Source organism: Elaeis guineensis, chromosome 10 (genome assembly GCF_000442705.2).
Source record: "Elaeis guineensis isolate ETL-2024a chromosome 10, EG11, whole genome shotgun sequence".
NCBI classification, from domain to species: Eukaryota; Viridiplantae; Streptophyta; class Magnoliopsida; order Arecales; family Arecaceae; genus Elaeis; species Elaeis guineensis.
This window is the reverse complement of record NC_026002.2, coordinates 21,276,450-21,420,628: the sequence shown is the minus strand read 5'-3', so window position 1 is coordinate 21,420,628 and position 144,179 is coordinate 21,276,450. Positions and strand designations below refer to the sequence as shown.

The 144,179-nt window shown below is 37.0% G+C and overlaps 2 protein-coding genes across 10 annotated transcripts; one reads left to right on the top strand and one right to left on the bottom strand.

The window, feature by feature from the left end:
- Nucleotides 1–252: 252 nt before the first annotated feature.
- Nucleotides 253–3,177, bottom strand: LOC105059783 (uncharacterized). Of its 2 annotated transcripts, none has more exons than XM_010943219.4 (3): nt 2,462–3,176; nt 1,688–2,375; nt 253–685 (listed from the first exon to the last, which is right to left on the bottom strand). In XM_010943219.4, exons 1-3 carry the CDS (start codon nt 2,750–2,752, stop codon nt 396–398), a joined length of 1,269 nt encoding a protein of 422 aa, XP_010941521.1. In that variant the 5' UTR covers nt 2,753–3,176; the 3' UTR covers nt 253–395. The 2 variants fall into 2 exon arrangements, with proteins under 2 accessions (XP_010941521.1, XP_029116187.1); XM_029260354.2 differs by having other exon boundaries at nt 604–787; nt 2,462–3,177.
- Nucleotides 3,178–26,334: 23,157 nt separating this feature from the next.
- On the top strand, nt 26,335–142,799 carry LOC105059782 (BEACH domain-containing protein B). Of its 8 annotated transcripts, none has more exons than XM_010943215.4 (41): nt 26,335–26,523; nt 28,295–28,531; nt 33,277–33,340; nt 40,098–40,305; nt 40,851–41,027; nt 64,961–65,281; nt 69,148–69,370; nt 73,442–73,495; nt 73,887–74,345; nt 77,063–77,390; nt 80,958–81,419; nt 81,508–81,666; nt 81,783–81,932; nt 87,993–88,148; nt 88,351–88,392; nt 88,489–88,830; nt 99,834–100,007; nt 104,312–104,472; nt 104,628–104,937; nt 105,043–105,469; nt 105,582–105,918; nt 106,093–106,281; nt 114,951–115,215; nt 115,366–115,572; nt 115,655–115,876; nt 115,966–116,142; nt 116,309–116,430; nt 123,735–124,196; nt 124,339–124,552; nt 125,338–125,559; nt 125,642–126,118; nt 126,196–126,531; nt 126,646–127,098; nt 127,188–127,234; nt 127,327–127,420; nt 127,594–127,800; nt 133,555–133,680; nt 133,765–134,136; nt 134,300–134,531; nt 136,312–137,070; nt 142,403–142,799. In XM_010943215.4, exons 2-40 carry the CDS (start codon nt 28,410–28,412, stop codon nt 137,010–137,012), a joined length of 9,801 nt encoding a protein of 3,266 aa, XP_010941517.1. In that variant the 5' UTR covers nt 26,335–26,523; nt 28,295–28,409; the 3' UTR covers nt 137,013–137,070; nt 142,403–142,799. The 8 variants fall into 8 exon arrangements, with proteins under 8 accessions (XP_010941517.1, XP_019711155.1, XP_029116200.1 ...); XM_019855596.3 differs by having other exon boundaries at nt 26,352–26,523; nt 28,280–28,531; XM_029260367.2 differs by having other exon boundaries at nt 26,386–26,523; nt 28,280–28,531; nt 40,182–40,305.
- Nucleotides 142,800–144,179: the final 1,380 nt, after the last annotated feature.

Genomic DNA, 144,179 nt, shown 5'->3' with positions numbered 1-144,179 from the left:
TTCTGCTGTGCACAGCACACATGTCCACACGCACGGTGGGCTATGCAATGCATGCTGCACACAGCCATAAGCACCGATCATCGTGCAATAGATGATGCGTGCGATGCACCACATCATGCGGTGCATCGCGTGCACGGCAAAGGATCTGCACCCAAAAGGCATATGGCTTCTCTTTCTACTCTTATCTCGTTACCGTCCCATGACAAAAACTTGAAAAAGATAGTTACACAAAAACAGAAAGAATGAAGTACATTAGAAGTGTTCGGTAGATCAAATTTCATAAAATTACATAGCCAATGTAACCTCTTTCACAAATAATAAGCTCAGAGAACTCGAGGTACCCAACCACCTTCACAAAGAAAGCAAAGTCCTTACACTATATTACTGTTTGAGTATCAACAAATCCCTGGCATGTTGCTCCAGGGGTAGGACCTGATGCTCAAATCTGGGCCCTCTGGGGGATTTGAGAGCGACGAAACCAGTTGCTGCATCTCGAGCCCAATGTGTTCTTCAGTGACAACTGATGAGTGCCCATTTGAGATCTCTCCACTATCACTTTTATACCATTCAGAGACCGGTGTTGCTGCTGCTGCATTCACAGTTGGGATCATATTGAGAAGTTGAGATATGTCCTCCTCCACAGGACTAGTATCATTTTCTGTTGGTTCTTTCTTCATCTGAGTTCCTGCTTGGACTTAAGGGTGTGAGTCCATTGGAATCGGATAATACTGGTATCTGCCTGATGACTATTTTTGCAATGTTAAACAGCTCATTAACGGTGGCCTCCCTAAGAAATATATGAACGAACAAAAATAATTGCCATGAACAATGATCTAAGCTGCAATACAATATGAAAAATTTTTCTTTTAGAAGCAATGTATAAAATTTAGGCTGAATTAGATTTTCTTCTTCTTTTGTAGCATTCTTAAGTTCTAGGCCGATGGAAAATTAATAAGCATGAATTATTGGTGACTCATAATTTGGATAGCTAAAAGTAATCACAGGTGAAGAGAATAATAAAAGGAATAAAAACTGCCAAAAAAAAGGTCTTAGAACATGAAACATCGAAGAGGACCATAAAATTCGGCACCATTAGTGTGACCCATATTTGATGATTGAAAAGCTGAAGGGAAATGCAGAGGAGAATGAAAGAAGTGGGTAGGAAAAAGATACATAATCACAAGGCATTATATTATTTGGAGACTTTGACATCATCACAAGTGTGGTCTGTGACTAGAGATAAAGACCTGTATAAGGATAGCTAAAGTGGCAAGGATTGATTTAAGATTTCGAAATTCAGAAGAGGTGAAGAAAGAACAATCAGTTCTGCCCATCTGAAAAGATCGAAGTCTCCGGTAATGCAGAGGAAGGCAGTCCATTATAAGCAATATAAAGGGGAAACTGAGATATTAATTACCCAATAAAAATTACCAGAACCAAAAGCGAAGAGAAAGGAATAAATATAAAAGCTAAGTTTTTAATAAACAAATACCATGTCCAACCAACTAAGTAAATTGAAGAAACCTTTAAAACAACTGAAAAAAATAAGCGATAAAATATATATAGCAACTTCAGGATATAATTTCCGGGCTCCATCTAACTCTCATTGACTTCTATGCAAAGTCAAAATAAGAGTTAATCAATCTCAAGGTTAAAACAAAGATGGATTAGGCTAAACAGGGCTCACCAATGGACCAGTTCGAATCAGTCCACTTGACAGCAGACTCCATGAGTCCATCCTGCGGCAAAGTAACTCCTCTGCTGCCACCGCCTTCACCACCAACACCACCACCACAAAGGTGGCTCAATTTCACGTCCTGGTCGCCGGAAACCAGTTCCGGCAGCAGCCCATTGCTCTGCAAATGGCCACCAGGCTGCACCTCCTGCAAGAGGGTATCCAGAAGGCCTCCACTGAAAGGCAGCGCTGTGAACATTTGGGTCGATGGAAGCTCCATTTTGTTCGGGAAAACGGGTGGCGGCAGCGGAAGTGAGTTCAAGCCAAAACTCCCCAAATTAAATTCCATCTGTTGCTGCTGCTGCTGCTGAGTATGAAACATACCACTCGAGGGAAAGTGAAGGTGGTGGCCTGGAAGTGGCAACGGTGCATTAAAAGTTGTCAGCATCGGTGTCGAGAAGTAGCCAGTGGGATCCAATAGTGAAGACGAGGTGCTCGAGAAATGGGTAATGGTGGTGTTGTTAGTGAGTAGGGGAGCAGGGGGGTTGGTGGAGGGTGGGTGGTTGTGGTGGAGGCGTTGCCGTTTGAAGGCCAACTCGCGCTGGACATCTGGAGGGTAGAGTGGGAGACCGGCGCGCTGCCGCCGCTTGATCCTCGTGTTCCAGTAGTTCTTGATCTCATTATCGGTCCTTCCCGGCAACTGCATGAAAGATTCGAAGTTAAGTTGATGAGAAAGAAGGAAGAAGGATGTTAAATGACATGAGATGGTTGTGCTGGAGATTGTACGTGGGCGGCCATGCGGGCCCATTTGTTGCCGAGCTGGGCGTGGAGGCGGAGGATGAGGAGCTCCTCGTCAGGGGAGAAGGCTCCCTTCTTGAGGTTGGGGCGGAGGTGGTTGGCCCAGCGGAGACGGCAGCTCTTTCCACAGCGGGCCAGCCCGGTGTTCTTCTGGACGGCGTTCCAGTTGCCCTCTCCCTGCTTCCGCACGTACTCCATCAGGATCGCGTCTTCCGCCGCCGTCCACGGCCCCTTCTTCAGACCCCCATTCCCGCTCCCTCCGCCGTCGCTCCTCGTCATTGGAGCTAATCCTTGTTCCCACCAAGAAGAATTTACGTCTCTCTTCCACGCTTCCTCTCTTGCTTGTTAATATGATAATAAGAGTAGCTCCTCCAATCGACTTCTGTTTTGATGGAAAGGCTTTTCTTTTTCCTTCTTTTAAACGAAAGGGAGTATTATCCTGCCGACGCGATTTGGTGGGAGTGGATGATCGCTCTAGAAAATTAAAACATAGAGCAGCGAAATGAGAGTGAAGATTAGGGGGAGAACAACGGCAGCTGGGGGAGAGGAGGTGATGGCAGCGGCGACGGCGGCGGCGGTGGTGGAGGTGGAAGGGGTGGTGCTGGGGCCGTGAGGAGGAGGAGGTAGAGTGGGGCCCGGAGGGATTTGGGGAGGGATTCGCGTTTTTATTGGGTGATGCTTCGAAGTCGCTCCGAGTAATGCTCCAACGCGGCTAACGTGGTGCAGTTGGGCCGAGGTTTCATAATTAGAAGTTCCTTTTTCCTCGGACACTCCGGCCTCCCCATCCGGGACCCCACACTCGATGTGGCTCCCTCTGCACACTAAACATGGTAATTTACTCCGCTCCATTTTATCCGATTCAAAAAAAAAAGAAAAAAAAAAGAAAAAAGAGCAGATTTTATCTAACCTGCAACAAATTCGGGATAAGTACATAAAAGTGGTAAAATCCATTTCGAATCCATCAAGATGTATATAACTCCTTACTGTTTTTTTTTTTTGGTAAAGACAAATCTCCTTCTTAAAATCAAACAAAATATTTGCAAAAACATAATTTTATTATTTCATCTGGTCCTGGCCCATCTAATGCATTTCATCAAACTCGACCAGATCCATCCCGCCTAAGGCGAGTACGAGAGCGATACCGATGATAATTTTCTCGACCCATTATCATCCCTACCTTCCTGCCTCTTATCAATCTCAATCTTGTGAAGTTTGAATACTTGTAGCAGATCCTACATCAAGACAAAGTTGGATCGGATTTGATGAATAGGCACCTAATTTTGGTTGGGTCTGGGCTTTATTGCAAACTCCTTGATGAGATTGGCACTGGTTAGATTTGAATTGGCAGATTGAGCAACCAATTTCAACTCAATAATAGACGTAATTCAATCATTTGAGTATGTTAAGAAGGCACACGATGTTCGACCATATAAACCTGAAGGATACTGTAGTAGGCATTAGATCACAATCCCACTTTAGATTAAATTCAAATTACCTAAGCTAACATGGTCCATCCCAAAATGATTTTAGGTTTATTGGTGGTTTTGATTTTGTTAGAAGCATGTATATTGTCGTGATACCCTAACCCATTAACCACTAGGAGAGATGGCCCAACGAACCCGCATGATTTTTAAAGTGGATGCAAAAAAAGAATGAGAGATCTTAGGCTAGCAAGAGAAAAAAAAAAAGAGAGGGGGAGAAAACTTAGGCCAGCACATGCTTTGCGCATACTGAAGACCCTAATCAAGAATCAAACTCCTTAAGGAGTCTTCTTTCCCTCTTTGATGGTGACTCCAATTTCAGACAGAAATCGAAGTTTTTTCGACTTCTGCCTCTTTCGATCAACCCTCTATTTAAAGGATTGACCTCTCCCTCGAAGCAACCATTGGAAGATACCACCGATCAACCTTTCTTTCTTCTTTCTTCTCTCGGAAAGTCATTATTCCTGTTTCTTATGCTACCGAAATTTGGGGTTACCGACCTCCAAAATGAAAGTAAAAAGCCTCCAATTTTTCCTCAACCTTTCTACCCATCTTTTTGACTTTTGGAATCATGATTTCTAGCGGGATAATTGTCGAATTTGGGTGGAGTTTTAATGCTTTATTTTGCCTGCCACGCCGATTTGATTTTCGAAACTGTTTGTCATTGTCGATCACCAAACTAGAGTTATTGGTCATCGTTGTGCATGGTCTACCCTTCTAGCCATGGGCATTGTCGGTTGGGGGGGACCTTCTCTATCTCAGGAATAAGGGGATAAAAGAGTCTCGTGTTCTGTTAAAGAAGAGAGGAAGAAGGAAAAAAAGAAAGAAAAGAAGAGAGAAAAAAAAAAAGAAAGGAAAAAAGGAGAGAGAAATTCTCTTTTTTTTCCTCTCTTCCATTTTTTAGCTTGCATCCTCACTTTCTCTCTCTAAAAAGTTTATTCTTCTCTCTCTAAAATTTTCTCTCTCCATATCGTTTCTTTATTTTTATGTATTTCTCTCTTTAAGATTAGTCCAGTGAAGGATTTTCTTTTGAAGATTTTGATCAAACTTAGTGAAAGATCCTGATCCATGGTCGCTAGATAGTGTGCTGACTTTCACCTTGACCAAGTTTGGATATCATTAGATCAAATTATCTATGATTCTTTTTATTAAATTATTTATATATTAATTCAATCATAATTTGATTAAATCTTCATTAGATGGATCGGATTGCAGGATAGTATCGCTTGATTAGCTTTATTCCATCCTGTTAATTTCTCCTCTCTGATATTCTTTTTATATGATTCATGATCCGATGAACTTGTTCTGTTACTTTGAATATGGATTAATTCTATTAAAAAAAATTTATTAGTCGGACAACATATCTACACCATCCGAGCCTTTATAAGCATCGTAAAATTTGATCATCATTGATCTCTATTGAACCATTTGTCTTCTATTCTAATTATTATCAAATAAAATTATCCTCATTCGACTGACTAGAACATTGGATGCTACCGATTTTATTAGCCTTGTGAATGTGTTGAAACTTGGAAGTTTTTATTAATTATGGCTTGAAATTAACAAAAGAATATATTTTCCATAATAACATCTGAAGGATACTTTCAGGATTGATTGAATCTATCTGTTCAGTATTCTATAGAGATAAATAATGAACTATCTTTTTGAGATATTTTATAATCTATTTTAAAAGTAAATATTTAGTCTTTGATTTATGTGTGACTTATGAAATTATATTTACATGAAAAGTGATTCAAAAATTTGAGATTTTAGGAATATTATAGTTTATTGATTTGCTATGGAATACGCATATGTCAATTTGAATTATGACATAAGTACCACCTTGCAAAAAGTATTTCCGAATGCATCAAATTTGAACTCTTAGCCTAAGTATATCCTAAATCCTACTAATGGAGATTATGCATTGGTATTCTAGATCCTGCCATAAGGGTTATGTATTTACATTCTGTACCATACCAATGGAGGTTATACATTAATTTTGTAGATCCTACCAATAGAGGTTGTATATTAGTACTCTAGATTCTGCCATTGAAGATTGTGCATTGATTTTTTGGATCTTACTAATAAGAATTACGTGTTGGCACTCTGATTGAGCTCACTGTTTCTATTCTGATCTGTCACTAGGTATAAATATGATTATAGTTAAGACTATTGAGTTATGTATGATTTATTTTGAATCAAATTTATGATTATGTATGTATATAAATATTTGAAAAATTTTGATTTACATAATTTAGCATGAAATATGTTCTTATATTTATTTTTTTATTTATTTTTAAATATTATATCTTATGATAATATCTGAAATATCTAATTGAGATATTCATTACTTACTGGATTATCGAGCTTATTATCTCTCCATTCTTTTTAGATTCAGATAGTCAATTATGGATTTTGGTACTGCTTTGAGAGTGGCTTTTAGAAGTGAGAGTCGAACACTATTAATCGAGTTTAGATAGACTTAACATTATATTTTGCAAGGTTATTATTCAAGATTTAATTGATGCATGATCTTTTGAATATTATTAAATTTTTATGAGAGAATAAAATAGATTTTAGTTAGTTAAATTTTGAACTTATTTTATTATTAATTTTGCTATGATGCATTGATATCATATTTAAAATATCTTGTATGCCTATCGAAAGAGTTTTTTATAAGTACGCAATGATTGACACGATCCCTGACTCACAAATCTGGAATTAGAGGCATGACATATTATATAGTATTAGAATATAAATGGATAAATTATAATATGTAGAATATGACTTGAGTGTAGGTGGACACTATGAACATTGGGATGTAAACCTATTGTGTGATTGCAGTATAAATTGTTTTCATAATTATCGGTTAAACCTGGTGATTATTCACTACAAGAAATCTGATTTTTTGCGACGAAATTTTTTCATCGCTAAAAATCATATTTTCGTCGCTAAACGTATTTGCGACGAAATATATCGTCGCTAAAAATTTATAGAGAAAGCCTCGTAGCAAAAGACCTTAGCGATGAAAATATTTTATTTCATCGTAAAAAATAGTAAACCCAGACGACGAAGTTATGTGCTGTATTAGTGACGAAAATATTTTGTCGCAAGAGCTTAAATTTTCATCGCTAAAATTACAACGAAAAAAATTTCATCGCTAAATATTTTGATTAAAAAAAAAATTTCTTATTTTTTGCGACGAAAATAAAATTCGTCGCAAAACTTAGCGACAGATTTCGTCGCAAAAAAATTTGTCGCAATAATTGCGACGAAAAAAATGTTCGTTGCTATAATTGCGATGAAAAAAAAATTTCGTCGCTAGAAGGGCGACGAAATAAAAAAATTCGTCGCCATAATTGCAACGAAATAAAAAATGCGTCGCCATAATTGCGATGAAATTTTTATTTCATCGCAAAAAGGTAAAATTTTTAGCGACGAAACTATTTTTTCGTCTTAAAAATAGCAACGAAATAATTTCGTCGCAATAATTACGACGAAAAAAAAATTTCGTCGCTATAATGGTGACGAAATAATAATTTCGTCGCTAGAAGGGCGACGAAATAAAAATATTCGTCGCCATAATTGCGATGAAATAAAAATATCATCACAAAAAGTTATAATTTTTAGCGATGAAACTATTTTTTCGTTGCAAAAATAGCAACGAAATAAAAAATTTCATCGCAATGAATAATAAAAGTTTTACTTTTTTGGGTTCACAAATTTTTTTGCGATGAAATTAATATTTCGTTGCTAAAATAAATTTTGGATAAAAAATAAAATTTTTATTTATTTTTCAAAAAAACCTGCTCAAATATAAATTATCTGATCAAACATATTTTAAATAAACAGTATGTTAACACAATAAAAATATTCTAAGTCAAAAGACCAATTTCAAGTATCAAAAAGTTTCATAACCATCTTTGTCATATACAAAAATATAAGTCCATACACCATTTTAAATTTAAAATAAGTACAAACTAAGTATGATTTGACTCGTTGGCCTCGTTCCCTTCTCCAGGCGTCGATCCCTGACCCGATATGTGTCACGATGGTGGTGCAGAGGCGGCATCATGTGACTGTAGAGGTGCTAACTCAGAAGCATCAATACCGAGCCGTCCCGCCACCGTAGCTACGATCCTCTCGAGCGTCTGACTACAATTCATCCAGTAACTAATCTGATCTTGCATCATGCTCATGGATGTCCTAACTGCCTCTGGCACCGATGCATCATCAGACCGGCCGGATGACGAACTGCATAATTTTTTGGACCGCATGCTATGACCAGATCCTAGCTGTCGCTCGAGGACGGTATCCAAAATCGTATCATCTGTCATCAAACAAACCTGCTGCGATCCAGTATCACCGTCAGATCCCACCTCCCTCGTCGCCTGCTCTCTCAATTCTAACATTTTTTCCTTCACAATAAACCAAATAAAATCATAATTTTTTTTCAAACTCTTTAAAAGTATTCAAAATGTAGAGTAATGATACTTACATGACGCTGCCTTGCCTCCTCGGTCACGAACTCGCCACTTTTGTTTTGATAGAATTTAGCATAGGCGTCGACTCCGGATAGTCCCTGTTCAAACAAAAAAAAAAGAAAAAAAGATATCAAAATAATATAAATATTTAATAAAAAGTTACAAAGTATGATTGCAAATGTAGTTATGTACCATCCTCTTCATTCTCTGTGCAAAAGAGGCACTTCCTTGCGTGTGAATAGAATCAATCTTGCTCCTATTCACCTTATTCGCCTCCGATCGTCGCTACAAAATACATACAATTATAATCAATAAAGGACATAACATAATTAAAAAAACTTGGAACACTAGACATACCTGAAATGCCTCACTTCCAAAATGCTCACATAACCACCGCCAATCGTCACTAGACCCAGCCCAATTTCTGTATGGCTGGGTCACAGGATCAATCCCCTTCGCCTGCAGCTCATTGCAGTATTTATGAAGCCTACATCGCCGATCTCTGTATCTATTTGCAGCCATTTTGAGAATACATGCCGTCACTTGTTCGTCAGTGCAATCCTCGAAGTCAATATTATCCTACACAGTAATCATACCAAAAAGCAAATACATGAAATTATTCATATAATAAAAAATTTATTTATATAACCAAAAATAATATGGATCATGTAATGATATGCAAGACATCCAAATTTAATTCTTACCTTGATGTGAGAGACTAGAGCATCACGGTATCGAGGAGCTACATGCTTGAAACTTTCAACAGCCCACGGAAAATGATTCCACATATACAAACTGATCTCATTTGCGACGATACTAGCCTCTGTGCCAACCGGATGATCTCGAAATATATGTACCTTCGATTTTTCATTGTGTGTATGCACATATTTTTCCAAAATAAGACCCCTACTAGGACCACGCACTGCACGTCGATGCTGTGTTCCTACATGTAAAAATTGATGAAATGAACATATATCATGTATCACTAAATGCATATAACAAAAAAAAATATATGGTTTATAAATTGATAGAGATATACCTGTAAAGGGATGATGCTGCGGTACCATGACCTCCAGCTGGGCAAGCTCTGGCTGAGCACTAGTCTGCTCTGTGGACTCGGGCAACTGAGTCTCATCTAAATCCTCTGACTCATCATGCAAAATGCTAAAGTGAGGATGTGTATCATCAAGCGGAGCCTGCTGCCTACCCCGTGAATGTCTACGTCCAGGACCAGTCATGATGCTGCAATGATTAAAATAATTTAAATCAGTACGTAATCAAAAAAACTCAAGTATTACATGATATAACAAAAAAAAATAAATTGAATTACTTATTCATATTAATTATTGTTCTCAGATTCTGAACTCGTGTCCACATAGTCATCTTCGACGGGAGTCATAGAAGACTTCGACCCTGAAGTGCTATCATCATTGTCGTTAATGAAGTCATTATTGGATCGTGCTCGTGTCCGTGCCCTTATCGACGATCCAACAACAGAAACATCCTCAGGTTCATAGTCGTCTCTTTGTAATTGTCCTATGTCAATCGTATCATCTGGCACTAATATGTTATCTGGTGCTTGCATTTGATATGCTTCATTTTCAATAATTGCACAGACTTCATTCTCAAGATGTTCATCGTTCGGGTATGTGAAAAGTGCAGGATCAAACAAATGCCTATGCTGAGCCCTTATTGCAACCCGCCAAGGCTCTTTCATTTTGTTATCATCAATATACCACACTAGTCTTGCTTGCTTTGCAAAAATATAAGGATCACTTTCATACCATACATGACCAGTGTAGACACTGACGAGTTGAGGATCTATAACAATTGGCCTGTGTCGTCCTAAGTCATACCATCGACATTTGAATAACACAATCCGTCGAAGACCACTATATCTCAACTCTATAACCTCATGCAGAATACCAAAAAAATCTATTATTTCACCCTTGTGCTCGTCCTCCATGCTTATTCCACAATTCTGTGTGGTTCGATCACGATCGCGATCTTCCGTTAAGAATCGCACACCATTGACTATGCATGCTGAATATACTGATACACGTCTGTCAGGTTTTCGTGCAAGTGCAGCTAAGTCATTACTGATACAGTTAGGATTGTCTATACGTAGCTGAGCTATCTACAATTAAAAGAATAATAAGCAGGTTAAATTTGACAAAATAAATACTATATAAACAAACTTTTAATCATGGATGAACATGAACATAACTTACCTGTTCGTCAAACCATGATGCGAATTAATTCCTATGTCGTGCCGCTGCTAATGTAGGATTACTTCTTCTGAGCTCACTTTTATGTTCTCTGAAGTGATACAGTAATATCATGTATATTTTAATTTAGAGTCCACGTACATTCATTGATATATCAATAAATAAAAATTAAATGTATATACTCACATCATGTAGGCTTCTACCTCCTCGCAATTGTTTAGCACATACCAATGCATGTCATCCGTTTCTTGTGGTGTCAACATTCGAAAATCTTTTTTACCATATGGTCGGGCAACATTGGAGAACACGGACAATCCATCGGTCAGAATTTTGTCAACATCGATATTCCGTTGTGGCCTTGTAAATTTGATCTCCACTCGTCGAAGGTACATAGAGCAGAATGTCAGACATTCATTCATAACATGTGCCTCTGCTATTGAACCTTCAGGCCGTGCTTTGTTAGTGACGGCACTCTTGTATTCACACATCTCCCTATTCAATAAATTATCAATTGATATCACATATAATAAAAATACAATAATGAATAATAAATATTACAATATCATGCAATTACCTTTCAATTGGGTACATCCATCTTGTATGTACTGGCCCACTCAATCTAGCCTCATGTGGAAGATGAACAGAAAGATGCACCATGATATCAAAGAAGGCGGGAGGGAATATCATCTCGAGCTTACAGAGAATAATGATAATCTTCTTCTCCAATATGTCGATCTGACTTCGTCTCAATGTCTTCGCACATAAGTCCCGAAAATAAGTTCCCAGATCAAGTAACGCATCATACACATTATCCGGCAACAATCCGCGCAAACCAACTGGGAGCACATACTGTAGAAGTACATGACAATCATGACTTTTCATCCCGACGATCTTCCCATCTTTCGACTTGATGCACCATTTCAAGTTTGAGGCGTATCCATCAGGAAACCTCACTGATCTCAAATATGAAAGAAATTGATTTCTCTCTCTTCGATTCAGTGTATAACATGCCAATGGCTTCACCAGCCTATCCCCTCGTCGAATCAAATGTAATTCCTTTCTAATCCGCATATCCTCTAAGTCAAGATGAGCCTTCACGGTATCCTTCGTTCTTCTTTCGATATTGAGAATGGTATAAAATACATTATCAAATATATTCTTTTCAATATGCATGACGTCAAGATTATGTCGAAGAAGAAGCGTTTTTCAATATGGAAGATCAAACAACTTGCTCTTTTTTCTCCAATTTTCGATACTTGTTCGCACCCCTACTTGGCTGGCCAGACCCTTACCAAATATGACATCCTGTGGGTTTGGTAACTGATTTAAAATATTGTCCGTAGACCAGAATCTTGGCTGCGCACGTCGTTCATGCTTGCCATTGAACTTAAGACTTCTCCTCCATCTATGATCATCTGGCAAGAAACGTCGATGGCCGGTAAAACAAATCTTTCCACGAATACGGTCCGATGTAATATCATCGTTACAAGTTGGGCATGCTTTATACCCTTTTGTACACCATCCAGAAATATCGCCATATGCAAGAAAATCGTTAACTGTCCAAAGCAATGCTGCATGCATACGAAAGATGCCTCCTACAACATGATCATATGTTTCGCATCCTTCTTCCCACAAATATTGTAACTCTTCAATCAATGGCTCTAAAAATATGTCTATGTCTCTTCCAGGGGCACGGGGACCCGGGATCAACAAGGCCAATAGATTAAAAGGTAATTTCATGCACTTCCATGGTGGTAAATTATAAGAAAATACCATAACAGGCCACATACTATAAGCAGTACTAAGATTACCATATGGATTAAATCCGTCTGTTGCCAACCCTAGCCTGACATTTCGTGAATCAGCTGCAAACCACGGATGTTCACGATCAAAATATTTCCATGCATCTCCATCTGATGGATGTCTCATGACATCATCGTCCATATTATTTACCTCCTTATGCCATCGCATGTCATAAGCAGTATGCCTCGACATGAACAATCGACGCAATCGTGGTGTAATCGGAAAGTACCGCAAAATCTTGCATGGTATTTTCTTTTTCTTCTTATCCTTACCACGACTTTCTTTCCATCTGCTTGAATGACAAATTGGACATGCTTGTAGATCTTGTTTATCTTTCTGAAACAGAACACAATCATTCGGACATGCATGTATCTTTTCACAGCGTAGGCCCAAGTCATCGACTCCCAAACCGAGTCCTTTCAATAATTTTTTGGCTTCATAATGACTTGACGGAAGTAACTCTCCCTCTGGCAGTAAGTCCTTCAAAAATTTGAGCAACCAATTAAACGAGTTGTTTGACCACTTACCAAGTGTCTTCATGTGTAATAACTTTATTACGGCGGACAACAGAGAGTACTTCTTACAACCAAGATAAACATCACTTTATGCATCTCTTAATAGACGCTCGAATCTATCATTTATAGATATATTACTGTCCTCTTCAGCTTCTTGTCTCGGAATGGAATGCTGATGTTCTGCTCTCGCTTCTACATTTACTTCAAATAATTCCGGATGAAGATCCTCTAAAATTTCTCTATCTTCTTCACCAAGTGTTTGTCTTTCACGACTGCATGATCCACCGACTGACGACGGATTTATGGGACTCTTGAACAACATGTTCGAGCTAGTCGGCAAATCTTCACCATGACAAGTCCATCTCTTGTAAGTCACATCTATACCGTGTTCGTATAAATGATTCTGAATGTCCGATAAGGTACACCAAAATAAATTCCTACATCGACGACATGGACAACGAGCTTTCCCATCTTCTCTAGTATGATTGGACGCCACATTCATAAAAGTCGTCATATCCGTAATATACTCGGGACAGAACTTATCACGCAAAGACATCCAACCACGATCCATACCTACATATTTATGATGCAAACTATACAATCAATTTTATGTAATAATAGTTGACTAACGCCTTATATCTCCTACCTATAGGGTGATGGTCCTATTCCATTCAAGAACGTAAGAATTTAATATTGCAATACATGTCTTGTATACCAAAAAAATTTCGGCAGCATTTCGACGTAGTTCTCCAGATACACAAGCATTAAAATTGTGCTATGTATCCAGAGAACATGATCGAAAATACCGATAAAACTCTGCGATATAGAAGCACATGTGTTGCAATATTAAATTCATTCACGTGTCCAAACTGTCCACGAGGACAATTCGAGAATAGTGTGTAAAGCACCAATATTTTTTTCATAAAAAAAAATATTGGTTTATGCACGCTATCCTCGAACGAAAATTCTAAGGCTTATAAATTTGTTATGCTACAATTAATATATTATTATTAAAAAAATATTTTTAAAATATTTTTAAATCATGATTAAAATTAATTATATCAAACAAATAATTATATCTAACATTATATCTAATTACTAAAATAATAAATAATTATTTTTAATGATTAAAATTTATTAAAAAAATTAAAAAATATATAAATTAAAAAAATGGTTTCACCTTCAACTCTTCCGTGAGCAGTGATGGTGACAGTGACGGCAACCGACGGTGGCGGCCCGGCGGCGGTGCGGCGGCGGCGGCCCGGCGGCGACGCGGCGGCGGCGGCGGCGGCCCTACGAAACCAGACAAACCAGACTGAGAAAGAAAATGAGGGAGAGAGACAGGGGATGGATGGGTCGACCAGCGGCGACTGCCTTGCAGACGCTGCGGCGGCGGGGGACGGGAGGCCGAAGCGGCAGGCGGCGGCGGGGGACGGGAGAGGGTAGGAGGCGCTCGAGGACCTTGAGCTTGGGGAGGAGATTGGAGGGGACGTTGGTGGCGAGGACAGTAGGGCGACGGCGGACGAAGGCATGGAGCTGGCGGGGGGAGAGGCCGGCGTGGCGGCGGAGGAAGGTGAGGACGGCGTCAGGCTTGTCGGGGGTGGTGATGTGGAGGAGGGATTTGGAGGCGACGAGGGCCTTATCCTTGGAGTAGCCCAGACGAGGAGGAGGTAGTCATTTCGGCGGCGGCCGGCGAGGAAGAATAGGAGGAAAGTATGGAAGGAGGAGGAAAGGGAGGGAGGAGAGGTGGCCGCCACCTTCGTTTTATGGATTGGAGGGTTAGGGTTTCGAGGGATTGGAGGGAACCGGAGGGAAGGAGGCAGAGAAGAGAGAGGATTCGGTGCGCGGAGGAGAGGGGGGCAAGGCGGGAGGGAGATGGCCGGCGCGCTGGGAGGTGGGCTCGATCAGCGATGGGGGGCGGGCTCGAGCGGCGACGGTGGCGGGGAGGGAGGGCTCGACGACGGTGGGGAGGGAGAGAGAGAGAGGATGGTGGCGGGGAGGGAGAGGACTTATCGGGAAGGACGACCGGCGATCGGGGAAGGAGGACTGTCGTCGGAGATCGGGGAGGGAGAAAATTTGGATGACCGCGGTGGAGATCGGGGAGGGAGAAATCAATAGGATTTTTTTCAATTAGGGCAGAATATCAAAGGTTTTTTTTTTAATTAAAAAATATTTAGCGACGAAATACATTCGTGGCTAAAAATAAATATTCTATCGCAAAAAAATATATTTTTTGCAACAAAAATATTTTCATCGCAAATGATTAATTTTTGGCAACGAAAATTTAATTTCGTCGCAAATGATCGAGAAATCAAATTTCTCACAACGAAATAAATATTTCGTCGCATAAAATCTAATTTTTTGTGACGTAATTATTTTCGTCGCAAAAAAAAAATTTAGCAACGAAAAATTTTTTCGTCGCCAAAAAAAATAATTTTTTACGATGAAAAAACTTTCGTCGCTAAAAATCAATTCTAGCAACGAAATTTAAATTTTTGTCGCAAAATATTCAAAAATTTTTCAATAAAATGAAATTTAGCGACGCAATAGTTTCGTTGCTAAATATAAATAAAATTGGTCTTAAAAGCCTTTCTTTTTAGCAACGAAATATCAATTTCGTCGTAAAAAATATAATTTTTTGATGATAAAATTATTTTTTATCGCAAAAAATAATTTTTTAACTACGAAAAAAAATATTTTATCATCAAAAAAATTATTTTTTGCAACAAAAAAAAATTTCGTCGCTAAAAATCAACTTCTAGCAACAAAAATAAAAATTTCGTTGCAAAAGATATAACTTTTTGCAACGCAATTTTTTTCGTCGCAAATACCTAATTTTTGGAGATGAAATTTAAATTTCGTTGCAAAAGCTTACTTTTTTGCGACGAAATATATTTCGTCGCTAAAATTTTGTCGCAAAAAATCAAATTTCTTGTAGTGATTTGTGAAAAGGTCACTAAGAAATTATGATTCATATAGTTTAGTATATGATGGATAATTTGTGCATCGTATTATGATTAGATAGATTTTCATCTAAAATAATTGCAAGAAGATTGATCATTATATATTGTGATTATTAATTTGATCATTAGTTGCTTAAGTGAATTGTAAGTTCAAATTTGATATGAAAGTAATACAATGATGTTACTCTTGATTTTGAAATTAATTATTTGGTAGCAAGGTGGGGATTCATTTATAAAATGTTGTTTCAAGTTGAAGTAAGAAGATCTTATATGATATTTGATCGAAATTTTCTTTGAAGTTTATACTGAAATACGGATCAGATATAAACTAGTATGTAGGAGAAAAATAAATTTGAACATATTACAAATAAGTCTATTTCTAATTAAAGAAATCAATTTTGTTTAGAGATTATAGAGTATTCATCTTGATAAAATCATCAACAATTTTAATTGTCATCTTTGGATTCAACTAATACATCTTATACATATCTATCAAAGAGAATATGGTACATACGAAACTTTAATTTAAAGGTTACGCATCTAAGTTGATCGATGAATTTTCTACCATAACTGTTGAGATTGCTAGTGAAATCTTTGATTGCTATCTTTGAATCAAGACAAAAGATCCTATTTATATCTATTTGAGATTTTGGGACATGTGAAATTGCAATTTAAAATTTTAGATTTAAGAATTGACCTAGAATTTCTTTGCCATTGTTATTAAAGTCGGTGTTAAAATCTAGTATGGCATGAAGAATTTGATTTGAAAAGATTTGTCTTATTACCATGGAAGTATTTGATAGATGTTAAAGATTTCGATAGAAGAAACTTTAGAAAAGATGATTTAGTCGGTTTTACTTATATATTCTAATTTAAGTCCTAGCTTGGTGGAGTATCAAAAAATTTTTCTCATTGATTTTATTTATAGAATTTTGATTTAAAATGATCTAAATGAATTAATAAGAGAATTAATTTTTAATTCATATTAAATTAAATCTTAATCTAATATGAATTAATCGCCATTTGACAAGATTTTAAATGTCGGTATGTATATCGTACTTTAAATATATGTAATTGAGAGTATCATTTTATATTTTACTAATTGATTTTAGGATATTTTATATTGCTTCTCCCATCTTACAAAGCTAGAATCTTTTTTTTTTTTTCACATTTGGGTTTTGGTTTGATGCTAACTCAAAAGGATGGGGTTTTATAGATTTTTCAGATTTTTGCCTTCTCAAGGTAGGATTGTTTTAGTGCAATGACATAGTGGTATAGAAAAATCTCTCAAAAATACCAAGGAGAATCATTTATGATTTACTAAGGTGATGGAAATATCAACAACATCGAGAAACATCAAATTAGATTTAAAATCATTCAAAAAATTAAAAAAATTTATCCCTTTTCATGAAACCTTTAACGAAGAAAAAATAAAGAAAATATGGTGGGCCAGTTCAGAATAGACATGCCATAAGATACCATATATTGGTATGGTACCAAAGCAAGTGTCGATCGGTGCAAGTCCCAATGCTGGTTTGACTAACCCTGGCTATAAGTATAGTAACCCAAAATAGGATAGTTTGAAATCTGATTTTTCTCCCTGCCCCATTCTCTCTCTCTACTTTCTCTCTCTATTTTCTCTCTCTTATTTTTTTTTCTATCAAACTCTTAGATCTTAGAAAAAAGAGGTTTTTCTCTAGTTGATCTAGATTGACTAATCGAAAATCTTGGATGCTATTACCTAGCCAATTTTTATAGAGATTTTAGATTTTAGGAATTTTATTTTTAAAATAATTATGATAGAATTTGATTGAAGTATGATTTTTATCAAGCTCAGGAAAAGATTTTTAGAATTAATTAGATCTATAGTTTGGGTTTACTTATGATGTAAGTAGTGTTTTATCTTTAGTAAATTTATTTGATAATTTATAAATTAAGAAATTAATGAATTTTGAATTGTATTAATTTATGATATGAATATGATGTACGGTATTTTGAATATTAAAGATATTCTATTTTTTTAAAATAATTATGATAATGTGTGAATCGTAATAAATGATCTTATTTGATTGATTTAATGTTTTATTTTTTATATTATTATTGAAATAAGATATGAAGCTAGATGATGATATAAATTATCAACCTAGTTATGTAAAGAATTCAATCCCGCCAATGAGGATTAATATATTAATAATTAATTAATCCTAAGAATTTATACCATAAGCAAATGTGCAATATATCAACAGTAGATTCATGACAAATCATCAGTAAATTCGTAGTTCTTGAAGACTTGCTGCAAGATAACATATAGCTTATCGCAAGATGATATGCGATATTATAACTTTGCTGCAAGATGACATACAGCCCATTGCAAGATAATACATAGCCTATCGTAAGATGATTGCGGTATCATGATCCTGCCATAGAAAAAATATGGTCATAGATCGTGCCTGATAAGAACTCGATAATTTGAGAAATTTGAAGTATGAACATAAGTTATCTTGTGATGAATTGAAAAGCTATATACGAATATTGATAAATAAGATACATTAAGATTTGAATTTTAAACTGGTGTACTTAGTATTGACATATATATAATTATTGCTTACTTTATTTAATTAAAGATATTCATTACTTACTGAGCTGTTTAGTTCATGATAAATTTCTTATCTTTTTATAGATTCAAAAAATTAGCTTGATGCGGATTTCATTATGGGAGTGCGATTAGAGATAGAATTTAATCTACTTTATTTGATTTAGGATTATCAGAGTTGATGAAAGACCTTATTTAATGTTGATTTTATCAAATATTTATTTTGATTTTATTGACATTCAGTTTTGATTCAATTATGTGAATTAAGGTTTGAACATTAATAAATAAATCTTTCTTTTTTTCATTGTTTGTTTATGATATTATGATGAGACTCCTTATGTACTTATGAAAAGAGTTTTCTATGACTATGCAGTAGTTGCCATGACTTCTATCTAGGTCATGATTTTAGATTAAGGGGGTGATAATTAATATAGTATTAGAGTATAAGTAGATAGATTATGACACGTAGAATTCAACATAGAATGAGTGAGTGATGGATAAATATCGGAGATATTGAGATGCTAGTTTATAATGATTTTTGACATAATCTACCCTTAGTAAATTTATGACTTTATTAAAGATGTTCTACCATCCCAAACTGATATAGGTTAACATGCCTCCGCGTTGAATGAGAACTACTCAATGAGCTACACGAGAGCCATCAAACATGCAAGATGGTAGCACCAACAAACTGGTGGCATCCCTCAGTAGGAGAGAGTCTTTGATCCTACTGAAAATACTCCGATAATGTAGCAAGAGTTTAACAAGATCCAGTTAATACAGATCCTAATTGGAATGATGCAGATGCAGCAGCAATTACTTCACTAGCAACAAATACAACAATATGCATCACATTAGCATCCACCACAACAGCATGGACATAGGAAGTATTAAATGTAGTGAAACAACATCACAGAGTTTAAAAAATTGACTCCCCCAGCTTTCAGGGGAACCATTGACCCTCTGCAAGCTGACAAATGGATCATGAAAATGGAGAAGGCATTTGTGGTTAAGAAGTGCTGCGATAATGAAAATATCTATTATATATACAGCTTATCTATCATAATACGAGGCTTTCAATAGGTGGCGGATATTAGAACCAAAATATGAACAAGATGGGGTACCACTCATCTAGAAAAGATTTTAAGGTGAATTATTCAACACATATTTTTTTTCTGAAGTGTGATAATACAGAAGGAGCAAGAATTTATTGAGCTAAAGTAAGAGAGCATGTCTGTTATAGAGTATGAAGCTAAGTTTACGAAATTAGCCAAGTTTATTCCAAGATTGGTCAAATTTGAACAAGATCGAGTCCACAAATTTGGAAGAGGGTTGAAGATTAAAATCAAAAAATAGATCATACCCTATGAGTTAACTATTTATACAGTAGTGGTGAATAAAGCTCTAATAATTCAAAGAGAGATTAATGAAGCCCATGCTAAAAGGGAATGGAATTGAAAGAAGAGAAACAGACTTAATGAATCTCAAGGATGGAATAAGTATAATAAGGATTCAACAAAAAAGCCAGCAAATGATAAGGGCTGTAGGAGTGAGGCTGATAAATATTTAAGATGCAGTCAAGATCATGAATCTTCAAACTGCTCATGGAATACTGGTCCTTACTTTGGTTGTGATCAAGAAGGACACAAAATTGCATATTGCCCTTAGAGGAACGAGAATATATCTACTCAAGCAAATGGAGGTCAAACACCGAGAGCTCGAGGAAGAGTCTGTGCACTTATGCAATAGGATGTTTAGACCTCCAATGCCATGGTGATAGGTTCTATCCCTATGTCCGATGTCTATGCTTATATTTTGTTTGATTCTAATGCTACACATTCATTTATTTTCATTATCTTTATTAGACAACATGATATGCTATGTGAACCTATGGCAACTAAATTGTATGTTGAGATACTAATAGGTGGTATATTGAGTACCAAAACTGTATGCAAGTCATTTAATATTAGAATTGAAAATAAAGAGTTACCGACAGATTTAATGGCTTTAGATATGAAGGATTTTTGAAGTCATTCTGAGAATAGATGGGCTTGCTACTTATCATGCCTCTATGAAGAGTAAATTTCCAAATATGGGGTAAATTTCAGCCTTGCAAGCCAGATTGATGCTAAGGGATAGAGAGTCTATGTGATTTTGATAAAAGATACTAAACAAGATGAATTGAGATTACAAGAAATGCCTATTGTGAATAAATTTTTAGATATATTTCTTGATGATTTATCCAAATTATCGTCAAATAGAGATTTACTATTGATATGTTACCTGGTTCGGATCCGATTTTCAATTCTCCTTTATCGAATGGCCCCCATCGAGCTAAAAGAATTAAAAAATTAGTTGCAAGATCTGCTAGACAAAGATTTTATAAGACCCAGTGCATCTCATTAGGGAGCTCCAATTTTGTTCATAAAAAAGAAAGATGAAAGTATGAGGCTCTATATCGATTATAGGGAGTTGAATAAGATTACTATAATGAATAAGTATCATTTTCCTCGAATCCATAATTTGTTTAAACAGTTACAAGGTGCACAAGTTTTCTCTAAGGTTGATCTTCCTTCAAAATATCATCAATTAAAAATTAAAGAAGAGGACATACAAATAACTGCATTTAGAACTCGTTATGGATATTATAAATTTTTAGTGATGTCATTTAGATTAACAAATACTCCTGTAGCCTTCATAGATTAGTAAACAGAATATTCAAATCCTATCTTGATAAATTATGGTGTTTATTAATGATATCTTAATATATTCAAGAAGCAAGATGGAACATGTGTGTACTTCAAATATTAATAAAAAAAAAATTTATGCCAAATTAGTGCGAGTTTTGGTTGGACAATATAGCATTTTTAAGACATATTGTATCTAAAGATGAAAATTCTATGGATCCAATGAAAGTGGAAACCATAGTACAATGGAATAGGCTTATAAATATTTTCGAGATTCATAGTTTCTCAGGGATAGTAGATTATTATAGATGATTTATGAAAGAATTCTCCCATATAGCTGCATCTCTGACTCATCTTACTCAGAAAGGGGTTAAATTTGGGTAGACCAGTGACTGTGAATAAAGCTATCAAGAATTAAAGCAATGGTTAGTTTCAGCCCCTATCCTTACCATATCCATTAGAAATAAAGAATTTATGATTTATAGTGATGCATCTAGAAAGAAACTTGGCCGCGTACCAATGTAATATATTAAGACGATAACTTATACCTCTAAATAATTGAAACTGTATGAGTATAATTATCCAACATATGATTTAGAGTTAACAACAGTAGTCTTTATCCTGAAAATCTATAGATATCATCTATACAGTATATAGTATGAAGTATTTACAGATCATAAGAGTTTGAAGTATAGTTTTACTCAAAAAAAATTAAATATGAGATAGAAGCTAGTTAGAACTATTGAAAGATTATGATTTGACAATTAATTATCATCCAGAAAAAGCTAATGTTGTAGCTGATATCCTTAGCAAAAAAATCCATAGAAAATTTGGTTGTTTTAATCACAAATCAACGGCAAATATTTAAGGATGCGAGAAAACTAAAACTAGATATTCGAATATATGACTCAACAGTTCAACTAGTCAATATGAGGATTCAACTAACACTTATAGAAAGATTTAAAGTTGCACAAAACAGTGATCCATAATTAATAAAAATCAAAGAATCAATCGGAGGAGCAGGTGTTCAATCTAAATTCAGGACACATAATGATGGTTCTCTAAGGTTTGAAAATATAATTTGCATACCTAAGGATTCAAAACTCAAATAAAAAATTATTGAGGAAGCTCATTAGGCAAGTTATACAGTCCATTCTAGTTGTACTAAGATGTATAGAAACTTGGAAGTAGATGTATTAGTGAAACAACATGAAAAGAGATCGCTCAATTTGTGGCTCAATGTTTGGTGTGTCAATGAGTCAAAGCTAAACATCAGAGACCCATAGGGCTACTTCAACCTCTCGATATTCTATATGAAAGTGGAAATATATCACTATGAATTTTATAACTGAATTATCCAAGACTCCCGGTGCTAATGATGCAGCTTGGGTGATTATAGATAGATTGACAAAATCTATAGACTTTTTATTATCGATTAGAGTTGAGTTCAGTTTGAAAAGACTAGCAAGATAATATGTAAAAAAAATTGTAAGGCTACATAGAATTCTAGTGATCATTGTATCGGATCGAGGCACCAAGTTTGTATCCTAATTTTGGAAAAGCATACACAAGACATTGGGAACAAAATTGAATTTCAATATAGCCTTTCACCCATAGACTGATGGCCAATCAAAAAGGACTATTCAGATCTTAGAGGATATGTTGACAGCTTATATTTAGATACGAAGGGTTCATGGGATGAGCACCTACCTTTGATTAAGTTTGTTAATAATAATAATTATCAGGCTAGCGTACAAATGGCACTTGACAAAACACTATATGGTAGGATATATCGATCACCAATTCACTGAAATGATATTGGTGAATGGAGATTATTGGATCCTGAACTTGTACAGCAAGCAGTTGAAAAGATTTAGTTAATCAAATAGCAACTTCAAGTTGCATAAAGTAGATAGAAAGATTATATAGATAATAGAAAATATGAACTAGAATTTCAAATCGATAATCATGTATTTCTCAAAGTATCTATGTAAAGAGAATTTTAAGATTTGGCATTTGTGGTAAATTGAATCCTAAATATGTTAGTCCATTCGAGATTTTGGAAAGAATTAATGAGATATCTCATAGAATTGCCTTAAAACTTTCTCTTGCTAGAGTGCACAATATTTTCCATCTTTCCATATTAAAGAAGTATATGTCAGATCCAGATCATATTGTGGAACTCGAGCCCTTGCAAGCTATGAAGAATCTATCTTATGAAGAATATCTTATGTAGATAGTGGATCGTAAAGAACAAATGTTGAGACGTTGTATCATTCTTTATATCAAAGTACAATGGAATCATTATTCAAAAAGAGAAGCCATTTAAGAACTAGAGGAAGAGATGCATAAAAATTTTGAGGACGAAACTTTTTCGAGGGTAGAATATAGTAACCCAATCCAAATTGACCTAGCTAATTTCAAACAGTAGCCTAATTAAGAGGAGCATGAATTTCAAAGTATATAAAAAAGAAAAAGGAACGAACAGGAGGAAAAAAACTCCCGATGAAAGTCTTCTTTCTATCCTATAAGGGATTCAAATCTAAGAAAAAGAAATGCTAAGCCCTTTTTATAAAGAAGACGTCCCTCCCTTCTACAGTATCCCATTGCCAAAATCCCTCCACTTCTTCCTATTCTTTTCTCATTTTCTTGTCTTCTTGTTCTCGATTAGACGGCATTGTGCCGATAGATTTGTGACCCAAACACCCCCTAAAATCAGGTAATCCCTTAAGAAAACCTTCTCTTTGGTTCTTTCTTGAATTTTAGATGGAGATTTTTCATAATTTACATGCTGATTTTTGAGAAAAAAATCAGATTTCAAACTACCTTATTTTTGGTTGTCCATGTGGGTTTATTTTTCGACACCATCCATACCGTCGAATATCCGATCGGGGAGCCATGGTTGCACCATCGTGGGTTGGACCTTCAGTCACCCTTTTCGGGCAAGAACCCCTTTGAATCGAGGGAGAAGAAGGGGATTCATGAATCCCCTGTTTTGCCTAACCAACAGAAGAGGAAGAAAGAAAAAAAAAAAGAAAAACAGAGAGACTCTCTATCTCTTCCATCTTTCTATACCTTCCCTCTTCCCTCTCTCTTTCTCTCTCTACTTTCTCTCCCGAATTTGTCTCTCTACCTTCTCTTTCTTATTTTTCTCTCTATCAAATTATAGGATCTTAGAACAAAAGGGGGGTTTTTCTCTAGTTGATCTAAATTGATTAATCAGAAATCTCGGACACTATTATTTAGCTAACTTTTATGGAGATATTGGATTTTAAAAATTTTATTTTTAAAATAATTATGATAAAATTGATCGAAGTATGATTTTTATCAAGCTTAGAGAAGAATTTTTTGAATTAATTGGATCTATAGTTTGGATTTGCTTGTGATGTAAGTAGTATTTCACCTTTAGTAAATTTAGTCGATAATTTATAAATTAATAAATTGATGAATTTTGAATTGTCTTAATTCATTATGTGAATATGATGTAAGGTATTTTGAATATTGAAGATATTTTTTTTTTAAATAAATATGATAACGTGTGGATTATGACAAACGATCTAATTTTATTGATTTAATATTTTATTATTTATATTATTGTTGAAACAAGATATAAAAATGGATGATGATATCAATTGTCAATCTAGTTATGTAAAGAATTCCACTAATGAGGATTAATACATTGATAATTGATTAATCCTAAAGATTTATGTCGCAAGTGAATATGCGACATATCAGCAACACATCACGACAAACCGCTAGTAGATTCATTGTTTCTAAGGATTTGCTGTAAGATGGTACACAGCATGCTGCAAGATAACATACAGCTTACTGCAAGAAGATATGCGGTATTATGACTCATTGCAAGATAGCATGCAGCCTATCGCAAGATGACATATAATCCGCTGCAAGATGATATGTAGTCTAACGCAAGATGATATGTGGTATTATGATTCTGTTATGGAAAAAAATATGATCATAACTTATGGTTGATCAGAACTCGATAATTTTTTGAAAAATTTGAAATATGAATATAAATTATTTTGTGATGAATTAAAATTCTATATACAAATATAGATAAATAAGATACATTAAGATGTGAATTTTGAACTAATGTACTCATTATTGACGTGTATATAATTATTGTCTGCTTTATTTAGTTGAAGTATTCATTACTTACTGGATTGTTTAACTCATAATAATTTTTTTATTTTTTTCTTTATAGATTCAGAAAATTAGGTTGATGAGAGTTTTATTATGGGAGTGTGATTAGAGATAGAGTTTAGTCTATTTTGTTTGATTTAGAGTTATCAGAATTGATGGTAGATCTCGTTTAATATTAATTTTATCAAATATTTGTTTTGATTTAATTGACATTCAATTTTGATTCAATCATTTGAATTAAATTTTATATATTAATAATTATTTTTTTTATTGTTCATTTATGGCTATGTAATTATGGAAAAAAAATTTATGAGTACGTAACAATTGTCATAATTTGTATCTCGTGGTTTTAGATTGCAGGTGTGACTGTAATTCTTCGACAATTATCATAATTTCTATCTCATGGTTTTAGGTCGTGAACGGTAATTCTTCTATAATCACGGATGGAGATATATTAGATTAAAAAAATATATTTATAAAATTATTAAAATAAGCTATAACTTTGCAGCTACTTACACCCAAAAGCAATTTTCTCTAAGTGTGTGCATTAAAAAAGTTATCGTAACCTCTAAATTTATACGGACCAATAGCAACAAACCTAGTACAAACTCTCCCAACTTTCGCTCTTACACTCCTTCCATGTCTCTCACCCGGCTGCTGATGCATTAATCTCTACCATCATAAAAGAATAAGCTTTGTGCACGTAGAATATTTCAAGGAAAAGAGATTCCCGTCTTTTATTTCCTTCCCAACGTCAAAATTACAACCTGCTTCCCTGAATATTTTTATAATAAAAATTACAATATTCCAAATCCTGTCAGGTGCATGGCACGTCAGGACACTGGTGAAACAAAGGTCAAAGAGTCAGATTGGCAGCAATTAACCCCCACTGGAGGTGAAATTACAGCAGTCCATATAACTCGGCTGGGTCAACCGTGCCCAAGCCGCGGCTCGGCGGAAAGGGGAAGTGGTGCGATTGATTCCCCTGCGCATGCCCCGGCTCCTCACATCCCAACTCGATCCCGATCGCCTTCCTCCGCCCCGTTCCTCCGCCTTCCCTTTCCGCTTCTCCTTTCCGGCGGTCATATCGGCGGTGGTTCTCTGCGGCCCAGGTTTCCGGTTCTCAATCCCATCGGTTAGTCTCTCATATCATGCTTGTCCCTTCGCCCCCTTCTTCTCTTTTCTGCATCTATATCTGGCCTTTGTTCTTCAAGTTGTCCTCCCTCTTCCTTATTTAAGGTCTGAACCAAACTAGCTGCGCTGATCTCCCATCCCTTCTCGCCTTCAAGCCCTAACCCTAGTTCTAGATGTGGATCTCCCGACGGTTCTTCCAACCTCTGAGCCTCTCCGACTACCCCTCCTCGAGCCGTAACTTGTCGACTCCATCTTCCCGTTTTTCGTATGATCTGTTGAGGTTGGATCTAAAATTTATTCTGAGCTCGCTTTAATCTTGCTGCACTTATCGTTTGCTATGAATATCTGTGCCTAAATCTTTGCTGCCTTCTTATATTTGTGCAAATTTTTTGGAAGTCGTAGATTTTCTCCAGTTTATTTGATTTTTGATTAGGAGAAGCTGATTTTTATTTTATTATATTTGATCATCATCATTGTTATTTTTGCTATAGGCATCGTTTCTTTTTACAATGTTGCCTGTTAGCATCACGGTGAAATTTACACATTCATTGTTAGGGTTCTAATTGCAGGGCAGTTTGTTCCTTAGTGTTTTTCTCTATCGGTAGCTAGTCTGCCGTTCAAGGAGTTGGGAAAGTGCTAGCAGGGTGAATCTACATAGAAGTTGGCACACTAGAGCTGAAAGGATATTTCTGCTGAATAAGCAAGATAGGTTGAAATTTTATATTCCTGTTTTGACTTGCTGAAGTCCAGTCCTCATATGTAGATGAGCTATTTGATAGCCAGATATATGGACATAATTCCATGTAGAGTGGTTTCACTTTTCAAAACTTTGAGAGGAAGTTGTTGTGAAATTATTTTGTAGCAGTTTCTTAGTAAAATATATAGGAGCAGGCATGATATTATGCACATGTTAACTGAAAATGAGACTGATTCAGTATAAATTCCCATAGAAGTTCTTTGGATGATTGAAGGATGAATGTTATGAATACAAACTATTTTAGGCAAGTTGACAATAAATTTGACTTTCCTTTGACATGGGTTTCTCATTTCTTACTGGTGAAACATAGGAAGATTATTTTCATTGGGATATATAATTTTAGTAGCATGGCACTATGTCTTGATGTGTCAACAATTCTTGATAGTTCCGATGTTTACAAGTTGCATTGATGTTACTTCATCCCAACCCTTGGGTTTTTGGACAGCAAAAAAGGGCTGATGGCCTATGTTGAAGAATTCAATAATGAATATGGAATAATCGGCCATTTGTGCTCTAAAATAAAAATGCCTTTTTGACTGGAACATTTGACAAGGGGGAACATGGAAAACTATGACTGTAAATGGCATTGCTAGTACATGATTAGCTATTTGAGTAGTAGCTAAAAGAATGCATAGATGCTTATGGGAGGGTAATTCAAATCATACATTTGACTTGTGCCATGGAGAATACTGGTGCAATGCAACATCTTGATGCAAATGGCAATTGCTGGTGAAATTAATACATAAGCAATGCTTTTTTCTTCTCAATCAGGTACTACATGACATTGCTCATGGATTGAGGTTCAGTTGGTGCTTGTATTGAAACTTTTGTTTCTTGCTGGCTTTTGATATACCGAGCTCACCGTTCAGTTTGTTTTGGCCTAACATTCCTTTTATTGCCTTTTTGACTTTCTCAATTTTAGCTTAAAGGTGCTATGTGGAGTAGCTATTTTTGTTATTATTTTTTTATCATGGCCTTCTTGCATTTCTTCTCATTGCAGGAAACTCATTGGCAGGTTATGAATTTAAAAATGGAAGACTTGTGATGGGGCACAGAAGTACTTATTCTTTCTGCATGTTTCGATTGGGGGTTTCAAGGGGGTCTATGACTCACAAATTGGATTATCAAGCATGAACATTGTCAAGGGCGTTGCTGATCTTATTAGGAGATCATCTGGTGGCCAAACCGGGGAGGGTGGCTCGTGGGTTCATGCAGACAAGTTCTCCGCGCCCTCTCCAAGGTTCCGTTTCGGGTATGATATTTCATCATCACTTCCATGACATTGCTTGTCTTTTTATGATGGGGATTATTCTGTGTTTTTTTTCTCTTGGTTGTTGAGCTAGGTGTGTGTTGAGACTAGTATTGTGTTGGCTTTTAGTGCTATATACGGACAAATGATGTTCATATTGCTGTTCTAGTTCTTTCTCTCTTATATCACCTTTCCCCTCCTTGCTCGAAATCCCCATTTTCTGAAAAGCAGAAGAAAAGTCACATAACAGAAGACCACCATTAAAAAGCAGTGAAAGCAACAATAAAAAGACCTGATACTTTCTAGTCTTGAGGTGATCCTACTTTAGGGCACAGAGTTAATACATGCATTTGTGAAGACCTATGTATGCGTTGTGGAAGTCCATAGACTCCAAACAGTGACAAACTAAACAAAAAAGATAACTTTTTTTTGCATGCTCTTGCTTTAATTGTAGTTTTAAAATGATAACATATGCTGTTATGATGTTGGTAAACCACCCCTTGCAAATGCAAGCTGAAGAATATGTTAGATTTTTCGTCACTAGGCAAACCATGTTATAAATTGTAGATCTTCTTTGGAAGAGGAAGGAATATGACAGTCTATGATATTGACCAGCTATAGAGTGTCCATTGTGCCAAGCCTACTGCATACAGGATTGTGGCTTTAGGATGCATAGTTATGCCTTGTCATCGTCATTTTGCTTATTTCTTATGTTTTCTTTTTTAGGGGGCAGATGTTAAACATAAGGATGAATCCTGGTATTTGTTTCTCTATCTATAGGGTCTCAACTAGGGCTGGAAATGGACCGGGCTAGGCCATACCCCTACCCGACCCCGATCCAAAATATTTTTTTAGGCTTCGGGCTGGGTTTAGGCCCGAAAATGTTTTAAAATTTAAGGCCCGAGCTTAGCCCGAACCCAGTCGGGCCGGCCCAAGCCCGAGCCCAACCTCGGCCCAACCCCATTACTCTCCTCCCTCTGCTCTCCCTTTCCTCGTTTACTCCATCCAAACCCCATGTCTCCTCCCATTCTCCCCATGCATGCTCTCTTCCAGTCTTCCTCCTCCCCCTCCACTATGAGTACCCAGCCCAGTGCCTTCATCATCGGTGCTTGCCTTGCTGACCTCGCCGCCGCAACCCACCTCACCATCACTTCCATTGTCGCCGCAACCCACCTCATCTACCACGCCTGCGGCTCGTCGCTTCTATTACGTCACGGACCCCTTCCGCCGCCCCCTCGCTCACAACTTTTGTCACTTTGCCGACCCCTTCTGCTGCCCCCTCCACGCCCTCGCCTTCCTCCCCAACCCCATCAGCTCCCTCCCTTACAAACTCCTCGTCGTCGTCGGCCTCGCCTGTCTCCAAGCCACCTCCTTAGTCCCTTCCGGACTCTGTCCTTTCCACCCCTGAGTCCCCCATCTTCGCCTGCCTCCGCACCATTGGCTTTTCCCCTATCGTCGTGGATCGTGCTGGAATGGTAACAATGGGGGAAGATGGAAAGATATTTGGGCTCTAATCGGGCCCGAATTTGGGCTTGGGCCTATGCCGGGCTCGGGTCGGGCCAAAGGTATGCTCGAGCTCGGCCCGAAAAACAAACAGGCACTTTGTTTAGGCCCAAGCCCGGTCTGAATTGTTGCGGGCCTATCTTGAAGCCTGACCCAAAGTCGGCCCTGCCTGAGCCCAGTTCTAGCCGTAATCTCAACTTGACTCAAATAAGTTGCAAGGGCCAGGTCAGATCTTCAATGAGGGAGTAGCAGTCTGATGTAGAGTGTGTTTCATTGTAGCAGCTAGTTAAGGGCAGATCATCAATTTAACCTGCCAAACACTCCAAAAATGTGGGGGTTGAGGTTACTCAGTCAATGCCTTCAAAAGCCACTTAACTTGGTTAACTTTATTTTGTGAAGGAGGGTGAAATAAAGTTAACCACTAGAGGTTTATCTTCTTGGTTTATTTTTTCACTTTTTCCATGACTTTTCCCTCCAATCATAGAAACGTCTACCAAATAGCGGATATCTTTAATTGATGGTTAGCTAATTTGTGGGTGGTTATCAATTGTCAAATCTACTTACCCCCTGGTTAGCTACAGCTCTAATGGTTTGTTGGAGTAGAAAATAATCCTTTCTATCACAAGCTTATCCATGGATAATTAAAGGAGCATATGGGAAAGATAAAAAAGATTATTGATTGAATGAAGGCCAAATCTCCACCTTTGCCCCTTCTAACTGCAATGAATTCAATTATGTAATCTATAAATACGATCCGTTGGCCTTCATGAAGCATACAAGAGTCTCCAGCTTTGTAGGAGAACTGTAAATTGAAAAAATAAAGTTCTCGGTGAAAGATCTTTGACGATCAAGAAACTAGAGGATGATTAGGAGCTGAAGTGCATCAATATTCTGAACTTGACTTGCAGTTGAAAGTGAGTTATGGTGATCATTGATGAAGAAGTGCCGGAAATTTTGGTTTCATTTAGGTCATTGGAAAAATGAATTTAAAGATGGATGATAAATGATACCATTTCAGTTAGTATGGCCACATGACTGTCATAAAAGTTAGTCGAACCATCCCATATAGAGTGATTCGGGCTGTATTGAATTGAAATGGTCAAGAACCAGAATGGTTATGGTGGTTGGGATGGTTCGGTCCTTAATAAACTCTCGAGGCCCCCTCCCCCATCCCAACTCTCCATGGTCCAATCTCCACTCGATCTCTCCCTTGCTCCGTCCTCTGTCTCAGTCGATCTCTCTCTCTCTCCCCCGCCCCCTCTTCTGCCATGATGGGAGCTTCGAAGCTCCATGGTATGTGAAGTAGAAGATGACCAATGATGGCTGATTGACCGTTATAGTGAACTTTGTTTAGCCAAACAGTATGGCTCTCTTTTTCTCCCTTCCTCTCCTTCTCCCTCTCCCCCCTTCCTCGACTCTGGGTTTCGTAGGATTAGGGTTTTCTTTCCTTCTCCCTCACTCCCTCTCCCTGCCTCTCTATCTCGCCTCTCTTCCCTTTTCCTCCCTCTCCTCTCTTGCTCTCTCTCCCCCCTCCTTTCTTTGATTCGGCACACTCTGACATTATATGGTATGGACTTGTATCGTACCGAACCGGTCGCTGGTTGGTATGAGCCCTAATATCGGTCCGTCAGACCTTGAGTGTTACCAAATCCATTGTAAAACATCAATGCCTAATTTTCTTCTAAGGTGCTTGTGTCATTCCCATGGTAGCCACATACTTGCTTGGAAAACCGTTGTTTGACAGAAGTGCATAACAAAATTCTTAAGCCAATACATATTTCATTTGACATCCAGGCACAAAGTATGCATTTTTTGCTGAATATTCAAGTGGATCGTGATCATAGACTTGAAGACTTGAATCCTCTTTCTGTCATGTCACAGCTGCCCATGATTTTTTAGTGTGAAGTACTTTAGATAGAACTTTGAGAAAAAAGTGAAACAATTCTTTAAGAGGTGATTGTGCAACCAATAAGACATCACATGTGCTGCTGCTGATGCAGCTGCACTATAATAAGATACATTGTCCCTGGACATAGGAAAGGACGCCTACTTCCCAAGAGTCCTTTTGAATTTTCCTGAAAAGTCTGAATGAACTTGATTAGGATTCCACCTGCTTTTTATATTAACTTAGAGACCAACTAGGATATTTCTAAACAAACATGGGCCTCATTTACCTCTTACATGGAACCAGATTCCATTTTCTTCGCAAATGAGGTTTCCTAGACAAATTTGGTAACCTGAAGTGGCCACATAGGTAGGATGGGAAAAAACTGATCTGTCTCTTTTCTTCTTTTGTTCTTCCTTCCATTTCTTCCACTTTCTTCTTCCGTGTTATGTTGGTTGCTATATCTTGATCTTTAGTGGTGGTATGGCAATTTACAATGCCTTAGCTCTGTGCAAGTTGGAAAGTAGCATTGAACATTTTTTTTGGTAGTCTGACCTTTTATGATTGAGAAAAGTGGTATCTAAATGAACCCTTATATACAAGGGACCTTTCTGTAATTTTTTCGTAAAGAACTCTGAATGTAGTGACACTTCTCCCTTCAAGCGCCCTGTGTTACCTTATGCATCTTTACTTTGAACTGGATTATTGAGGAACTATGAACATTTTCATGATATCATCTTGAATGATGACTACAACATGTTTACTAAAATAAAAGTCTGAAGCCATTGAGTGCTAGTGCTTTCTCCCTAGACATTAGAAATGCATTTCTCGAATTGTTCCTCCTTTAATCACTACATAATGTTCACTTTGCTAATCTTAGCAAACTATCAATTGATATGTTTGGCATTTTGCATGCTAACAAGAAAGGTTGCTGCAACATGTCATATCTGAAACAAAGCTTTCATAAATTGTTTTCTCTTTTCCTTTTACTTAGTCTTCTTAATTTTTGGAAAGTATATTATTGTTTGTGCTTTTCATTGGTTGTTAGAAGATTTCAAATTTATATGTACTTCCTGTTACATAGTGATTATTGTGAAATCCGATTTGCGAAATTCTATTTTGCTGGGTTAATACTATGATGAAATAAGGATGATATTGCACTTCCGTACGCGCTATAAAATAAATGTACAAACGTATTTCTTCTATAAAGAAGAGACTGTTTGCCATATAAATAATTTACATTCTATGGAACCTATATTTGCAATCAATCTTGTTTAACCACTCTTTCTTTGAAAGTTTATTATGTGAGCTTGATCATAAAATAATTTGTCATATTTTGCCTTTTTTTTTCTCTTTCAAGGGATATTGGTGAGGAGGCAGTCTTGAGTACATTTTGGCAGAGATACGAGAATGCCATTGATAAGGTATTTGTTTTATTGGTTCATATTGCTTGACTTTCTGGTTTGCTCACAATCAAGTCATTTGCAAAGTATTTTTATTGATGATGGGTTTGCAAGTCAATCAAAAATAGTTTCATGCTAGCTTATTAAAGTCTCTATCACTTTATCATTTAATAGTTTTCAAATATGATACTTGACTGGTATTCCTAGTTCTGTTGATTTTCTTTTTTTTCTGTTTGGGATGGTTATGTTATCTCTATATTTTTTTCATCATGGCTGGCTTGTCATTTTTGTTTCTTTTATTGAAGTCCATCAGCAAGGATTCATATCTTGCAGGACAAGACCATTATAGTCTTTCTTTGGAATGGTATGGGCTGCATCTTGACACTTGGGATGGTGGATGCCTTGTCCTTATCCTGCAGGACAGGACCATTATAGTCTTTCTTTGGAATGGTATGGGCTGCATCTTGACACTTGGGATGGTGGATGCCTTGTCCTTATCTTTGTCCATCTTGGTCTTTTCCTGACACCAAGAACATTGCCCAGCTTGACAATTGGGATGGTGGGATACCCTGTTGTCCCACCGGGACTTAAATTCTTATTCATGAGGGCCTGTCTGGATGTCCTGATTTCCTATTTGTAGGACAACTTATGGCTTGTAATTATAACCAATGGTAGAGCTATGGTGTTGCCACGAGGCAGCCATGGCACCCCATGACTTTGGAAATTCTCTATATCTAGAGTTTTTGTATGATATGGACCCCCTCGTTTACCTGACGTTGCACCCCCTAGAGTCTCAATTGTAACCTAGCGGCCCCCTACCTATTTTCTTACTGCACAACTCACCATAATTTGCTTGAGATCCCACGATCAAAGAGAGATGAGATAAGTTTGCATAGGCGCCTACTTAATACATGCCCATATCATCTTGGACAAATAGAAACTTATTCAATAACATTATTCTTTTTTCCTATTTCCTATTCCAAATCCTTTTGTTCAATCATGGTTGTTTTTGTCAATTAAACTGATAAGAGTATGGATTATTTAAAATGATCTTTTAAAAAAAAATCCTTAATCTTTCTCCTAATGTCATGCCTCATTAATGAAGATTAGCCATTAATCACAGTCATCATTAGTTATCATAACACTAAACTTGTGTGCTGTGTAGGGCTTTAGAGATCCAAGTTGCTCATGAGTAGCTTGGGATTGGGTTGAGCATGGCTTGGTTTAGGCTTGACTTAGAAAATGAGGCGAGCTCAGATAGGTTTTGAAGCTTGGTTTATAGATGAGTCGAGCTTGAACATGGATGAGTTGCAGAAATAAAAGAAAGATTGGCTTGGCTCATTAGTAGCTTGGCTTAGAGCTTATATGAGCCAAAGCCTCAATGAGGAATATCAAGCTCGGCTTGAGTTGGAGCGGAGTTCTAGTAACTACCTTATAGATCAGGTAGAGCCTGAGCAGCTTGATGCTTGGTTTGGCTTGCATGAACTCTAGCCATGTGGCTGAATATGTGCACCAAGGTTTGTCGAATTGTGCCAAACTAGCTAGTTCGAGGCATATCGAACCAATGACTGGTATGGGACCAGCATGGTCTGGCTATAAATTTGAGATAAGCTAGTTATTGCTCGCAAGGTTTTACGTTCCGACGGGATGGGGCGCATCTTGGTCATTTCGTCCCGTTCCTAGGAGAAAAGGGGACTAGGAGGGGTTGGGACTTTGAAATCCATCCATACAAAGAAAGAAGAAAGAGGAAAGAAAGAAAGGAAGATGAAAAAAAGGAAAAGTGAAAGAACGGAAGAAGAAGAAAAACGAAAGAAATGAGGGAAGGGAGAATAAAAACAAAGGAAAGAAGGAAGAAGGAAAGAGAAAGAAGAAAAAAGAAAAAAAAGAAAGAAAGGAAGGGATGACAAAAAGAAAGAAAATAAAGGAAAGAAAGGAAGATAGAAGAAAAAGAAAGAAAAGAAGGAAGGAAAGAAAAAATAAAGAAAGGAATAAAGAAAGGAGAGAGATGAAGGATATCTACCGGAATGTATGATCGAAACGGTTATCGGGATGGGACGAGACAGTGGAGTGTCTCGTTTCATGGAGATATCGGGACACTTCCGTCCCACAGGATTTAAAATCTTGACTACTTGCTATTCAATTCGCTTATCTTTGGCTCAAAAAAAATCAATAGAGTGCTCGTCGCTTGCCTCCATCCCCCTAGTTGCTCGCGATGGTCCGTGCTTCCTATTGCCTGTCGATGGTAGACCCCTCCCTCTCTTCCTCTATCCTCCTCCTCCCACTCTCTCACACACATGCTTGGCTTAAGGTTAGGGTTTGTTGAGGTGGCCCTCCCCCTTCTTCCCTCCCTCTCCCTCTCCCTCCCTTTTTCTCCTCTCTTTCTTGCATGTGCATGCTTGGCTTAGGGTTAGGGTTTGCTTGGATGACCCTCCCTCCTCCCTCTCTCTCTTCCTCTCTTCTTTTCTTCCTCTTCTCTCCCTCTTTATCTCTCTTTGTTTTGGTCTGCCCCAGAATGGCATGGTATGGATGCGTACCATGCCAAATCGATCACTGACTGGTGACTGGTATGCCTTTCGGTATCGATTCAATGAACCTTTTGTGCACCATCTCCCACATCCCCTCCCCCTCCTGTCCTATCCATGATGTTAGGAGATGGATTATATTGAAAAACTAGATCACCAACATGAACCTACCGACAATCTATTTATTTATCTTTTGTTTTGTATTAGTTTTTCTAGAGAATGTTCTATATTAGTTTTCAATTGTTAATATGCTCTTTTACGATTTTGGCTATAAGGTTTGCAATCTAGAGTTTGCCTCTCTTCCATTATATATCTTGCACTTGTGTTGCATCTTATGATTCATTCATAAATCATAACCTAGTTTTTAATTGCTTTATTTTCTCATTCCCATCTAATGTTTTACTATTTTGACTTATTAAAACTGACAATTGTCTAATAAAATCATAGAAATCATAGTTTTCAATTATAAATTGTAGTATTTTTATTTGTTGAACTAAAGAGCATAATAGCTAAATATCTTTTTCTTAAAAAATAATATATTGGATGATATAAGAATTATAATGAATTTCTTGTAGCGGAAAAAGTTGCCTACTGAAAATATCACTCATTAATGTTCGTATAATTGTATTAGCTTCATTAAACAAATTTGCATACATTGCATTGTCTATTAAATTTTCATGGCATGCTTTAATTTTCTTTAGATATAAATGTAATATACTTATTAACCATCTATTACTAATGTTGCCCCTCGTTTAAAATTTTTGCTTTGCCATTCATTATAACCATATCAAAAAAGTCTAAAAATCAATTGTCAGGTGGAGACTGACTTTTGGGCCCAAGGTTTCCCTAATTAGGACTTTGATATGCTTTCCCATCCTTAGCCATAAGAGGAATCATGGTCTATTGTACTGCCCCGTAATCATTTAAGAATTTGTAGTGGCTTTTTTTAAGTTTTATTACTAATAGATAAGTTGAAGCTCAAGGTTCGCCCTCTAGATACTGGGCCCCTCACTGCTGCCAACCTGTTACTATGTTGGTACGGAGCATGTTCAGTGTACGGAGTGTTAGTATGCCCCCCATACCGTGTGCCAGTACCGAACTAGGATAGTATGGTACGCCCCATAGTGCTTGGTTTGGTACAGTATGGCAAGCCTTGTTGAAGGTGCTTAGGTATGCATGCTTTTTGTTTGACCTGTTCCTTATTTTCATTATTCTTGTTCAATGTCATAAATTTATGTTCTTCAATCTAACAAAGCTTTGACAGTATAGCTATGAAAAGAAGCTTAGGATAAGCATGAGTGGAAGATGGTTACTAGGAGCATGGTGATAATGTATTTTTAGACCAGCAAATGGTATTGAGGGCACACAAGATTGGATAAAAGGTAGATTGGTTTAGGTTGCATAATCTTGCGTAAACTCAAAAGAATGATTGACCAATTATGACAAGTGTACTGTCATAAAAAATTATGGAAAATTTTGTAGTTCTTATGAGAGGTGTTAGTTGTAGTCATTCATTGGATTGTTGAAAGACAATCTTTTGAACGTTGATTATGAATTGCAACAGTTCGATACGTGGTGGATTAAAAACTTAAGTCATGAATCCAGGATACAGAAAGAATGCAAAAATTTTCTTGAAACAAACTGCATACAGGATGCAAGGTTGGAAGTTTTACCTAATAGCCTTCCAGTTTATGTGATACAAGTTTTCCCTTGCAATCACATGCTTGATTGGCTCAGCACAACCAACAATCCCTATGTCCTTGTTGAAATTCCTCACGTGGATCTGCTTTATTAAGACCAATAACCTTTTAGTGATTCTTGAAATTCTAGCTCCCATGAGGGAATGGGAGCTAGAGATGAGAAAGGATGTATGCGAGTCCCATGCCTCCCCCTATCATTTTACTTCTACTGAACTATGAATGTGTTTTAGTAGGCTTTGATATCTCCTAAGGAGGTTTAAGGCCTAACTAGCCCAACCCAAGTTCTCTCCAATCTTCTCGAACCAATCTTGTGAAACCTTGGTCTGTGCTTGCCCATGTTGTATGTACACAGATAAGAGAATCGGATTCGGACACATCCAAGTATTTGACTTGGCAAAAGATCAAAATGGAGATATGGGAATACATAGGATAAATTATAATTTTAACTAAATTATGTATAATTTTAGTATCATTCATTAAATATTAAAAATAAGAAGGTATTGTTTGTTAAGGTTTTTCAAAGTACATGTTCTTCATTCAAACTTCCCAAATAACTTAAGGATGCAGGAAAAACAACATGTTGCAGAGTTATTTCACTAACCGTGTTGTTGGCCAGTGACTAAAAAGAACAAATACACACTTTTAACGTCAAAATGGTGTGTCAAACTTATTATTAGAAGAGTTAAACTCTTCACCAATCTGTAGAAGTGGCAACTGTAGAACTTCATAAGCATCCAAGTGTACATATCCCATATAGATTTTTGGATCTGGATGAGTGTGCTCAAGTAGCATATATGCTTGCCACTTTATAGTCCTATTAAAGTGTACACATGGGTTCTGGAATAAATTAAATTGCATAATGAGCATATAGGACCACTAAGGTAGGTTGAAGTTGGATTTCTTGGGCCTGAACTATGAAGTTCAGTCTTATTTTGTTATTCAACATATGCATTATTCTGGAATTATCTCAAAATAAGCACAATAATGTTTATGATAAGAGAAAAATAATTGCGCTTGAAGTAAACATGGGTCCTTGCTTCATCCTATTGGGAAAGTTGTTAGAATGATTTAGTTGCTTTAAAGAATCATCATTCATGATTTCATCCTTTCTAGCAGGTCTTTGATCACAATAAGGTCGAATTGAAATTGAATTAAGATGACCTAGTGCTCAAGGTGTCGGAACAAATGAGTTTGCTTTAGGTGATTTTTAGAGTTGCTTTTGGAGTCCTATTTTTAAGGTGGATTGGTGTGCGTAGGTCCTAGTTTTGGTATTCTTTCTGGGTTTTATGGGACTCTGGGCAGCATTTTAAGAATGATTTTGAGTGTCCATATGAGATTGATTAGTTGCTTATTAAGAGTCATAGACTGATAGGTCGCTCGTGAGACAACCCAAGAAGAAAAGCTATAAAAGCGCCCTATGGCTGGCCATTGAAAGGCATTTTACATGAATTATATTAGTTGAGAAAGAATGTGGTTTCCCTGGCTGAGTTAGGGTCTTATTTTTCTTGTCAAGCGGCAAGCTTAACTATCAGTCCACGCTGATCACCTGATCAACCCTTGAGTTGCTTTGATGCACTCGTACATCTCATAGAAGCCCAAAATGCAAATTCTGACTATTATAATTGTTAGAATTGCCAAATTTGCCTTTCCTGCTCTATTTTTTGTAACATAAGAATCAGGTGAATCATGACCCAAACTTTTATTTAATCCTATGTTACTTAGGTCTGCCTGTGCCTCTACTTGCCACTCCCAAGTGGTCTGGCATTAACTAATCATGATCATCTAGCAATCACTAGACTCTTGCCAATCTTTTTTTGCTTTAGCATCTAGTAACCAACAAACTACTGCAGCACTGCTGATTTTCTTTTGCTTTAATATTTGTCTTTTACTAGTTCAATTTATCCAAATTATTTCCTCAGACTATTTTCATCTAGATTGATATGAATTCACAACTGGTTATGAAACAATTGAATGCAAACAATGATCGACTTCTCTTGCTATTGTCCTTGTCTTTTTCCAAATTGCATTGATCTTAGCCATAGGCCAAGAAGCTGATGTTACTTTGCTAGGAAGGACATGGGATGCTTTTGTAAATCTCATTACCAATTATACTTCAAATGCATTACAATTAAGTGCCATTTTGTAGTTGCATATAGAATTTCTAAACCCATGATTATCTCGGAAAATGATTTTTGAGAGTTAGTTTTTGTGTTTCATTTCTTCATTAGTTTATTGGACTAATAGCAATTGAATTCATTTGTGGCGGTGATAAGCATGTAGGCCCCACTATTCTATTAGCAGCATTTTCCATTGTTTATGGTGTTTGGTATGCTGATGTCAGTTTATTGCTTTGGAACTAGTAGTCTGACCACTTCATTGAAGTTTCTAAATCAAGGAAACCTAGTATACAATATTAATTTATAGTACTGTCAATTCATGAATTAATGGAACTTTGTATTGATTCATAAAATTTGAACACTTTCCTGGTTGAGTTCCATGTTGCTTCTTGTTTTCATGAACTCTTATTCTTTTATTCTTTGTTATTTATTTTTATAGACAGAAAAAAAGAATCTTTTACAAGTTTTTCTCCTGCACTTTATACAAACATACAAAAATTGGGAGCCTGTGCTTGGTGGCCAGTTACCCGCTGAGCGAGCGTCAGGATCCGAGGAGATAATTCTGGGATGCTCTGCTGGGCATCCTTCTGAGGTTATTCTTATTCTAATCCAAGAGATTGCCCGGATATCTTCTCTTGTGGCTGAGTGTAAGTGAATCATTTTATTTTCTAAAATTCCATTGGAAATCTTAACCATCATTTTCATCTACTTTCTTTGCGCACATGAAGGTAGACACTTATTCATGCTTTTTACATCAGTTAATTCAGGAATTAAGAACTTCATCTTTCTCTTTTACAGCTTTATTCTAGTCAAACAGTCATGCTTTTGCAAATTTTTCCATGACTCTTTTAATGTTTTGGTAATGTATGCTTCCACTTAATTGTTATGATGATGTGCTTCATGTCATGTATGTCTTATTTTTTTTCAACGGCCAATGCTTTTAACGTAATCTGTATTTAAACTAGTTTGCGATTGTGCAATTCTAATATGCTTGTACTTGAATGATGCACCTAAGAACTTTTTGCCTAAGCTCTGAGAAAAGATCATATAACCATTGACTGTGTGTCCTTTGGTATTTAATTATGATATTGATTTTCTGCACATTTTGTTGTTGCTTTATATCAGTTGATCATGAACTTACTATAAATTCGTATATGTTAGCTAACTATTTTTCAATTTTATTTTAAATCAGTGAACAATAGTGCTGCACAAGCTAATGCTGACCTTTCAGAGCCATCAACAAGCTTAACTTTCAGCACGGAAGCTCTGTATGTTTTAAACTGCCTAACAATTGTAACTCGTTCAATACACAATTGCAAAGTATTTAGCTATTACGGAGGGGTGCAGAAGATCATTGCGCTTTTGAAAGGTAATCATTCAAGTAATTCATACATGCTCATGATTTCTATTTTAGCATTTTCTTTTTTATTTCTTGCTGACAACTTTTTATATCAAATTATGTTACATTAAATCGAAAGCTTCTGCTTAAGGATATAATTAATAGTATATATTTGAAGTAATGGTATCACCAGTACTATATTCCACATGGCCTTTTTGTTTTATGGACTATAACAGCTGTATGATATTTTGCTTTGCATGTATCGGCTCTTCTTGATGGTTCTGAACGGGAACCTTAGCTATCGTTATCTCCTTTAGACCTACTTCTTTTCATTGATGGTATTACACAATAAAATAGGTCAAGTAGTCATAGAGATGCGATCAAGTCTATTCTGTTCTCCTATGCCCAGAGTTTTTAACTGGCAAGCCGTTTAGCCAAACATTTGCTTTCCCATAAAGAATGCTAAAAGAAAGAATATCGATTTCTTCAGCCAGCACAAAACTGTCCATGAGTTTTGGTGAAGGGGTCCTTGACATTTTATCAAGAAAAAGCTATCATTCCATTGTTCCCATGGCTTTGATGCTTTGCTAGGCATGATTTTACTTTGGCAATGGAATGATATAAAAAATGACCTAGCTGGCAGTAGGTTGAGTTCATTTTTAATTATAAACTCAGTTTGTAACATTGAGAGAGTTGGAGTTGAGAAATCCATCAAATAGTCAAAGGCTTGACTGAGGAGGGTGTTATATTGAGGTAAAAATGGGAAGAAGGCTTGAAGGTTAATCATAACCCAAAAAGAATGTCTAGTTAAAACAAGAGATCTAATTCTGCACCTGCTTCTAGTGCAAGAAAAATTTCTTTACTCTTTTTATGCAATACTGGAATCTAAGGCATAGTTATCATAAGTGAACCGGACAGTTTCCTGGTTGAGGGGCCAAATAACTATATCACCAATCCAATTGTTGGGTCGGCAGGTCAGACTAAAAACCTATTTAACAAATAAAATTATTTAGTATAATTAAAAATAAAAAATATGTTGCTAGAAAATATGCAAAATTTATTTAAAAATTTTGCAATTTAAGATACTGAAAGGTTTAAAACCACCAGAAAGGGCGAATTAACTGTACTTAATTTTTATCCTTTTAAAAGGTAATTACTGAAATATCGGGGCAAAGTCATAAATTTCCTGAACTAAATATAAAGTTTTCGAATCGTTTAATTTGTTAGTGTTAGCAAATAGATATATATATTATAAGCATGTGATGGATTATATGGTCAGTTGGGTTCAAAAGAAGGTTATAGTGAAATTTATAAAATAGTGAAAGCTAGAGAGAGGAAATTTAAAGTCATTGATCAAATTGGATGCATTAAAAGTGAGAATAACAGGATGTTAGTGAAATATGAGAGAATTAAAGAAAGGTGGAGATATTATTTTAAGAAATTGTTAAATGAGGATTCTACCAAAGACATCTTTGGGGAGGAGTTGAGATTCTATTTGTAGAATTCAGTGTTGGGTTCCGGTGGCGCAGCGAAAGGGCTAGGTATTTAAAATTTTCATTCAAAACATCTCACGCACCGGAAATCCTAATGCCCAGAAATCTTTGACTATAATAATCAAAGTATAATTAATATAAAATTGGATAAGAAGAATACCTGTAGCGCTAATCCCATTTCCACGAGGCGTCCAAGTGTCCGCCCTCCAATGGTGATCTACATGGAAATCAGACCAAAGACAGCGCTCTTCCTTCACCTTGCTTCAAGAGTTCTAGCCCCTAGAACTCGACTAGCCCTATATCGGTCAGGCTTCTCCAAAAACCTGACTCGATCATCTTAGAATCTTCTCTGGACTTATGAATCCCCTTCTTTAGGACCTTCCCAATCCTTGTCTGGACCAGATAAGGCTGTCTTAAATTCGAAAGCCTTGTCCTAAAACTAAGATGGGTTGTAAGAAAGAAGGAAGAGCAACGGAAAGGAATTGGAAAGCAGATCTGAATGCCTTAGACACCCAGTGCCCAGGCCCTTTTATAGCCATCAGAGGGACGCCTAAATGCAAGGACACGCCCCATCCAAAAGATTTATCTGATCTGAATATCAGAGACGAGATCTTTCAAGTAGAAGGACTCTTATCAATGATACGTCGATCATCACATCCACCCGCATGCGCGATCAGAGAAGGGATGTTTTTGCGTGCATCCCTTCTCAAATCAGAAAAATCTACATTTTTCCATGTGGATAGAAGACTTATTTCTGATTCCAGACAACCTGATAAGGAGATAAAAATTCTCACGGAAGGATGTGTTCTCGCATCCCTTCATGCGAGACCTTATCACCGTGCGCGCATGTGTGAGGGAAACTTCTGGCATCCGTTTGGCCCTCTGATAAATCTGAAAAAATTTCAGATAAATCATCATAAAATAGCTGATCAAATGTGGAACAAAATCTGATAGGTGGCGTTCCTTTTCAAACAAGTTTGATCTGTAGGACTCTCCAAAATGCGAAGAGACGCGAGCGCACGCGAGAGATCCTTTCTTTCCAATTTTTTCTCCGTCCCATAAAATCCAGAAAAAATCCATCTCATGCTTTGAGATGTGCACCAGAAGATGGAGGGTGATGTGGGCTGCCACATGCATCTGAATTTCAAGCCAGAAGGACTCCTGCTCATGCCAACACGTGCATAAAACCTATTTTTTGCGCTAAGAGTCCTTATCCAAGAGGACTCTTCATAATTGACGTTAACTTGAGATGTGGCGCCATTATTTATGCTGCTTCTAGGCGGCACGACCTGACCTAATTGCTCACCAAATTGGGCCAGCTAATTAGCAAGGTATAAGACCAAATTGATCTCCTAAGGAGCTAGGGTTTCACACGTACTAGCATGATTACAGAGAATCCTGATTGAATCCAAAATTTCAATCAACCTTATCAAAAGGGTCTTTAGCCAATTTTTTTGTGTATAACCCATTGGGTTCCACATCTAGCCAGTAGTAGGTTCGGATGTAAGTTGACCGAATTTGATTAGATTTCAATCTAACCGATTTAGATCTAATCGAGCTAATCTGAGTTCAACAATTAGAATCCTTTCTAATTGGCGATCGAATTAAATTTTTTAATTCGATCAAACATACAAGTTAAAATTGATGTCTAGCAACGTATCATGATTACTCAGAAGATGTGAAATTTGATAGAAATACCAAATATACCTTTCAATGACAAATTATCGTGCAATTCAATCCTTCGATTATCCCTGCATCTTGAATATGTTCATGAGTATGGAATTATGTCAAATTCAAACACATTCATATCGATTCTCGATTAACCAATGATGACTCCGATGATGAAGCATTAGAAATTCTTTCTAATTTTCTTCCTGCTTTTGGTCAAAAGATTTTTTCTGAGTCATCTAGGGTTGAGAATACACAGGATGCGATTTCCTCTTACTAGGAGTGATCGATTCCATGTTGATCTACTCATAATCTTCATACACACTCCATATCCAGAATATCCCGTGAATGTCTTAATGCCATGTCTAGGTATGAACCAAAATATGAGTTCATATGCATAAGATTCCATGGTGATCTCAGGTCTAAGGATCACTTGCACAACTCTCACTTTGAGAACCATCTTTGACATGCAAGTAAGGCTTTCATAAGATGTTCTCTTTCATTGAGTCAATTTAGTGGACTCATTTTTAAATGAGCATCCACATTCTTGTATTAGTGTCTCACACAAGTGGCTAGTGAGATTTGCCATCCTCTTTGTCGAGCATACATAGCATGTGCCAATCTATCCGGAACATTGATCCTCGACTCAATACTCCTACGATCAGGAATATTTAAGATTAGAGTTTTAGGATTTTAGGTTTCACTAGCATGACCCATTCATGTCTCTTAAAACTATGGTCCTAATTTTTGGGGTTCATCATAATCTTAGACAACATAAGATGCAGCTAAAATGATGAATCAATGCTTCATTTTATTATCAAATAATAAATGTCATTACATAAGTTGAAAAATTACAAAGAAAAGTCCCATCGCAACATACTTACGATTGATTTATAGGGCACTCTTCTTTCAATCTTCCATTTGCACTAAGGCTAATCGCTTTTGTATTTCAATCTCATACAATCAAGATGGCGATCAAATAGCTGCTGTGGTATGGTCTTGGTGAATGGGTTTGCTATATTGTTATTTGTGTTAACTCGTTCAAAGATAACATATTGTCTCTACAATTTTTCGAACGAGGTGGAAGCGTCTGAGAATATGTTTGGATTTTTGATGAGACCTAGGTTCCTTAACTTGAATAACGGTCCTAGTGTTATCACAATAGAGTGGCACCGGTATTTCAATCTCAGGAACGACTCCTAATTCCATGATGAACTTCTTCATCCAAACAGCTTCCTTAGCGGCTTCACTAGCAGCGATGTATTCTATCTCAGTGGTTGAGTCAGCTACTGTCTGCTACTTGAAATTCTTCTAACTCACTGCCCCACCATTTAGGATAAACACGTTTTTTGATATTGACTTGCTATCATCCGGATCAGATTGAAAACTAAAATCTGTATATCTTCTAGTTTTAACTCTGATTCTCCTCTATATATAAGAAAAATATCTTTAGTTTTTTTAGGTACTTTAGAATATTTTTCACAGTTTTTCAATGATCCTCCTCTGGATCAGCCTGAAATCTGCTAGCTACGCCTAAAGCATAGGTTACATCAGGCCTGGTACATAGCATGGCATACATAATTGATCCCATAGCCGAAGTATAAAGGATTTCATTCATTCTCTTTCTCTCTTCTGATATCTTAGGATACATTTTCTTAGAGAGACGTATACCATGACTTGCAGGTAGGTAACCTCTCTTACTTGCCTCCATATTAAATCTCTTTAATACGAGATTTATGTATCGTGATTGGGATAAGCCTAACATTCCTTTTAGATCTATCTCTATAGATTTTTATATCCAGTATATAGGATGCTTCATCCAAATTTTTCATGAAAAACTTATTCGATAGTCAAATCTTGACCGATTGCATCATCGGGATATCATTCTCAATGAGCAGTATGTCATCAACATACAGAATCAAGAAGACAATAGTACTCCCACTTGTCTTCTTATACACACATGATTCATCCTTACTTTTGATAAAGCCAAACTCTTTGACTATCATATCAAATTGGATGTTCCAGCTCCTCGAAGCCTGCTTCAATTCATAGATGGATTTCTTTAGCTTGCATACTTGATTTGTCCTCTCACTTGAGACAAATCTCTCTGGTTGAGTTATATAGATCTCTTTCTCATGATTACCATTGAGGAAAGTGATCTTGACATCTATTTGTTAGATCTTATAGTTGTAGTACGCCACTATAGCAAGCAAAATCATGATGGACTTGAGCATAGCCACTGGTGAAAAAGTTTCATCATAGTCAATTCTTTGTTTTTGTCTGAAACTCTTCGCCACCAATCTAGCTTTGTGGGTTTTTACTTGGCCATCTGTTCCGATCTTCTTTTTGAAGACCCACTTGTATCTTATTGGGGTCACACCCTCAGGCGCATCAATCAAGATTCACACTTGGTTGGTGTATATCGAGTCCATCTTGAATTTCGTGGCTTTCAGCCATCTGTCTGAGTCTTTACTCATGACTGCTTCCGAATAGATCAGTGGATCATCATCTTGAATGATGTTGATTGAATTGTCATTCTCAATGACAAAATCATATCTCAGAGGTGCTTGACGCACTCTATCTAATCTTCGGAGAGGTGTATATTGTGGATGTACCTCATCTTTGGGTACTTCTGATTGAGGATCTTCTTGTGGTTCAACCATAGGTATTTCTGGATCGTTTTGTAGATTCTGAACTTCGATAAGTTTAATATTCCTCCCACTGTCTTGTTTTTGGGTGAACTCATTTTTCAAAAAAGTTGCGTGCTTACTAACAAATATCTTTTGTTCAGTAGAATGGTAGAAGTAGTATCCATTAGTTTCTTTAGGATATTCTACAAACTTACACCTGTCTGATCTAGCACTAAGCTTATGTCCAAAAATATTTTTGACATAAGCATGATAGCCCCAAATCTTAAGATGTTTAAGATGAGGCTTTTTTCTCTTCCATATCTCATATGGTGTGCTTGTAACAGACTTTGAAGGTACTCTATTTAAAATATATGCGGCAGTTTCTAAGACATTTTCAGAAAGATATTGGGAGATCAGTAAAGCACATCATGGACCGCATCATATCCATCCAAGTGAGATTCCTCCTTTTTGCTACATCATTTAATTGGGATGTATAAAAAGGGGTCCATTCAGAGAGAATACATTTACTTTTAAGATGATCAAAAAATTCACTGGATAAATATTCTCCTTTTCGATCAGATCGAAGAACCTTGATGCTTTTTTCAATTTATTTCTCGATCATACTTTGATACTCCTTGAACTTATCAAAGGTTTCGGATTTATGTTTCATAAGATACACATATCCGAACCTTGATAAATCATCCGTAAATGTAATAAAATAGGAGTATCCTCCTCTGGTCTGAGTTGTCATCGGTCCATATATATCTGTATGTACTAGGGCTAACAACTCACTTGCCCTTTCTTCATGTTCAGAGAATGGAGTCTTGGTCATTTTATCCATGAGACAAGATTCACAAGTTCCTAATGATTCATAATCATACGGATCAAAGAATTTTTCTTTGTATAACTTGTTTATCTTTGACTCACTAATATGACCAAGACGGCAATGTTAGAGATATGTGATATTCACATCTTTTTTTCTTTCTTTTCATATTTCTTTCAATATAAAAAATATTTTCATTGAGTGAAAGAATTAAAAGATTGTTATCAATATAACTATTGCCATAAAATTTATTAGAAAAGAAAATGGAGCATCCATTTCCCATTAGCCTTATTTTATAATCTTGTTTTAATAACAAAGGTATAGAAATAATATTTCTAATGATCTTTGGCATGTAATAACAGTCTTTTAATTCTAAAGTTTTGTCCGAAGGCAAGTCAAGCTTACAGGTTCCCACAGCCTCTGCACTGATGGACTCTCCACTTGCGCTATAAAGCTCGAGGTCACCTCTTTTCAAATCTTTGATATTCTGTAGTTGCTGCAATGAATTGCAAATATGCGATCCACAAGTGGTATCTAATACCCATGTATCGGAGTCTGAGCCACTCAATGAAAAACATGTCTGTATCATATGCACACCTTTTGGTGCTATACTTGCATCCTACTTCAATCTTGCAAGATAATTCTTGCAATTATTCTTTCAATGCCCTAATTTGCTATAAAATGAACAGATAATATCCAAGTGGACATTCTTTGCCTTCCAATTTTTGTAAACATTATTGCCGACCAATCTAGGATTAGGAATATCCAGAACATCGGAGTTCTTTGCCGATATGAACCTAATTTGCAAGTTCCTCAACCAATCCACAGTTTGGATCGGTCAACATATTTTTATTTATTGTTTTACACAGTGAAAATAAAGAAGCCATAATGTAGATTTAAATCTACATAAATAAAGAACAATAGTATAAGCAGACTACTCATGTTTCACGTACATAACTAAATGAGATTTTTTAACTAGTTGTCTCCCACTATTTTATCGGATACCATAGTTCTCTCCTATGGTAAACGAGAAACCCTAATCTAGTTTCTTAATGGGGTTGAGATCCTAATCCCTCAATGAAGCCTTGTAGATATCACAACAAACCTCAATGAGTTCAAAGATAGAAAAACCTATTCAATTGCATCTCATGCAATTCTCAACATAAATTTTGCTTCTAAAAATACTCATAGCCTTGTGGATATCACAACAAACTATAGTATTTTGTAGTTAAGTCAAACCCTTTATTTTTATATAGTCATATCGGAAAAATGCTGCACTTGTGGATATCACAACAAAGCAACATATCCAAATATGCCATAAAGCATATAAAATGCACCAAGACAACCCCACATCAATTCTCATAGCAAGTCTTGTGAATATCACAACAAACCTACTATAATCTTTGATAGGGCATTGACTAGGCATGAAGGAAGGCATATATAGTGTTCAAAATACTGAGCAACCTTTATTTAAGATTCGAACTAATCCAATTGGTCAGAAAAGCGTTAAGATTAGTGGGGGTCTCTCCGTTGCTTTTCTTAGACACCAATAAATTGGCTAGGCTAGCAAACGGAACCAATTAAAGAACGACCGCACTTGAAATACTCCTTAGACACCAATTGGTTAATCGATTCAAGAAATAGGTCAGCTATTGGTTCACAGCACTATGACTTAATATGATTTTTATGAGGGCTTTAATGGTCTCATGCACATCCTAATTCAACGAATCATAATGATGTACTATTATAGTTGTATCTTTATAAATATAAACATAACAACTAATCATGGCATCCAATCATCTCTCTAAGATATGAAAGCATAATCATACAACATGATCATACCAACTTAAGCATATCATATGCATGAATATAAAATACTCTTTTCGCGGTTCTTCTTCTTGGGACATCACAGTGGCACCCCTACACGCTATAAGAGTACTTCATGGAATGAGAAGAGAGGGTCTTTGAACCCTACTTGCTCTTATGACCGGACGGTCTGGTAATGAACCCCAATTCGAGTATTAGGCTACTAAGAAAAATTCTATACATCATGCATTTATCTAAAATATATCTCCAAGACATGCTACGGTTTGGATATTCAATTGGATTCAACCATTGATCCGACTTGAATCAAACAAAAAATCTATGCTTGATCATAATTAAGACAATATTCTAACCTTTGATTATATAAATCAAGGCAGGCTCTGATATCACTGTTGGGTTCCGGTGGCGCAGTTGAAGGGCTAGGTGTTTAAAATTTTCATTCAAAACACATCACGCACCGAAAATCCTAATGCCCAGAAATCCTTGACTATAATAATCAAAGTATAATTAATATAAAATTGGATAAGAAGAATACTTGTAGCGCTAATCTAATTTTCACGAGACATTCAAGTATCCGCCCTCCAATGGTGATTTACATGGAAATCAGACCAAAGACAGCGCTCCTCCTTCATCTTGCTTCAAGAGTTCTAGCCCCTAGAACTCGACTAGTCCTGTATCGGTTAGGCTTCTCCAAGAACCTAACTCGACCCTCTTAGAACCTTCTCTGGATTTCTGAATCTCGTTCTTTAGGACCTTCTCAATCCTTGTCTGGATCAGATAAGGCTTTGTCTTAAATCCCAAAGCATTGTCTTAAAACTAAGATAGATTGTAAGAAAGAAGGGAGAGCAACGGAGAGGAATTGGAAAGCAGATTTGAATGCCTCGGACACCCAGCGCCTAGGCCCTTTTATAGCCATTAGAGGGATGCCCAAATGCAAGGACACGCCCCATCCAAAAGGTTTATCTGATCTGAATATCAAAGATAAGAGATCTTTCAAGCAGAAGGATTTTTATCAATGATACATCGATCATCACATCCATCTGCGCGTGCGACCAGAGAAGGGATGTTTTTGCGTCCCTTCTCAAATCAAAAAAATCTACATTTTTCCACGTGGATAGAAGACTTATTTCTGATTCCAGACAACCTGATAAGGAGATAAAAATTCTCATGGAAGGATGTGTTCTCGCATCCCTTCATGCGAGACCTTATCACTGCGCGCGCGTGCGAGGGAAACTTTTGGCGTCCGTTTGGCCCTCTAATAAATCTGAAAAAATTCCAGATAAATCACCATAAAATAGCTGATCAAATGTGGAACAAAATCTGATAGGTGGCGTTCCTTTTCAAACAAGTTTGATCTGCAGAAGGACTCTCCAAAATGCGAAGAGATGCGAGCCTTCATCCCGCGCGCGCGAGAGATCCTTTCTTTCCAATTTTTTCTCCACCCCATAAAATTCAGACAAAATCCATCTCATGCTTTGAGATGTGCACTAGAGGATGGAGGGTGATGTGGGCTGCCACATGCGTCTGAATCCCAAACCAGAAGGACTCCTTCTGCTCACACCAGCATGCGCACAAAACCTGTTTTTTGCGTCAAGAGTCCTCATCCAAGAGGACTCTTTATAATTGGCGTTAACTTGAGATGTGGCGCCATTATTTATGCTGCTTCCAGGTGGCACGACATGATCCAATTGCTCACCAAATTGGGTTAGCTAATTAGCAAGGTATGAGACCAAATTGATCTTCCAAGGAGCTAGGGTTTCCACACATGCTAGTATGCTTATCCGGAACCCTGATTGAATCCAAAATTTCAATCAACCTTATCAAAAGGGTCCTTGGCCAATATTCATGTGTGTGACCCATTGGGTTCCACATCTAGCCAGCAATAGATCCGGATGCAAGTTGATTGAATTTGATTGGATTCCAATCTAACTGATTTAGGTCCAATCGAGCTAATCCGAGGTCAACAATTAAAATCTTTTCTAATTGGCGATCGATTTAAACTCTTTAATTTGATTAAACCTACAAGTCTAGATTGACGTCTGGCAACATATCATGACTATCCAGAAAATGTGAAATTTGATGAAAGTACCAAATATACCCTTCAGTGGCAAGTTACTGTGCAATTCAATCCTTCGATCATCCCTGTATCCTGAATATGTTAATGAGTATGGAATTATGTCAAACTCAAATACATATTCATATCGATTCTTGATTAACTAATGATGACTCCGATGATGAAGCATTAGAAACTTTTTCTAATCTTCTTTCTGCTTTTGGCTAAAAGATTTTTTCTGAGTTATCTAAGGATGAGAATACACAGGATGCGTTCTCCTCTTACTAGGAGTGATCGATTCCATGTTGACCTACTCATAACCTTCATACACACTCCATCATATCCAGAACATTCCGTACATGTCTTAATGCCATGCCTGGGTATGAACCAAAATATGGGTTCATATGCATAAGATTCCATGGTGATCTCAGGTCTAAGGATCACTTGCACAACTCCCACTTAGAGAACCATCTTTGACATGCAAGTAAGACTTCCATAAGATGTTCTCTTTCGTCGAGTTAATTCAGTAGACTCATTTCCAAATGAGCACCCATATCTTTGTATCAGTGTCCCACACAAGTGGCTAGTGAGATCTGCCACCCTCTTCGTCGAGCATACATAAGATGCGTCAGTCTATTCGGAATATTGATCCCCGACTCAATGCTTTTACGACCAAGAATATTTAAGATTAGGGTTTTAGGGTTTTAGGTCTCACTAACATGATCCATTCATATCTCCTAAAATCATTGTTCTAATCTTTGGGGTTCATCGTAATCTTAGACAAAATAAGATGCAGCTAAAATGATGAATCAATGCCTCATTTTATTATCAAATAATAAATATCATTACATAAGTTGAAAAATTACAAAGAAAAGTCCCATCGCAACATACTTGCGATTGGTTTATAGGGCACTCTTCTTTCATTCAGAAAGGTAAAATGGAGTGGCTTTGAAAAAAAAATGCAAAAGTAAGTCATGAAGGCCAAGTGAAATACTTCTTGAGGTTTGGAGAATCATGGGAGATGTTTGACTAAATTGGAATGTGTTAGGAATTTATGTGGTACAAATATATTTCTAATTACTATAGACTTGCATCAAGGATTAGCACCAAGCCTATATCTTTTTGCACCAATTATAAATGAACTTATTGTTAATATTCAGGAAGATGTACCATGGTATATTTTATTTGTGGGGTTGATTGATGAAAAGATATTAGATTAAATACTCAATTGAATTTATGGAGGAAAACTTTAGAGTATACAGGCTTAAAGATAGAGCATATTGATGTAAATTTGGTGAGAATAGAAATGAAAATGTGATAGCAATTAAGATTGCTGACCAAGTAATATCACAAAGTGACTGATTTCATTATCTCAAATCTATTATACAAAATAATGGGAAGATAAATGAAGATATATGTAATAATAAAATTAGATGTGGTTGGATGAGGTGGAGAGGTGCATATGGAATATTGTATGATATGATAATCACACACCTTGGAGATGGGTTGGTATTTTCAGCACCATACTGGTCTAACAGGAAAACTATATCAGCGCATGTTGCAGGATGCTAGTCCTTTACTGAACCAAGATGTCCCCATCTTTCTAGCCGAAACCAGTTGGGATTAGCCGGGACCAGGGCTGTCCAACCCATTGCTTGCATGATCCATTTGAGTCACCTGTTTTGAAAAATAAAATAGAAAGATAGTCTCAGGGGCCACGGTTTCTTTGTCTATGCTTTAGTCAGGGGGTCTGCTGTGAGTGGGGACTGTGAAAGAGAAGGGAAGAGAGGAAGAGAGAGAGAGAGAGAGAGTGGGGGGGGGGACGGAGAAAGGAGCAAGGTGTAGGCAGCATCATGGTTTGGTCTTCTTGATGCTGAAATCATCATCTATTTGGTGAGGTTTTGTTCCTCCATGCTATATAGGACTGAGACAGAATAGTTGTAGGACATGGTACGCTGGCCAGTGAGATCATGGACATTTCATATGAAGTTAAGATAAGCTTGAGAATACCAGTGTTAGAACAGAAGGGGAGGCTTAAGAAATTGCATACTGAGTTAGTCAGTTAGATGTTTTAGCCCTAGCTTGGATTCTGGCCAACAATCATCATCATCATCATCATCATCGTATATCGAAGCTAGATTTGTTAATGCGTTGGTTTGCCAGAGTGGATATTATGGTCTTGTGATGCATTTAAAGAGACTGTAACACGGTACTGAAGCGTGCTACTGTAACAATACAGCATAGGAGAGAAGAAGAAAAGAAAAAAAGAAAAAAGAATGAATGCAATATGTTGTAAATCTAAATACTATGCTCTATTCAAATGAACTCTTAAAGGCCAATGCTGGAACTAAATAGAAATCAGCAACATGTTCAAAATTTATTAAATAATAATGATGAAAGTTCTATGACTGAGACAAACTTCCCAAGACTAATTACATATACTAGTTCCAATATAAAACACTAAAGAATAGGTTCATTCCAGGCTAAAAATTGAGTTCAGATGGCTAGATTTTAATGATGGGGTAAGAGGCAGCATGAGGTAAGGTTATGGGTGGATCTGTTATCTTGAGTGTGGGAATATTTTGAAGAGGTTCAAGTCTCAACCTGTTCATCGGATGCAGGATTTCCACAACCACCAAGGAGAGCAGCACCACGATGATAGGCTTCAAGATGGAGAAGAGGGAACCGAGTCACAGGAGGAAAGAAGCTGAAGATAGATCCGTCCGCGAGGAAGAGGCAATGACGGTTTCAAAAGGAGGAGGAATTCAAGATAGAAGTATAGGTTAAACCTTCCAAAGTTTTCTTCTTTCTTTTTTTCTTCTTCTAATGTCATATTTATATATGACGCCACCAGGTTGCATATGGTTGTTGGTTTGTTTTGAGTGGTTGTAGGATAAGGATATATTTGAATTGGTTTGTTGGGATATGGTTGTAGGTTTGTTTTGAGTGGTTGTAGGATAAGAATGTATTTGAATTGGTTTGTTGGGATATGATTGTAGGTTTGTTTTGAGTGGTTGTAGGATAAAGATATATTTGAAGTAGTTTGTTGGGGTATGGTTGTTGGTTTGTTTTGATTTAGGATAATCTAGCCATCCGATCTCAATAAATTAAATCAGGATAGAACACACTCAAAATAAAATAAAATAAAAGTAGTGATTCGATGCACTGTATTAGTTCTCCCCAGGTGGGCGAATTCTCGATCTCATCGAGAAAGCCTCCATATAGCTATGGAATAGGTCCTCCCGAAGTCGACGTAGCTCAGTCTTAGAAATCCAGCTGCTATCAGTAATTGGACGCCCACGCCATCGTACTAAGTACCAGCGGTGTGAACTCCGTCGTGTCCCTGTCTCACATATATCCAAAATCTCTTCTATGCCCTCTGATGTGATCTCTGCAGCTGCGTGGAAGGGTAGGGTCTCGACATCGGTAGAAGGGGTGACTCATCATGATATTGGAATAGGTCACTCACATTGAAAATCGAGGAAGTAGGCAATCCTGGAGGCAGGTCAATGAGATAGGTGTTCTTCCCCATCTTCTTAAGGATCTTGAATGGCCCAAATTTCTTTCTGCTTAGCTTGTTGTAACCTCCAGTTGGGAATCGCTCTTTCCTGAAATAGACCAGAACATTATTCTCTTCATTAAAATCCATATCCCGACGGTGTTGGTCCATGGCTACCTTGTATTTGGTTGTGGAATACTGCAGCTTTTTGTGAACTTGTTGTTGTACGTTTTGAATCTGTTTCAAGTAGGTTTCGGTATCTGTACTAACTCTACTAGGGTGTGGAATGGGTACTTGATCAAGAAAGTGGGATATAGGACGGCCATAGAGGGCCTCAAATGGGGATTTTTCTGTGGTTCTATTGATGGAACTATTATATGCAAACTCAGCCTGTGGTAAGATTAAGTCCCATTGTGTCGGTCTCTTACCTGCCAAGCATCTTAAAAGGTTGCCCAAAGATTGATTTTCCACCTCAGTTTGTCCGTCAGTTTTGGGGTGGTATGGGCTGCTGAAATTTAATTTACTTCCAACTTTGGCCATTTGAGTTCTCCAAAAATGACTTATAAATTTGGTATCTCTATTAGATGTGATGGACTTAGGAATGCCATGCAGACGCACAATTTCATTGAAAAATAGTTTTGCAATATGCGATGCATCAGAGGTCTTTTTGCAAGGAATAAAATGAGCCATTTTAGTGAATCGATCAACAATCACAAATATTGAGTCAACATGTCCCGCAGTTTTGGATAGGCCAAGAATAAAGTCCATAGAAATATCTTCCCAAGGGGTGAAAGGAATGGGGAGAGGAGTATATAAGCCTGTGTTTCGTGAGTGACCCTTAAAGGTTTGGCAGGTTCTACAGCGTCGTACAAATTGCTCTACATCTCTTTGCATATTTGGCCAATAGTAGCGCTCTTGAACTAACCCCAAGGTCTTATCCCGTCTGAAATGTTCCTCTAATCCGCTACTATGTAGGTCTTGAATCAAAGACTCTTAGTGAACCTTCGGGAATGCATAACTTGGACTGCTTAAAAAGGTACTTAGATTCAACGCAGAAATCCGAGAATTGGCTAGTGCTAGAAGATAAATATTTTTCTATGATAGGTCCGAAGTAAGGGTCGTCCTTGTACTATTCTTTAATCGCCTCAAAACCCACAATTTGTAAGGAGGCAGTGATGAGGAGATGGGTCCTACAGCTAAGTGCATCAGCAACCCGATTGGTTACTCCCTTTTTATGTCTCAAATGGAAGATGTATTCTTATAGAAATGCAGTCCATTTGGCGTGTCTTTTGTTGAGATTTTTTTGAGAATTCAAATAACATAATGCTTCATGGTCCGAGTTAAGTACAAATTCCCTATGAAGCAGATAAGGTCGCCAGTGCTTCAAGGCTTGCACAATCGCATAGAATTCGACATCAAATGTAGAATAATGTGATCGAGCATCGTTCAATTTCTCACTGAAGAAGGCTATGGGGCGTTTTTCTTGAGACAACACGGCCCCTATTTCCACATGTGAGGCATCACAATCAACTTCGAACACCTTATTAAAATCAGGTAGGGCAAGTACGGGTGCGCTTGTAAGCTTGTCTTTGACCACTTTGAAGCTTTGTTCAGCCTCGGGAGTCCAGCGAAACTTACCTCCTTTCAGACAGTCAGTGATCGGGGCAATCAAAGAACTGAAATTTCGAATGAAGCGTCTGTAAAAGGATGCAAGTCCGTGAAAGCTCCAAATCTCTGTTAAGTTTTTCAGGGTTGCCCACTTTCGAATCACGTCAATCTTAGCCGGATCTACCTTAATTCCCTCAGCAGATACAATGTAGCCTAGGAAGATGAGGCTATCGGATAAAAAGGTGCACTTCTTGATATTTAAATATAAATGGTTCTCTCTCAAGGTTTGGAGCACCTGTCGTAGATGGTTCAAATGGAGTTCAGGGTTTGTGCTATATATCAAAATATCATCAAAGTAAACCACTACAAATTTTTCTATGAACGGTCGCAACACCCGATTCATGGTTCTCATAAAGGTGCTTGGGGCATTGGACAGTCCAAAAGGCATAACCAGCCATTCATATAACCTCTTTTTGGTTTTGAATGCTGTTTTCCACTCGTCTCCAAGTCGGATACGGATTTAATGATATCCGCTCTTTAGATCAACCTTGGAGAATACCTTTGCACCTCCCAGCATATCTAGCATGTCATCAAGCCTAGGTATGGGAAACCAATACTTTACAGTGATCTTGTTGATGGCTCGACTATCAACGCACATTCGCTATGTCCCATTTTTTTTTGGAGTAAGGAGGGCAGGCACAGCCACGGGACTCATACTCTCCTGAATGTAGCCCTTTCTTAACAAGTCAAGGACCTGTTGACACAATTCTTCATGTTCTGCTGGGCTCATCCTATAATGGGCTAGGTGTGGGAGACTTATTTCCAGCACCAAGTCAATGCAATGCTGGATGTCTCTCAAAGGGGGTAGACCATCAGGGAGTTCTTCTGGCATGATGTCATAAAACTTGTCTAATAATGGTTGAACAACCGACGGAATTCCAGGGGCTTCGGTGGTTTCTTTTGCCATTAAAGCATAAACCACAGGAGACTTTGGTAGGGTTTTGGCAAATTGGGTCTTATTTAAAATCATTATAGATTATCTCTCAGTGGGTGATAATTTTGGGGTTGAATCAGGCTTAGATATCAGTTTGGGTGTACTATTAAGTGGAATCAATCTAATTTTTTTATTGTCCTTAGTGACTACATAGGTGTTCTCCTTTCCGTCATGTATAGTGCTACGGTCAAATTGCCAAGATCTATCTAAAAGCAGGTGACACACATCCATGGTTGCTACATCGCACCAAACTTCGTCAGTATAGGTCTTTCCAATGGAAAACTTAACTAGACATCATCGCGTGACAGGAATCTCATCCCCATTTTTAAACCATGCAATCCGATAAGGTTGTGCAAGCTTCTCAGTTTTCAGTTGAAGCTTATCAACCATCTCTTGAGAGATGAAATTCTCCATACTTCCGCTATCAATTACGGAGCAGAATTTTTTCCCTGCATTGCAGATAGTTCGAAAAAGACTGCATCGTCTCCAATCATCCTTGGTAGATTTAGGTGCTACAAGGATTCGATTGATTACAAGATTTGGCTCAGTAGTTTCGGCAGCCTCATCTTAGACCTCACTATCCTCAACAATGTCTTCCTCTTGCACTTCTACTCCTCCATCCTGATCACTTTCATTAGCATTTTCTATCATGTTGGTCTTAGGCTGAAATTGTCTCAAAGGGCATTTAGATGATTTATGGCCTAGTTGCCTACACTTGTAACAAGTGATACTGGTTTTCGAGGGTTTGGAACCTAAAATTTCTTTGCTTTTAGTATCACCAATAGGTTTCGGAGGGAGTGGGTGTTATTTTTCAAGGCTGATTTGGTTCCTATAGAAAACTTTCCACTAGTGTTATTCTATCGGAATGTCTGTCTCTTCAACTTAGACTCGGCCTTAAGCGCGTGACTATAGAACGCATCTATTCGTTGAAAATTGCAAAAAATCAATTCATCCTGAATTTGAGGGCGAAGTCCAGCAAGATAGCGAGCTATCCGCTGTTCTTCATCCTCCCTAAGGTCATTACGGGCTTGAAGGTTATAGAATTCCTCGGTGTACTCTTGCACCGTTTTAGACCCTTGCCTAAAGTTGTGAAGCTTTTGAAATAAAGTTTGTCGGTAATCGATCGGAAGGAATTTACACCTAAGCTTCTCTTTCATTTGTTCCCAAGTGGCAATCTTCTCTTTACCCTTTCGAATCCTATCATTTTGTACCTGCTTCCACCAAACTAGGGCATGGCCTTTCAACTTAAGGGTGACAAATTTGACTCTTTTATCCTCAGGTAGTTCTTTCAAAAAATTGTTCTATCTTGTCAATCTAATCCAACAACTCATCAGGTTCTAACCTACCTTCGAACTCATTGACATCTACTTTGATACCCTGATCCCATTGTGCGGTGTTCGTTTGACGTTGGTTCGGATGGTTTTTCCTAAGAGGACGGTTGGCTTCCATCTCAGGGTCACTCTCTGATTCAATTAATCCCCCTCCATCGGGCTGATGTTGGGTATTCAAAGCCTTTAACATTTGTTGTATTTGGTTCAGTTGGGTTTGCATGTTTCTAATGGACTCTTGTTGTCGTTCATAGGCCTCTCTCCAATCCCTAGGATTTTTGGGGTGGTGGTTTGCCATTCTAATGTACTAACGGCTCTGTGATGGGGAGATGGGGGTTTAAGAAGTCGTGGACAGCAAACAAAGGTGCCAATTAGAGGGTTCTAATTTCAGGACAGCAACAGAGTTTTCTATGAATTTTCTGGACAGCAAGCAAAGGCTTACAAGAAAATAAATTTTAACAGCAAATATGCAATGATGATTGAATAATATGCAACCTAATAAAAGCTAAATATAAGCTAAAGTCAATCCCTAAGGTCAGAACTTGCTCTGATACTACTTGATGCATTTAAAGAGACACTGTAACACGGTACTGAAACGTGCTACTGTAACACTGTAGCATAGGAGAGAAAAGAAGAAAAGAAAAAAAGAAAAAAGAACGAATGCAATATGTTGTAAATCTAAATACTATGCGATCTATTCAAATGAACTCTTAAAGGCCAATGCTGGAACTAAATAGAAATCAGCAATATGTTCAAAATTTATTAAATAATAATGATGAAAGTTCCATGACTGAGACAAACTTCCCAAGATCAATTACATATACTAGTTTCAACATAAAACACTAAGTAATAGGTTCATTCCAGGCTAAAAATTGAGTTCAGATGGCTAGATTTTAATGATGGGGTAAGAGGCAGCATGAGGTAAGGTTATGGGTGGATCTGTTATCTTGAGTGCGAGAATATTTTGAAGAGGTTCAAGTCTCAACCTGTTCACGGGATGCAAGATTTTCACAACCACCAAAGAGAGCAGCACCACGATGATAGGCTTCAACATGGGGAAGTGGAAAATGAGTCACAGGAGGAAAGAAGCCGAGGAAAGAAGCCGAAGATGGATCCGTCCGCGAGGAAGAGGCAACGACGATCTCAAAAGGAGGAGGAGGAATTCAAGATAGAAGTATAGGTTAAACCTACCAAAGTTTTCTTCTTCCTTTTTTTCTTCTTCCCATGTCATATTTATATATGATGCCATCAGGTTGGATATAGTTGTTGGTTTGTTTTGAGTGGTTGTAGGATAAGGATATATTTGAATTGGTTTGTTGGGATATGGTTGTAGGTTTGTTTTGAGTGGTTGTAGGATAAGAATGTATTTGAATTGGTTTGTTGAGATAGGTTGTAGGTTTGTTTTGAGTGGTTGTAGGATAAGGATATATTTGAAGTAGTTTGTTGGGGTATGGTTGTTGGTTTGTTTTGATTTAGGATAACCTAGCCATCCGATCTCAATAAATTAAAGCAGGATAGAACACACTCAAAATAAAATAAAATAAAATAAAAGTAGTGATTCGATGCACTAGATCATCTTGCCTTCCGTGAGCCATGTGTATGCCCCCAGTCGTCATATCCTGAGATTATGCTTGTGCACAGTTTTACCACCTTCATATGATCACGGTACAGTGTTGCCTTCTATTACCATGAGTAGGATGCCCAGGTTTATACAGGACATCATCGACCATAGTATCAAAAGGGTTATTTGGAACATGATCATACATAATATTATTTATGAGGATAATATCTATGCTGGTATTAGATTCAAGGTCTTGATTATGAACAAGTCCTGCAGTTACTCCACTTGGGATTAGAAGCGAGTTTGGTATCATTTTAATTTAAACTCATGGCTTTATTCTATATTATGATTTTATAGGTGATAATTGATAAGTTGACACTTTTGAGTTGTTTTTATTGGTAATTGATAAGTTGACACTTTTGAGCTGTTTTTATTGATAATTGATAATTGTTTTTATTCTATATTATGTTTTCATAGAAATCAAGGGTGCTAGTACTGGAACTGGAACCATACACCCTTAAATCATTGACTCAAAAGTACAAATATCCATCAAAAACTCATTTAGGGAAAAAAAAAGATTAAGAAATAAACAAAAAACATAAAAACAAAGATAGAAAAATATCTGTCCTGGTATGGCGCTAGATGTTGATCCTGTGAGTTGATATGGTAGCATCTGGGACTATGCCGACCCAAGACAAAGCCATTATGGGTTCGGTACCTGATCTTTAAGCCTTAGTTAGGACTTAAGAGTCTGTCTTTCTTGCTACATGTCTGGGGTGTAAATTTGCCTTGCCACTGTTTTTACTTGGGGGATTTTTAGAGAACAATGGAGCTATTTGGGTTGGTTAAGCAAAACCAGCCAATCTAGCAGGATTCAATGGGTTAAATGTAAAAGTGATCCAATTAGAAAATTGAATCGGACATGGGTCTGGTCGTTGGGTTTCTTGTCTGATCTACCTCTCTACTCTAGTTTTGATAATTATGCTCCAAGGTATGATTAATTTATTTAGCACTGTAGGGGGGAGGCATTTTCTTGGATCTTCATGATGATAAAGGAGCATGATTTCATGAGAACCTTACTTCATGACTTAAGCAAAATTGTACTCTTTCTATAACCACAAATAGGTTCCAAAAACTTCTATCTTTTGCAGCCTATATTGATTTTTGACATCAGAGGCTTATCTATGGATTTTTTCAAACGAGTCAACTTTCCCTTTGCTAGTTTTACATCAAAGAAAACATTCCCTTTGCTAGTTTTTATTTACAACTATTAATGCAAAGGTACTTACCAAGGTTTTGAAAACTATAGTATGGACTTTTATTGGTTATTGGACCTGTTTTGGATGCTGGTTGGTCAGGTACGTATCATGGTATGGTCCTCTAGCGGCTCACAGTTCGCCCAGCATGACCGATACTTCATATCGATATGGGTTGATAGCAGCATTATATACTGGTCCTAGATGTTGGTATTTGAATCCTTATCTGCACAAGCCAGTCATTTTGAAGAGTGGATCAGTCATCTTGCCTTTCTATTCCACAAGAATTCCATTCAAAATACTCCTTTGACAATAAGGAAAAATCACTTAATAATCATCAAGGAAAATGGGTTCACTTGCAATCATCGATGGGCCCATTGTCCTTGAACTCACCTTCCTAAAACTAGAACCTCAAAATGTATATCCATTAGTAGATTGCAGTTTTCTGGTTTTAAGCTTGTTAAGAAAGTATTCATGGGTGAGTTTCATGAAGGCTAGATAAGCTATTTTGAGGGGCAATATTGCAGGAATGGTTATGCTGTATTTGTTTTCTTGAAGATTCAAGTGACCTTTCTTTCTTCTAGCAACTAATTATGTTAAAAAATTTTGGATTCTTTTGCCCTTGATCCCACAGGAATATTATAGTTTGTGAATGTCCATTACTAAATAAAAAAAGATTGTATTTAGCATAGTGAATTTTGCCAAGAAAATTGACTTAGTTATTAATTTTGCAATTTCTTTTTTTTTTTTTGGCAGAATGTAACACACTTAAGAATCTCTGGATGTTTTGCCTCTTGTCCTGAGTACGATATAAGTGATTTCACATTTATTGAACACCAATTGTGCACCTACTGAATGCTCAATAGACATTTGGAATATCCAATCCACATTTGTTGAGACTATTGCCGTCATTTACTTATATCTCTGGGCAAAATTTTCAGGGAACCCCTACATATGTATCGTTCTGAGGAAAAAAGATCTTTTCTTCTAAAATCAATAATTAATTGGATTTTTTTATGTAAAATACACTTGAGCTTAAAAAATGTGTATTCATGTAAAAACACATGATTCATTGTTGAAAAATGTATATTCTTTGCAAAAATATTTGCATTTGCTACAATTTAGCATGTGCTATTTGAGTGTGTTTTCTGTTTCTAGGGGCTAAAGCATCCATAAATGTTTATATTGGTTTGTTTCTGGGGAAGAAGATAAAGATGACCTGAATATGTAGAAATGAAAATGAGGTAGGCTGTTTTTGCAAAATTCCCTTGGTGACTCCTTTTTCCATCAAATATTAGGTCAAGAAGATATTCTTGTAGAAAAATTGAGCGAATCATAAACTACATATATTGTGCCACTTTATTATTGAACTTGTCGATCAAGAGTTTGGTAGTATTATTATTATTTTGACTTCTGATTTAGTGGTGATTAGACAATTGGTCTTGATCTATAAATGGTAATAATGGTTAGTGCATCAAGCTTGCATGGTTAAGTGCCTAAAGTTGATGTTGGCAAATATTTAAATTTAACTGAGTTACCATTTTATACAAAATTTATTAGTATGATTAAATCATGTCTTAGTTATGGACTTCAACTTTTAACCAAGCAGTATGGTATGATGCTTCTTTTTAGTTATGGACTTCAACTTTTAACCAAGCAGTATAGTATGATGCTTCTTTTTATCATTGTTTTAAAAACTGGCTACTTTTGTCCGCTACCCTGGCCACTATAGCGATTTTGGCTTGAAACTGCTATGCAAAGTATATCATAGTGATGCTAAATTGTGCTCGGGTATGATGAGCCTGATATATCGGATGAAAACCTGCTATAGCAGGCAATAAAGTTGTGTTTAAAGCTGGTGATTTGTCCTGTGGTGGGCTGGATCAGTTTCTAACTGGATGACTTGGACACCTGTTAGTATTGATGCTCAAGGAGAAGACCTCCTAGAAAGTAGCGGATGAAAATTGATCATTGAGCAATCGTCAATCTGTTTGACCCTTTTGTCTAGACTCTATTTGGAGTCTATTATTTATTGATGATGACATTTTGTTTGGTGAGTTATTTTATATGATTGTGGACATCTTTTTTCTATGGTTGATGACTTGATGTTATGTGATTTTGGACATTTTTCTTTTATGGTTGATGTTATGTGACTGTCGATATTTGATGTTACCAGTGATGTTATTGTATTTTGTGGATGATGAATATTTTGTGAATAGATTGTGGACATTTATATTACATGGATGTTGACATTATGATGTTAGGTGGATGATGTTTTCATTATTTTTGTTGGATGAAGTTGATGTAATATATTAATTTTTGATGCTTAGTGAGAAAATTAGCAGCTCGCTTGGGGAACATAGTGCCCACTGTAGCACCTGCTATCTGCTATCCTTGTTATGAAATCCCTGGCCGCTACATGCTATCTTTTTGCTTTTTAATAAATAGCTTTTTGTTATGCATAATGGACATTGCTGAACATAATTTTCTGCAGGCATGAATCATGAACAAACAATTTTTTTCATGGAGTATGATGAGTTTTTTTTAATTAGTTTATCTTTGATGATCTAAGAGTAGAATTATGATAGTGTAATTTTAACCAATTGATCTGTTCAACTAATTCATACCAATATAAGCATCGTCTTTGTTGTAGATGCTATAGTTATATCTTTTACTTGAATATGTTCTGTGTGCATCGGGTGGAACTTAGCAGCCAAAATCTTGTACTCTTACTCTGAAGATTCTCTGCAGTCTCACTTGGACACCGGTTTTATAGATACTTAAACCCTTTCTTTTTTAATATTTTTTATAGAGATTCACTTTCTTGTTCTGGGAGGGTTTTATAGATACTTAAACCCTTTCTTTTTTAATATTTTTTATAGAGATTCATTTTCTTGTTTCATGTTTGGATCTTCTCCTGCACCTTGTAACTGAAGGACAGACTGGTTTGATCCCATTTGTAACCTATACCATTTGCTATGAAATCTGAATTTTGTATAACGCTAACCCTCCCAGAACATGGCTGCAATACATTCATAAGTGATTTTTATTGGTTTCCCGTAATTTCAAATGCTGTTCGATTATATCCTCTTAATTGTTTCAAAGTGAAAGATTATTGTCATCTCTTATCATATTAAATTGTGCATGTCGTGGATCTTCAGCTGTTTTCAAAATATATTATTCCCAAATAATGCAACATTTCTAACTTCAGATTTTGATTTTTCAGCTGCAGTTGTACAGCTCAAGACTTTGACCAGTGCACTTGCTGTAGATGAACAGTTATCAAGTTCTAGTGTAGAGAAGACCAGGACATTGCAAAACTTACTAGTATATATTGTTTCAGTAGTTTTTATTTTTGTGGAATTGCATTCAAGTGCAACCATGAAGAATCAGGTGGTAGATATTGTTAAATATTTACCTTCAAAGGATAATCTACTTGGGGTTCGTTCAAGTAATCCAAAGAGCCTGATCTCTGAGAAAAAGCTTGATTGGAAGCAAAAGGCGATTGTGTTAGTGATGGAAGCAGGTGGAGTCAATTGGTTAGTAGGTAAGGTATGCCTTTCTTATATTTGTTTGTTTGTGCATCTTCTGCATCATATGGTGTACATGTTAGATGAAGTTCTATGATGGACTGATGAAATTTAAACTTGAAATATTTTTTTGTTGTAACTTTGAATTGATAATGTGGTGGACCAGATAGGAGAAATCTTATGTTGGGCCTATCAATTTGAAACTTGAAAAATGGCTTTTTGCATCTTTAAGTTGACAGAAGAAGAAAATTGAAATTCTTGTTGTTTGATTATGACATTTGTACTGTTTAGAAAAGGCAGACCTAAGTTTAATATAGACAGTTATAACAATATGATTGAGGTTCATAGTATGTATGTGTATGCACACACACACACACTCTGCTAAAGTATTATCAATACTTCCGAAATACTTCAAAACATACTGCTATACATACATGTGCATGTGAGCAAGCAGGAATCCATGTCATCACAGAAACTTGTTTGCCAAAATGAGTAGAATAGAAAAAAAGGCATATGTGCACGTGAAAATGAGAAACTACAACATATGAAACCTAAGGGTTATGAAACTGTTTGATTTGTGTTACAGTGTATGTTAGCATCTACTCGTTGTTGTGGTCTATATGTATTTATTGACTGCAAATTTATTAAACTATAGCACCAGAATTCATGTGAACTCAATGATTGGCCTTCCAGATTGATGATCCATACCATCGATGACGATTTACAACATTCAAAATTTTAAATTACCTAGAAACCAAAAGTCATGTAATTTGAAGGTTTCTTGCTAATGAATCAAGAGAATGCAAAGTATATGATTTTAGTAAGATAATGTGATTTTTTGCTACGATCTACAATTTAGAAGCATCTATAATTAATTTTTGGTATATAAATGTTTTTTATATGCATAGATGATGATAAATATTGTTGCTTCTTCAATTGTCTGTGATATCATATATTCTTGTACACTAAGGGGCATGCTTTTTTGTTTCCATTTCATAGGCAGGAGACCGGTGATGTGGATTTTTGATTTGTTTCTAAGCTCTTTTTTGTATTGTAGATCATGCTTGTCAATCATGATCACTGGTGTGGATCTTTAGTTTGGATAACCTTGTTGATTTTGCACATGTTAATCCATGATTAAAAGTTTAGCAAGAAATGTGTAGTCAAACTATCTTTGTTTGCATGTATACATAATCAGCATCTAGAGAAACTTAATAGGTGAAAAAATATGGAAGAGGAAATGGGGAACATAATTGTTATAAATATGTATTTTTATTTTTTATGAGCATCTAGAGAAACTTATTAACGAAAAGGAGAGGAAAATAGGGATGAAAAAAATGAGCATTGGTAAGGCATTTGTGCACTCCAAATGAATAACAATAACAAATAATGTCCAAAGCTAATGTAGTTATAGGACGGAAATTTGGAAGATAGACAAGCAACACTGATGTGAAAAGGATGCGGTGGGGTGGGGAGGACTTGAGTTCAAAATGTGTATGAATTGAGAATATGGTAATTCTGCTACCAGAAATTTGGATAAACAATGCTGAAAATGAGATTTTGAAGATGAATTTGGAAAAGTTTCTGGATGTTAGGGTATGGTGTTTGATTTTTAGCATTAGACTGTATGACTGTATCTTGACCGAGTGACAAATAAAGAACTATTTAAAGGAAAAAAGATGATCTTTTTGGAGAGGCTTAGCTTATGGACTTTTACAGCCTTATACTATTTAAAGGAAAACTACCGGACGGACGGTGCCTCTGTTGCGAGGCTCCCGGTGGCCGGCGAGCCAACGCCGACGGCCTGAGGGCGGTTCGAGCGGGCGGAGCCCCTCCGCGGCTTCGCCCCCTTCTTCTTTTTCCAAACAGACAACGTCTGTTTCGATTTTTTCTTTTTTTTTGTTTTAAACTTATGAAGTCGGCAACTGAGTTGCCGATTTAAGAATTAAAAAAAAAAAAAACAAAAATCGTGAAGCCAGCAAATCGTTTGCCGACTTCACTTAAAATCATGTTTTTTAAAAAAAATTGTGAAATAGGGGCGATGCCCCTGTTTCACGCCTGTGGCGCCGCGCGCGTGGACTACGCCTTCCGATGACCACGGCGGCCAGTCGGAGGCCGTCCGGCGGCCCCGCCAGCTCCTTCCCCTCTTTTTTTTTCTTCCTCTTTCTCTCTCTCTATTTCTCTCTTTTTTTCTTCCGGCTCGGGTCGTTAGTTCGGTACGGTATGAAACCATACTAAATCGTACCGTCGGTCGGCCGAAACGGCCGGCGGTTTCGGTTCAGCATACCTTGAAGTTAAGGAATAGGGTCTGACTTGGCGTGCTATTTATGAAAATTAAGTGTCAATCTCATATACTTAGTTAGACATCATGGTTGACATGATGGTGGTATAACAGTTTAAAGCAAGGTTTGCTGTACTGGTCGATACTGCACTATATCGGGCATACCGTATCGTACCAGTACCGAACTTGTATTCTTCATATCATATTGGCATTTTGTATCCCTTACCATCTCATATTGTATTGTGTACTGACACTAATAAGATGGGACTGGTACAGGGTATGGTACTGAGATGGCGAACCTACTTTAAAGTGATTTGTAAGTTGAGTGTACATGACTTTGCCCGTTTCTTTTTTTGATATGGATGAGCCAAAGAACCAAAAAGTTGCATCACATTTAAGTGTATATATGATGACTATGCAAAATAAAAGCATTGCAGTAAATGCTGACCTGGTTTGCCCTTTTGCATCCTTCACCCATGTAGTTGTTAACCACTTTTTAAAAGTGAACACTCTTCTGTTGTTGACCACTTTTTAAAAGTGAACACTCTTCTAAAATCATTCTTTAGATTGTGGATGCATCATAATATTATGATTAATGTCATTGGAGTTATACCCAGTCCAGTCAATCTTGTTTTTCCTTTCTTTTTTTTTGTGAACTTAGTCATATTTACTACACCAAAATGATGGTAGATAAGTTTTTTTCATTCATTTTAATTGACCTTCCAGAGTTCAATTTATTTGTGCAATGTTCCTAGCATTATCCAACATGAGATTTGCGCAATATGTGGTGCATGATGTTGGATTTAAACTTTGAGGACCGGTACTGCATCAATGGCAGGTTGGTTGGTATGACCATTGATGCAAGTAGTGTGGGTGTGGTACGCCTTGATACATCTTGGTACATATGAGCAAGGAAAAAAAATAAAGAGTACTATGTGGTATATTGGTCATTATGCCTTTATAAGACACGACGCATCTCTGATTTGCCTAATACAGGTGCATATAGGTCCCCTATTGTACAGGCTTATGTCTGGTACAGTATGTACTGGCTGGTGCAGAGCGTTATGCACTTGTATCTTAACTCCTGGTTGATATAAATGGACCATCCTGGTTTCCAACAACCTTCCTAATGCTACGAATCAAGGTTCACTGTCTCGATATGGTACGGTAGTGTCGGTATGTTCCGAGATGGCTTATACGGTACGCCCCATATGGGGTGGTACAATATTCCATGCTACGAACACAGAGAATTAAATTTCAATTGATCACTTAGTGATTATACTTCCAAATCATTAGTCTAAGGATAAAACATAACTTAGCAGCCAAGACATCTCTACTTGGTAAGATATCCAGTGATTATATTGGCAGCTGCCTATGTCCAATCTTTCCTTGCCATCAACTTGTGGTTATTTGCTATGCTTTTCTCTTAGCTGAACTACTATTGTTTTAGAATACAGGTATAATAGGTCCCTTTTTGGCATGGCTTTTCTCACTTATATGTTTTGTTCGTTGCAAAAGACTTCTTAACTATTATCAACATCACATGATTTATCGTCATGCTGGTCAAATGACAAGAAAAGAACAATTTACCTTTTGTTCCAGAGCTTTTGCGAGTCATTAGACGACTGAACCTTAAGGAGCAATGGACTGATCTGTCACTCCATTATTTAGCTCTGGGAACTCTAAGATCAGCTCTGTCCGAAAATCCGCGAGCACAAAATCATTTCAGAAGCATTGGAGGACTCGAAGTTCTGTTGGATGGACTTGGACTTCCATCAAGCAAATGTTCAGTTTCAAGGCAAACCATTCTTTCTGGAGATGAAAGGTTGTCCTTGGATAGCTGTTATGTTGGCCCTTTCAAATTCTTACATGTTTTTGAAACCTCATTCTTTTGTCTGTTTCTCAGAAATATGATGACTTGTTCCATTCTTTACAAAATCAATTTGAGATGATATTGAATTTTTGAACATTTTAATTTAGATTATGGTGGACTTGGTTTAACTTTTCCAAAATAATTCGCCCTTTCTGCTGGTTTTGCATTTCTCATTATGTAACTATGCTGTGGAATCTTGTCTGCTTGCCATGGTGGTTTCACATTGGACATCATTTGAATAACTTTGCTACAAACTTCTGTGCTTGCAACTTTGTTATCTGATTTCCTGTGGAATTGAAGATCCTTCATAAAAAAAAGTAATATGGTTTTAGTTAATTTCTGTCACCCTTTTCCATTTTATCAGGTGGCCGATGGTATATATAAGTCAATAACAGTTACATGCTCAAAATTTGATTACAGTAACTCAGTAACAGCTAGTCCACCTGCTGCAGCTAAACTGTTGGTCACTAATTTAATTGTCACTAATTTGAGAAACCTGCTACTTAAAACTCTTGGAAACTTTATCAGTTTAAGCCTTATTTTTATTTTGATATGTAGTTTGCTATCAAAAATTGAAATATAAAGTTGCCATCAAATATCAACTCAGTAAGCAAGATATACCACATCTTAATCATTTTCATTAACTTGGGATGTTGTATAGAAGAATGAATAGAAAAATGGTGTATAGAGACACTTTTGCTATATGCTATGTCCAACGCTAGTTGATGGACTAGCCAAAAAAATCTAGTAGCTTTTAAAGATTGCATTGCTTAATAATCAAAAAAGATGGATAATAAAGAATGTCTGAGCAGGCTGGCGTGCAAGATGAACATGCAGATATGAGGAGGTCAAGGTAGTTGTATGCAAAATAGGAAGAAATTGTGAAAGATGAATATGTTGAAGTGAAGTTGCATTAGTTGGAGCAAATGATAAGACGTATTGTAAAATGGTATGTGTGTGGGAAATAAAGTATTGAGGAAGCCCAGTAATCAGAGGGCCAGAGGCTGAGTGATGTTGGTTTGGAAAAGCTTGCAATAGCTAGGTAACTGGTCTTCGATAGAAATGGTTGGCAAAGGTGGCTCTAGAATGTTGACCTTAAATGCTTGTGTAACGTTGATGATATGGTCAGTTATGGTGCCAATTGCCATTTCAATCTATTGTAATTTGTGGTGGTACTTTAATAAAAGTATAACCTATGAGTGATAGAAGAGTGCATGTTACTAAATTATTATGTTTTCATTCGAAATAGTTATGTTAATCAACATTGTCAGGATGGGCATTGAATCATAGGCTGGTGAAAATAGATGAAACTGTATCATGTATGAGGACATGGATTGTCAAAATCTTTTAATTTCCTTCAGAAATTTCAAAATTATAAAAAATGTGAAGAATTAAAAATATGAGTCAATTGTAAATTAGATGACTGAAAATAAAAGGCCCATCGGATATAAACCAACAACAAAAAAAAAAAAAGTTTTGGACTAAAATATTTCCAGCAACATGAGCTGTAAATATTATATCCTACAAAGAAATGTCATGTTTGATTTTCAGTAAGTATATTACCACCATCTAAGCTAATTATGGCTTCCTATTATGACAAAACAATATACAAAGCGGTCAGCAGAAGGCCCTTAAAACTAATAGAAAAGATGCAAAAAATTTGCTTATTGTGAACATCATCGTAATCATCTAAATGAAATTCAGTTTATGGAATGACCTTCACTTAGGAAGCAATTTTTCCCTCATCCTATGGTTGACCATGACTGCAGATGATAACTGATGATCCAACAAGTCAATGTGATTGTTTACATGGAAACTACTTAGTGTCATTGATGGGGAAAAATAAACAAATAACATCTCAAATATGAGTTTTGTACTTACTGAATTAATAACTCCACCTTTATATGGCTGTTATTATTAAATTTATAGCTTCATTGCTATAAGATTGTTATACTCAAGGTTTTAGATCCTGTGGGATGGAGGTTTCCCGATATCTCTATGGGATGGAGGTTTCAAGCTGTCCCATCTCGACTTGGTAGCTGTCCTAGTCATGCGTGCCGATAGATATCTTCCGTCTCTCTTCTCTTCTTTCTTTCTTTATTTTTTCCTTCTTTAGTTTCTTTCTTTTCTTGTACCTTCCTTTCTTTCCTTTTCTTTTCCTTTCTTTTTCTTATCCCTTCCTTTCTTTCTTTTTTCCTTTCACTATTCTTTCTCTTTCGTTTCTTCCTTCTTTCTTTCGTTTCTTTTTCTTCTTCCTACCTTTCTTTTTTTCATTTTTTTTCTTCTTCTTTCCTTTCAAATTTTACCTTTCATCTTTCTTTCTTTTTTTTCTCTTTTTTCTTCTCTTTTTTCATGGATGGGTTTTGGAGTTCTGACCCCGTTCTGGTCCTGTTTTCTCACAGGAACGAGATGGGATGGTTGGGATGCCCCCTACCTCGCTAGGATATGAAACCTTGGTTATACTTAAAAAAAAACATAAGTTTTGAAAAATATTAACAAAAGCAAAAACTATAGAATTGTACTATGGAGCCATTAGGTATCTGATTATGGATTTGAACTTGACCTGAAGCCAATAAAAGGAAATCCAAACCTGAATTTGAACTAGATTACCTTATTGGATTTTGGAGTTGGGTCTTGCTAGGATCTGGCTTGAACTCAAACTTCTCACATCCTTGGTTGGAAATCTTTTGATGCCAATTGCAACTGGGTATTATGTGGTCGTAGGATATCTACCATGTTGAAGGTAAAATTTTATAGAATAGCCTATACAATCAAATATGCTTTATGGTATAGAATGTTAGGTAGTTGAAAATAATATGTGCACAAGATGAGTGAGGACGAAATGAAAATGTTGAGATGGATGCATTATAATACTAGAAAAGATAAAATGAGAAATAGCGCCATTCATAAAATGGTGGAGGTAACACCAATTGAGGACAAATTAAGAGAAGGATAATTTAGAGGGTTTGAACATGTACAACATAGTGCACTATTATGAAATAGTGATTTGATATATGTAGAAGGAAAGAGAGGTAGAGGTAGACAGAGAATCACGCAGGATGTAGTAAGGAAGGATTTGATATCTCTACGTCTCTCATAAAGCATGGCCCTAAACTGAGCTGAACAAAGCATATGAATTCGTGCAACTGACACCACCTATTTTGGGATTAAGACTTAATTGAGTTGAGTTTAAGAGTCGCTTTTCTAGTCCCTTCAGATAAATCTATCATAATCTTGATTGTGCTTTACAAAATTAATTTAACTCTTCACATACAGTAGTTAGTTATCCTATAAGGTAGAAGGTTGCAGAAAAATTAGAAGAACGTATGACAAACACTAGGAAGAGCAGGAAGGCTTATGCAGAGATTTCAGCTTCCATAACTCTCAAATTTATCTGCATTACCATTGGAACTTCAAAACTTTAAGGATGTTGCTAATTTGTGTGGAAGGCTTATTGGTTGTTAGTGATATAAATGAGTCAGTCTAGAAGTCAAAATTCTAAAAACCAGTCAACAAAAGTTGACATCTGTCGTGGTTGATATATAACTTTGATGGACCTGGCACTTATGTGCAAGTGATCCATTATATGGATCTAGATGCTATAATAATATCTGGTCTTGGTGCAAAGAATCTAGATTGCTAAGGGCCTATTTGATCTTCAGCAAATATCCGAACCTGAATTTATAATTTTGAGAAGAATGTTGTTAATAATATGTGCATTAGTGCAAATATCTCTGCTATCATACTTCTATTATAGATCTGCAACATATTTATGATTATGCTGTATTCAAGGAACACAATCTTTCGTCTTCTTTTCTATACATAAATGCATACATGTGTACAACATGCATGCACATGTTTCTGCATAGCATTTATATGTTGCAGATATATTTATCCTTGGACATGCTTGTCTTGGTTTGTTTTGTTTTTGTCTTATACTTTTCTTCTGATATCTGTGTGCAAGGTGTACCCCATTCAAATTATGACTTTAATTTACTGACAAAAAGAATATTTCGTCTACAGAAGTGGAATTTTCCAGCTCCAAATTCTTTCATTGGAAGTCTTAAGGGAGTCTACGTATCCTAAATTTCTATCTTGCTTTTACTAAATGAAGTTGAACTGAGAGGCAATAAAATTTTTAAATTTTTTGTTGCATTTTGGAACTACATTTACAGAAAGTGTTGTGTGCTTTTGCCTACAGATATGTGCATGTACTATATGTAAATGATACAAAATGTAAATACATATGATATGTAATTATACATTTGTATAATTCTGTCCTTCCCCAACTTTTATGCAATGTTACCCGCATTTCTTAAAGTTTGAATGTATGTTAATGGCATGTGAAAGATTCTTTTATTAAGATTCCTGTAGTCTCTCATACAAATGTCTTACTTGAGTGGTTTTCCAAACTTAATGTTATCTAATCAGTCCACGTCATCTATTGAGTCCTTAACAACTGCTTCAGCTTTGGCAACTTGAACAATATACAGTTTCTATGCGAAAATGGACGCATACATAAATTTGCAAACAGCATATGCTGGCCTGCTTTTATGCTTCAGGAGTTTAATCGACGAACGATGAGTTCATCTGTGCATGAATCTCAAGTGGTCAATTTGAACTCTACCAAAAACAGCGATGAAAGGATATTTTCAGCAGAGACTCCCGCTCAAGATGAAATGTACTATCTTAACATAACAGAATGGAAAGCATATTGTATCAAATTGAGCAGAGCACTTTGTTCTTTCCTCCTTGCTCTGGAAGATATCAACTTTCATCACAGTCAGGCGTCTGTTGGTCAGAGTTCCCTACCTGCCTCGCTGGCATATTGGGAACTTTCTATGAGATGGGTCGTGAAGGTTCTTCTTACAGTTTTTCCATGCATTAAGGCCTGTGCTACTGAAAGCCAATTACCTAAGCATATAAGGTGAATTCTTTAGTTGATTTGTTGTTCAGAGTACTGGAATAAGTTTTGTTACTGCTGACCTATGACATTCGTAAGTTTACTAGTTCTATGTTTATTAATATTCCCTGAACCTTTATATTGATTTTGACTATTAATGAGTTTTTCTTCCAAAATTTTGATTAACTTCTTGATGCTTGACTTAACTAATTTCATATTTAATCATTACATGTACTGCTGTTGAACCTAATGAACATGTACTGCTGTTGTTGTCGTTACATAAGATATTTCTTGCTGCACCTTAGCCATTGAGAAAGATGAAGTCATAACTTTAGCTCCTTGATCAAAAACTGAAGGAAATTCAAAGAAGAGAAATTCCGAGTCCCATGTAGAAATAAGGTTTGAAACACCAGTTGGTATTGTATGTGCCCATCGATAAGTATCATACCAACACCTTGGTAATACAAGAGGGGCATCAGTTTGGGCAAATGCCGCCTGGACTGATCCAAATGACCCTGAATGTAGTGGGTAAGTGGTGGATCAGGGTCAGTTCACCCCAAACCGAGTCCAAACCAACTGCACATTCAGTGATACCTTGAAAATGCCCATTTACAGTTGTTCTTCACCATTTGAAGGTGGGAGCAAAGTGAAGGAGATATCATGTTTGTAAATCTAAGTGAAAGATAAGTTTAATTGAAAAAGTCATGGGCCAAAAAATTATTTCATGAAAAACCTTTTTATCTGAAGAGGTAGAATCAAAATCAAAACACCTGCTTAGGTTTTGGAAGCGGTCTCCTTGATTGATTAGTTTAGCAGGAAAGAATTCAAAAGGAATAAGAGTAAGAAAGTAACTTTAGTGGCCTTTTTTCCTCCTTGGAAATTAGAGCAGAGAACCCTGAAGTCACCCATATAAAGATATTAAAATGACATGAAGGGGGAAATTTGTAAAATAATATCTTGTGAATTAGGACTATGTACTGAAGATACATGCAGATGTATGTATATATGTAATGTATGTATGTCATTAGATATATGTAAGAATAATTGCCTTGATGGTTTGATTAATTTCACTCCATATCTTGTCAAACCCCCTTCTCATCTCTGGCTTCTCTACCTTTCTAATTGCTTGAATACATGGAAGAGAGAACCACTCTTACAATTGCTCGAAATGGGGAACATATGCATACACAATTTAAAGAAATATTGATAGTTGTGAAATCATTAATGGGCATCCAAAAGTAAGTTTCTGCTTTCACTTTTCACTCAGATGTTGCTCCCACTGAATGTGGCCTATTTAATCACTTGACCGGTGTTTTGGCATTTTAGCAACAAGGAGTTTATAACATACTCTCAGTCATGAGATGGTTGCAGTATGTCACAGTATGCTGAAAATGTAGTCTACTCTTCCTTATCAGGAGGCTGATGTTCTAGTCCGCTGTTTTAAAAATGGTTCATCATATGATCCTATTCTGTTTCATATGGTAGCATCACCTTTCTATAATACTTGTGGCCCCATTTACATGCCCTTGAGCCTCTTTTGGTACTTGGTTCTCAAGATAATTAACCATGTTTAAGCTGCTTTTTTTTTAAAAATGAAATATTAGCTCGTATGCATGTCTATCTCATAGTTAAATTTAAATAAAGCAATAGGTCAGAGCACAAATTTTCAAGAGGTTCTGAATTGCCTGGTTCATATTAATAAATCATTCGGCAGATTGCATGATCATGTGGAGCTTGCAGGTAAGGTATGCAGTTAAAAAGATCTAAAAAATTAAAACCTAAAGTTTAACATGAAACTTGTTTGACTTCTGAATTAAATGAAACTTGAGCTAGTAATTGCTTTCTATTAATTTTGGTAATTCAAACTTGAGAAAGAGCTTTCATTTATTTTCGGGGTGCTTTTGCCTGAACTTTAGATTACCCAAGGTGATTGATGCATGAGATTGTGAGTCCTATTCAGGGTAAATCGCCTCTTTCCAGACTGACTTGGTCTGATTTCTACTAATTTGATTGTGTTCTAAGACCCAGTTTTTTAAAAGGTTGTTGCAGTATGCAGGTAGTCAAGGGACCACATATGCAGCTGCATCTGCTATTACTATAGTTTAACTATTTAAAATAATATAATATCTTAATTAGAATAATAACACTGATAATGATAGTAATATTTTTTGGTAGACGTAAGAATATTAATAAAAATAAAAACTAGCAAGGACTGCATATAGGCAAGTAGGCAACAATATTATATGGCTGCATACGGTAACTGCATATAGGCAACAATGTTGGTGCAGTCAAGAGACCGCATACATTTGGCAGTATGCATTGTATTTAAAAGCACTGATATGAACTGTTATAGATTGTAATCCCTGGATAAGTACAATGATCGAAGTTTCATTGTGGTTGGTTTGCGTCCGGGTTAGATTTGAGATATCCCAGCCTATCTCGTGGCAGATTTCCTGATCTGAAATTATAATTTTTCTGCCTATAAGTGCTTGCTTTGAAATATGAAAATGTTATTGTGAACTAATTTGGTGTGGATTCTTGCTTTCTGTGCATGCTTTACCTTTGTATTGTAGTCCACATCCACAGATGTAAATATATTCAGTCTAACTGTATAATGGAGCTTATCTAGGTGCTAGAATTAATGGTATTTGATATCGCAATGTTGTATTTTGGTTCCCTATACTTGTTTTTTCTTTTTTTAATTGATAAACCTTCATTCATCTATATGACCTTTGCTCCAGGATTTTAGCCAATACTTTGCAACATTACATCCTTTGTGCATTTAGAAAGGTTCTTGTTTCTGCGCCAGTTCTACTTGAAACCTTCCGGGAGGAGCGAATTTGGGACTTAATTTTTTCAGAGAAATTCTTCTATTTTAGGCCATCTTTAGAAGAAGTCGATGAGGAGATTCATGCACATAGTGACAGTGTTCTGGTCAACTCTGAACTACCTTCTACCGCTGAGAGCTCCAAGGATCAAGCAAAACCGATCAAAGTAGACATTCTTCAAGTGGAAGCCATTTCCTTCTTGGAGTTTGTTGCAACTCTAAGCGGAAATACAAATAACTTGGTAAATTTCTTTTCTTTATGTGATGTATTCCTAATGAATTCACATGAGTGTTATATCTAGTGTAAGAAAACATGAATCGTGCTTAGATAATTAGATGCCAAAAAATTTATTCACTGCCTTTCAATTGTGCAATCTGTGACTTTGCCTATCTTGGCTAGTACAATCTCTGCAGTTCATAAGTTTTGTGGATGAGAAAGGTAGATTTCTAAGTTTCAACCATAAGCCGGTCTCTGTATTATATGTTGCTGGTGTTGCAGGTTGCTCATATATTCCTCAAACTAGTATTTTGTACCATACCTTGTTGTGGTTGACATGGATCACCATTTACCATTGTAGGTGCAGTTCTAACACCTTTTGCATTTAGTTGGGATGGTATAGTAGCTGTTATGTGGTGTTCTTGTGCCATGTCCATTGTACATTTGTTTACCTTAGGTGTCAAAAATTGCACAACTATGGGGATTGTAGAGTTGGCTGAAAAAATTGGTTATGTATTGCAAAACCATTTGCCGAATAGATACCAAAATGCTGTGAGTGAAAATTGTGTTGATATAATGCACATATAAGATTCTTTTGACATCTGACCATCATCTTTGATGGTTCTAACGCCTATAAAATAATATGAAATCTGTTAGTCTCCATGCTCCTATGATGTATAGCGAAGACCTAAAGGATTTAACATTGTGTTTCATTTTAAGGTATAGTTTACTTTGATTTCCATGCTTCTATTGGAATTCAATTTTAGAGAAAAATGTTATACAAGTTTATTCATTTAATAAAAACCTGACATATAGAGAACTAGAGTGTAGCATATAAATGCCTTGAAGAAAAATAAGCTGTTCTGCTTGGGGGGCTCATGCAGTAATTTAGAAGGGAAAATAAAGGATAAGCCTATGTTGTTGCTTATCATCATGTATTGTATGTATTGAAGTGATACAATCCTGCCCATGATGACATGACCATGCTTGCATCATCATATCATGTTGATAACATGTTCATTAACAGTAGATACTAGATATGATACAATGTGGATTTCATGTTTGTGGGGATTTGAAGCCAACCACTCCCTTTTGGTTTGGTGGTTTGTCTATTCATCCAACCATCAGGAGATGACCACTGATTTTTTTTACCCGAACTTAATGTAGATCTTACTTTGATGATCTTGAATTAGGGCCCATGCTTAAATTTTTGAATGAGGTTTGTCCTTACAACTGGAAATATATGCACTATGGAAACTATGAAACACTATAGAACTGTCTAATACTAGTGAGAGTTTGGGAATTTTCTCATGGCTGTAATCTAGAGAGTGGCATTGGATGGTACAAAGTATTGGTAAACTAAGAGGATATGTACGCATTAAACAAGCATGACAAAGATGAGAATACTGTGGTGGATGCTTGCTAAACCTCGAAATGATTAAGGTGATTTGTATAATAGATGAAATTTAATATTGAATATTAGTTGAAGATCTTATCAGACTGTTTTTGTTATCCAGTGAATTCTAGAAATGGCCCTCTGATAAAAAGGCTTGGTTTGCATTAAAAAAATGGATCAACAAGGGAGGCATAGAATAAGGTGAATATAATTGGAAGCAAGATTTTAAATCTCATGTGACAGAGGTGTCTCAATATCTTCATGAAACGGGATGTTCCGTTGTCCCGTCCCGTCTCAACAGCTGTCCCGGTCATGCATCGCAATAGATATCCTTCTTTTCTCTCCCCTTCTTTCATTTCTTTCCTTTTTCCTTTTCTTCCTTCTTTTTTTTTCTTCTATCTTCCTTTCTTTTCTTTTCTTTTTTTTTGTTTCATTTTCTTATCTTTTCTTTTCTTTCTTTTTTCTTTTTCTTATTCTTTCTCTTTCCTTTTTTCCTTCTTTTCTTTCTTTTCTTCTTCATTTTTTTTCTTCTTTCCTTTCACTTTTTTCCTTTTTTCATCTTCCTTTCTTTCTTCTCTCTTTCTTCTTCTCTCCTTGCATGGATGGGTTTTGGAGTTCCGACCCCGTCCTGGTCCTGTTTTCTCACAGGAATAGGATGGGATGGCCGGGACATCCCCCGTCTTGCTAGAACGTAAAATCTTGTGGGAAAGAATGTAAACTTGCTTACTTTTTGCACGATGTTGCTTTTCATAGTATTATGTGGGTGCAAAATTTCTTCAGAGCTGTCACAAATCAAAGGGACGGGTTTGTTGGTTAGGATGTGTTTCTGTAACTGTGCTCCATCAGGGAGCTGAATTAGTGACAGCAAACCGAATCAGGCAATTCATTAACATATCTTGTGGAAGAAGGAAAATTGACTAGCTTATATCTGTTGAAATTTGTTTCGGATTTCCTTCATGCTTTTTTGTGGATTGACATGCATAAAATTTTGAATGGTTAAACCATGGAAGCAATTGACTGCGACATAGTTTGCCTGCTACTATTTCCCCTTTTAGTTGCAGGAATCTAGAGAGGGTGCTCGAACTCTGTTCCGAAGAATATTTGAATTGAAAACCACTCCTTAGTGTTGCTCATTTGTTGGTTGTATTGTTAAAAGATGATTTTTCTGTAAAACATAAGCTTAATAAGCTTTTCCTTTTAAGGTTATACTGTTCCGTACTTGATTGATGAGGAACTAGATGGTTTTAGGTTTGGATGCATGCTTCCAAATGAGATTCTTTAGCTGGAAATCCTATATAGGTGACTGCAGTTACAGATGGCTGTCAAATCACATGGCTGTCAAATCACATGTATGTCAAACCACACCATTGCCAATTTTGTGATGATTTGACTTCTTCAAACTTTTCTTCATTCCTTATTAGAGCATCTTTATTACAGATTTGTGTTATGCTGGTTGTAAGAAGGTTATCTTTATAGAACTCATGTAATGCCACATGGTTTCAGTTGTTGATTTTTGGTTTCAGAAATTAGTATGCTAGGAATTGAACCTCATCTAGGAGACCAGGACTTTCTTCACAACCACACTGTGATGCTTTTTCTACTTTCAAACGTTTATGGCACTAGATACTTCAATTATGGAATATGGATCCAGTCTTTAATTATTCTTTGACTTTCATTAATGCCCTTGTTTTGGCCTCATTTAAACATTTCATTTCTATAACTAGTATTAAAGGTATGCCAGTTAGATTCTACTGCTTCCTTCTCATGTTGTAAGGCTGCTGCTTGACTTTTCTGTGACACTGTTATTTCCACTTTAGTGTCACTACTCTCTGCTACATTATTGCTTGCTGCATCACTTGGAAGTTGGAACCTAAACTAACATAATTTTTTTTTACACGTGATTTCTACATAATTTTTTCCCTTGATTGATATATGCTTCAGAGCTCTCAGTGCTGGAACTTGGAATTTAATTGACACAGTGTTGGCTAGACATACTGATAATAGCTAGAAATATGTTACTGTTAGCTCAAGAACAGCAAATAGTTTGTTCTGAATCTACACAGTTTCTGTGATTTGATATCTTTTGTGAGTGGCTTGTTCTCTATACATTGCTGATCATGTTTCCATGAATACTTGTTTGAGAAGCATCTTGATTATTATGATTTCATTTTTCATTTTTCTCTAATTGTGGTACAGCCAGAATGCTCTGTGTTATTGGAGACACTTGAACAGTCTGCTTGTAATCCTGAAATAGCCATTATTCTTTTAAAGAGCCTCCATCGGATTCTACAACTTGCGGTTGAGCAAAGTCTTGCTTCTTTCAAGCCACTGAATGCAATTGCTCGAGTGCTCAAGGTTGCATGCATTCAAGCTCAAGAGCTCAGAAAGTTTACTTATTTAAGCCCTCTTGCTGAAGATGAATTTAATGAAGGGAGCAAATTCAAAAGAGATGGGACAGCTTCTTCAGTTGAGACAGCTGAGGATTGGATCATATGCATGGAGTCCTCCTTCGAGGTTTTCACAGAATATCTTCGTATAGCTGAGAATGGGAAAAGTTTGGTTTTGCATAATTCCGAGTGCACTGATTGTTTGTTTGATTTATTTTGGGACAAGAATCTTCGAAAGCCTGTGTTGGAGCAAATTCTTGGATTATTTAAGGTTTAAGCACTCCCATTTATGTTTTTCATTAATTCTTCTAGATGCATATTTGATAATAGAAGTCTCTGTCTTTATAAATTATTTTCAGTTGCCTCCATCATCTGCAGAAGATCACACAGCAAAGTTGCAGCTTTGCTCCAAATTTCTGGAAACCTTCGCTCATGCAAAGGAAAGGGAAAAGTGTTTTGTGGAATTGTCAATTGATCTATTGATTAGCATGAGAGAGATTATTTTGATTGATAAAGCGGTATGTTACTTGATATGAAATTATGCATATTTTTGTGATGATATGTCTGCATTGTTCTTCTTAAATCTACTGAATAAGTTTCTGATGCATGTTCTAACTATATTATTTTTTCCCAGTACTTTCAGAGTTTGTTTCGTAGTGGCGAGTGCTTTTTGCACATTGTCTCTTTGTTAAATGGGACTCTTGATGAGAGAAGGGGGGAGCAGTTAGTCCTTAATGTTCTTCAGACATTAACATTGTTGTTGACTGGAAATGATGATTCGAAGGTATTCTATCATTTTTCCATGTTTGTAGAAAATGTTATGATATTATATGTTATATAGATCCTTGATATATGAAAATGATCAAAATTTTCATAATGTTCTAATCTTTTCCCTAATGTTTTATAGCAAGTGAATTTTGAAAAATGTGTCTTGAATGACTATTTGACATCTAAATTTATCAGTATTAAGTCATCATGATTTAAATTCATGTTAATATATCAAAGAAATTTCTTTTGACTCTAGTCTTTTGAAGTGTTCATTGATCATTATATCACATAAAAGTGAAATGTTCATTTTTTATGGATTGAAATGAAAACTCCTGGCAAATCATAGATAGGTGACCCCAGCCAGTAGGGGGTAAGTTGTTGGCCTTTGTGTTCTTAGCAGAGGTACGATGCGGTGACCCTCGCTTGCAAGGGGTAAGTTGTTGACCTTCATATTCTTATTAGAGATATGATGTAGTGAACCCTTAGCTAATGGGCTCATTGGTTAGTGAGTTCTTGACCAGCAAGTATAATAGTTGGTTTCAATGAACCCTTGGCTAATAATTGGTTACTAACTAATTGCTATTGAGGTGATCATGATAAGTGTCTCAAAGTTTCGTGTGCATTCTAATATTTTTTTCTTATATCCTAGTATATTTCAAGTGTTTGTTAGTGTATTTCAATGTATTTTTAAAATGAGTGTATTCAATAATTTTTGCATGAAAAAGGCAAGCATCTTGATCAATGAAGGCGGAACCATCTTGAACCACCGATTCGGGGTGTACTGAGCTATATTGGTAGCGGACCTGGATGGTTTCGGCAATGAAATCGCAGTACTAGTGAGCAGTGAGGGAGGGAGAAGGAAAGAGAGGAAAGAGAAGAGAGAGGGAGGGCGGTGGTGAGTGGCAGTGCCGACTCGACTTAAAAAATAAAAAAATAACATAAAAATGGGCCGAAGCCCTTGTTTGGAACCATGAAGGAGAGAGGGCTTCGACAGACAGCTTCACTTACAAAAATAAAAAGAAAAAGGGGCTTGGGCCCCTTTTTCCTTTCGAAATTGGGGCTCCGCATCTGTTATGATGCACGGAGGATAGAAGGCTTTGAAAGCTCTCTCTCCCCGTCCTTGGCCTTATTTCGATGGCCACCATGAACTGCCGCCCTCTCCCTCTCTCTCTCCATCCCTCTCTCTTTCTCTCCCCCCTCCCTCTCCCTCTCCCTCTCCCTCCCTCTCTTTTCTTCCTTTCCCCCACCCTTGTCAATTTCCCTATCAGTTCGTGCCGGAGCAGCACATCATGGGGGTGTATTATATTGTACCACCAGCCTATTGGCATGGGTGTTGGTTTTGATATTGCTGACCTTGATCTTGATGATACCAATTATTTTCAAAAGCATTCTAGTATTTCAAAATAGAGTTATAGTAATAAATGTACTTACTGGATATGTACCATAAGATAGTTATTAACTATTTGGATCATGGTTCGCCGTACTATCCCACCTTGTATGGGGTATACTATACCCTACTGACACCATACCGATATGTCGTACTGCCCCATACTGACACTATCAACTGTACTGTATCGTATATTGACACTATAATGGAATTGTATTGGTATGGGGTCTGGTACCATCCTACTACCGTGTTTGTATGTGGTTTGGTATGGTGCGAGATGTTGTACGGTATGGTATGGTACGCCTCAGTTACCTGCTATCAAATCTGTTTGTATATAAATACCAATGTAAAACCCTAGCCATCATCTAAGCTACCCTATTTGTCCATCACTCCCAGCCTCCCACTTGATTGAGACTGTTGAGGATGGAAAAACAGAGGAAAAGCAGCCGCTCGAAGCCTCCTACCCAATTGACACTCCTAATGATGGAAAGAACAAAGGAAAAGCCGTCGCTTCAAGCCTTCCACCTGATTGAGATTCCTAAGGATGGAAAAAATAGAGGAAAAATCAGGTGAAACCATACAAAAAATCAACAAAGACAGACAAAAAAAATAAAATGTAAGACCTTTTCCCACATAGATCGATCTTCTTCCCCGCCTTTTTGCTTCTTGTTCTTTTCATTTCATTCTCTTTTTTGGAGATCTGTCGGGAAGGAGAGCACATGAGGGAGATCGGAGGGGTTTCCTAGGTTTTGGTTGGGGTTTTTCTCAAGCATATGGGATTTTGTGCGAGTTGTGGTGGTGTTAGTCCCTTGAGGTTTTGAGAGCTTAATCTTGGTAGAAGCATGATATTTTGTAGGGTTTGGGGATTTTTGATCGAAATGATTCTTCTCTAGCTACAAAATTTTCAATCTATGGAGTTCCATTTGGATGATAATATGAATATGATACCAAATCCATGGTGTGAGACTTGGCCAGTTCGGGTATTCGATAGGTATACCAATTTTAAATGGGACGGGTTTGGGATTTTTGGTTAATTTTGTAATTGGGTCCGGGATGGGTTCATGTAGTAAGATTTTTAAACCGGTTCGGATAGGGGTAGGGAAAATTTTGCAGGTACCCTACTCGTTGCCATCCCTATTAGGGACAATCTCGATCATATGTGCCAGTAGATATTCCCCTTCCTTCCTTTCTTTCTTTCTTTTTCTTCTATCTTCCTTTATTTCCTTTCTTTTTCTTATCCCTTCCTTGATTTCTTTTTTCTTTGTTTTTTCTTCTTTCTCTTTCCTTTCGAATTCTTGCCTTTCTTTCTGTCTTTACTTTTTTTTCTTCTTTCTTTTCACTTTTTCTTTTTGTTCATCTTTCTTTCCTTTCTTTTCTCTTTCTTCTTCTCTCCCTGTATGGATGGATTTCAAAGTCCCAACCCCATCTCCATCCCATTTCTCACAAGAACCGGCTGGGACTGCTAGGACACCCTCCATGCTGTCGGAACTTCTTCCGTCCTGTCGGAACTTGAAACTTTGATTTCCACTCCTTACAACATAATGCAGACAACAGTGACTCCAGCAGAATTCTAAGGCAAAGCAGTAACACATATCTTCACAGCAATTACTAGGTAATTCACAACATCGTTACACTAGGGAAGCCTCTGCTCTTAGAGCCTCTTTCTTCCTATAAATTGGTCTTCTGGCAAGTCCCACTATAGGTGTAGTGAAAATTGGTTTTATTGGAGCTTTTGACCAAGATCGAATGTTGCTGCCATGGGCTTTATCATAAGAGATCAATGGCTGGCCTTTGTTACTTGGCTGAGAGAATGTTTCAGTTTGTTCAGTTCCAAGTATAGAATTGGTTGCAGCATGAAGAAGACTTACAATTTGTCAAATATTGGGTGCAAGGAATGTTTGGTTACGAGGGACTCAGAACTCTTATAACATGGAAGTCTGATGGAAGAAAGAGAGGCTTGAACTGCCATCCAGTGCTTCTTGACCTTTGGCAGATGATTAGTGACTTGGTCTCTTCAAGTTTCATATGTATGTCGTGAGGTAAACCTAGCAGGTGACTGGATGGCTTCTCATGCTGTCAATACTCTTGAAAGTTCTGTTTGGCATGATGTACCAAATCATGACCTGGCCTTTTTGGTTCAGTCTCATGCTATGGGCTGTAATTATGCTGGAATGAAGTAATTCTAGGATCTCCACCCTTATGCCTATCAATGTAAAATTCAAGTTATTTTGTTTATGCTGCTTTGCTTCAAGAAGGTAAAATTTAACTACCCTAATGAAATTGCCTTTAGCTAGAGGTTTCTTGTACAGTTGGACTTATATGAAAAAACAAGAACAATCCTGGTAAATTAGTACAATGAGCAAGGACATTATGATGAAATGAACGAATTGATTTCTTCGAAGAGTTGACAACATCTTGAAAAGAAATATCCTAGAGCATTAGGATTGACTTATCAGTTGTGAACTCCATTTCTTTGGAGTACTGTAGATGAATACCTTCTCCATTAGGCTGGGTAAGATAAATCAGCTCCAATTATGCTAGGCTTGCTATTATGGGAGGTGTAATAAGTGATGATAATGGAAACTTCTCTTAGCTTTTGGCTACTAGGGGAGCTATGTAACTACTAGCCATATGATGCAAATTACCTTGATCAGTCCAATTTAGCATATAATTTTGTGGCTAATGATACAAAATGTACATCTTGTGATTTTAATAGGCCTTTTTCTTTTTTTCATTCTAACTAATTTCTTAGACAGAAGAACCATTGCCCCATCACAGTGTGACTGAAATGCAACTAAAGTTAACTTACTAGTACTCTAATTGTTAAGTATATTTTCAGTGACTACAGGTTTACATCAAGGGTCTATGCTAAGCTCATATCTTTTTGCACGATGGATGAACTTATCGATGATATTTAGGAAGATGTGCCATGTTGTATGTTATTAGTGGAAGAAATACTATTGAATGGTTAAAAAAAAAAAGAACTAAATTAAATACCATATTAGACTTATGGAGGAGAGCTTTAGATGATAAGGCTTTAGGATCTTATCATATAAAGCTCTCCTCCATAAGTCTAATGACCTAAAGATTAGTAGAATAGAGTAAATTTAATGAGGATGGAAATGAAGGTGCCAGTTAAGACTGATGACCAAGGGATGTTAAAAAGTCACCAATTTTGCTACTTAGGATCTCATACACAAAATAATAGGAGATAGATGAAGATGTATGCAATGAAATTAGAGCTGGTTGGAAGCAGTGGAGAGTTGCATCTGGAAAATTGTGTGGTAGGCACATACCTTGGAGACTTGAGGAAAAATTTTATAAAACTATAGTAAGGCCTGCCATGTCTAGCTGAGATTGCTGGGTAATAAAGAAAGTACATTAAAGCAAGTTGGATGTAGTAGAAATGAGAATGTTAAGATGGATGTGCGGTAAAACTAAGAAGGATAAAAATGAAAAGTGAATATATTAAAAGAGCCATGGTAGTTGTACAAATTATAAACAAAGTGAAGGAAAATAGATTTAGATGGTATGGATATATACAACGGAGATTTGAGGAAGCTGTAGCTAGGAGAGGTACTTTGGTTTGTGTTGAAGGTGTTAAGAAAAGGAGGGGATTATCTAAGGAACACAGATGGATGTTGTGAAGAAGGATATGGAGACACTTGGAATCACATTAAAGATGGTCTTAAATTGGAACACTTGGCAAATGAGGTTGCATAAGTGGACCCTAGATAGTTGGGAAAAGGCTAGATGGTTATGTTTTTTCTATTGTCACATATGCACCTTGAGAAAAAGCGATCTCCTATGTTGTTGGAAAAATAGTAGATAATTCTAAAATACATTCAAACATCGAGCATAATGGAACTCTTGACAAATAGAAAAATACATTCTCATCCTATGACTCTTGAAAATAATTGATCTTTTCGTTAGGCATATAATAAGTTGTTTCAAGCCATGAAATTTTATGTTAAGATTCTGGGATGCTAAACAATTTTAATTTTTTTAGAGTTAATACGCAAAATCAATGTGTTTTCTATCATCAAAATCAAACAGCTTGAAATCCTTGGAGGGCATGTATGGATATCTAGATTTAGTATTCAAGGGATACCTTCATTAATGGTTGTTAGTTGATTTGGTGTGTTATACTTGTCATGTAATAGTCAGACTCTAAATAATTCAGATGAACAACATTTCCTTTAGAAGGTTATTTTAGGAATCATGGGAGTGTTGGAAATCTCAATTAATAAAAGGCTGCAGGTTGTGTGCCCCTCTCATGCTCGTGTTATAATATGTTCAAGGACCCTTGGTCCCACAGGTTCCCCTTTTTTATTTATCATGGACAATTCCTATCCTTTATTACTGCAGGCATCACCAATGTTTCTCTGTTGCTTTCTCTGGATTTTTGGTACTTAAGCTAATGCTTTATCTCATTGTCTCCAGGGCTGTGTTGGGCTTTGCTTCACATAAAAAAAAATGTGTCCTTTTAAATGTCACTTATAGCTAACCAGATATTTTTGGCTTCTTCATCATAACCATCTTCTTTTGTCTTGCTCAACACAATATGATAAAACTTTCACAGCAGTCATGCTGATTGTAGTCTGCTAAAAATTAATTCTACTAAGAACTATCTGTAACTTTATGATGTTAAAACTTACCGGCCATTTCCTTGCTTTTTACTCATCGAAGGTTGCCTTTAGAGCACTTGTTGGTGTGGGATATCAAACGTTACAGAGTTTGCTCTTGGACTTCTGCAAGTGGCAATCAAGTGATGGACTTCTGACTGCACTTCTTGACATGCTTGTGGATGGGAGGTTTGACATGAAAGAGAGAACTGTTATAAAGGTTAGTAGTTTAAGTGGACTTCTGCTTCATATATTCACATAAATAATGATTTTCTGCTCACTTCATCTTGGTGTTCATGGTGATCTGTGATACAGTTGATAATGTCATTATAATGCTTCTGGCAGAAGCGTGTAAAATAGTAATATTGTGTCACTGATGTTACTAATTCTCCTAAGTTTTTTTTCCCCTCTTTTTTGTGCAGAATGAAGATGTGATTATACTTTTTCTCAATGTTTTGCAAAAGGTTTGCATGTTTTCTATACTTCTTTATCCTTTTTTTTTTTTTTTGTTTTTAATAGTGGACTCTAGTTTTTTAATATCTGCATATTCTGGTTGACAGAGCAGCACCTCACTGCAGCATTATGGACTTGATGTCTTCCATAGTTTGCTAAAAGATTCCATCGTGAATCGAACTTCATGTTTCAGAGCAGGAATCCTTAGTTTCCTTCTAGATTGGTTTTCTGTAGAAGAAAGAGAGGACATAATTTCAAAAATTGCTCAGTTAATCCAGATCATTGGTGGGCATAGTATATCAGGGAAGGATATACGCAAAATATTTGCTCTTCTTCGCAGCGAAAGGATTGGATCTGCACCAAAGTGCTCGCTACTTTTGACAAGTGTTCAGTATATGCTCAAGGAAAAAGGACCTGAGGCATTTTTCGAGTTCAATGGCCACAAATCTGTACGTTCTGGGAGCACATATTTCTTCCTATCCTTCATTTTTTTTGCTTTTGTTTGCATTATGATCTTATATTATGTCTCTTTTAACTAAGGGATTAGATGATTTTTTTTTAAAAAAAAAATTATAAATTATTGTGTTTGTCTATTAAGTTTTTTTAATCAAGCTCATCAGTGGTGCATGCAGTTCTAATACATTGTCCAACCTTATGTATCTATAATTGTCAATTAGGTAGTAATTTTTCTCCTTTATTTGTATTTGGGTGCTTACAAATTTGCCTGCTGCATGTTGGAGATTGTATCTTTTCTTGTTATGGAGCACTAAAGCTTTCTATTGTCCTTCTTTGTTTTTGGTCTGCCTCTATTTTAGTATCTTCATATAAGGTGTTGTATCACCGATGGTGGTATTTTATAGTGAAATGTATAAAAGGAATATTCGCTTTATGTTAGAATGCAGTTTGTTGATTGCTAGATGTTTGATACATACAAATAAAAATATAAATGTTCCTGCGGGATATGGGTACAGTACTATAGTATAGAACTGCTAGTATTGGTTGACTTAAATAAGCTAGAGCCAGTATTTTGCTGAAAGTTCAGTTTGTATCACTGCTATAGTAGTATATGGAGCTACTTTATTTTATTCAGGTTGCATGATTTGATGCAGCTGCATGGATGCAAATAATTGCTCTAATGGTGGTTGTTTTGTCCTGACTCATGGAATTACTGGTGTAGTTAATGCATGAGATCTTAAGCTGTTGTTGGGAGATCATTTGCACAAATTTAAGGGCCACACTAACCTCTCTTATTAGGAGCTTATACCAAGATTAATGCAAATCTGGCTGCTTCTATAGCTTTGACATTAGTAGTGAGCGAGGAAGGCCGAACCGCTGCTAGTTGCCACCGACATGCCTTTTTTTTTTTTGATTTTTAAGATATCTAATCGATTTCTCATGATTTCTTGAATGATTTTAAACTCAAATTGATGTTTGTTGATGTTATTTGATGTTTGTATCACTTCGGTACATCTGTGGTTAAGCATTTGATGCGGATATGAATTTGACATGATGTTATGTTAGAGGAGAACAATTTTGCAAGGATTAGATATTATTGAATCCTAAAATACTTAAATCAATTAAAAAATATATAAAAAAAATAATCAATACATATCAAAATTTAGAATCTCGTTGAGCGCTAATATCATTCATAAATATTTGGATCGTTTATATAATCTGGAAGAACATCAGTCCATTCCTCTAACCATGCAGCACTATAGTTGTCTATGCTCATCCCATAAGATATGCATGCTGGATTGTGATTTTTTTTAGATCTCTCGTTGAAGCTCTGGCTTTGAGAGGTATCCTTGGACTGATAGTATGGCTGTGGAGGGTCCTTTCGAATATACCGGTAGCAAAATCTGATCCGTAAGATGCTCCGGACTATATAGGATAGTCGTTGAAAGATGATTCCTTAGACGCACTATATTCATATATTTGTAGGGATCATAAGCTGCTTGTGACCGTGGGTAAGAAGATTTAGAATATAATGAATCTGGTACGTTCATGGATCCAATTCCATGTATGAGGTCATCTGTAGCTACATGGTATCCTGAATGACCTCGAGGAGCTTGTCGTCTGTATGTAATCATATCCTCGCGGGTTCTACCAGCTCGTGCATTATGGCCACTATCCTATGTGGCATCCATAAATTGGGACTCACTAGTGAATCGAAGTCCATGTTGTGGCTACGTCTCATAAATGGTGGTCTACTATCCTCTGCTCTCTGACTATCAGATCCATGATCATCAGAACTGCCATCATTGCTCTTTCTGGTCTCTGAATTTGAGTCAATTGGTCAACTGACTACTCCACCCTCTCCATCGAAGTAGCAATTGTCTTTTTCTGTCTTTGCATTGAGCAACTTCCTGGCCTCTCATCGTGCCTTGTGGGGAAGTTTGCTGTGGCTGATCAGTCGGAAGTTTGCTGTGGCTGAATGTTACTAGTTGCCTATTGTTTAGCACATGGAATGCCATACCGCCTGTATCGTACCGTATCGATCTCGTACCGATATGCCATACCGAAGCATATCGACATTACTATACCGTATCGAACCGCGTACTGACATTAAACAGAATTTTATCGGTATGGGGTCTAGTACCGATACGACGAACCTTGGTTCAGCATCTATCCGAACCTTACTGGCTGCAAAATTGGCTGGTCATGGAGATTGGAGGCGATCCTGACTCATCAAGCTTCGACTCATGCTGCTGGACCACATGCCATCGTTCATTGGATCCTTTTCATCATTAACAAAGTCATTCGCAGTCAGATCCAAGTACTTCAACTTAATTTTTTTTGAATACATTTTAGCTTCAACCTCAAATTGTAGTGAACATATACAAGATCGTTGAGGTATTTTTGTGTCAGACGATTCCTCTTCTTGCTGTGGATAAGGACGAAGGTCAACCAATTACACTCAGCCACTTAGGGAGACTGGTTAGGAGAGGATATGTATGGCAAGTTGCTTCAAATTAGGAGCCACCAATCTGAAATGGATCCACCATTCAGCTGCAAAAGCATTAAGATTGAACAAAATTAAAAATAAATTATATCATATTAGACTTATTAGTAGCTACATAATGTCAAATAAGAGTTGTCATTCATATATAATCTATCTGGATTTATCTTTTTTTTTTGCTTGTGATCGCCACATTAGTTCCAAAGCTATCAATGCCCTCTTTAAATATTTTCGTTTGTAAAACATATGTTTGTTATAATGTATTACTAGTTGAAGATACGGCTAAGTTAACAAAAACCACTCAATCTAACTTCTATGTACATAGCCACGATTTTTTGATTGGGTTCCATCTGGTATATCACATTTAGAAGCTCGTCATCCATTTCTATCCGAGGTACCGTGTATTGGAATCTTGGGTTCAGATAGTTGCAAAAAAATTTCAGAATTAGTTAGACATTTGGACAAATACAAAAATGGATAGATTTTTAGAGCATTCTTGATTTGCTACTTACCTGCTAGATGCGAGTTTCTATCCATTTGATAGTCTCATCGATGCTCAATGAGTTGAATGTAGTCATGGGCATGTTTCGGATCTGCCAATCTAATCAGATCCTTTGCTCTCTCCATTATATGATACTAGAAGCTATTTGGGGGTATCTTTCGCTGTCCACAGCTCGAAGCGCCTCATATAAAAGCTTGATAGCCTTCCTTATGTTGTCGGTCCGCCATCAGAATGTCTCATTACTAAATTCTTCATATTACTCCTCTTAGTGTCTGTCCTGGCATATCTACTCTCTTGCCACTCGAGACCAAACATTTGATGTAGGTATACTTTCTTGTCAATAAGACTATCAAGAGTCATATAATTCGTAGCGAATCGTGTAACATCTGGTCTCAATATGTCTTCCCCTGTGTACTGCAGCATCAATGATATGATCCATGTGTAATTGTAAATTAATCTAGTAATAGTCTGTGCTGAATCCACTATCTTCTATACTCTACTAAGCTTCCTAATGTCTATCAACATTAGATCGATACTATGTACAGTACATGATATCTAGTATATATGCAGTCGCCTCTACATCAGGATCTCTATGATTTTATATTGTGGCCTATTGTTGGTGATAACCTATATGATAATTTGCTTTTCAATCGGATCAATCACCTCCATCAATTTGAGGATATATGTGGCATCATGCACATGATCTGAAGCATCAATAGATTTTTGAAAAAAATATTTTTGCATTACAATATGTCAGAAAGTTGATGATGCTGTGTTTGGTAGGGCCAGTCCAACCATCACACATTACCATAAGTTCTTATGTCAGCCACTTATTCTGATATGATGCAATTCATTTTTGTAGCTTTTTGTTGTCAAAAAGCTCACTGTAAATGTTCTTCAGCCCTGGAGGATCTACATCTGGATTGGTGGTTTATCAATGCAATGGCAGAGGGATGATATGTGTTGCCTGCCGCATGCATTAGGATGTGGCTGAAATGAAATCATGATGTAATAACTGCAAACATATCCTTCTTTTTGTTTTTCTTCAGCACACTATCAACCCTTTATTGCTTGGAATCCTTGCTAGAAAGGTGTATAGATCTAAGTCATGGATAATGGCTCCAGTTGGAATCTCTTTAGAGGACTTTCTCCTAGTGTCAAAAGCTTTCAACATAGAAACAATATGGCTTGTGCCTTTACTGACGGGCTCTCTAATTGAGATCCTCTTAAACTCCGACTCTTCTGCAATACTGCAGAGTCCGACCACAACTCATAAATCGACAGTCTAAACTGATCCATGTCTGGCCAACTCCTCTAGCTGTCACTGATCTTTTGAGCTCGCATTAATGGCAGTATAGATTTGGGCCTCATTATTTGAAGCAGATGCTTTTTCTGACTCTATAGAGTGATAAGAAGGTGGCTGCGTGGCTTGGTAGTCCACCTTTGCCTTTTTTTCAAAGTATTTTTCTTTGCTGCTTTGAAATCAATAAAGTGCTGCATTAATTGGCAGACTTTTTGTGGGCACTTTCAGCACAGCTACATCAGCATAACCTCCAACTAAGTGTTTCTTAAATTTAGTTATCCTTTCTTTCTTGAACTCTATATTGCACAATTGTATTTTCAATGGTGCCGATCCAAGAGCATTTGCCTATGATTGCAACCAAGGTTTGCTGTATCGGTACCGAACGGCGTGCCGGTGCCGGACCGGTGCGATACGGTACCGTACCGACACACGGTATGCCTAGGCGTATCGGTCCGGTACCGGTACATAATTTTTTTTTCGATTTTTAATTTTTTTTGGATTTTTGAAGTTAATAATTGATAAATACAACCTCAATATGGCATTATATTGCATATTATTGACATATTTGGGTTCAATTTGGAGTTAGGTTGCGGTACAAAGACTCTTGATCCAAAATTTCAAACATATATTTATTTACATTATATTTCAATTATATCATCTTAAAACTAAAGAAAAAATATATAAAATACGCATTAAAATGTATCTAAATATTTAAGTACAAAGCACAATAACTGATATACGAACCTTAAGATGTACTCTGCATTTAATTTCTTGTCGAGTGTCTGTGATGCTCGTAGATGTCTGGATCATCAACATAGTCTGAAGGGATATCAGTCCAACCCTCTAGCCAAGCTGCACCGTACTCTCGAATATTCATCATCCCATAAGGCATCCTCTCTGGATTGTAAGACATCTCAAACCTCTCGCTAAAATTCTGACTCTGAGAAGTATCATCGAGATGATGGTACGGTTGTGGAGGAGCCCATCCAAATATGCCAGTAGCAAAATCTGATCCGTAAGATGCTCCAGGCTACATAGGGTAGTAACCACTAGAAGATGATGCCTCGGATGCACCATATGCATATGGATCATAAGGTGGCTGTGGATAATAGGATCCATAATGCGAGGATGATCCAGATACATTCATGGACCCTACACGTGCAAGATCGTCCGCAGTATATATATATATAATTAAAATATATGCAAGTATAACAAAACACGATAGTTTAATGATAATTAAAATAATTATATATAATTTTAAAATAATTTTAATAATTATTTTAAAATTTATAAATTTAAAATAAATATGTTATATGCTTCAAATAATATTTTTAAATTAACTAAAATATAACACTATTTTTATATATTTTTAATTTTATAATTAAATTTTTTAATTTAAATAATTAAAAAAATAATTTTTTAATTTCAAATATTTTAAAAAAAATTGAAATTAGATTTAAGTAGCTTGAATCATTCTAAACATGATTTTCAAACTCTAATTTTTTTCCTAAAATTTAATTTTTTTTATTTTTAAATAAATAAATATTTAAAATATTAAAAAAATATATAATTAAGAAAAATTAATAATTTTGGTGTTATCGTGTAGATCTTTCAAAGATCTATCACATATAATTAAATCATACCAAAATCATAAGATTTTGGCATGATTCTCCTATTTTTATTTTACCTCATTTTTATCCTATTTCTAACAACAAAAACAAAAAAAAAATATTTACTAACAAAATAACAGATTATCTTACTTCCGACCAAAGATCAGCCTCTTCTCAAATCACTCCTCCAATTTCACGAAATTTTGTCTTCTTTTCTAATTTTTTGGAGGTCTCAACGATTAAGTTGCCTATGGCCATGGGTGTTCTCTGAGAACTCTCAAAGAACACCGAATGCCTGGTGCTTATTAAAGCACCAGGTCCTCCCCCCATGTGAAGTGGGGCACGCCCATTTTTCTTTCCCCTCCTTTTCCCCAACCACGTGAAAAAGCCCCCACCTTCCCCCCTCTTCCCCTCCCCAATGTGAAATGGTCCCCTGGGTGGTACGGTTCGGTTCACCCCGAACCGACGGTGAACCGAGCTAAACCGCACGGTTCCGGGCGGTATGGGCCCGAACCGTACCAAACCGAGCAGTTCGGTGCGGTTCGGGATCGTTTTTTGAAAAACAGGCCCGAATCGGACCGGTAAGGGATCGGTCCGGCTCGGTATGCCCCGTACCGGGCAATTCGGCCTGGTACGGCAAACCCTGATTGCAACCAATATCCCACTTTGACTTCTTTCTTGATGGATCCATTGTTGAAGGTGGAACAATCACAGCAGTGCAGTAATTATATAAAAATAGTAAAATTTTGTTCTCCTAATTTTTTTATTTTTTTAAATAAAATTTATTTTTTTAAAATTTTTAAATTAAAAATATTATAAAATTTAAAATTTTTGAAAAATTAATTTGATCGTAAATCCATGTTGAATCCTATCATGGATGCTACATATATTTTTCTAAGGCAATGGGTATGCATGAAATGCTACTTATTTTTTAATTTCATTTAAATTTAGGTCTAGGCGACTATACATATGTTGTGTCGAAATGTTGGTAAACAAATACCTAATTTATATCGAAAGTAGCTTGCAAGCCCCTAAACAATATTTTAATTTAACAGTTAATTTTTGAATTATATATTTTTTAATATTTTTTATTTCGAAAATATATTTTTAATTAAAAATTATATACTTAAAAAAATTAATGATTTCAGTGTCATTGTGTAGATTATCTACAACATATAATGAAATCATACCAAAATAAAAAATTTTGGCATGATCTCTCTTTATTTTTTCAATTTTCATGGATTTTGAAGTTACCAAAAAAGAAGAGACAGAGGAAGAGGAGAAAGGGAAGTGGGAGATAAGTTCACGTACCTCGATTTGGTGAGTTCTCCTTTGCACCTTGCTTATATTGTAGAAAGAGGGGAAAGTTGTTTTTGGGGACGAAAATGATGGTAAGAGGTCTCTAACTTCTCTTCCCATAGTCTTTAGTGAAAAGTTCCTAATGTCCCATTCCCACTGTAGCCAATAGGAAAAAAAATGGGAATAGGGCCCTACCAACATGTGCCAAACTGCATGGTTCAGCCTGGTTTGGGCCGCTTTGGGCCTTGTGTCGATTTTCAAGATCGAACCGACCCAATTCCATACCGGTTCAGTTCGATTCAGCGAACCTACTCGGCTACAAGTAAGTGTGAAATGTGTATCTAGTTGGTTGCTCATCACTTTCCCTTGGGAAATGAAATATTCAATTTTGAAGAGATATTCCTTGCAATAATACTTGAGCTTTAAACAATTTACTGAACTCATATTGAACTAAGTGACAACTTCACTAGATGTGTGGCCTTGAGACAACCAATTGTGAAGAAATATCTTATGTTTTCCTGGACTTTGAATATATAATATGGGTAGTTATATTTTAAGAAGAACAGAGCTAGGTGTGCATATTCTATTAAACATATTTCCTACGAATCATGCAATTGCCACATGCTTGAAATCACCATGTATGTTTTGAATAAAAATAAAAAAAAAATGAGAATGTTATCTGGATCAGGCTGTTCGTTATGAATAAAGTATGCTTCCAGGATCAGTAATCAAAAATGAATGTTGAGATGAGCTTGTGATGCAAATAGAAAGGATTGCTTAGAAGTGAAAATTTAGGAACTGCACCACTAGGGGTTAAGTTATTGAAAAAAACCAACAAAGATTGTACGTTCATTTGTTTGTTTAAATATGAAATTGTGTGATTAAGATGTTGTGTAAATTAGTGTTATAGGCGAAGAAAATATGCTTTGTAAGATTATAAAAAGTGAAAATGAAATGGTGAGATGGATCTGTGGTACAAGCTGGAAGGAAAGTCCTAGAAATGGGTATAGGATTTTGAAGAGTTGCATCAATAGTGGGCCAATTAATGGAAGCCTAGCAAAAACTCTGTCCAACTACATGGTTTAAACTACTATTGCTTACCATTTTGAATAAATGATGTCCATTGTAGCCATCACTATATACAAAATTTATTTAATTAATAGTTTTAGATTTGAATGATTGCCAGGTTTGGATGATTAATGGGATAGTTCATTTTGAGAGCTATTGCTTCAACAAGTGAGGCTACAGGTCTTCGAGTATTTTAATTCCTAAAAATGTCACAAACAAGTTCAATCAAAAAGGCAATTTTTATACTTGTGCAGCTAGGATAGAGTTATCTTTAAGACAACTAGAAGAGACGTTGACATGTTTTTAGGTAGGTTCTTAATATCTCCACAAAGGAAAGTGGGAGACTGGATCACGATTTCCTATATGGAAAGGGGGCCTAGGGCAGATAAGCATAGTTTTCATGATCTCTTTAGCTGTCGAAGACTTTTCAAAGCTGCTAGTGGTGATATGACTGTCTGGGCTATGAAGGATGATATGACCTCATTAGTCACCAATGATGATCAGTGATTATGTAAAATCGACAAGCATAAATAAAACCACTTTAGAGATTTGCATAGATAATGTAAAGGTGGTGGATGATGGATGCCCCATGGTTGCTAAAATGAGGTAGCATTGAAATCTAAGTGAATATGCAAAAAATTACATGAGTTAATATGCAAAAAAGGAAGACGAAAGAGGGGCTTCTGCCCCTATTTCAATCGGCCACCTCCGGCTTTCTAGCAGTCTTGCTGGGCCTCCAACGGCCTTCAGAGGCTCTCTCTCCCTCTTTCTCCCTCCTCTTTTCCTCTCTTTCCTTCTCCCTTCCCCCCTCCTCGCTAGCCCTCCTTGGCCCTCCAGCGGATGTAGCAGCCCTTCGGTAGCCTCTGGAGGCTCTCTCTCCCTCTCTTTCCTCCTCTCTCTTTTATCCTCTCTCTTTTCTACACTGCTGTCAGTTCGAGCCTAGTATGGAATGGTATGGGGATGTACTGCGGACTAACTAGTTCGGACTTTGGTACCGGCGCAGCAAACCTTGGTCTTAAATATATTATGACCTAACCCTCAACAGAATTATTTTAGTAATGGAAAAAATGATTTTAATACTTGTTAAAACTGACTTGAGGTTGCTCAACATTCTAAGTCAAATCCACAGAGTTCAAAACATGTGGTTTTAACGTGAGTTGTATCAGATCCAATATTAGTTAAATGAATAGATGCATGATGTTCGAGTCCACACTCAAAAACTTAGTTCTCTTCAAGTCCATATAAAGATGAAAGCCCAAAGTGAGTATCGTTACTTGACCTATTGGCTCATGTGTCCAAGATTTTACGTCCTGATGGGATGGGGGGCATCTTGGCCATCTCATCCTATTGCTATGAGAAAATGGGATTGGGACAGGTTTTGGACTCCAAAATCCATCCACATGGGGAGAGAAAAAGAAAGAGGAAAGAAGGAAAGGAAAAATAGATGAAGAAAAGAAAAAAAATGAAATGAAAGAAGAAAAAAAATAAAAATGAAAGAAGAAAGGAAGGGAGAAGCAAAAGAAAGAAAATGGAAAGGAAAGGAAGGTAGAGGAAAAGAAAGGAAAGAAAGAAGAAAAACGAAAAGAAGAAAGAAAGAAAGGAAGGGGAGAAAGATGGAGGATCTCTATCGGGATGCATGACCGGGACTACAGTCGGAACGAAACAGGACAGCAGGCGCGGGGCATCCTGTTCCATGGAGAAATCGGGACACCTTCATCCCACTGAATTTAAAATTTTGCTTGTGTCCTTGATCATTTCTATTACTTGCTGAGAGGTGATTCTTTTCTAGCAAGTGCTTGCCAAACAATATGTAAGGAAGCTTTTCAATCTTCATTTTAAAGATCTGTTGATTGAGTTACTTTCAGAATAAGCTTTCTACGGAAGTAAAAGCTATGTATACACACTTTTGTATTTGGTCAATCACCGACCTTTTAGGGGTTTCTTCATTGATTCCAAGCGTAACTTATTTTTGCAAATACTGTTACTTAGTACCAAGTCTGACCCCCTTTGGAAATGGATCATACTTGTGAGCATGGTTGCTTTTAAATTTTGCTTAGTGAAAGGCAGTCTTTGTTCATGTGGACTATCCTTGTAACTTCATCTAGTCGGGCTTGATCACCTGTCAAGAATTAAGTGGAAATATTCCTTGGTTTCTTGGTTGTGATTAAAGGTCTTGATTTGGTCTTCTGATAATTGGTTTTATGATACTTCCATTTTCTGTACCAGAACATAATGTTTGAAAAAACTTCATGTCTACCTTTCAGCTTTTTGATGGAGCATAGTTAAATTACTGCACTGTCTGCCATGTTTTACATGATCCAAATGCTGCTGCACTTATTTGCTTTCTGGCCTTCAGCTTTATTTTGTTTGTGGGGATATGTTACTACAATTTGACTTACCATGACAACCCCGCTATAAGCAAATCACACCGACATGATCTTCTTGTTCATGATTGGACTAATTCTTGTGGCACATTGAAGATGCAGTTATTTTCCTACCGTATTATGCCTGACTTTTGCTGTTCCTGTTCTTCCGTATGATGTTATATTATTATTATTTTTTAAAAAATTGCACATTACAATAGTTCAAACAAACTAGTGTATGGCTAGTTTTTTATTAAGAATCTAAGTTCTTTCTGTTATTTGCTGCATCTGTTCATCTCCTAATGAGAGTTTTTTTAATTAGTAGTTTACATTTCTTTCTGCTGGCAGGGAATTGTGATCAAAACTCCATTGCAATGGCCATATAATAAAGGATTCTCTTTTTCATGTTGGCTAAGGATAGAGGACTTTCCTGAGAGTGGCATAATGGGGCTTTTTTCTTTTCTTACTGATAATGGAAAGGGATGCTTGGCAATGCTTGGGAATGGCATGCTGATTTTTGAGGTATAAATGTTTTGTCTAATAAAGCTTATATTCTATTGTTGATTATTATTGTTTATTGAAAAATGTACCATTGAAAGCTCATCAACTTGAGGGTATAATAGTTACTCTTGATCATCATTATTATTTAATACTATTAAGTATTAAGGAAAAAAATTAAGCATAATGAGCTTATTGTTATATAAAGCTAGCCAATAGCATGTGAGATAGTCGGTGCAAGTGACAAGCAAGGTGGATGGTTCCGTGTGTTAAGTTTTTCTTTGATATTTGTGTTAGGTGATAAATGTATTTCTAGTTTTCTACTTTTGATTGCCACAGTTCCATTGCTTGTGTCTTAGACAAGAGGGAAGAGAAAGATCTAAGCTTGTAGGTGCATTATGCGACTTGTGGTGCTTAAAAGGGAGGAGAGAGTTGAATGTCCAGCTAGATGGATGCTTACTAGATGTTTGCTTTATTTAATAGTAGAGATGATCTAGGGAAACCTGAATGTTCAGATCATTTTACAAATTATTTAGCATGGTTCATGTTTACTTTCACAAGCTTGCCTAACAATTAAAAATCATATCACGGTAAAAATTGAGGAAGTGAATTCTTTTTATATTATTTGGAGAGTTGTGGTAGAGCTCCTCAGTGGGATTCCTTGACCTTGTAACATCTTGAAGTGTTATATCTTTGGATTAGGCTAGGTGGCAGAATGTAACACATTTGTTTGGTTGCTAAAAATGTAGTATCATTGTAGGAATAAGGAGCAAGGTTTCATGTCCCAATGGTTCTAGTAATATAATCTTGAAAAGAGAATGGTACCCAGGGTGCAGGAAACCTGTTCCCTCTTGAGCTGAGGTATCTCGACCAGCATGGTTGGTTGCATCCCAACCCCTGGGATGGCCTAGCATCCTGGTCAGGATGCCTTTTCTTATTTTGTTCTTTTCATTCTTGTTGCTAATTGCTTTTTCAGTTTGCAGTGACCTGTCTAGATATTTCACTAACTCGAGATCAGACTGGGATGGGCCTTGGTGGCTGGATTGGAACCATTGACAAGAACTATCTTATTTTTTTAGGCGGATAACATTGTAGGTAGAACTACTATACGGCTGTCATTATTGAGAATTGCAACCTCTTATATCTAATAAGAGGTGGGGCCAAATTCTTTATGGCAGTTTGGGTACCATATGGATAGTTTCTCATGTACTATATGGATAGAGTGTGGCAAAGTAACATGACTTTTCATTTAGTTGTCATGCTTTCGTTACACTAGAACCACATAAGTAAACAAAAATAATTATGTTGTGAAATGATTATTCCTCTTAAGATTCAAAATATGAATAATATGACTCTCTTGAGGTGTAACACTGGAAGCTGCTATATAAACTATACTCACTTGAACCACAGGTTGCAGAGCCTTATAATTGGCAATTGAATGACGTGCAGACTTTTTTATTAACTATGAGTAGTTATAGTTGCCAGTGTATTGCTGTAGATTGGACTTCTGAAAATAAATGTTTTGGATAGTGTTATTAGAAGAATAAACTGTTTAGTCAGTTTGGATGTCATAATCTAAGTGATCTGTTGTTTGCTTGGGCTTGGATTGGCTAATATGGTCCAGTTTTGCTTAAGAGTTACGTATTAGCAAGAAAGGTTTGCATACTATCTTCTACTAGTATGTGCTCTTATGGATTGTGGATATGAGGGCTGTAGTCTTTTATGTCAAGATTGAAAATTACAATGATGTGATATAGAGAAAGTTGGTCGGGCTGGCTGACCAACCTAACCTTTCATTTGCTAGCCTTTATGGTTTAGGTCAATTAAAAATTGGAAAATGCTTATTGCCTGCTCAAGTTGCTAAATTGTGCAATGCGACGGTTCAAACTTCAAACCATTAAGGTTGGTTTGTTGTTGGATCCATAAGCCATTGTCTAAACTTGAAGGAAAAACAAAACTATGCTTCAAGGCACAAACCACTTTCCTTTTCTCCTCGCCTATCCATTTTATTAATCTAAATTGCATTATCTTGTTCTCAGTCCATGCTATAACTATTGTTGTCCATTGATGGAAAGAGAAGAATCCTTTTCAACTCATGTTGTCTGATTTTTTTAAAACTAGCCAAATAAATTGACCCACTGGTTTCAACCAATTAATTAATAATATCTTATTATCAGCTGGTTTTGAGGTTTTCGGCATCTTACTAATTACTAAGTAAAACACTAATAATAAGAATGGCAGTTGATACTGCTAGATCAAGGATAATTGCTTCCAAAGTAGCAATCTCTAATTTTTATTACATCGCCATTTATACCCTCTTGATCCCAATGGATAGTCTATCTCAGTTCCACCATACAAGTTCTCTTTTCCATCCATGCGATACCTCTCCACTTTGGCGATACCTCGATGAGGTAGCCTTCAAACACTGCCATTGGGTTGCCAAAAAAGGTTCTTCGTCTTGGTACTCTAGTACCAATCCTATTACACTGTTAGTACATGGTTTGGTATGGTGACAGCGTACCGAGTGTCAATACATGGTTTGGTACAGTGACATCATCCCGAGTGTTGGTATGACAATGTATTGGTAGGAGATTGGTGCGGTATGATACGTCCCATACTGCCCGATATGGGGTGGTACAGCAAACTATTCAACAGGAGCAAAATAGTTGCTGGATGGATTGGGTGTGGATGATGACTTGAGAGTTGTGGAACTTAACTGAGTTGATGATACAATGGTTGTTGTCTTGTTGGAACACCATTTCCTAGTCGGTGCTTGCCTTTATGCCATTAACTTCTAACTGTAGCACTATTGTTTGTGGAGTCGACAATGATGCCGGCCTCCATATTGCGTTATGGGTACAATATGATGTTGCTAGGATTGCCAGATTCCATTTCGATCTACTGTTGGATGTTATTATCTGCAAGATCTAGGATTGTGACTACTAAAAGCCCAAGAGGTTGTCACTGCCACGATGGAGTGGGTTTAATCGGTTATTGAAGCTGAAAATATGCTAGTCTTTGAGATTGTATATCTTGGTAGAAGTGTTGAATGGTTTGACAGTTTAGGCAGTGGATGGGGCAGTGAAGGATCTTGTAGAGGAGTTTTTTTTTTTTGTTCTCTGGGAAAAATCTTCTTGAGGAGCTTGATTACAGGGTTTCTCTGAGAGGAGATCATTGCTGCCATTGTCATCGATCAACAAACTTATGGTCAACAATTAGTTTTGTTACTTGGTCTGTCTTTATTGCATGTTTTTCTGAGGAAAAATGAGGAGTTTCTATCTAAAAAGAAGTTTTAGGAAGTGAAGTTATAGAGGAGCACTTGAGGATGGTATATGATGGGAGGTTGTGGTGCCATGCTCATGTTTTCTTAAACATCGAGTTAAAATGTAAGGGGAATCGCATAGCTAGTTTTTGGGATCAAGGTCTTGCAGGGATGAACTAGCTGATGCAATCCTGGCGAAGATGGAGACAAGACAACCTTAGCCATCTGTTCCACTGCCTTGCCATTGTCTTGGAGGACTCTTGGAGGACTTCATAAGGCTTGCCATACCCAGCACGGTACTGTATTGGTACCAAACTGGTATGCAATCTCATATTGTACCGACTTTTGGTATGCCGCGCTATCTTGCACTATACCATGTGCCAACACTGTAATAGGATGGTACCGGTATGGCGTCCAATATCAAGCTGTCGAATCTTGCTTCAAACTCTTAGTTTGCCGAGTTGGTCTCTTGCTCTAATTTGTTATACTCCAAGATCTTTACATGGTGAGGTTTACCTCTGAGCTTTGCATTAGAACTTTATTGCTTATTAGATGAATTGTAAGAAATGATCCTTTCAACTATGTCATGGTCCAGGTGGAGTCTATCAAAAAATTTAGGAGAGTTCAAGGCCAGTGTGACTCCCTTAGAAGCTTTCACCTACTAATATTTGGACTAGATTCAAAATAGTAACATAGAAGTTAATTGACATAATGGGGATGAAAAATCTTGGCATCATATTCCTTGAGAAGCTTTTAGAAACTTTACATTTCCATATGCTTGTTAATTTAACTATAGATAGAATGTAGAGGGTTTATTTAGTCCAAGTAGTTACTTCGGATTTGTAGGGTGAAACATTTTTCAGGGCCATTTTTTATGCATTTGTTTGCTATGGATGATTGTGAGGTAATTTGATTTGATCTCTCTCTCTCTCTCTCTACCAACTTGATATATCTATTTTTTTATTTTTATTTTTAAAATTGTCGCTTTATTCTGAGCTTCATAATTTCAATGACTGTAGGAAATTAATCTCCTGCTTGCCATCTGATGGGTTCATATTTCTTGCAGTCCATTAACCAGAAAAGGCAATCTATTCTACTACCTCTAAATCTTCTTCCCAAGAAGTGGCATTTCCTTTGTATCATTCATAGCATAGGAAGAGCATTCTCTGGGGGGAGCTTACTCCGGTGTTATGTTGATGGTGATCTCATATCCTCTGAAAAATGCAGGTTAGTAGAATCCCATGAATATCACTCATTATTCCCACCCACCTAGCACCTTGTGATATATGGTTAGCCCTTTTACTTTGTCTGCTATACTCAAAAAAAAAAAAAAAAAAACAGAGAGGGAGAAAAACTTTGCATTTAGTATTGTTATGTTTCAGGTATGCAAAAGTTAGTGAGGTTATGACACGCTGTACCATAGGAATGGAACTTAGACCTACTGATGAAGAGCTCCACTCATTCAAATTTGGAAAAATGTTTCCCTTTTCTGGTCAAATCGGTCCAATCTACATGTTTGGTGATGCCCTTTCTTCTGAGCAAGTAAGGGGTATATATTGCCTTGGTCCAAGTTACATGTATTCATTCCTTGGTGACGAAATCATCCTTGCTTCTGACAATTCGATCTATAATGGAGTTCTAGATGCAAAAGATGGCCTTTCAGCAAAGATCATTTTTGGCTTGAATGCACAGGTTTCAGTTCTTTTATTTGTTAATTTTTTTTCATAACATGGGCTCTCATGATTTTGTTGACAATTTAAGGCTGAACAAACTAAGCCCCCATATTTTTCTCTCCAGGCTAGCGATGGTAGGTCTTTATTCAATGTGTCCTTAATGCTGGAGAATTCTTCTGAGAACTTATTTGAAGCTGTAATTATGGATGGGACGAAGTTATGCTCTCGTCGCTTATTGCAAGAGATTATATACTGTGTTGGTGGTGTGTGTGTGTTTTTCCCATTTTTGATACAGTTTGATAGGTCTGTAACAGATAATGGGCAGTTTGACTATTCATTGATCAGATCTTTTACGAGTGATAAACGTGCAGCTGAAGTTATTGAGCTTGTTGCATCTGTTTTAGATGGGAATGTCCCAAATCAACAACAGATGCTTCTTCTTTCGGGATTTTCTATCCTAGGCTTCTTATTTCAATCTGTTCCACCGCAGCAATTGAATATGGAAACACTTTCAGCCTTAAAGAATATGTTTGATGTCTTGAGAAATTGTGGTAACCAGCTCGGACTCTCTTTCCCGAATATGCATATTGATTGATCCATAATTCAGTTTATGTTTTTTATTTATGACCTACATGTCAACTCACTGTTTCTTATCTTACTCAGGCATGTCTGAAATGCTACTAAAAGATGCCATGTTAAGAATGTACTTGAATCCTCATATTTGGGTCTATGCAAATTATGAAGTGCAAAGGGATCTTTACATGTTCCTAATTCAATATTTTGAGAATAATAGAACCTTGTTACCAACATTATGTGGGCTGCCTCGGATTGTAGATATGATATGCCAGTTCTACTGGGATAAAGCAGATTCTCGGACTGCTGTTGGGGCCAAGCCTCTTTTGCATCCAGTAACTAAGCAAGTAATTGGAATGAGACCAGGCATTGAAGAAGTTCATAAGATACGTCTTCTTCTATTAAGTCTTGCAGAAATGAGTTTGAGGTATGTGCTGTCATTCACATACTCCTATGCCTTCATGATTTTTGGGTTCTTCAATATTTTGAATAACAATTTTTTTTTTTTGCTTTTTTGTGCATTGCACGTGCTCCTGTAGTTGTAGCATTATCATCACTTTTTTTAATCAGAGTTTTTTATAGAGGGAAATTGGACTTGCAGGCAAAAAATTTCACCACCTGATATAAAGGCTCTTATTGCCTTTTTCGAGAGAAGTCAGGATATGGTATGCATTGAGGATGTGTTGCACATGGTTATTCGTGCTCTTTCTGAGAAGCCTCTGCTAGCTTCTTTTCTTGATCAAGTAAATCTGCTTGGCGGTTGCCACATTTTTATAAATCTCCTTCAGAGGTGTGTACTCAATTCTAGTAACTTAAATATAGCAAAATTATCTTGGTGATTTTTTTTATATAACATTATACAGAAGATGTTTCATTAAGCTTAAAAGTCTAACAGTAACCGGCAAACCTTGTTATTATGTACATCAAACATCCCCTTCAAATGTACGTAAAACTTCTGCAGTTTCATGTGTGAATAAAATAATGGGAAAAGTCCTTGTTGTAAACAATCCAAGCCGATAGAAGTACCAAAAGAGTACCATGGGGAAGACATTTGATGGAAAAAGGTACTCCAATTTTTTAGCGATGACAAAGGTACTGCCTACATTATTTAGATTTTAGACATGAAGTCGGTGCTCAACTCATTAGGTTAATTCAGCTGGTTCATTGCCATTCAAGTTGTTGTTGTTTAGGTCTATTTCACATAATTGGTCTTTCACTATGTTTTACATGTCCATTTATTGGTTTTGAGTGCCTAGAACCGACAAAGGTGGGGGCGATGTGGTCATTGGTCTCGTTCACTTTTGCTCTCCTTTTCTCACTTGTTTTTGTTTCTTTATTCTCATACTTATTTTAGTCCTTTTTAGGTGAACTCTTTTTTCTTGAAATTCTTTTGATGATTTATTATCCCTATCATTTTGGTGTGAATATGTATTACCCCTTTGAGATATTTAGGTTTTGTTTGGGATTGCTCTGGATAGTAGAGCTTTTGGAAATAAAGCTTTGCTGGTAGAGCTTGTAACAAAAAGATGTTTGATAACTACATTTCTGAAGTACCATGGAAGTAATACATGTGTTTGATAATCAAATTGAGAAAGTGATTTTAATATGACTAAATGACAAGGACATTGTATAGTATAGTATAATATAATGTAATATAATATAATTTTATAATGCATTGTTACGTGTTAAATAATATAATATAACATTATAATAATATAATGTTATATTACATTATTGTAATATAATGTAATATATTATCATAACATGATTATAATAATATACTATAGTATAACATATTATACTATTTTAATATTATATAATACTATAATTATATGTTATCTTATATTATATTATTTCATATGATGTATGTTATATCATATGTATTATATATTATATTATATAATATTATAACAAAATATGATATAATATATACAATGACACAATATATTATTATAATATATTAGAATAATATAATGTAGCGTAATGCAGGTATGTGATTTATTTACGGGCATTTTAATCACCTCCATTAAACCAGAAACGACTACTCGGTATCAGTTAGGTAGTGCTTTTGGGGAAAAACTCCATAGTAAAGCTTCTCTTGAATGGAGGTTTTTTAGCTTTTGGGAGCACAAGAAAGCACTTCTCATTTTGTTTTGCCAAACACCACCATATCCCTTGAAAGTGCTTTCCATCCTTTAGAAAGCACTTGCTGGCCCTCCAAAAGTTTTCCCAAAGAGGGCCTTACTTTTTGGTGCTAGAGTTCATGTTTATCTTTGCTGCAGTATGATTTTGCTTTTTCCTGCGAAAGAGTCGATCTCAATTATTGTGTATAAGATCTTGTCATCATGGTATTATTACATTTGTGAGGTTGTTCCTCTTCAGCATGTCCATATTATTTGCTCTTCTGTTTCTGTGGAATATTATAGATTCCATGTTTATCTGGAAGTTGCCAAATACGGTTCATTTCAGATGAACAAGATGACCATGAAAGTACATGTATTTCCTCATATATACTTATCATGGGCGTCTTTGACATGTCAATGTGATCATTAGTTCATTACTATTTTGTGTATTCATGTGCTTTTGGTTGAGCCTGTGCTATTAATGATAGCAAAATAAAACATTGGGATTGTTTGTGTTTAAGTCATGTTGTCCATCCAAGCATCATCTATTTATTTGTTCATGGAGGGGTTTGTTTGTATGAATCTAGTAATCAAAATTGATGAATTGATCCTATAGATATTGTGTTACATATTTAATGTTGTTACAAGTAACTGTTACAATATTCAACCATTGGTAAATTTTCTTTTGATTGAAAAGGAAGGAGTACCTTACATCATCTCTACCATTGGGGGTTCTATGAAGTCAACGGAACATAGAGATGGAGATGATGTACCATATTGACTCTGCATTGTGCTCCATTTTGACACGGTGGTATTGTTAACCATAAGTAGCTGTGGTGGCACATCAGATTTGAAACCTTGTAGTTGTGGAGGATTGGGGGGCCAACCTGAAGATGGTTTTGCTTTTTTGGCAAGAATTTGAAGATATATAATATCTTTCCTTTTATATTCTAGAAATTGATTTAGTTTTCTAGGAAGATAGAAGAGCAAGTGGTGAACTTATGTTGCTAACCTAAGCTAGTCGGCCTTAGTGGAGGCTTTTAGCCTCCTCAAAAGCAGCATAAGAGAATAGGATAATGGTAGCAGCAAGTATTCAAATATTGTGTTATGTGCTATGTTGACACATGGCATAGATTGGCATGCTGTAGACACAGTTACAAATTTACAATGGCTTTGGGATGCTATAAACACTATTGCTATATGGTATAGTTAAAAGTGTGACTAAAGGATAATTATGTTGTAATAATAGTATACCTATATTATAACTACAGAACTCCTGCTATATATTGGTAGTATATTATTATAACTACAGAATATGTATAATACAATTATAGTATAATTAGAAAGTGAGCCCCTCTGGGCTGTTGACCACCGACAAGAAACAAACATCACTCCCTCTGCGACCATCGATGCCAGAGGTAGCTTCGCTTGACACAAGGTGCTACAATTTAGTACCATTCTACACATGCTTGCTTTGTGCTTGCATAGGTCCAACATAGTTTGGCATGGTTGATATAGTCTTGTAGATCGATACCCAGCACCTTAATTGGTGGTTCCTTGGGGGTGTTTGGTTGCATAATAGATTTTGGCAAGGGATATCGCTTGTCTTGTTGGAGGGATAGGCCTATTCTGTAGGTAGAGTTGATCATAGGCGTAATGGCCCACCCAACCCAGCCCAAAATATGGTGGGCTTGGACACTACATAGGCTTGTGGGACGGGCTTAGGCAAATTACTAGGCCTGATCAGAAAATCGGGCCGGGCCTATAAAAATTAAAAATTGGCTTGACCCGACCCACGATAATTTTATATATTTTATGTATACATATTATATGTTAATTATATTAACCAATTATATATTATAATAATAAACTCTTATACTGTGTTAATGAATATGTCAATGTCCGGTTTGTTGGGCACGCTTGGTATTGACATTTAAGGATTGAGCTTAGGCATAACCATTGGGCCTAATTTCTACTATAGGGCTTGGCCCGACATTTGATTAGCTCTATATGCAGGATAAGTGCATTGTGGCATTTGGTTGAAGGAATAACTGCAGGGAGTAAGTTAAGGAAAAAGGTGTATTTAATGTACATAGAACATCATGATAGTTTGGATTTTATTATAAAGACGTAATTGCCTTCTTACTTTTTTGAGTATTTATAGAGTGGATGAGGGCAAAATACTAGTTGGAGCGAATAGGGGCAAGCCTACTCTGTGGTATATGTATATTCTACCATTTTGGTTGAATAGTCTTATACTATGGGGGGCCACTTATATCTTCGCACGGTATAAGCCCCTATTTCATGACCCTCTGGGCATGATTCACCAAACCGTGCAGAACCGGGTAGTTCGGGGCATGCGAAACTGTAGTGGTTGACTTGTGCAGTTCGGGCATTTAATTCAGAACGCTAATGAAAATAGTGCAAGGGAGAAAGAAAAAGAGGGAGAGAGAGAAGAGAGGAGGAAAGGAAAGGAAAAGATCGATGGGGAGAGAGAAGAGGACTGCCGAATCTCCAGGTCTCCACGGTCCTCCACGAGATGCGAGAAGAGAGAGGAAGGGAGGGGAGAGGGAGGGGAAGATGGTGGGGAGGCGTCGAAGGGCTACCAGATAGCTATCGTGGCCGTTGGATGGTCCAAAATACCCCCACGACCGTCGTTGTTCGAAACAGGGCTTCGTCCCTATTTCGTAAGTGAAGGTGGCAAACTAATTGTTGGCTTCATTATGTATCGGACTTTTTAAAAAGCCTGATGAAACAGTGAAGCCGGCAATGGGTTTGCTGGCTTCACTTATCGGATTTTTTAAAAAATCTGACAAAACAGGGGCGAAACTCCTATTTTAAACCTGCGGCGGGTGTGGGGGTGTTTGGATTGTCCGACAGCCACGGTGACCATTCGACGGCCCTCCGGCTGCCTTCCCACCGCCTTCCCCTCCTCTCCCTTTCTCTCTATCTCTCTCTCATTTTTCTCTTGCAGAGGGTTGCGGAGCCTAGGAGGCCTCGGCAGCCCTCCGGTGGCCACCGCCGGCGTCTCCGTCGGCCTTCCTCTCTTCCCTCCCTCCCTCTTTTCTCTTTCTCTCTTTTCCTCCTCGGTTCACCCCGTGTTGGTTTGGACCTGGTGCGGCCCGATAGAGGAGGCTGGCACGTGGTTTGATTTCGAGTCGGTGATCCATACTTTTGGGTGTTTGGCAAGCATATTCCTCTATTTGGAGGGATATACCCCCCACTTATTCCGCAACCAAGCACCCCCTTAAAGTATTCGAGAATGTGAAAGAGTGATGCATACTGCTTGGAGCAAGCACCTACAAATTGGCTTAAATAGTAAACCTTATGAGCATTCTTTGAGGGAGCACCAGCCAATTTTAGAGGGCCACCTCCTAGTTGAGGATATCATATGAGATTAGGTTAAGCTAACTATTGGTGGAACAATGCTTCAAATGTAGCTTTTATCATATGATCCATGGTGCAAGTGTTAATGTTAGAAATGCATAGTTAGATGTAAGGATTGAAGTATTGAAGCACCGAGACCTATACCATACCATATTAGTCTAGGAACAATCTGATACAATTTTGGTGCAATATTGTATTAACACTCAATATGGTTTAACTGTTACTAGTTTCATTTTTTTTGTTTTATAGCTTGTTTCTTTTTGTTGTTTTGTGTTTTTCTATTGCATGTTTTTTGGTTAGCTTAGAGCTCAAAATATTATTAGATTAAGCAATTTCCACTTTTCGAAATGAAAAGGAAAAAGCACATATGATTGACATGAAGACATTAAGTCATCAACATAACTTCAACTCTAGTTCCACATTGAGCGCTTGGTAGGCTCTAGCTGGAATCTTCTATTCTGAGTAATGCACCCATTTTGGAATCTTCCTAGAATTTCAAACCATACCTGCTTCTGCACTAAAGTATTTCTTAGATATCCATTTTCCCAAACCTACACGGTCATTTGCCCCACATCCATTCCCTAATTTGCCCACTAAGGGCAAGCACATCGACATCTAAGTTAGGCTCAATATTTGGGTCCAGTCTGAATCCTAAAAAGGAAAAAGAGATGTTCCAATCGGGTTAATGTTAAAATTATGTTAATTTCGAGTTTGGGTTTAAGTGCTCCTATGTGTACCCAAAATTAATATAATTTGAACCTTATTATGGTACCATTTGCACATCGATAATGCAAACATGCTACCACTATCTTACCCAAAATCAATTTGATTTACTCTTAATAATCTCTGAAATTTAAAGTATAATAATATAAAAATAGAAAGTAAATCAAGAAAAAATATTGGTTGCATTTGGTAGCTGGCAATCTATCCAGATTGCTGGCAATTTAAAGGGGCCCCACCAGATTACCACGTTCAGTATGCTTTTTGGATTGGTAATCTTAATTACCAGGTAATCCAGATTACCTCCCATGAGGTAATCTGGATTTTCAAGGGGAGGGGTGGCTATCTAGATTACCACGTATTTGGTAATCTTGTAATATTTTTTTTGGACAAAAATATCCTCAAAAATTCGGACGATCTTCTTCCTCACGATAGGCAGCAGAAAGAGGGGGGGCCAAAACCGACGCCCTCCACAAAATCCAGTTAGCAGCGGTCCTAAAATCAGTGAATCGGTGGGCCGTTGCCATCTCCCAACCATCAGCCATAGGTAGGCATCAAGAAGCAAGGGGAAAACGTCGATCAAGGCGGGATCCGACAACCCCTCCCGCCCTCCCTTTTTTTTGTTTGTTTGGTTAATTGGGCCATCGGCGAGCCGCGTCTGGCGCTGCCAACTGTCCAGATGTTGCCGTCAGAGTTGCCGCCGCCTCCCCGAATGGTGGCCTGCAGTCACTGTGCGGAGGACATGGCGTGAAGGAGCTGGCTGTCCCCTTTTTTTGTCTAATGTGAGGAAGGAAAAGATCGGGCTCGGCGGGGATCAAGCGACCCCAGTCGCTACCAGAGGCACTGTGCCAGATGGCCGTGGGGGGTGGGGTGTGGGGGACCAATAGCGCGGGTGAGGGTGGCAGCGCGGGTGGGTGAAGGCGGTGATGGAGGCGGCTGCGGAGGACATGGGTGGCGCAGACGGCCGGGGGGCCAGAGGACGGTGCAGGGGGTGGCGCAAGGGGCGGGGGGCGGTGCTGGAGATGTGATTGCCGAGGTCGGGGGGCAAAGCAGCCGGGGGTTGGGGGGTGTTGTGGCATGCGGGGGAAGGAGAAGGAAAAAATAAAAAAAATATATTATATTATATATTATATATATAATATATAATATATTATATATTATAATATATTTTTGTTCTTTTATTTTGAAAAATTAAAAATTTGTGCATGGGGTGTGATTTTTAATAAGTTTGATTTAGGATATTTTAAGAACTTGATGTTACATTACCAATAATCTGATTGTCATACCAAACATGTCAATCAAGGTTCTCAGTAATTTTATTGCAACATTATCTGCATGTACCAAACACAGTAATCAATATTACTGGCAATCTATCCAGATTGCAGGTAATCCAGATTACCACTACTTGGCAATGCACCAAATGCAGTCAATAATGTGTTGTATGTTGATTCCCCGCCTACAACATACGAAATTCGTGCCTAAGAGAGGAAATTTGCAAGCATGTGTGCCAAATTTGGTTATTTTCAGCCATTTTCACATGACATTTTTTTAGAAGGGAGGGGTGATTCTGATACCCTGTATGGAAGGGTTTCTATGCTCAGAACCATTTTGCTCCACATGAACCGGCTAGTTCTGGGCAAGAGAGTGCTAGAAACCCTCTTTTGTCTCCATCTTCTCCTTGATCAAACTTGTGAAAAAAGCAGCTATTCTGCTTTCTAGCTTTCTTTTGAAGTGCTGGACTGTCCCAGCTGGTACCATGCAGTACATACTAGAATGACCTAGTTCTGCTTGGAACTAGGTGCTGCTAGCATCCCAAGTACCACCAGTCATGCTCTAGTATGGTTTGGCTGGTTTGGACCAATATGAACCATACTTTGATCCTTGGTTTGAGGGTATACTATTGGTTGCTTCCAGCAAAAAAATTATTTATTGAAAAAATAAGAATATGACTAAAGTTTGGCAAGAAGGACTAGAGTTCTTTTTATTAATTTTATGGTGGAGATCCTACGTAAGTGTCTTCTCTTTGAAGTATCATCACCAACTCTACCAATGCATTTCGTTATTTGAGTTTCTTTTGCGATGCTTTTGGACTAATACATTTGATAAAACAACAGCATGGCAGATATCCATGGTCTGTGATCTCATTATTGGATACCATATCAGTATGTTACCGGTTCAGTATGGTGCAGTTGGTACAGTATGGTACACATTCCATGTTGAGATATTTTCTAGCTTCTATTTTCTCACTTTTTATGATGGCATTACCCGAAACTGGGTGGTACGGGTTGATCCAAGCGAAACAGGATCATTCTGCTCTGTTCACACCGGTCTAGACCAGTATGGACTAGTTCCTGTACTGAACCAGCAAATCAACTTTGTTCCACACTGGTTCAGTATGGTATGCCCTCAACCAGGTGTTTCAGGTCAGTTTTGTAGCCCTTGGATATATCTAAAGGCTCGCAACATGGTATTATTCAGGTTTGGTGCTTGAATATTTTCGTTTGGCTATATTTTCATTTCTCCTCTAGTCTTCTTTTCTATTTTTTCATATTTTTAAGGTTAGCGCTATAGAAAGATGAACATGATCTCAATTCTCAACTATAATTTTATAATGTCAGATACCATAAAAATTATGAGTATTTCTACGTGTTACCACTCTATTCATTGGTCCGAAGGTTTTGTCTTACAGTGGAACATCTTTGGATAGTCACCATTCACCATCCCAATTGTGTTGGGTTTGGACCATCGGCACATTCCGAGTCATCCTGCATCTTAATTGTCGGGATAAGGTAGCAGCGCATCCTCTTCCATGAACCAACTAGGATGACCCTGTACCATGGGATTTGAATCATTGATGGTCCTATGTGACAGGTACTGGTGCAATGCACATAAGTAGGTTGGTTCCAAATGGGGTTGAAATGTGGTTTGGCCATTCTAGGAGTGCCACATCAGTATCCAATTGGGAGTGGTCAATGGAGAGGTCACTTTTAGCAATTTGCAAAATCCAATTAGCTGAAGGTTATTCTAGTATACATTTGTGTTTTCAAATTACAATATGTGGTTTAGATCAACTGATCAAGTTTCATTTTGTATACATTTTGGAATTGTCAAAATGTCATCTGCTTCAGTATATCCAGTTTTCTATGCATAGTGTTGTCTGCTTGTCATGACTTATATACCTTGTAAGAGAATTTCAGCATATTATATTTCTTCTGACTTGGTGATTCAGGGATCTGGAGACAATCAGGCTGCTAGGATTGCAGTTTCTTGGGAAACTCTTGGTGGGACTTCCATCTGAGAAGAAAGGAACAAAGTTTTTCAGCCTCTCCGTCGGACGGTCTAAATCTCTCTCTGAAAGTCAAAAGAAAGGAGGTACCATGAGGCTACAACCAATTTTCTCTGCAATATCTGAAAGAATTTTCAAATTTCCATTGTCAGATCATCTACGTGCCATGCTATTTGATGTTCTTCTTGGGGGTGCTAGTCCTAAACAGGTAATGTCATCGAGTATGTTGAGTGTTTAATTCTTATTTAGTTGTTTACTACGGCATCAGCTAATGTAGCATCTATGCAGTTTTAAAATGATAATATCTTATTGGAATATTTTTTTTCTAATTGTTGCTGGATCAAAATTTTCTTTACAGGTCTTACAGAAACATAGTCATTCAGAAATGCTAAAGAATAAGAAAAATAGCTCCACAGGCTTCTCTTCTCATTTTTTCCTTCCTCAGATTTTAGTTTGCATCTTCAAATATTTGGCAATTTGCAAGGATACTTCAACTCGGGCTAAAATTTTAAGGGATCTTCTTGATCTGCTTGACTCAAATCCTTCAAATATTGAAGCCCTGATGGTACTGCTGATAGTTCAAATCTTTTTACATAGAATTTGACAAATAAAAAATGGCATGTGATTTTTTTGAATGTTTTGAGCAGGAACATGGTTGGGCTTCCTGGTTAGAAACATCTGTGAGGCTTGATGTCTTTAAAAACTACAATATGGTGTCCAAAGTCCAAGCTGATAGTTCAATGATTAATGAATTAGTTCTTGTGAGAAACTTATACTGTGTTGTTCTTTCTCACTATTTATATTCTGTAAAAGGTGGCTGGCATCAGTTGGAGGAGACTAAAAATTTTCTACTGCTTAAATTTCAACAGGTATGAAGAATTATTTCTACAATATTTTCTGGATGAATATTTTTTCAATTTTCTGGTAGTGATAGTTCCAATTTTGTTTGCACCTACAGGGAGGACTGCCATATTCACGTTTGCTTCGGGATATTTTTGAAGATACTATTGGATGTCTGATTGAAGTATCTTCTGAAGAAAACATATTAATTTCACAACCATGTCGTGATAATACACTATATCTTCTGAAACTAGTTGACGAGCTTCTTATCAATGAAAGTAGCACTAAACTTCTGGTATTCAATAAAGAATAATTTCTCTTTGAACTGTTAGTTTTTGTTGAAGTGATCATTATTGTCCGAGTCACTGCAATTTATATTCTTTTGTAAGCTCGGAACTGTCTCTTTTCCTTCTTATACATTTCGTATTCTCATTCAAGTCTCCCTTTTATGTGTTTTGTAGTTTCCTGGCGTTGGAATCTCTTTGGGCTTTTCTTCTGACGGCCTACAAACAGAGTGTCAAAAAGATATCAGTTCTGCCGTAACTGAGATATTAAATCTTGTGCATGATGATCAACTTCCAAGGTGACACTTCTAGTTTTATTGTGTAGATTTTGCTTTATGTCATGGTTGTTACTTGGGGATGACACATGTATATGAGGAGTATGCACATGGTCATGCTTGTTTGCATGTGCTTAAACTAGATCTGATCATGGCCTTGATGGCTTGCCCAGCCCGCTTGGCCCTCCCAGCCCAGCATGAAATTTGGCTGGTTGGACACTAAAAATAGGCCCGTGGGATGGGCTTGGACAATTAAACAGACCTGATCTGAAAATTGGGCTTGGCTTAGGAAAATTAAAAACTAGCCCACCTGGTCTAGCTTGAGATAATTTTATATATTTAATATATATATATATATATATATATTATATGTTAATTATATTAACTAATTATATATTACAATAAATCTTATACTACATGTTAATGAATATATCAATACCAGGTCTGCTGGGTGGTCTGGTATTGACATTTCAGGATTGGCTGGGCCTAAGCATAAACATTGGGCCTAAATACTATAGTAGAGCTTGACTCGAGCCCAGCCTGGCCCGATGTTTGATCAGCTCTAGCATAAATGATGGCCATGTAATGTTGACCGATTATCTGCTTCATATTACTGCAGTTATGATTAAGAAGCACTATTCTATCCAAGGATTTCAGAACCGGTACCGAGCCCCATACCGGTTTTGATGCGGTACAGTACAGTACCGCATGCTGTACCATACCGTGTCGGTATGCGGTGGTATACCGGTTTGGTACCGGTACGCCACCATTGTTTTTTGATTTTTTTAGTTGAATTTGATTTCAATTTTTTTTATTTTACTTTTAAAATTATTTTATATCCAAATTAATGTTTATTTATGCCATATAATAATTGTACCATCCAAAAAAAAAGTCTAAAAGACTAAAACAATACATTAAATATATCCAAAGTGTAAATTACAAAGAATAATATGCTAACCTCAGGATCTCTGCTTATCTAATATCTCGTCGAGTGTCTGTGTTGCTTGTAGATATCCGGATCATCTGCATACTCCGGAGGAATATCTGTCTATCCCTCTAATCAAGTAGCACTGTAATCCTGAATATTCATTTCATAAGATATCTTCTCTGGATTGTAAGACGTATCAGATTTCTTGCTCAAACTCTCTGAGAGGTATCCTCGAGATGATGGTATGGCTGTGGAGGGGTTCATCCAAATATGTCAGTAGCAAAATCCGATCCATAAAATGCTCCGGACTGCATAGGATAGTAGCCACTGGAAGCCGATGTCTCGGATACACCATATCCATATGGATCATAAGCTGCATGCGGGTGATAGGATCCATAATACGAGGATGATCCAGATACATCCATGGATTCTACACGTGCAAAATCATCTGCAGCTGTATCATGACCTAGACGACCTCTGAGAGGCCGTCATCTATATGAGATCATCTTCTCACAGGGTCTATCAGATCGTTCACCGTGGTCCCTATCTTCTGTAGTATGTGTAAATTGGGACTTAATGGTGAATCAAATGCCATCCTGCGGCTGTTTTATGAATAGTGGTCTCATATCCTCCAACCCCTCCCTGATCATCAGATCTATAACTGCTACCATCTCTCACTGCTGCTGGTCTCTGAACCTGAGCCAACTGACTCATGCACTCTCGAGGGTGCTGCAACTGTCGTTCCTTTTTCTTTACCTTTTTGAGCTCCCTCGGTGTCCCACTGTGATTGACCTCGTCCCAGCATTTTTCGCTCAAATATCTGGCCGGATAACTCGAATATGGAGTCACGTGATGAATGACTCCTCTGTAATCCCTCAGGCTGTGGCTGATCAGCTAGAACTCTATGTGAAATATTTTTTTCTATCCACTATCCTAGATCTACCCTGATCTCTCTAGCTACTACATTGGCTGGTCGTGGAGGGGATCCTGGCTCATCAAGTTTCAGCTTCTGCTGCTGACTTGCAAGTCGAATCATCAGATCCTCATCATCAATGGCATAATCATCTATCATCAGATTCGTATACTTCAACTGTACTTCATTCTGGACACATTTTAATCTCAATCTCAAATTATAGTGCACATAAATAAAATCATTGAGGCGCTTTTGTGTCAGACAATCTCTGTTTGCTGTGGATAAGGGTGAAAGTCGATCAATTGTGCTCACATTACTAGAGAAGATCGTCTGAAAAAAATGCAGATAGCCACACTTTTCAAATTTGGTGCGAACTGTCCAAAATGGATCTGTCATTCAGCTGTCACAAAATTAAACAAAATTATATATCAAATTTTATGATATTAGTAGTCATATAATTTCAATAAAGTCCTCACTGTTGATATATAATTTATCTGAATTCATCTTTTTGCTTACAACAGTCGATGAGACTCCAAAGCTGTCTGTCTCCTTTAAACTGTTTCGTCTGTGAAAAATATGTTTATTTTAGTAACAAATATATTATTAAATTAAATGTTCGCATCTTAATTGACCTAACATACCTCTTGCAGTCACATAGATGCGATTTCGGGATCAAACACCATCTTATATATAACATTACGGAGCGTAATGAGGAGGTCATTATCCATATCTATCCCGGATATGCTGTACTAGAATCTTGGATTCAAATAGTAAGTTGAAAATAAATTTCACAAATGATTAAGTAAACTTATACTAGTGCAAGAAAAAAAATTTCAGATGATTCTTGAATTCATGCTTATCGGCTAGATGCAAATCTCTATCCATCTGATAATCCCAGTGACGCTCAATGATGTTGCTGTATTCTCGGGGATGGTAGGGATCTATCTCACTGATCTGTTGTTTTACCTCTCCATCATACAATATAAGAAGCCCATCTGGGGATATCTCTCATTATCTACGACACGAAGTACCTCATATAATAACTTGATAACTTTCACTATTTTATCAGTCCGTTGCCAAAATGACTGACTGGTCATCAAGTTCTCCACATGATTTTTTTCAGTGCCGATCATCGCATATCTGCTCTCCTGCTATTCGACACTGACAAACATCTTATGCAAGGCTGCTTTTTTCTACAGAAGGCTATCAAGTGCTATGTAGTTTGTAGCAAATCGTATGACATCCGATCTCAAAATCTCTCCCCCAGTATATTTCTGCATCAATGACAGCACCCATGTATGATTGCAGATAAATTTAGTAATAGATTGAGCTGTATCCACTGCCTGTTGTACTCTACGAAGCTTTCTAATATCCATCAACATGAGGTCAATGCAATGTGCAACACATGGTGTCCAGTAAATATGCGATCGTTGCTCCATCAATAACTCGCCAGTGGCCTTATATTATGGCCCATTATCTGTGACGACCTACACAACATTCTGCTCTCCAACTGAATCAATCACCTCCTCCATCAGTCCAAGGATGTATGCGGCATCGTGCACTCTATCTAAAGCATCAATTGATTTGTGAAAAAATATTTTTTCATCATAATATGTCAAAAAATTTATGATACTCCGTCTGGTAGGATCGGTCCAACCATCACACATCACCGTCAATCCGTATTTGGGTCATTTACTCTTGTAAGAAGAGATCCATCTCTCCAACTCTTCTTTATTGCTATCAAAAAGCTGACAATGGATATCGCTGGGTGCTGGGGGATCTACACCGAGGCCGGCAGTCTGTATTGCTGAAATGACAGGTCAATAGTAAGTATTGCCCACTGTATTTGCTGGAATATGGCTAAAATGAAATCATGATCCAATAGCTCGCCACATACCCTTCTTCTTATCCTTCTTCAGCACAGTGTCAACCCTTTGCTACTTTGAATCCCTGCTAGGAAAAGCATGTGGATCCACATCGTGAATAGTGGCCTCAGCTGGAATTTCAATCAGATCTCTTATTGCCAAATGCCCCAGTATCGATGAAATACCCTTCTTCCCTCTATTGACTGGCTCCCTGATAGAGGTGGTCCTCCTGAACTCAGACTCTCTAGCGGTCGCAGAGTCGGACCCTGATTCATGGAATGACGATCCAAATTGCTCTCTATATCTAGCCATCTTCTCCAGCCTGTACTGATCATCCAGATTTGCTGGAATGACAGTCCCATCTTTGCCTTGTCACATAGAGCAGAGGCCTTTTCTGATTCTTAGGAATGATAGGAAGGTGGCTCTCCAGCTCGACGGTCCACCTTTGCCTTCTTCTCCTTTGTTCTTTCTTTCACTGCTTTCTGATCAGTGAAGTACTTCATAAGCTATCGGACCTCCTATGGGCATTTTCGATATATGGCCACATTTCGATAACCACCAATCAAATGCTGTTTCAACTTAGTTACCCATCTTCTTTTGAACTCTGTGTCGCACCATTTGCATCTTCAACGGTGCCAAGCTGAGAACAGCTCGCGATGCTCCCAGCTAATGTCACGCTCTGGATCCTTGTTCTTATTCTTTCTGTAAGTTTAACAAAATACGACAGTTTAATAATTTTTTTGATATTATATTTTTTTTAATTTAATTTTTTTAATAATTTTTAATATATATATATTTAAAAAAATAATTAACAAAAATTAATGATTTGAGTATCATCATACAAATCGTATAATGATCTACAACATATAGTGAAATCATACCAAAATCACAAATTTTGGCATGATTTTTCTTATTTTTCTACATTTTAGCAGTTATTGGCCAAAAAAAGATGAAAAAATGAAATATTTAGCGACAGAAGGAAGGATTATCTTACTTTCGGTTGAAATTTGTTACCCCGTCAAAGGAGTTGTGGAATTTTTTCTCGTGTTTTTTTTTTTGGGAGGCCATCGCACCCGTTGTCAAACTCTGCGAACCTGAGAGTTTGCTCTCTGAGTTTCTCAGGATCTTAGGCTGAAGGGAGACAAAGCCACTCCCCCTGGGCCCTCCCACCCCTCACTTCTTCCCCCCCCCCCTCCCACATGGTGTTGTTGGTACGGCTCGATTTCGAGCCGTATCGACCTGAACCGAGTGGAACCGCTCAGTTTCAAGTGGTTCGGCAGCGAACTGCACCGCACCAGCTCAGTCCGGTGCGGTTTGGTTCATTTACCGAAAATGGGGGGTGAACCACACCGGTTCCCCCCCGGTTCGGTTCAGTGCGGTTTGGTTCATTTATCAAAAATGGGGGGTGAATCGCACTGGTCCGCCCCCCCCCTCCCCCCCCCGTTTGGTTCGATGCTATCAGCCTGGGTAGCTAATATTTCAGTGACCACCTTGATGTTGTTGTCATAATTGGACAAACAAACTTTTATTTTTCTGCAAGTTTGTGAACATTGTGGATAAAATGTCTTGTCCTTTAATACAGCCTATGATATTTTTAACTTTTTGATATTGACCTCCTCGACATTGCTATCTTACTGCACCATTGCATCCCTAAACCAATTTCTTCTCTAATAATCCATTTAACATGACAATTTTTCCTGTTGCGATTATTTGAGATCTCAACCCATTTCGTCAAACCATTAATATTTGTGCTAAGCCCAAAAGAAAATGGTGAAAGTTTGAGTTAGTTTAATAGCTAGATGTGAACAGAAGTTTAGTTAATGAAATGAATTCTAATTCAAAACTCTTTACAAATATGGCATCCCTTTTGAGTGTCACTTTTCTAATATTGTAACTAGAGAGGGTTGCATGATGTTGCTTGGCCTTGCATGGTTATTGATGTCATTGTAGCACCTTTTTTATTTGTTTCTAAAAACAAAGGGTTTTAATTTGGTGTGAGGATTGTGTGCATCCAGTCAAACCTTTGATGAGCCTGCTCCATGTGTGAAGCTCTTATCTTCCAATCACCATTGTTACTAGTGGTTGGGTCATGGGTGGATGCGTAGCTAGTTGCTTGGGCAACAGATGAGTCTTAAACCATCATGGTGACCACAATGAAGGCTAGCATGCTTGCACATGCACATATATTGGTGTGTTTTATTTGTCAAATTGCATAGGTGACCTGATGCGACAAACCTTTGCTATAGCATAGGCAACTGTAGGTGAACAGGCCACTTCTCAAGGAACAACTTATAGAACTAGAAGTCATTGAATCATCAGCGGTAGAAATCTATTTTCAGAATAAACTGTAAAAGATAGAATCTGTACTTGACATATGCATTGATATATGTTTTTTCCTTCGGCTCAAATGGCAAAGGGTTACTTGCTTTCTTGGTGTTCCATCTTGCAGGAGACTAGAATTGGTTCTAGCATTTGGAATGGAGTTTCTAGAATGCTTATGTAATGTTAGATATGTCATTGGACACATAAGAAAAACCAGATTGGATTATATATGAATAGTGACACATGTACATGTAGTCATGTACACACAAACTTTATGTCAACTGTGCATATGTATATGATTTGTGTCAGTTGTACACACAGACACAAGCACTTGCTCACAGATTCTCTCTCTAGCGGGGGGGGGTTAAATTAATTGTTAGATAAATTAATTCACAAGATCACTGTGTTAGAACCCTGGATACAAGACGACCAAGTAATTGCAGAAATCTCTGCAATTTGAACAATAGGACATCAATTATATTTTATTAGTTCTGCTACACTTTCTTTAGAATTAGCATAAATATTAAAATTTCCAATATACATTTTCCACTATGTGCTAATAGTGTTTCTATTGTTAATAAGAACTCTGCAATTGTGTACAGTTAAGTGCACGTCTTGAGTCATCTTAAAACATTAACTTTTTCACAGTAATGTAAAATTTTAATATTAAGCAAACAGTTGTTTTGCGACTTTTCAATGTAATCACCTGGGTGATAGGCTAGATTTAGTTCTTTACTTGTATGTCTCTTGAATGTGTATTCCCTTTGGCTTGTTGTTGCCCTGTTCAGTTTGTAATTACAGAAACATTAAGCGATCATTTTGTGACATATTATATTCCTAGTTGTGCCTAACTATTTCTGGAATGCAGCATAGATTGTATTAGTATATTGCCCAGGTACATCATTTTACATCATTATCCTTTACGTTACACGAACAAATTATCCTAGATAGTTTGGTATAACCAAAAGGTCGTGTATTTCAAGTAGAAATATATTTACTAAGTCTGAGTTTTAGAGATTTTGGGGACATACTTTTTGAAACCCATCCTTCTACAACTACACATCTTCAAGATTCTGCTTTAATTTTAAATCATGATTTGCTTTTAAATCAGTCTTTTCACATCAAATGGTCCGGTATTTTTTTTTTTTTAACTTCATTTTGATTCTCATTATACTCATTGTTAAGATGATAAAGCTTTGACTTTATATTACCATCTTAACTACAGTTATTCTCTATTCTCCTTTAGCATTTACCGTTATGTATAATCAATTTTTTTGCTCTTGAACTCTGCAATTTTCAGAATTCCATCGACTCAACTGTCTGCTACTGAGGAATTTGATGAGATGGTAAATGAGTGGTGGAATTTATATGATAAAACATGGATTCTTATTAGTGAAATGTATGGGAAAGGGCCAAGTAAGATGTTACCCAAAGGTTCAGCTGTGGGAGGCCCATCTTTTGGACAAAGAGCACTTGGGTTAGTAGAGTCCTTAAACATTCCTGCTGCTGAAATGGCTGCTGTAGTTGTATCCGGAGGAATTGGCAATGCGTTGGGTGGAAAGGCAAACAAATATGTTGACAAAGCTATGCTGTTAAGAGGAGAGAGGTGCCCAAGAATTCTTTTCCATCTTGTAATCTTGTACCTTTGTAAAGCTAGTCTGGAAAGTGCATCAAGATGTGTTCAACAGTTTATTTCACTGCTGCCATGTCTTCTTTCATCTGATGATGATCAAAGCAGGAACAAGCTGCAGTTTTTTATTTGGTATGTTTTCACTAATATTCTTGTTTTAATTCAAATTCTTCTAAAAGTGGTTACAGATAATCTTTTCATGTGTGGAAGTTAGAAAATGAAAACTTATTCTATTGTTCCAATATGGGTTCACTTTTAATTTTCTTTTTGACAGGAGTTTACTCGCACTGAGATCACAGTATGGAATGTTGGATGATGGAGCTCGTTTTCATGTTATATCACACCTGATTCTTGAAACTGTCAGCTTTGGGAAGTCTATGCTTGCCACTAGTATTATGGGTCGGGATGATTCAGTAGAAGTTAGCAGCAACACGAAGGAAGCTGGATTCATTTATAATCTAATTCAAAGAGACCGAGTTCTTGCATCGGTATGTCATAGATTTTTCTTTCTGACTATCTTGGTTGTGTGCACATGTTCAGAGTTCATGTTTGAATTATTTACCTCTCTAAGATTTATTACCATATGTGAGAAACATGGTAGGCAACAACGCTTTCCACAATGCTGAGAATAATATCAAGGATTTAATTATCATGTCCTGATGCTGTGGTGTGCTAGCTCATATTGGTACCATGACATGCCAATGACATACATGCAAAGACCAAAGATGATCTTTCGATGACACAGCCAACAGCATGCCAATGCCACATGGGGACCAGGTTAGCCTTTTTGTATGAAAGACCATCTTGGTCTTTCACACTTGCACAAATGCCAAATCATGCTTTGAGATGTGTGATCTGCGATCATGCATGATCATGTGCGATCATTCACTGTTATGCATCTTAAAGTGGCTCTAGAGCATGATCAGGCATTTATGTACATGCAAAAGACCAAAGATGGTCTTTCGATTGAAAGACCAGACCTCATTCCTTCCACATGCTGGTATGGTGCTGCAAAGTATGCACTTATCCATTGCCAACCAGCACGTGACACTTTATTCCATATGTGAATATGCTATGATAAAGCAAACCATGCTTTCTCAGAATGTTGGTTATTTTCCTGCATGAAACAATGCTAAATGATTGGGTTTCATTTACTCTGTAAAAGAACAAAATGTTATTCAAAAAGCATATAAATGCAGTGGCACTACAATGATCTCTCATCTGATAGCATTTTCTGTGCAACAAGCTTTGAAATGTTTTATTTCATTCTCAGGCAGTTGATGAGGCAAAATACCTGAAGTCTATTAAGGATGACCATATAAAGCAGTTGCAGGAGTTTCATGTTAAACTTGATGAGCATTCTCTTACAGAGATGAACCAATGGAAGACCTTGGAGGATGAAATTCAGTCTAACATGAATGCAATCCTTTCTTCAGATGATACCAGAAAAGCTGTTTTTCGGCTTGCTTATGATGAAGACCAGCAAATTATTGCTGTAACCCTTGGTTCATTTTGTTTCATTGCTATTATAGTTAAATGATCTATATGAGCATGACAATTGTTTTTGGTTTTGCCAGGATAAATGGATACATATGTTCCGTGCTTTGATTGATGAAAGAGGTCCATGGTCTGCCAATCCTTTTCCAAATAATATTGTGACACACTGGAAACTTGATAAGACAGAGGATACCTGGCGACGCAGACTCAAACTCAAGCGTAATTATAAATTTGATGAACAACTTTGTCATTCTTCAACAACTAAGTTATCCACTGAGACCAGCCAACCTGTAAGCGAATGCCCTACCGGCAGTGGGGCTAATATTCCTGAGAAAATGAAGCACTTTCTTTTAAAGGGGGTGCGAGGAATTGCTGAAGAAAGGAATTCAGAGCCAAGCGAGCATGCCAGTGACTTAACTACACCAATTGACTCCAGCCTAAATAATTCTTTAGATAATCAGCGTTCAGATTATCTGAAAGATTGCACTGACCAAGTGGATAATATTCAGGATAAAAGGGAATTTTCCCCTGGTACCACAGATAATGATTCGACCGAGGTATACCAGTTTAATGTAAAATCAAACACTTTAGATATATGTAATGTGGTTCCTCATTTGTTTTTCTTGTTTTCTAGGTTCATCTGCAAGTTCCTTGTGTGCTTGTAACACCAAAGAGAAAAATGGCAGGGCATTTAGCAATCATGCAAAGTGTACTGCATTTTTTTGGTGAGTTTTTAGTTGAAGGTACAGGTGGATCATCTGTTTTCAATAAGTTTCAAGATCTCCGAAACTCAGATTCAAGCAAATATGACCAAATGGGAGGAAACCAAAAGGAGAAGCTGCAAAAAGGGTCAATAAGTCTTGATGCAGATCATGGAAAAGGGAATGCAGTTGATATCATGGACTCAGATGCTTCAAAATATAATCAGCCCAATAAAATCAAACGCCACCGAAGATGGAATGTTTCCAAGGTCATGTAACTCGGAATTCTTCTATTGTGATTTTTCATTTCATACTAGCTGTTCAGCTTGATTCACTTTGTTATGTAGTCTTTCATTTATTAATCTCTTTTTTGCTATTGACAGATAAAAGCAGTTCATTTGACTCGATACTTGTTACAATATACTGCAATCGAGGTCTTTTTTAATGATTCAACTGCTCCTATTTTTTTGAACTTTGCTTCCCAAAAGGTTGCGAAACAAGTTGGAACATTGGTAGTCTCTTTCAGGAATGAATCCTTATTCCCGAAAGGAAGCTCCAGAGATAGAAATGGAATTATTTCTTTCATTGATAGACGTGTAGCAGTTGAGATGGCTGAAAATGTTAGGGAAAGTTGGAGAAGAAGGGAAATTAGCAACTTTGAATATGTAATGATTCTCAATACTCTTGCTGGCAGATCTTATAACGATTTGACTCAATATCCTGTTTTTCCCTGGGTGTTGGCTGATTATTCATCAGAAATACTTGATTTTAACAAGTCAACTACTTTTAGGGACCTTTCAAAACCAGTTGGTGCACTAGATTTGAAACGATTTCAGGTAACGTCCGTGGGTGGTCTATATTTGCTCATGTTTGTCCTGAAGAGGACCATCTAGTTAAACTATTCTTATTCTTGTGTTTTGTGTAGGTTTTTGAAGATAGATATCGTAACTTTTGTGATCCTGATATTCCTAGGTAATTAATGTTGCCTTTGAATGTATACTATTATCTCTTATGTCGGTTCAACTATATATTCTAATGGCATTGTTGCATTTCTGCTCTCACAGCTTTTACTATGGATCTCATTATTCCAGCATGGGTATTGTGCTTTATTACCTGCTTAGGCTAGAACCTTTTACCACTCTCCACCGTAGCTTGCAGGTATTGAGACTTTTATCCTATTTTTCCTTCTTATTTTTTATTAGGTGAACTTCTATGTTGAAGATCTTTTTCTTTTTCAATACTTCTAGTGTGGATTATGTTTTATTTCTTCATATACAGTAGTCCTTATGTGTGTAAATGTTAGTTATACATCTTCTGTATTTCCTGGACAGGGTGGTAAATTTGATCATGCGGACCGTCTTTTCCAAAGCATTGAGGCCACTTATCGTAACTGCTTGTCCAATACAAGTGATGTGAAGGAACTCATACCTGAATTCTTTTATATGCCTGATTTTCTTATCAATTCAAATTCTTATCACCTTGGCGTTAAGCAAGATGGTGAACCCTTAGGTGATGTTGCTCTCCCACCATGGGCAAAGGTATTTGAATTCTTAGTATGGATAAAAGCTATGCACGCAATTAATCATCGCTTGTTGAGCTGTGCCAAATCGACCAGTTTGGGTTGTACCAATTCGGACCGGCTGGTTACCAGCATGGTTCATTACCTTGGTTCAAAATGGAGGGAGGGTGGAGGAGCGAGGGAAAGAGAAAGAGCAGGGAGAGGGAGAGAGAGGGAGAGGGGGAGAAGGCTTGGAAAGAGGGAGAGAGGGCCTGGTAGCCCTAATCAAAATAGGGAACCCCTATTTTATTTTGAAATAAGGGATCCAATTTTATTTTTTGTCTGTTTCGAACTAAAGTTGACAAATTGTTTGTCAACCTAAGTGAAATCAGCAAACCATTTGCCAACTTCAATTCAAAAAATTCAGAAAAAAAAAATGCAGTTCATCCTGAAATAGCACGGTATGGACCTATATCGTATGTCGCCGGCCGCCTACTGGTATAGATCTTGGTACCGGTTTGATGAACCTTGCATTAATATGTGTCTATGCACATAAATATGTATAGTATTATGTTCATTATGCTCTCTCTCTCTCTCTCTCTCTCTCTCTCTCTCTCTCTCTTTGTCTGTATGTGTGTGTCTTGACCTAGAGACCGGTTTGCCAAGTCCCGAGGGTGAGTACAGTCCCAATGAGTGAATAAGCTGAATTCTCAATTTATTGCTCTGGATGCACAAAATTGTTAATTGAAGCCTTGAGGCAAGTAGTTATACAATAAATGGTCATTCATTCAAACAGAGCAAGCTAACTTTCATGCAATTTTTTTTTATAATACTTAAACCTTGAAGCCAAACCATGATCTACTTCATTTCATTGTCTCGTAGTACACAAACTAGTTCATATTATGACCCATTTCATGTCCTTCAGTATTGGGGCATCTCAGAAATCCCTCCTAGGTTTACTAATACAATCACTTCTATGATTACGAGCCTTAAAGTATAGAGAAGGATCAAAGTCTTTGTAGTGGAAGCTTCACTAAATATGTTAACAATACTTTCATTTTGCCAGTAGCCTAATGTCAATCCGTCTTTCAATCTGAAATTTAACAACTAGGGGATTGAGCTGCATGGCTTGGTAGGCAGCCAAACATAGCAAATGATACAGTATTTGAAAAAATACAACAATGGAAGCGGTAAAGTAATCTACCAATACAGAATATCTTATAAAAGATATCAGTTAAGTAAATTTACCAATGCTACTTTTTTTTAAAAAAAAAGTAAAAAGTAGAATGCTTTTGAAACTATCAAGATGCATGTGTTTTTAAGTAAAATTATCGAAAACATTCATTTAGGGAATATTGAAATACACTTGAATACACTGGCATACGGTTAAAACACCTGAATACACAAACTTTGGAGCACTCATTTTGATCATTTCAGTATCAACTGGTCAGTAACCAACCATTATACCTGCTGGTTAGAAGTTCAATAAACCAACTTCTATACATGCCGATCAGCGTTTCACTGATCAATAGGCCCATTAGCTAAGTGTTTCACTAAGACCGACCACTGGACCAGCTATTGTAGGGTTCATTGATAACCAACTATTATACCCACTGGTTAGGGGTTGACTGACTTACCAAAAGTTTATTGCAACTTATAGAATATGAGAATTTCATTATTAAGAAGCATCATTGTTAAGAACACTTTTTATAATAACATATAGGTCTATATAACATATCTTATTGATGTCATGTAAGACCTAATTAGCCAATATAGCTAAAGTATAATAATTACAAATGTTACTAATCATTTCTTCACTAACTGCTTGCTATTGGTTGTCGGGACTTCTAGAGCTGCAAAATACTAGAAGAGAGTAGCACCATCCTATTTATAGATGCCTCCTTAGCATGAGGTGTCCAGCCATCCTAGTTTAGTAGGTAGGTGTCAAGTTCAGGTTCAACTAGGTGGCTGAATTTCTAGCATGAGATGGCTGCTTTATCATAATGTGTAACAAATTTGAGATGGCAGCTTAAAGGGAATTAGCATGAGGTGATAGTTCCAGCACGAGGTGCTACAAGCAGGAGGTGGCAGTCTAATTGTAAACATGAGGTAGCAACTCAGTAGAAAAATCATGAGGTGGCAGCCAATAGACAAGCATGAGGTGGGTCCTAAGCATGCGGTGGCATTAAACAAGAAGTGGCATTACTATACTAGCAGTTAATCCATCTCCAGATTTTAAATCCTATGGATGGAGGTGTCCTGATTTCCCATGGAATGAGATGCCCCACTGTCTCGCCTTATTTTGGCGGAGGTCCTTATCATACATCCTGATAAATATCTTCTATCTCTTTTCCTTTTTTCTTGCCTCTCCCTTCTTTCTTTCTTTCTTTTTCTTCTTTCTTTCCCTCCTTTCTTTTTCTTCTACCATCCTTTCCTTTCCCTTTTATTTCTTTTTCCTATCCCTTTATTTCTTTTTACTTCTTTCTGTTCCCCTCTTTCTTCTTTCCTTTCTTTCTTTTTCTCCCTTCTTTTCTTTCTTTCCTTTTTCTTGTTCTTTCCTTCCATTCTTTCTTCATCATATTTTTTTCTTTTTATTCTTTCCTCTTTCCTCTCTCCTTGCATGGATGGATTTCGGAGTCCCGACCATCCTAGTCTCGTTGTCTTATAGGAACAGAATAGGATGGCCCCTATCCCATTGGGACTTAAAACCTTGATCCCTATACCTTTCTAATTTATGCTTAGGGTCTTATCAACCATTAAATTTGAATTTTTGTTACTAAAATTCCCATACAAGGGATTCATTTTCCTTATGATTCCTTTTACAGATCAATATTTCATATCATACACCTAGCTTAAATATACATATGAGCATGTAATAAGCACTAATATATTTAGCAATTTCTATGTGTGAAATGGGTTATGCTTCTCTCAAGAGGAGAGGTATCTACTCTTGATTCCATTATGGGTAATTCTATTTGAAGATCTACATCATTGATCACTGTTTATGCAACTAAAAATGCTTGAACAATATCATGTGGACACAAAAATGGAGGGTTTCCATTATGCTAGTGTTCTAAGATGCATGATGCAGTATCTAAATGCAAAATCCACCTAGCAAAACATATTCTCATATTGTTTTAACTCATGTTCGCTAACTCAGAATCGGACCCTGTGCCGGCTGGCTGATGGTATGAGTTGGTACGCTCGTGTGTCAGATGGTATGGGGCCCAAACCAACACAGATATGTGGGAGAATAGGGAAGGAAAAGAGAGGGGGGAGGGAGAGAGAGGGAGGCTGGCAGAGACGCCGATAGGGGCTACCGAAGGGCCCCGGAGGCCTCTGAGGCTCCGCGGTCTTCCACGAGAGAGATTAGAGAGGGGGGAGAGAAATGGAGGGAGAGGAAGGCGAGGAGGGAGGTCACAAGGTGGCCATTGGACGGCGAGAATCCTCCCTGCGGACACTGCAGTTTTGAAATAGGGGTGTGTCCCTTCATCTCTTTTTTTTTTTTTTTTAAACATGATTCATAGTGAAGACGGCAATGGATTTGCCGGCTCCATTGTGAATCATGCTTTTAAAAAAAATGCGATGAATAGGGGCGATTCGAACTTGTGCATCCTTGGGGCAGATTTTCGCAGTCCAACGGTCCTCTAGTGGTCTCCCCGCCACTTTTCCCTCTGTCCCTCTGTCCCTCCTCCCCTCTCTAATCTCTCTTAAGGACTCTGGAGCCTCGACGGCCCTCCGACAGCCTCAATGGGCCACCGCCGGCGTTTCTATCTCCTTTCCTCTCTTTCCTTCTTCCTTGTTCCATTTTTGCCAACGTTCCGAATCGAATGCCCGAACTGCATCAGTTTGCTCTCGGTACAGCTCGGCACACTCCGAACCGAACCGAACCGAACCGAACGGTTCAGCAAACCATAGCTTTCAACCATTCATTTTTGCACCCACTCGATGCATCGGTTAGAAACAAGCAAAAGCGTGATTTTTGTTTTATAGGTTTTAGTGGTATAAATTATGATCAATTTGTATGAATCTCTGATTTGGATGTTCTGTTTTTTATTTTGGAATCAAAGTGTAGATATCTCATCTCGAGAGTAGTTCATCTCGAGTGGAGTATATTTCATCTCTCTCGCCAATGTGGCCATGATTGCTTAAATGATTAATTGTTTGTCACATTATATTTTGGCCCGAGACATTTTTGTGAAAAAATGGGGATTTTGGAAATCTTTGATCAGAAATTGTTCCACTTTCATGATTTATGCCCTAATCATGATCTTTCATCTTTTACAAATTTTTGCCCTATAACTATTTCATTAAATTTGTGGACATTTGTGTCTTTTTTTCCCCTTTTGGTAGAGGAAACTCATGTCCTTGCATATGCATTATTAGAGATTTCTGTAATATGACCTTTCAAAATCAGTAAATATCATTTACCCTACTTCTTTTGATGGAGTTCTCAAATATTCACTTGGTGGTGGGTGGTGGAGCTTTTGCTTAATTTACTCTTGAAGTACATGATATAAACAAAATACCTCTTTCATACTGCTTAATTGCTTGAGTGCATTCGGTTAATATATCTTCTTGTATCTAATAAATCATGTATCTCTAAATAAATCCAGATATGATATTTGTCCTGCAAAGTGATAAATTTTGGATTTGCAACATCATCAGCACTCAATAAGAAATGCAACAGTATGAGTTTCCTAGGATCTTAACATGAGTTTAGGTCAAGTCTGCATGCAATCTTAACGTCACCTAATTAAGGACTTTTACATGACAAGTTCTTGTAGATTCCAAGAAAATCTGAAACTCATAGCCTTTGGATTCTCTTGACATGGAGGCTCAGTTGTTATAGGAATCAATGTTCGCCGACTCGGAACCGGACCTCATGTCGGCCGGTTGGCGGTATGAGTCAGTATGCCTCTATATCAGGTCTGAACCGACATGAAAACATGGGAGAAGTGGAGAGGAAGAGAGGGGGGGGAGAGGGACGAAAGAAAAAAGTGGCCAATAGAGACGCCGACGATGGCCATTGGAGGGCCACAGAGGCCTTCAGGGCTCCGTGGTCCTCCACGACAGGAGATTAGAGAGAGGAGAGATAGAGATGGAGGGAGGGAAAGGTGGTGGGGAGGTTGTCAGACAGTCGAAATCGATCCCATGGGCATTGTGGGTTTGAAACAGGAGCGACCCACCCTTGTTCATAGCTTTTTTTTTTTTTTGTTTAACGTGATGCACAATGAAGCCTGCAATCGGTTTGTCGGCTTCACTGTGTATCACATTAAAAAAATAAAAAAGTGATGAACTGGGTGAGTCGCCCCTATTTTGAACCTGCAGCATCCACGGGATCAATTTCGATCGTTCGGCAGCCTTCCTGCCGCGTTCCCCTTTGTTTCTCTCCCTCTCCCTCTCTCTCTCTAATCTCTTCTCGTGGAGGATCGCGGAGCCCCAAAGGCCTCGACAGGCCACTGCTGGCCTTTCCCTCCTTCTCTCTCGCTCTATTTTTGTAGGCGTTCTAAATCAAATGTCCGAACCACCGGTTGGCCGCCGGTATGGTTTAGCATTCTATGATAGGAACCATACGTGGATCCAACATGGATAGGGATCAAACATCTCATGCTAACATAAATATATGCATGGAGTGAGCAAATGAGATCTTGTTGATGCTTGATTAAGTATATTGTACATGGAATCATGACTTTCTTTAGGCGTCACACCCAAGAGATAATTAGTTAGGCTTTATTTTCTTTACTTTTCTTCTATTTTCATTTTCGTTCTGGATTTGAAATCATTGTGTCAGGGTTCTCCTGAAGAATTCATACATAGGAATCGAGAAGCCCTAGAGAGTGAATATGTGAGTTCTAATCTCCATCACTGGATTGATTTGGTGTTTGGTTACAAGCAACGTGGAAAGCCTGCTGTGGAGGTATGACTATTGACTTTCTGCAATACTTGCGAATTTTTTGTAGTTTAAGTTCACTAATTTTGTGGAAGTGATATTTGATGGCAGGCAGCAAATATATTTTATTATTTAACATATGAAGGTGCTGTTGACTTGGAGAACATGGATGATATATTGCAAAAATCTGCAATTGAAGACCAGATTGCAAATTTTGGCCAGACACCGGTCCAAATTTTTCGTAAAAAACATCCAAGAAGAGGGCCTCCAATTCCTATTGCTCATCCCTTATACTTTGCCCCTGCATCAATAACATTGACTTCCATTACTCCTATTGCAACCAATCCCCCATCTGCTATACTTTTTATTGGTTTGGTGGACTCAAATATTGTCATGGTGAACCAAGGGTTAGTCTTGTCAATAAAATTGTGGTTGACAACACAGTTGCAGTCCGGTGGAAACTTCACATTTTCTGGATCCCAGGTTTTGTTCATTGATCACTCAGTTGTCATTTTTTGTGTTATGATGTAGTATTATCACTTATTCTGTTTAGTATGGTAATGATACCATTTGTAAGTAAATATATTTGAATATTAAGTATTTTTGAATATCTTTTTAATATATATTTTTTTTCTCCTTTGTCTAGGAACCATTTTTTGGAATTGGTTCTGATGTTCTTCCTCCTCGGAAAATTTGTACTCCCTTGGCTGAAAATATTGAATTTGGAAGACGGTGCCTGGCAACAATGCAAAATCCTAATGAAAACTATTTGATCTCATGTGGCAATTGGGATAATAGCTTCCAAGTAATATCCCTAAATGATGGAAGGATTGTGCAACGCATCCGACAGCACAAAGATGTTGTCAGTTGTCTTGCAGGTAATTCTATTATGGATACCCATTGACTACCCTCCTGAACTGTTGCTTGTATTTCGCATATACTTCAACCACCAGTATCTGTCCTCTAGTTTGATAAGAGTTCATATCTCTAAGTTAAACATGTGTCAAGTTTGTGGTAGCAGTTAACAAAAATGTGCGTATATGCTGCCTCTTTCGTCATATCGAAAATTTGAATATATTTAAAATTAACTACTAAGCTACATCAGATGTCGATGTCTTGAACTCCATAGAAACCTAATGTTAATATGGTCATGATAAAAGAGTGCATATGTTACAAGGCAGTGAAATGTTCATTCTGCACCCTGCCTGCTGCAAGATAGTTGATAGCTGCTCTAGAAAACTTGGTGATAGTGGCAGGGTGCAACAGACACTTCATAACAAATTCCAAATAGAGACCTTATTAGGTTAGCTGCAAGACTGATCTGAGTTTCATTATACGATTTCTTTCTGTAAAAATTCTGCATTTCCTTTCCTGTGACCATGCTAAATTTGCAAATATAAATCTAAGCTGTGTTTCAGTAATATAATCTTGGTTTCACAAAATTAATGCAGAACTAAGGTCTTTGTCAAACAGTGGTGGTCTGAGTTCACACATGTTCCTGAAATGTGCTAGTATCACATAGGATGACAAAATATAAAACTCTAACAACTCCTTACTTCTCAACCTTCTCCATGAAGCAGCCATAAAGAAGTGGAGTTGGCATGTTACCCTAGTGCCAAGATTTTCCGCTGTATATTCTGTCCAATCAAATTCTGTTCTGTTTTTTGTATTCTTTTGCTTCAATCAATTTATTTGTGGCATTGTAGTCATGGTCATTTATCTAGTACAGGGTGGCTCTTTGTTTGTTGTTGGTACTTCAGTGTGAACTGCACTTGGTTCTCTGAAGTTCTTCATGTGTCACCCAGGGCACAATTATAGTTTGTTTGTTTTCTCGGGTAACTACATGAACCTTGTGCTTTCAAAACTAAGTTTTTCCTTATCCTGCTGCCACCTCTCCTACTTATCTGTAGTCTGTTGCCATGATCATCAAACAGGATGAAGTTGAAGTTGCATTGGCTTTAACATTCAATGCTTTCCTCACAAATCTAAGCATATCATGAGACAGGTTTGGAGGTGAAAAGGAAATAACAGGTTGAAGAACTTTTCTGTGACTGTTTATTTGCAAAAAGATAATGTGGTCAATGTTATTCGGAAACAAATTAACCATAAATCAGATGCTTTAATAATATGAGGCCACTGGGAGTTGGGAAGCAAACAAAGCCTTGTGTGACCATTAAATGTTGCTCAACTTTCCTATGGTTGGTGAGCAACAAGTTGTCGAATTTTGAAAATGCTTCGATACTGGGTTTTGCAATCGGAAAAAAAGAGAGGAGCTGATTTCAAATACTAGATCTTTGAAGTTTTCAAGAAGTCTTTGGGTTGGTGCTCTTGTATTCCCTTTTTTTTTAACTTTAGGTGCAGCTGTGCATTGAATGCCACATCTATCAGTGTAAACCCAAGTTTATACAATTTCGAGGACCAACGTCAAGGACCTGATCTGTCTCAACTAAGGTTTTAAATCCCGTGAGACTAGGCTGTCCTCAAGTTTTGCTTGAGTACTCATTTGAAGGTCAAGATGATGTAATTCTTTTCTCAGTCCATCTCAGTTTTTGTCAAATATCTGACTAATGCTTCATCGAATATCTGTCTATGATTTGTACATATGTAGCTGTTGCGTTCAGTTCTTTTTACCCTAACTAGAGTTTATTGTTGTTGCAGTGTCATCTGATGGAAATATCCTTGCTACTGGAAGTTATGATACGACAGTCATGGTATGGCGAACATGTAAGGGTAGATCCATAGAGAGGAGATCCCGAAATATTCAAACTGAGTTGCCCCGAAAAGATTATGTCGTCATTGAAAGCCCCTTCCATATCCTTTGTGGTCATGATGACATCATCACATGCTTATTTGTTAGTACAGAACTTGATATAGTTATCAGCGGGTCAAAAGATGGTACTTGTATTTTCCACACCTTGCGTGAAGGAACATATGTACGGTCCATCCAGCATCCAGCTGGTTGTGCATTATCAAAGTTAGTCGCATCGCAACATGGAAGACTAGTCATCTATGCTGATAATGACCTGAGTTTGCATTTGTATTCTATTAATGGAAAACATATTGCCTCTTCTGAATCTAATGGTCGTCTCAGCTGCATTGAACTTAGTAGTTGTGGAGATTTTCTTGTGTGCGCTGGTGATCATGGACAAATAATTTTGCGATCCATGCATTCACTTGATGTTATGAGAAAGTATGAAGGAGTTGGGAAGATAATAACATCTCTAGTGGTGACTCCTGAAGAATGTTTCTTAGCTGGGACCAAAGATGGAAGTCTTCTTGTATATTCTATAGAAAATCCTCTGCTCCGTAAAGGTAGCCTTTCACGGAATGTTAAGTCAAAAACATCTACAACAGGTTAGTTAATGAAATTGTAGCTACGGTGTTCACCAGCAGTGCTTGCCGGAGGTGCGATCAAAGGTATCCTTTTTTCTTCCATAAGTCCTTAATTACTGATTTTCCACTTTATTCTTTTTAGATCAATAGGTCACTTATGTTTTATAATGCTATTGTGCTAAAGATTTGATGAATGTTTCCTCTCTCGTGCCTGCAAAGGAATTACTTCCATTAGTTTATATTAGTATAAGATGTGTTCTTTTGTCAGCAACAATCTTTAGATGTTTATTTGAGGTAAGTTAATGTTTCACATGTTTGTGGCAGACAGCTAATTTTAAATCTGAACATTTGAAATTGATCCTTGAGGTCTGTTCAGTTGGGTGTGATATGGCATGGAAAAATAAATTCCATCTCATATTACCATGTATGGTATGAAAAGAGAATAAAAGAGATGGTAAACTAAATGATGGGTCCTATGCCTATTTTATTAAGAGAGAAGGCAAAATAAATACCACCAGAGAGGTGATATTTTTTTTTCCACACCAGATTAATACTAGTATTGTCATTGCTTGACAGAAATGCCCTCAGTTATATGATATAATATTATATCAATTATATCATATAGTCAGTGTATTAGTGACAGTAATATACGTGATGTTAATCTTATATTCAAATATTATATTAATATTATGTATAGTAATATATTATATTAGTATAGTATAAATAATATATTGCCCTAATATTTATTAAATAAGTATTAATATTAATATATGTTTATGATGAAATATATTCTTTGAATTAATATAATATATAATTAATATATTATATCTATTTATATTATTATTTATACTAATTATTATGGCTAATATATTTATATTTACAATAAATATGTTAATTATAATATCTTAATAAATATATTACTTATATACTATTTCTGATAATTAATATATTTGTTAAGTATTTAATTAGTAAGTAAATTTTTATTATATTAATACATTAATATATTCATTATAATTAATTAATTAATTATAATTAATATATTAATATTTATCAATAAATATTAAATTAATAATAAATAATTAATAGAAATTTAATATTTATCGTAAATTTGGCATGTGATTTTTTAATAATTAATTTAATAATTTTTATTAGTAAATATATTTACAAAATTTATAATTGATATATTTATTAATATAACAAATATATACTAAAATTTAGTTATAATAAGATATATATTTTCTATTATGTGTAATTAATTTAAAAATATTTATTAACTAGTATATATATAGTTTAACATTTGGTATTGCCCGTTTGATAGCCTTCATGTAAGTGGGCCATAAATGACCAACAAATGGACTGAAATAAGAAAATGTCATTACTTAAATTGTTTATTTGAGGGTATTGTTGGAAATTTGGCAATATTCCCATATGAGGTTACTTCCAACCAAATATAGTAGTCTTTTATGGTGCCACTTCCCGAAATAATTTTTCCACCGACCAAATATGCTAAAAGTTTTTTTCTCCCGCAATCATTTTCCTAGGTAAATGGTTCCTAGGAATTGTTAGATTACCCCTGCACGAACCAAGTTTTGTTCTAATGTAAGACAAATAAAATCACAATAATAAGTAACTTTAGTTCATTCTTATTTGTCAATTCAGGTTGGTTTACTTTTAAATACTCTATTCTATGATTCTATCTTTATAGCAACTAAATTTCTTTAGTCATGTTTTAGAATTTATAATTTTGTTTGGGTGGGAGAAATCCACTCCTAAACTACAATTTGGATTTTCTTTTCTTTTTGATAGGCCTACTATTCTATAGTTTTACAACTTTGAACTTCAGGTGGCTGAGCATGTATGATATAGTGAATTTATGTGTGCCACATATTTGGCATGATGAGATCATGTACAAAGCTGAACACTAGTAAAATGATAATATTGACCATTTTATTTCTGTGATGTTGTACGTGCCAATAGTTCACCATCCATTTTCTGTAACTTGGTCTTCATGGCTTTGATTTGTCATGATATAAATTCCTAATGACTTGATGGAAAATGTTTATAAACTGTATGTTATTTTGCTTTTCAATCTGGGTTTGGTTGCATGACTTCCACTAGGAGTCATAGAGAAATGAGAATTTGCCTACTGGATATGTAGTTGTCTTGACCTTGTCTCCAAGTGAATTTACTAAAAGACATGTCAATCACATTTGCAGGATATAGTTTTACCTACTTGTAGGTTCCTACAAGTTCATTGTGGAGTGTGGACTGCTGTAACTTTGTTCCATAACATGAAGAACTGGAAAAGTTCAGCTATGTTCTTGTTATATTCTATTCCTGTTTTGTTAGTAGTAGTTGTGACTATCTTGATGGCCTGTTTTTTGATCTTTTTTCTGTAACTAGGTTTTCCTAATTTATTATGGACTACTGTAGCTCCTTGCCTTGAATGCAAGATGGTGAAAGCATTCTATTAGTCTTGCTATGCTGGGGAATGGCATGCTATGCATATTGTACTTTAACATTCTAACACTCTCCATGCGTCATCACGGAAAAAAAAAGTGCCTTTTTCAGAAGTAAGGAACCAATATACTGAGTAAAATCTATATCTAGTTTTCCAATTTAGATCAGCTTTAATTATTTTGTAGTAGGATATAGGCATATTTGAAAATAATTCTAATTCATCATAAGAAACCTTGCATCAATTTTTATCTTGTACGGCACACATGCTGATTGCTTGTAGAAACACATACACTCCAATTCAGAAATGCCAGAAACGAGCATAACTAGCATAATTAAGATGAAACAGACAATAGAAAAGAAACTAAGCATAAACATTTGTTAAAGCTTAAGCTGATACAGATGATATAATTACCAAGGAACTAGTGCAAGGTCTATGCAAAACTTGTATGAATGATGTGAGATGCATAGAAACAAATATTAGATATGATTGGGAAAGTGAAAATCAACAGACATTCGCTCATCACCCTTTGGACATTGTAGATGATGACCAATAGTGCAGATTTTGATTTTGAAAGGGTCCAGTTGTTTTTCCCCTGATAATGTTTGGGGCCAGATGCTATTTATAGTATTCTCGCTGTGCTCTATTTGTCTAATTCTGTCTCTCTCTGTATATGAACACATGTACAAATAAAGTTAATAGCAAGGTCCGCGGAACCGAAATCGTGACTGGGACCGTGCCGGCTGGCTAATAGTATAAATCGATATAGGTCCGTACCAGATCGAACTGGCACGAACTGACATAGAAGAAAGGAAAGGAATCGGGAAGGAGGAAAAGAGAGAGAGGGGGAGGGAGAAGGGGAAAAGGAGGGAGAGGGTGGTCGGAGAAGACACCGACAGTGGCCACAGGCGAGCCACAAGCGTGCTCGGAGGGCCGCCAAGGCCTCTGCTTCCTCTTCCAATTCTCGATCAAGAGAGGGAGGGGGAGGAAAAGAAAAGAAGAGAGGGGAAGCCGTCAGAGAGGCTGCCAGAGGGCCTCCGACTGGCCGCCATGGCTGTTAGACAGTGCAATTGCGGCCTGCAATGCTAGATGTCTCCTGTTTCACGAGATTTTTTAAAAAAATCCCAACCACAGTGAAGCCGGCAATGGAGCTTCACTGTTTCTAAGATTTTTTAAAAAAATCCTGACACTGAAACCGGCAATAGGTTTGCTGGCTTTACTATTCATCGTCGTTTTTAAAAAATGCGATGAACTGAACAGGGGCGGTCTGTCTCTGTTCCGCGGTTGTAGCTTCACCTACGCATTTTCCACTGCCTAATGACCAGGTGGCCACCCGGTGCCCTCTAATGGCCTCTCTGCCGGCTGCGTCTTCCTCCAATATCATCACTTCCCCTTTTTCTCGATTAAACATCCTATCGGACAACACCGAACCGCGGAGGCTAGGGAAAGGCCCATAATCCAAGCTAAGAATAAACATCTTTGCATGATGCTTTCAGCAGAAGATTGACGGCCAAAGGCAGGTTTTCCTATCTTGGGTGGGGTAAAAATTTGAGAATCATTATATGATTGTACATTAAGAAACAAGAAATAGTAAACTAGGAGCTGAGCTGTAGATTTTTAAGTCCAGCTTCTCATTTATTGCAAGCTGTAGGCTTCTACTAGACCGCAGGATTTTACATAATATTTGGTGCACAACCCAACCATGCCTCACCCTCTGTGCTGCTGTCGGGTATTGTCAATTGTTTTATTGTGGAGTTTGACAAGGTTGTGGGGTTAAATTCAGCAATCTTACCAGTTTTTCACTTATGAGTTCATAGTATGTTCCACCTTTGCTCTACTAGTTTTAGAACACTTCATGAACAATTTAATTTATCCCTTCACAATTATTATGTAATGAGAAATTTTATGCAACACTTCCTGGTAAGAGGCGTTAAGGGAAACAGTAAAACACAACCATCTTGAAAGTGTGAGTTAAAATGTCCTCATTAGTCATTTAGATTAGAGGGTCTGAGGCTGGTGATTTACTAGAGCTGTCCTTCTGGCAGGGCTCTCAGTCGGGCAGTTTCTTTCCAGTTCCTCTTTTCTTTCTTTTGTTTAGTGCACTGTTGGTAGCACCTGTCTACCATTTCATGAATTAGTGGGAAGCTCTTATATGTTCTTACTTCTTGTCAAAGGGATCAGAGTCATGACTGGCTTTTCAAACGTTTTTTCTTTTGTTCATGGCTTCCCTCTATACAATGACCTATATCTTGGTCCCTCACTTTAGCATTATAATTTAACTTCTGTTCATGGCTGTCTTATTCCAGGTCTCATGTTATTGTTAAGATGATACCTTAATAGGTTCTCTTTGCATATCAATTTCACTATGGCTTCATCTTCTCTAATTTGAAAACATCATAAAGTTTATTAACCGTAAGACCACTTGGTGAAGGGAGCCCGGGCAGTTCGTGCGGTTATTCAATTTCGACCTCGATTACTACTTCAAGCTGCATATCTTTATACCCATTAAAGAAATAGGAGAGAATGCTCTCCCCTCTTGAGAAATTAGCAAATTTGCAAAGAAAATCAAAGAAAAAAAGCAATTCCGGCAATCACTTAATGCAGGGATGAAAAGTTACAAATCCTAAGAAAACTCTGTTGTTGTCCCATTCGCAAGAAAGGTTAAAAAAAAACAGTAGGGAACGGCAAAAGTGAAGATGATCTATTGGGTAGTCACTGCCTCAATGTTTTATCAATCAGGTTATCTATGTTTTTTTTATATATAATTTACTCATGATCTTTTTTTTTTTTCCTTACAATTTACTCATCGTCTTTTTTTTTTTTGAAAAAAAATTCTCCATATCACGGGTATTTTACTATTACTCTTACTATCGGGTTTGAGATTTTCTTAAATTGTTGGCATTAACGCTTTTTATCCATTTTAATCAGATTTGTAAGTTAGTGAAAACTTTTTTGAAGATACAGGATATATTCCTACAACGAAAAGAACAACCATGATCGTGATGTTGTGGTGTCAATAGCTCTGCAGACCTCTAAGATTCCGATCCTTAAATAGTGTTGGCGGAGCTTGTACAGGTTTGTCTGTATCTTAATGAGAATGAATTGACTGCCCGATGGAAATGAAGTGACAGTTATGTGTGCGCGTTGAGTCTTACATTCTTTCACTGTAAAATATGACGTGGACTTGATTATCATGTCATCAATTATAGATAGAAATACCTATAGTTCAATTCAAATCCTCTCTCATTGTACCCTTGCATCCTGGGGTGGTGCATATGGGAATAAGTGTTGTATTACAAGAATCTACAGTGTTTTATTTCTGCATTGAATTTATTTGTATACACAGTTGTGGGGCTTTTGAGCACGTTGTAAATGTTTGAGCGACAGTTTCTTCTAAAGAGGGCTATTCAGCATCCGAATTTGAGCCGGTGGTAGGTTGAAATAAATCTTTCGAGGGATAATCTTAGGCATCATATTTTCCTTACCGTATGCAGGTTTTATATTTGTTACTGTAAGAACCCGTCACATCTTTTATTTTTTTAAATTTGGCCTCTGATCATTTAGGTCATGTATTCCAGGTTATGCTTGTATATCAAGAATATTTCAAAGCTTATAAATACTCATTGTTGTGGACTTCATTTACTGATTATTTGGCTGTTTTTTAGAAGTTTTGCTTTTTGCTTGTAAATACTCTGAGTTGGTAATATTTGCTAGATTGAGGTGCAAGAATTCCTTCGTGACTTTTGTTTCAGTGGTTATGGGAATTAATGTTTCTAATATATACCCATCTGCTTCTTGGCGAACTCAGCTGAACTTTCATCAATCGTCTCCATCTCCACAGTTTGCTTGCCTTGTAAGCATGTGGGCGATTACTACATTAAATGGCACTTTTGAAAAATATTGTAGAAGTTTATTTTCTCAAGAAATTATTTATAAATGTCAGCTCGTCAATGACTTTGGATGTTTATACCGTCACGAGCAGCTCCCCAATGACTCATTAATGACTTTGAATAGCATCATTGAATAACTCCGGAAAAAAAATAAAAATAAAAATAAAAAAGCATCATTGAATTTTAACATAGAATATTGTAGTTGTTTTCTGTTGATATGTTCCAATTTTTTGAAGGGTCAAATAAATGGATCATGTTTTGATCTGAACTTAGGAATTTGTTTGACGATTCTTGTTGGAAGGGGGGAGTAGATGGAATCGCTAGATTTTTTTTTTTTTTTTTTTTTCATAAATAAGTAGAATTAAGCAGATATCCAGGGAATCTTTCCAGGCTCAAGCTTGACCCAGCCAGTTTTGGAAGCATCCAAAGCTCCGGCAAAGTCTTGACACAAATGTTCAAGGCTGAACCAACCAAGGACTGACCAGAGGGGCAGAGAGGGGGATAGAAGGGTAGAGGATGGAGTTCTGTGCCTCCATGACCTTGGTTTGGATTAGTTGGGGTTGGGGGTGGGAATGAGAGAGTAGTGAAGGTCAACTTGGGGGAGAGGTGCAGGGAGAGAGAGAGGTGGTGGGTAAAGGTGGCGTTGGTGCGTATGCTGGTGGAGAATAGAGAATTAGAGATTAAGGGTCCGAATTATCCACCATTCCCTTTTAGTTCGCTGGCTGTGTTAAAAAATTGCTCAAATGTGATTGTGAAAATCTCAAGCCCATCAAATACTCTCACCAACTTTTAATTTTTTTAAGACATTCAATATTTGTTTTGCTAGATACTTATTTATATTATTC

Coding starts and splice junctions, on each gene's coding strand:
- LOC105059783 (XM_010943219.4), bottom strand. CDS start 2,752: ATGACGAGGAGCGACGGCGGAGGGAGCGGGAATGGGGGTCTGAAGAAG. Junction 2,376..2,461: donor GGGCCCGCATGGCCGCCCAC/GTACAATCTCCA, acceptor TCTTTCATGCAG/TTGCCGGGAAGGACCGATAA. Junction 686..1,687: donor TGATTCGAACTGGTCCATTG/GTGAGCCCTGTT, acceptor AAGTCCAAGCAG/GAACTCAGATGAAGAAAGAA.
- LOC105059782 (XM_010943215.4), top strand. CDS start 28,410: ATGAACATTGTCAAGGGCGTTGCTGATCTTATTAGGAGATCATCTGGT. Junction 104,938..105,042: donor TTTTTGGCTTGAATGCACAG/GTTTCAGTTCTT, acceptor TTTTCTCTCCAG/GCTAGCGATGGTAGGTCTTT. Junction 115,216..115,365: donor GGGGTGCTAGTCCTAAACAG/GTAATGTCATCG, acceptor TTTTCTTTACAG/GTCTTACAGAAACATAGTCA.